Source organism: Neoarius graeffei, chromosome 21 (assembly GCF_027579695.1).
Source record: "Neoarius graeffei isolate fNeoGra1 chromosome 21, fNeoGra1.pri, whole genome shotgun sequence".
Taxonomy (NCBI): Eukaryota; Metazoa; Chordata; class Actinopteri; order Siluriformes; family Ariidae; genus Neoarius; species Neoarius graeffei.
The window spans coordinates 53,418,338-53,562,516 of record NC_083589.1 but is presented as its reverse complement, the minus strand read 5'-3'; the positions used below and the strand labels follow the sequence as shown (position 1 = coordinate 53,562,516).

At 41.7% G+C, this 144,179-nt stretch overlaps 1 protein-coding gene across 1 annotated transcript; it reads right to left on the bottom strand.

The window, feature by feature from the left end:
* Nucleotides 1–50,297: 50,297 nt before the first annotated feature.
* LOC132869975 (tigger transposable element-derived protein 4-like) lies at nt 50,298–143,502 on the bottom strand. Its single transcript, XM_060903538.1, has 4 exons — nt 143,377–143,502; nt 51,353–52,314; nt 50,763–50,961; nt 50,298–50,624 (listed from the first exon to the last, which is right to left on the bottom strand). The coding sequence occupies exons 1-4, from the start codon at nt 143,500–143,502 to the stop codon at nt 50,298–50,300; spliced, it is 1,614 nt and encodes a 537-aa protein (XP_060759521.1).
* Between the last annotated feature and the right edge of the window lie 677 nt (nt 143,503–144,179).

Genomic DNA, 144,179 nt, shown 5'->3' with positions numbered 1-144,179 from the left:
TCCGGGTACTGAACTGGCCAGCCTGCAGTCCAGATCTTTCACCCATAGAAAACATTTGGCGCATCATAAAACGGAAGATACGACAAAAAAGACCTAAGACAGTTGAGCAACTAGAATCCTACATTAGACAAGAATGGGTTAACATTCCTATCCCTAAACATGAGCAACTTGTCTCCTCAGTCCCCAGACGTTTACAGACTGTTGTAAAGAGAAAAGGGGATGTCTCACAGTGGTAAACATGGCCTTGTCCCAACTTTTTTGAGATGTGTTGTTGTCATGAAATTTAAACTCACCTAATTTTTCTCTTTAAATGATACATTTTCTCAGTTTAAACATTTGATATGTCATCTATGTTCTATTCTGAATAAAATATGGAATTTTGTAACTTCCACATCATTGCATTCCGCTTTTATTTACAATTTGTACTTTGTCCCAACTTTTTTGGAATCGAGGTTGTACTTCACTTTATTGATGGAAAATAATTTGAAACACCAAAGGAGTGCATTGACTCTTTTTGAACAGGGCTTATTACGTGGAACTTTTTGAAACTACTTAGCTGAAGTGGCATCTTACCTAAAAGCAGACAAACTGAATGGAGTGTACATTAACAGCTGACCTTTGGATTGCACTCTTTTATTCAGCACTCACTTCAATAAATGACTGTTTTATATTTACTCCATAAAACTTGTGAATTCCGGCTGTGCACTGGAGGTGTTTTATGCCTAATAGTTTATTGGTGGTGTTTCATTTTATGGATGGAGAATGCTACTTAGAGTTTTGTATCATCTTAATTTTAAATCTCAGGAATGTTGTTTTTAGCTCTACCAACTTGGTTGCAGGAGGTCATGTTTTCACCTCTGTTTGTTTGCCTGTTCCCAATGTAACGCAAAAAGTAGCGAATGGATTTTGATTAAATTTTGAGGAAAGCTGAGCCATGGATCAATTGATTGGATTTTGATGCAAATCCAGATATGTATCCATCCACCCATCCATCCATCATCCCTCACTGCTTATCTTGTGCAGGGTCATGGGCAAACTGGAGCCTATCCCAGCTGACTATGGGTGAGAGGCAGGGTACACCATGGATAAGTTGCCAGATCATCAAAGGGCTGATACATAGAGACAAACAGCCATTCACATTCACATCTACATCTACGGTCAATTTAGAGCCACCAATTAACCTAACCTGCATGTCTTTGGACTGTGGGGGAAACCGGAGCACCCAGAGGAAACCCACACAGACAACATGCAAACTCCACACAGAAAGGCCCCCATCGGCAGCTGGGCTCAAATCCAGAACCTTCTTGCTGTGAAGAGACAATGATAACCACTACACCACTGTGCTGCCCCCAGATATGTACTATGTAAATATAATAAACATCTGGATATTCTAATATATGGCTTGGCGGAGGTATACACTCTACCGAGTGCCGTTCTAGGTTTTTTTTTCTGTATCGTATGACTTTCAGAAATAAAATCATCATAACACCTTCCTGGGAGCCTGGCACACACAGTTGTAGTATTTTCATTTGTTGCTGTTTCTGTAACACCATTTTTTTAAAACAAGACAGGGTTGTTAGCCCTGTGCCCAACCTCCTAACCTGGAAGACCAGTGGATGGCACTTCGTCTGGCCTCTACCTTTTGACCTGTCTGGCTTGGGTGACCCGACCAGGAGACTCAGCTCCAGCCAGCATAGCCCTAGGGTCATAGAGGTATGCAAGCTCTCCAGCCATGACAAGGTGGCTATCCGCTGGAGATAAATTGGCCCAGGACAGACAGAAGTGGTCATCCTTTGCTGCTGCGCTACATGCCAGGACATAATAGGCAGTAAGTAAGTAAAACACCTCCCTGGGGGGAAGCCATGGCCTAATGGTTAGAGAAGCAGCTTTGGGAACAAAAGGTTGCTGGTTTGATTCCCTGGGCCAGCAGGAATGGCTGAAGTGTCCTTAAGCAAGACACCTAACCTCCAACTGCTCCCCAGGCTGCACTGGGTATGTTGTACATTGCTCTGGATAAGAGCATCTGCTAAATGCCTATAATGTAGGGTAATGTAAGGTTTTACTCTATAGGTTCACATTAGTTGGTGGTTCTGTGGTCTTTGTTGCATTTGCGTATCAATGTGAGCACTATATAAATATCTTGCCCCTCGAGCCTGCACTTGTCGGCATTGTTTGTGCTGCACAGGAAAAGAGACAGCAGCAGTGAGACAATCCATTACATGAACCTATCAGCAAATGGCTGCAAATTAGGATATAAACAGGGCTTTCATTAGAAAATCATTAGGAGGCATGCAGAGGGTGACGGAACTTGGCTTTACCTCCTCATACAGTATTAGTATCCAACATCCTTTGTTTTGTTTTTTCCTTTTCTTGCTTTTTTGTATTCTTTTGCCTCGACAGCTCCGTTCAGATTGTGCAGTGAGAGGAAACCTAATGATCATGAACATGGTGGAAACCATAGCCTAGCTCATCAAAGGTCACACCATTAATCCTGTTTCTCTCGCATTTCTCTTTGTCCTTGAGAAATGATAGAAGTAATCTGAAATTCAGAATTGGTACAGAGCTCGGCGGCTTGGTGGCACGGTGATGTAGTGGTTAGCACTATCGCCTCACAGCAAGAAGGTTCTGGGTTCGAGCCCAGTGGCCAACGGGCGTGGAGTTTGCATGTTCTCCCCGTGTCTGCGTGGGTTTCCTCCGGGTGCTCCGGTTTCCCCCACAGTCCAAAGACATACAGGTTAGGTTAATTGGTGGCTCTAAATTGACTGTAGGTGTAAGTGTGAATGGTTGTGTATCTCTACGTGTCACCCCTGCGATGACCTGGCGACTTGTCCAGGGTGTACCCCACCTCTCGCCCATAGCCAGCTGGGATAGGCTCCAGCTTGCCCGCAACCCTGCACAGGATAAGAGGTTATGGATAATGGATGGATGGATGGATGGATGGATGGTACAGAGCTCATATTCTGATGACAAATTCCTGGTCTTACCAGTAAACCCCATCCTGAATCCGGTGGCATATTTGTGATGGGTTTAGTTTTTAGGTTCTGGTCCTAATGTGTTGCTTGGTGCTGTATTTTGGTTATTGCTGTAAGTTTGCCATTTTGTCTAATATCACAAATATCATGGACAAACATTGTTAGTGCTGTAACAATTTAATATGTCATTGTTCTTGGAAATCCAGCGTAGAAGTAATGCAGACATTAGTGCAAACACTGGACACAAAGATCCAGATTGCGATGCAAGTATATGATTTAGAACAGAGACTTGGCTCAGTTTGTTAGCGATCAATAAGATGACAGTGTTGACAGTGGTATTTGTAAGAAAGTTGAAGCTTTTGAGTGTAAAGATGAGAAAGGTGAGAGAGTTGGACAGGACTAAAGCACCACTTCATCACTCTCTTTAGGTAGAGATGAAGTGAGAGCTAAAAACCCACTGGTGCATCTATCTACAAGTAGCTGCAAGACATTGTGCGTAATGCAGCAAAGTGAAAATACCAAAATGTCAATGAAAGAAGTTTCAACACAGAAATTCATGATGACATACATCCTGTACACCAGTAAAAATCAAAGAAAGTTTAATATGCGAGTCGTTCAGGTCAGGATCACTTGTTAATCTATTTGGGAGAAAGAACAAGTTAATAAGGTCAATGAAAAAATATCATCGGCAGGTGCAATTTCAAATGATATCTGTCGGAGCAGGCAGGTTTGACTTTTTCCTTTAAAAACATGCCCCTATTTTTTAAAAATTGAATTAAACTAATTTAATTTCTCATACTGTAGCTCTGTCTGTATTTCTGCCTTAGATTCTCTTTTTCTCTCTGATTTGGTCTCTTATCCCCTTTTCGTCCTCCCACAATGTTTTTTTTTCTTCTCATTTTGACATTCTGTACTTGTTCTGCCATAAAATGTCATCAAATGAAAAACAATCAAGGAATCTGAAAAAAGCAACCCCGGCAAATCCTGTTACATTCTTTAGTCTCAGTCTTATCCTTTATCATATCCACATGGGTTCTAAAGGAACCGCTTGTTTTATGCTTCTTTTAATCCATTTATCCACATGTATACTAGAGGACCACAGCATTTAATGCTGTTTCACACTGTTAAATACTACATGTCCATTCACACATCCTGTACATCTTCAATCCTGTCACCACTGTATCACTTCAATGTGTGACTGTATAAAGCTTATGCAGTGTCTTGCAAAGTAAGACAAACCCTTTGGTGTTTGTCCTGTTTTGTCGCATTACAAGCTGGAATTAAAATGGATTTTGGGGGGGTTAGCACCATTTAATTTACACAACATGTAAATTAAATGGTGCTAACCCCCCAAAAATCCACTTTAAATGTGCAAACTGTTTTTTATTGTGACACAAACAATAATTAAGATGAAAAAAAAAAACAGAAATCTGGAGTGTGCATAGGTATTCACCCCCAAAGTCAATACTTTGTAGTGCAATTATAGCTGCAAGTCTCTTGGGGTACATTTCTATTAGCTTAACACATCTAGTCACTGGGATTTTTGCCCATTCCTCAAGACAAAACTGCTCCAGCTCCTTCAAGTTATGGGCTGCATTGTTGTACAGCAATCTTCAAGTTATGCCACAGATTCTCAATTGTATTGAGGTTTGGGCTTTGATGAGGCCATTCCAAGACATTTCAATGTCTTGGAAACCAGTCCAGTATAGCTTTAGCAATATGTTTAGGGTCATTGTCCTGCTGGAACGTGAACCTTCATCCCAGTCTCAAACCTCTGGCTGACTCAAACAGGTTTTCCTCCAGAATTTCTCTGTATTTAGTGCCATCCATCTTTCCTTCAGTCCTGACCAGCTTTCCTGTCCCTGCAGATGAAAAATATCCCCACAGCATGATGCTCCCACCACCATGCTTCACTGTAGGAATGGTGTTTTCAGAGTGTTGGGTTTGTGCCACACATGGCGTTTCCCATGATGGCCAAAAAGATCAATTTTAGTCTCATTTGACCAGAGAATCTTCTTCCATGTGTTTGGGGAGTCTGCTACATGCTGTTGGGCAAAGTCCAAATGTGTTTTCTTAAGCAATGACTTTTTTTCTGGCCACTCTTCCAGAAAGCCCCGCCCACTCTGTGGAGTGTACAGCTTAAAGTGGTCCAATGGACAGATACTCCCATCTCCGCTGTGGATCTTTGCAGCTCCTTCAGTATTATCTTTGGTGTTTTTGTTGTATCTCTGATTAATGCCCTCCTTGCCCAGTCTGAGTTTTGGTGGGTGGGGCCTTCTCTTGTCAGGTTTGTAGTGGTGCCAGATTCTTTCCATTTTGCTATAATGGATTTAATGGTGCTCCCTGGGATATTCAAAGTTTGGGATATTTTTTATAACCCAACCCTGATCTACTGTATACTTCTTCACAGCTTTTGTCTCTGACCTGTTTGGAGTGCTCCTTGGTTTTCATGTTGCTTGCTTAGTAGTGTTGCAGAGTCAGGGTCCTTCCAGAACAGGTTGACTTATACAGACATCATGTGACAGATCATGTGACACTCTGATTGCACACAGGTGGATCTTAATCAAATAATTATGTGACTTATGAAGCGAATTGGCTGGACCAGCTCTTATTTAGGGGTTTCATACGAAAGGGAGTGAATACCTATGCACACTCAAGATTTCTGTTTTTTTCATCTTAATTATTGCTTGTGTGACAATTGAAAAAAATTGCACCTTTAAAGTGGTTGGCATGTTGTGTAAATCAAATGGTCCTAACCCCAAAAAAATCCATTTTAATTCCAGCTTGAAAAAAATGGACAAACACCAAGGGGGATGAATAATTTTGCAAGACACAGTAGATGTTCACATAAGTATCTCTATGTTTCGGGGGAAATTGCATATTATATATACTGTGTGTGTATATATATATATATATATATATATATATATATATATATATATATATATATATATAATATATAGTGCTTGAAAGTTTGTGAACCCTTTAGAATTTTCTATATTTCTGCATAAATATGACCTAAAACACCCTCAGATTTTCACACAAAGTCCTAAAAGCAGATAAAGAGAACCTAGTTTAACGAATGAGACAAAAATATTATACTTGGTCATTTATTTATTGAGGAAAATGATCCAATATTACATATCTGTGAGTGGCAAAAGTATGTGAACCTCTAGGATTAGCAGTTAATTTGAAGGTGAAATTAGAGTCGGGCATTTTCAATCAATGGGATGACAATCAGGTGTGAGTGGGCACCTTGTTTTATTTAAAGAACAGGGATCTATCAAAGTCTGATCTTCACAACACGTTTGTGGAAATGTATCATGGCATGAACAAAGAAGATTTCTGAAAACCTCAGAAAAAACATTGTTGATGCTCATCTGGCTGGAAAAGGTTACAAAAACATCTCTAAAGAGTTTGGACTCCACCAATTCACAGTCAGACAGATTGTGTGCAAATGGAGAATTCAAGACCATTGTTACCCTCCCCAGGAGTAGTCGACCAACAAAGATCACTTCAAGAGCAAGGCGTGTAATAGTCAGCGAGGTCACAAAGGACCTCAGGGTAACTTCTAAGCAACTGAGGGCCTCTCTCACACTGGTTAATGTTCATGAGTCCACCATCAGGAGAACACTGAACAACAATGGTGTGCATGGCAGAGTTGCAAGGAGAAAGCCACTGCTCTCCAAAAAGAACATTGCTGCTCGTCTGCAGTTTGCTAAAGATCACGTGAACAAGCCAGAAGGCTTTTGGAAAAATGTTTTGTGGATAGATGAGACAAAATTAGAACTTTTTGGTTTAAATGAGAAGCATTATGTTTGGAGAAAGGAAACCACTGCATTCCAGCATAAGAACCTTATCCCATCTGTGAAACATGGTGGTGGTAGTATCATGGTTTGGGCCTGTTTTGCTGCATCTGGGCCAGGACGGCTTGCCATCGTTGATGGAACAATGAATTCTGAATTATACCAGCGAATTCTAAAGGAAAATGTCAGGACATCTGTCCTCAAGAGAAGGTGGGTCATGCAGCAAGACAACGACCCTAAGCACACAAGTCGTTCTACCAAAGAATGGTTAAAGAAGAATAAAGTTAATGTTTTGGAATGGCCAAGTCAAAGTCCTGACCTTAATCCAATTGAAATTTTGTGGAAGGGCCTGAAGCGAGCAGTTCATGCGAGGAAACCCACCAACATCCCAGAGTTGAAGCTGTTCTGTACGGAGGAATGGGCTAAAATTCCTCCAAGCCGGTGTGCAGCACTGATCAACAGTTACCGGAAACATTTAGTTGCAGTTATTGCTGCACAAAAACTTTCAGAATGGCGGTGCGCACGCACGCAGCGGCTCCTCTCTGTCCCGACAGAACGGTGTTTTCATGTTTTTTGTGTTTTAAAACAGTGTGTATCTGTTCAACTTTGTCGCTTTCATTAGTCTCAAGGCACACATACTCCCGTGAGTTTCTGCTCGACATCCGCAGAACTATATTCACGGATATAAATCCAGCGGACGCGGAAGTGCTATGCAGCTACAGTTTGCTCCGGAGGCCTGCTCAATCACCAACCCCCACTCCTGCATCCAGCCCACAGTGGAAGCGCCACAGGTGGAACATGCGGAAGCAGAAGAGAGGCAAGCGCGGAGGTATTCGAGCTAGGCTAGCGGCTAGCCCTCACCAGCCGGCTATCCCTACCATCACTCTGGCCAACGTACGCTCGCTGGACAACAAGCTGGATTACGTCCGCCTGCTCCACTCATCTTTTAAGTCTGTGAGTGAGTGCTGTGTCCTTGTGTTTGTGGAAACATGGCTTAATGACAGCGTCCCGGACTGTGCCATTCAGCTAGTCCGGCTAACATGCTACCAGTCAGACAGAGCACTAGTCGAGGGGGGGAAGACTTGCGGCGGAGGACTCTGTGTTTACATCAGTGATGCCTGGTGCCGTGATGCTGTTGTGATCTGCAAACACTGCTCACCTCTGGTGGAGTTTATGATTATTAAGTGCCGGCCATTCTATCTGCCGAGGGAATTTACAGCCATATTGCTGGCAGCATTATACATCCCTCCCGGCTCCAATAACAACAGGAGTGAAGCACTGAATGAACTCTATCAGCATATCAGTGAGCAGCAGACAGCCCACCCAGATGCTTTCCTCATCCTGGCTGGGGATTTCAATCATGCAAACCCCAAAAGTGTGTTTCCAAAACTCTATGGACATATCAACTTTCCTATACGTGGAAACAATACTCTGGACAATGTTTACGCCATGCATAAAGATGCCTACAAAGCCCTACTCCTCCCCCACCTTGGGGCCTCAGATCACTCCACTGTTATGCTAATGCCAGCATACAGGCCGCTGGTTAAAGTCACCAAACCAGCTACAAAACAGATACGTGCGTGGCCAGAGGGGTCCTCAGAGGCACTCCACGACTGTTTTTCCATCACTGACTGGAGCATGTTCAGACAGGCGACCGCCTACAACAACACCACAGATCTCCAGGAGTACACGGAGACCGTCACTGCCTACATGAGGAAGTGCATGGATGACGTTATGGTCACCAGAACCGTCTCCATTCGGGCCAATCAGAAGCCATGGCTGACAGGGGAAGTCCATAGGCACCTCTGGGCTCGGAACGCTGCCTTCAGAGCTGGGGACAAGGTGGGCCTGAGGACAGCTAGGGCCAATCTGTCATGAGACATCAGGGTGGCCAAGAGACAGTATTCCAGGCACATTGCTGACCATTTCAATGACAGCAGAGACACCAGGAACCTGTGGCGGGGGATTCAGACCATCACAGACTACAAGTCCTTGCCACAGTCCTGTGACAACTCCACGTCTCTGCTGAATCAGTTAAACGATTTCTTCACTTGCTTTGAGGCAGACAACAGCACCACGGCACAGAAGACCCCACCACCTCTCGGCGACCAGGTGTTGACACTGTCCCCAGACAGCATAAGGAGAGCTCTCAGGACGACAAATGCACGAAAAGCCCCGGGTCCTGATAACATTTCTGGTCGTGTCCTGAGAGACTGTGCCGAGGAGCTCAGAGATGTCTTTACAGACATCTTCAACATCTCGTTGAGCCAGGCTGTTGTCCCCACATGCCTCAAAACCACCACCATCATCCCGGTCCCAAAGAAGCCGTCTCCCTCCTGCTTCAATGACTACCGCCCTGTCGCACACACTCCCATCCTCATGAAGTGCTTCGAGCAGCTAGTCATGAGGCATATCAAGTCTGCCCTCCCCCCCACCCTGGATCCTTTCCAGTTTGCATATCAGTCCAACCGTTCAACCGATGACGCCATCTCCACTGCCCTCCACTCAGCCCTCACCCACCTGGAGACAAAAGACTCGTATGTCAGAATGCTGTTCATAGACTTTAGCTCAGCATTCAACACAATCATTCCTCAGCAGCTCATTCATAAACTGGACCAGCTGGGACTCAACACCTCCCTGTGCAACTGGCTGCTGGACTTCCTGATGGGGAGACCACAGACTGTACGCGTTGGCAGCAACTCCTCCAGCACCATCACACTGAACACAGGGGCCCCCCAAGGATGTGTGCTAAGCCCCCTCCTCTTCACTCTGCTGACCCACGACTGCACACCAACATCCAGCTCAAATCTCTTCATTAAGTTTGCAGATGACACGACTGTGGTGGGTCTCATCAACAATGGCGATGAGACAATCTACAGGAGTGAGGTGAGCCGCTTGGCCATGTGGTGCAAGGACAACAATCTCTGTCTGAACGTGGAGAAGACGAAGGAGATTGTTGTGGACTTCAGGAGAGAGCACACCCAGCATGCTCCACTATCTATCGATGGTGCTGCAGTGGAGAGGGTGAGCAGCACCAAGTTTCTGGGTGTGCACATCTCTGAAGACCTGTCCTGGAGCAACAACACCGCATCACTGGCCAAAAAAGCCCAACAGCGTCTGTACTTCCTCTGCAAACTGAGGAGAGCAAGAGCCCCGGCCCCCATCATGCACACTTTCTACAGAGGCACTATTGAGAACATTCTGACCAGCTGCATCACCGTGTGGTACGGCGCCTGCACCGTGTCCTGCTGCAAGTCTCTGCAGCGCATCGTGAGAGCAGCTGAGAGGATCATTGGTGTCTCTCTCCCTTCTCTAATGGATATTTATAACTTCCACCTCACCCGCAAAGCCATCAGGATTGCAGGTGACCCCACCCACCCATCTCACAGCCTCTTCAGCCTGCTGCCGTCGGGAAGGAGACTGCGGAGTCTCCGGGCCAAAACCAGCAGGCTCAAGAACAGTTTCTTTCACCAGGCAGTCAGGAGGCTCAACTCCCTCCCTGTTCTGCCCCTCCTCCCCCCTCTGCCCCCTGCCACAGATTCTGCTCGCACACCCCCCTGCCCCGCCTTCAGCATCTGACATGTCATCCTCACAGTTCCCCCCCAAAACACACACACACACACACACACACACACACACACACACACACACACACACACACACACACACATCTCATCGTACATTAACACACTGAACTCAGGGACTGCACATCTCACTTTACCTCGCTCATTTGCACTATTCCGCACTACCTCATCTTAACAGCTGCTAGTTTGTTTATACTGCTTATTTCATGTTTCATGTTTACCTGCTATACCTCAAGTGTCCTTGACTGTTTGGTTATTTGAACCAATTTGTGTGTGTGTGTGTGTGTGTGTGTGTGTGTGTGTGTGTGTGTGTGTGAGTGTTTAGTCTACGTCTAGTTCATATCTAGAGTGTTTATACTGTTTATATTGTCTGAGTGTTTAGTCTGTGTGTAGTTCTTATCTAGTGTTAACTTTACACTGTTTATATTGTCTGAGTGTTTAGTCTATGTCTTGTTCTTATCTAGTGTTTATACTGTATTGTTTATCTGAGTGTTTAGTCTATGTCTAGTTCCTATCTAGTGTTTATACTGTTTATATTGTTGTTGTTTTTTTTCAACTATTCTATTTTTATTTAATGCATTGCCTGTTTGCACCGTGGGTCAGAGAGGACTGATATTTCATCTGTGCTGTATGTCGAGCATGTATAGCATATTTGACAATGAAGTTGACTTGACTTGACTTGACTTGACAAAGGGGTCACACCAGATACTGAAAGCAAAGGTTCACATACTTTTGCCACTCACAGATATGTAATATTGGATCATTTTCCTCAATAAATATATGACCAATTATAATATTTTTGTCTCATTTGTTTAACTGGGTTCTCTTTATCTACTTTTAGGACTTGTGTGAAAATCTGATGTTGTTTTAGGTCATATTTATGCAGAAATATAGAAAATTCTAAAGGGTTCACAAACTTTCAAGCACCACTGTATATATATATATATATATATCTATCTCATCTCATTATCTTTAGCCGCTTTATCCTTCTACAGGGTCACAGGCAAGCTGGAGCCTATCCCAGCTGACTACGGGCGAAAGGCGGGGTACACCCTGGACAAGTCGCCAGGTCATCACAGGGCTGACACATAGACACAGACAACCATTCACACCTATGGTCAATTTAGAGTCACCAGTTAACCTAACCTGCATGTCTTTGGACTGTGGGGGAAACCGGAGCACCCGGAGGAAACCCATGCGGACACAGGGAGAACATGCAAACTCCACACAGAAAGGCCCTCGCCAGCCATGGGGCTTGAACCCAGAACCTTCTTATCATGAGGCGACAGCGCTAACCACTACACCATCGTGCCGCCATATATATACACAGACAGACACTCCGTTGTCTGTTATACTAAGCTACTCACACCTACTTTAAGACACAAGTATGCCACATTCTGCATAAAGTGGCATGCGTTATTTATGGAACTGGAAATGTGGAGAAAGAAAACAAGAAATGAGACTGATCTCACTGATCATGTGAAAAATACAAACTCATGCACTACACATGGACAATGTGAAGTGTCTAAAAACCACATGTGAAATTGGTGTGACTTTAGTGTAAGAGGGGTGACAGGGATTTGTGAATTTCTGAACAGCAAAGTGTTAGAACTTATATTATACACAGCTCTTGTATCCATGCTGTCTTGATGATAAGTGAGGATTTTCAGCACAGACGGGACTATTTCCTCGCTCCATCACTTCCCCTAAAGCCTCAATCAGACATGGAGGATTGTCAGATAACCTTCTGTACCTGGCCACAGCTCTGAGTGTGTTTGTTCCTCCTCGCTTGTCCTCCCTGTCCTTCACTCACTCATTCTGCTGGAGTACACTCTTCTGATCTGCACATCCTGTTTTTGTATTTTCTTCTTCCCTGAGAGTGCTTGCTATGTTTAGCATGTGGATGCGATTCAACTGGCTGCTTAGTGTGTGTGTGTGTGTGTGTGTGTAAGCAAATCAGTGAGTGAAATAATGATGTGAATAAAAACTCTAAATCAGCTCAGTCTCTTACTGCAGGCTTATTCATCCCCCTCAGAATAATTAATGAGGCTTTATCATTTGATGCTTTTAATCTTCTGCTGCTCTGCTTCATAAGTGCAGTACACACACACACACACACACAGACACACACACACACACACACACAGAGAAGCACACACTGATTCAATACAATATTCTTGGGTTTCAGTCACTTGACTTCACTTCTGGTAAAACAGCTTTTGGTCTAGCAAACCAAAATGGCTGCCGTAGTACAACCAACAAGCGCTAACTTATAAGAGTACGCTCATAATCTAGAAGCCACTGCTCGCTTTAGATATATTCAGAAGATTGCTATGTGCAATGGAATCGACCCCTGGGAAAGAAGGATTTGTCATACAATCTCGAAAACTACCCTTCAGTCGAGTTCCCCGACATCTCGAACTATCTGGTGTTGCAGACGTCCTTCTACATCGCAAAACAGATGAAAGTGTGGAAGAGTATGGAGGCTTACAACTTTTTTGTATGTGGCTGGGTAAAGGACCTCGCTATCAAGCCACTGCCGAATGAATCCTGTATTGTTTTTGCCCGCGTAAGTATGTTTTTTTAAGCTTTTCATTCATGTCTTTACAACGAAGCGCTGCAAGCTGAAGTGTAAACAAACAAACCTTCTTCGTACAAACACTTTGTCAACTGAGTTTTGGTTGACCACCAGCTAAAGTTTTGAATAACTAATGAAGCGGATGTGACGTTACATGAAACCCAAGAATAGATCTTTTGCTGCAGACCCGGGGGGGGGGGGGGGGACCCCTAAATAAATGAATAAATTTAAAAAAAGATAGAGAGCTGGAATTTGTATTGGCAACATGAAGCACACATTATGGATTTGATTTCCTCCAGTCCAAAATAAATAGTGATAATTAGCAGGCTGAATTGGATAAATTGGGCATGGTGCAAGCAATCAAATGCTAGAAGTGACATGATGATGTTGCCGTCTCAAACCTCCAGGGAATCCAATTTCCGTGAAACTGGTCATGAGCCCCACTTTTAGGCCAAAAGGAAAAAAAAAAACAAGTGTCAAATGTAATACTACACAAATAATTTTGTAATAAATTGGCAGGTCTGTACGTGAAGATTTTATTTTGAGGGACTAGTAAAACATAATCCCTGCTCTTTAGTCATATTATCTTGTGCATGCAGTCAGTGACTCTGCCCTGTGTGTAATTTTACTTTTATGTCTATGCCACCAATTGCATATCTATCAAGGAGAACATGCAAAACAGACATTCATTTAAAAGACACAATCCACAATAATCCCTATAAGGAAATTGGATTTTTTTTTAAATGGCTGCATGCACAATTTCACACACATAAAGCTTTAATAAATCACGATCTGTGTGTGGATCTCATTTATTTATTGAATGGAGTTCGACATGAATACAGACCTTTATAAAAAAAATAAAACCCATTTAATTATTAAAAACTGCTCTGTGCTTTGCTTTCGAATGCCATTCAGGTGGCATAAACCTCCACAATATGTACTGTTCCCATTCCTCAATGCTACATTTTTAATGAAATATTTTTTTTTTTTTGCTTTTCTGTAGCACAGTTCTGCAGGATTGTTGTGTGTGTCTTTCTCTCTCTCTCTCTCTAACTAACCCACTGGCCGTAGTGAATAGATGTGCCATCCCTCTTGCTGTGGTCTCATATTGAGCCATGACAAGCCCACATTTCAGCCAGATGAAATTGCCCCTGCTCATTTTCAGCTGTCAAAATTTCTGAAGTAAATACAAAGTTTCTGAAAGTTTACCACCTTTGGCCCTGAAAGATTTTTTTTCTCCACAGTGTATGTGTAAAGTTGCCTTGGCTACAAAATCTGTCAGTTTTGCAATTATAATCACACACACACACACACACACACACACACACACACACATACACACACCATTGAAGAAGTCATACATTTAGCTCTTTCTCGTGTAAGGTATTGTAAAAATCTATTGACGCAAGTATAATTTGCTGAAATAGTGCTGCTATAATGTGATTAATCAATGAGACCGTCAATGACGGCGTAGCTCACTCCGGCCTCGTCTAGTCCAGAAGGAACGATCTAAAGTGGGCCACCTTGCGCCATAAATGCTGCAAGCTACATACACTATATACAAGCTACATATAGAAGCAATATACACCCTAGGGATACAGACCTATTTGCCAGAAAGAATCCAAAATGGCAAGGAATTGACTGAGAAGAAATGATTTTTGTTGAACTGCTCATTAAGGCTTAATTAGTCCATAATTTCAATAATAATTGTAATTAAGCAAATCTGGGTAGGAGTTATATGCACCCTAAGTACCCCTACCTTCATGCCAGAAAGATTCAAATTCGGTGAAGAATTGAGGGAGAAGAAGTGATTTGTGTGGAAACTGCTCATTAGGGCTTAATTACTCCATATATTCATTACTAATTGCAATTATGCAAATTTGGGTAGATGCCATATGCACCCCAGCCAGACCTACCTTCCTGCCAAAAAGAATAAAAATTGGTGAAGAATTGAGAGAGAAGCAGCGATTTTCGTGAAATGTGGATGCCGCCGGATAGACAACACAGGATGGAATAAGCTCATCACCTGTCAGCCGGATGAGCTAATAATCAAAATTTCATTTTTTATCTCAGATGTATTTTCCTTCCCACAGTTGCCTCTGGCCTTCTCATTTAGGATTTAAATCTACACCTGGATTTCTGCAATCAGCTTTGTGACATTATGTACTGTTTTAACACTCTCTAAAACTACTACAGTAATTTTCATAATAGTTAAAGGTGGTACAGAAGGTGGTGCCACTTCACATCTCATTAATGGAGAGGTGCATCAAGGAATGTGCCATCAAATCTGGTTTCTTTTCATGTACAGTAATCCAGGCAGGCAGCAGAATTATATTTTTTAATGAGTGGTTTGACTTGAACAGACTTGAAGACTGAAGGGATCTTTGGCTTGTAGAGCTTGGTTGATTACAGCCATCATGTATGGTGTGAGATCGATGGAGCTCATCAGGGTAGTATTGAGTCAAGTGAGCAGGTGATGACTTGTGACGGCTCACCAGTTGAAGCTAAATCCCAGCAAGACTGAGCTGCTGAATATCTGGAAGTGCGTCCCCACATCAGGATTGTATGATCGCCCTGGACAAAATTCAGATCACACCACCTGACAGTGCACATAGCCTTGGGGTAGTTCTGAACAACTATACCAACTTGGTCATGCAAGTTTTTCCTTTACAACATCAAGACAAACCAGTCTTCCTTCAGGTGACTCCAGTACTTGTTCAGTCCCTTGTCAACTTGAGATTTGACTACAGTAACTAACTCCTGGCAAGTATGCCTCTGCATGTATCCAACAGTGGCATGACTTGTTTTCAAGTTCTCCCACACCACCCCATTGCTGCATTACCTTCACTAGCTTAAAACACTGATGCTTGCCTAAAAAGCCAAAAAATGGCCCAGCACCCACCTACCTTAAAGCATGTATCCCACTGCAGTTTGCACTATGCTCTTTCCAAGCCTCTAGCATGGCTTGATTGGACCCAACATCTCTCAAGATACAAAGAAGACATGCATCAAGGCTTTTGTTTGACTCACAAGTCTTGAGTCAAGACTCATGGCACTTGGATAGCTGAATGAATTCTTGTCACTGTTGGCCCAGGGTGGCACAGTCATGCAAGGGTTAGTACTGTTGTCTCACAGCGAGAAGGTTCTGTGTTCAAACCTCATGGCCAACAGGGGCCTTTCTGTGTGGAGTTTGCATGTTCTCACTGTGTCTACATGGGTTTTCTCTGGGTGTTTCAGTTTTCCCCCACTGTCCAAAGACATGCAGTTAGGTTAACTGGCTACTAAATTACCCATGTGTGTGAATGGTTGGGTGGGAACTGCTCTACATCCTTGACATCCACCCTGGGTAGCTCTGTTGAGAGCAAGCTAGCTAACATATCTGCAGTCAACTACGGCTGACATACAAGAAGAAGAAGACTGTTGGCCCCTTGAGAGCAAGGTCCTTAACTTTCATTTGCTCATTTTAATCATACGTTGGTTTGGATAAAATAATCTGACAAATGAATAAAAAATAATGAACTGAACTTCCCCTGGCAATCCCAACAACTGAGCCACTGGTGACCTTCAAATGAAGACTAAACTTCAACCATGTCACCAAGCACTTGAATTAACACTGATAAAATAAAAGAAAAAAAGAAAAAAATCCTGACTTGTGGTTTCTTGCATGTTGTACTAACCTCCTCCAAAGAGATTTAACTTGATGACATTCTTAATCCCTGACCTAGTGAACTTCCATGAATAGTGTGTTTTTGATAGAGACTATAAAGCACTTCTGTAAGTCACTATAGATAAGGCTGTCTGCCAAATGCTGTAAATGTAAATGTCACTACTTCTACCTCAGTGAGCAACTTGAATGTGTAAAACACTGGATATATTTATATCTAGGGCGGCACGGTGGTGTAGTGGTTAGCGCTGTCGCCTCACAGCAAGAAGGTCCTGGGTTCGAGCCCCGGGGCCGGCGAGGGCCTTTCTGTGCGGAGTTTGCATGTTCTCCCCGTGTCCGCGTGGGTTTCCTCCGGGTGCTCCGGTTTCCCCCACAGTCCAAAGACATGCAGGTTAGGTTAACTGGTGACTCTAAATTGACCGTGAGTGTGAATGGGTGTCTATGTGTCAGCCCTGTGATGACCTGGCGACTTGTCCAGGGTGTACCCCGCCTTTCGCCCATAGTCAGCTGGGATAGGCTCCAGCTTGCCTGCGACCCTGTAGAAGGATAAAGTGGCTAGAGATAATGAGAATGAGATATTTATATCTACATACTGTAGGCTATATCATTTTGGATAGATGACTAATGGAATTCTTGCTGCCAGTGATCTTCAGCCATTAGCACTGAGAGACACTGATGGAGCAGGTAAAGAAGGGATTATTGGGGCAGTGGTTGGTAAGTGGTTAAAGGTTCTGGGCTACTGATCAGAAGCTTGTGAATTTGAAGCCCTAGAAGCTGCCATTGCTTGGGCTTTGAGCAATGACCTTAACCCTTTCTGCTCCAGGGCACTGTATCATGGCTGACCCTGTGCTCTGACCCCAGCTTTCTAACAATCCATGATGTGCAAAGAAATATTTTGACTGCCCTGAACTACTGATCAGACAGTTGTGAATTTGAAGCCCTAGAAGCTGTCACTGCTGGGGCTTTGAGCAATGACCTTAACCCTTTCTGCTCCAGGGCACTGTATCATAGCTGACCCTGTATTCTGACCCCAGCTTTCTAGCAATCTATGATGTACACATAAAGATTGCAACTACCCTGAATTACTAATCAGAAGGTTGTGAATTTGAAGCCCTCGAAGCTGCTACTGGTGGGGCTTTGAGCAAGGACCTTAACCCTTTCTGCTCCAAGGCACTGTATCATGGCTGATCCTGTGTTCTGACCCCAGCTTTCTAACAATCCATGATGTGCAAAGAAATATTTTGACCTCCCTGAACTACTGATCAGAAGGTTGTGAGTTTGAATTTTGGCACTACCAAACTGCCAATGTTGGGTCCTGGAGCAAGAGCTTTAAATCTTATCTGCTCAACTCAACCATAAGTCCAGTGGCGTAGCCAGTATTTTTTACATGGGGTGGCCAAAGGGGGGCCAAGGATATACAAGGGGTGGCCATGCTGTGACTAAATAAAGGGGGGGGGGGTTCCAGGGGTCCTCCCCCGGGAAATTTTGAATTAGCTAGATTTTATTTCCTGTATTCTGATGTATCTGGTGGCATATCTGGTGCCTAACTCACGAACAAAACCTATGTGAGCCAAGAGGTCAGAAATTAATGTATTAATTTATTTATGTAACATAAAGCATCTGCAAAACAAAGAAACCATCCAACTTGTTTACTCTACATACATGTCAACCTTTGGTCAATCAAACCTGTATAACCAACCTCCAAAATCTGTATTTCCCTTATAAAATCCGTATAAGATGCAAATTAAAATAATTTACCTAAAATTTGAATGATAATTAACAATGATATATCCAAGTTACTTTTTATTCAATATTAATAACAATAAACCTTCAGACTGAATACAAAGCTCCAATGTTTGACAAAAACACAAAGTGTCACTCTAATGTTCTGAATTGTACTCCATGACAGCTTTTTTAGCACTCTGCACAAATACCTCACTAGGCTGCATGTCACAGCAAGTGTCTGTGTTGATCTTGCTGGAGTGCCCATTCAGAATCTTTTCAGTCGCTAGTGAAAGTCGCTCAGGTGGAAATACGCATGTCAAACAAAATGTTACTGCCCGGTTGGCAGGATTCTCGCAATGCGGTGTGCGCATGATCAGAAGTGGAACGAAATCTCGCTACCACAACATAACGTGTGATTTCATAAGACTCTTTACTGGCTGTCTGTGCTTTCTGTAGTGTACAGTATGTTTGTAAATGTTATGCGCTCTTTTATCATCGTGGGAATTGATTATAGCTCTAAATAAATATTGAAGTTTTTTTAAAGAATCCGTATAACTTTATTTGTACGCCCGTATACTACGTTTATTGAATCAAATCCGTATAAAATACGGACATTCCATATAGGTTGACATGTATGACTCTAGTTAAGCATCAGGATTTTAACGATCACTACTAAAATGCAAAAGTAAAAACTAAAAGATCACCTGTCCCAGGCACCTGGGAAGTAGTAAGGATATTAGTCAGGCTTGAATAAAGAGTGCTTTGCTCAGGAAAAGGAAAATACTTGTATACTTAACTCGTACATACAACATATGTAAACACTTACAACATGTTGTGATATTGTCCATTGTAAGTACTGTACAAACTAAATGTGTTGAATTACAAAATGTGTTTGTGTGTGTGTGTGTGTGTGTGTGTGTGTGCGCACGCGTGTGTGAGTGAGTGAAAGTGTTACACTGATGTAACACATGACATAGATGAGGTGTAGTGCATGAGTGGTGTGTGTGTGAGAGAGAGGGGGAAAGTACAGTGGTGCTTGAAAGTTTGTGAACCCTTTAGAATTTTCTATATTTCTGCATAAATATGACCTAAAAAATCATCAGATTTTCACACAAGTCCTAAAAGTAGATAAAGAGAACCCAGTTAAACAAATGAGACAAAAATATTATACTTGGTCATTTATTTATTGAGGAAAATGATCCAATATTACATATCTGTGAGTGGCAAAAGTATGTGAACCTCTAGGATTAGCAGTTAATTTGAAGGTGAAATTAGAGTCAGGTGTTTTCAATCAATGGGATGACAATCAGGTGTGAGTGGGCACCCTGTTTTATTTAAAGAACAGGGATCTATCAAAGTCTGATCTTCACAACACGTTTGTGGAAGTGTATCATGGCACGAACAAAAGAGATTTCTGAGGACCTCAGAAAAAGCGTTGTTGATGCTCATCAGGCTGGAAAAGGTTACAAAACCATCTCTAAAGAGTTTGGACTCCACCAATCCACAGTCAGACAGATTGTGTACAAATGGAAGAAATTCAAGACCATTGTTACCCTCCCCAGGAGTGGTCGACCAAAAAAGATCACTTCAAGAGCAAGGCGTGTAATAGTCTGCGAGGTCACAAAGGACCCCAGGGTAACTTCTAAACAACTGAAGGCCTCTCTCACATTGGCTGATGTTAATGTTCATGAGTCCACCATCAGGAGAACACTGAACAACAATGGTGTGCATGGCAGGGTTGCAAGGAGAAAGCCACTGCTCTCCAAAAAGAACATTGCTGCTCATCTGTAGTTTGCTAAAGATCACATGGACAAGCCAGAAGGCTATTGGAAAAATGTTTTGTGGATGGATGAGACCAAAATAGAACATTTTGGTTTAAATGAGAAGCGTTATGTTTGGAGAAAGGAAAACACTGCATTCCAGCATAAGAACCTTGTCCCATCTGTGAAACATGGTGGTGGTAGTATCATGGTTTGGGGCTGTTTTGCTGCATCTGGGCCAGGACGGCTTGCCATCATTGATGGAACAATGAATTCTGAATTATACCAGCAAATTCTAAAGGAAAATGTCAGGACATCTGTCCATGAACTGAATCTCAAGAGAAGGTGGGTCATGCAGCAAGACAACGACCCTAAGCACACAAGTCGTTCTACCAAAGAATGGTTAAAGAAGAATAAAGTTAATGTTTTGGAATGGCCAAGTCAAAGTCCTGACCTTAATCCAATGGAAATGTTGTGGAAGGACCTGAAGCGAGCAGTTCATGTGAGGAAACCCACCAATATCCCAGAGTTGAAGCTGTTCTGTACGGAGGAACGGGCTAAAATTCCTCCAAGCCGGTGTGCAGGACTGATCAACAGTTACCGGAAATGTTTAGTTGCAGTTATTACTGCACAAGGGGGTTACACCCGATACTAAAAGCAAAGGTTCACATACTTCTGCCACTCACAGATATGTAATATTGGATCATTGTCCTCAATAAATAAATGACCAAGTATAATATTTTTGTCTCATTTGTTTAACTGGGTTCTCTTTATCTACTTTTAGGACTTGTGTGAAAATCCGATGATGTTTTAGGTCATATTTATGCAGAAATATAGAAAATTCTAAAGGGTTCACAAACTTTCAAGCACCACTGTATGTAGATATAGATGAGCTGTAGTATACAAATTTTATGTGTGTGTGTGTGAGAGAGAGAGAGAGAGAGAGAGAGAGAAGATATCTCATCTCATCTCATTATCTCTAGCCGCTTTATCCTTCTACAGCAGGGGTGGCCAACCAGTTGGAGACCAAGAGCCACATTTTTTACTGTATTACTGCAAAGAGCCACATCATACACATGGGCACACGAACATCACCCATCCCTTCCTCTCTCTCTCTCACACACACACACCTCTGCTCAGCCAGATTAATAGTAAATGTCACACACCAACATATTTACTCCTACAGTACTAAGACCACAGGCTGAGGCCAGTCATTTTTAACAATGAACATTGTGTGCACTTACTATGCATGCTGCTTACTGGGACTCATGGCATTACCAAAAAAAAGCCACACCATACACATGACCACACATGTGTACCATACATGTGACCCCCCTCGCTCTCTCTCTCCCTCACAGACACACACGCTCAAGCACGCACCTCTGCTCAGCCAGATTAATAGTAAATGTCACACGCCAACATGAGAGAAATTTACTCCTTCAGTCAGTACTAATACCACAGGCCAGTCATTTACAGCAATCAATATTGTGTGCACTTACTATGCATGTTGCTTAGTAGGACTTCTGACATTCCTTGCCTTGAACAGTCCTCTTCAAATCTGGCTTGTATTCCGTCGTTGCCACTCGAAGCAGTTCTTTCACATGGGTGTCAGTCAGAACAGAACAGACGTATGTTGACCCAAACATTGACAGTATCTTAAGCGCAGCCCGTTTCACATTCGGGTATTTTTCCAATGGCACACTTTTCCAAAACTCAATGGTGCCTTCCCTCAAAACAGGTTTCAGTTGGTCTTCCTCACGAAGATCGATCATCTCCAACTCAGCCGCAGCCTCATCTGTGACAAGCAGGGCTTTCAAACAGTCCATCTCCGCATTGAATGGGTCGACGAGGAACGTAACCTGTGGCCTTTTCAGTTGTATATCACGGAACCGGGTTACAAAGCTTTCGTGCAGGTTTTCAATTAGTGTTGCATATCTGGCTCCTTGCTTATTCAGGGAGGTGGGAAGCTTTGAAATGAGCTAATGACGACTGACATCTCATCTCATTATCTCTAGCCGCTTTATCCTTCTACAGGGTCGCAGGCAAGCTGGAGCCTATCCCAGCTGACTACGGGCGAAAGGCGAGGTACACCCTGGACAAGTCGCCAGGTCATCACAGGGCTGACACATAGACACAGACAACCATTCACACTCACATTCACACCTACGGTCAATTTAGAGTCACCAGTTAACCTAACCTGCATGTCTTTGGACTGTGGGGGAAACCGGAGCACCCGGAGCAAACCCACGCGGACACGGGGAGAACATGCAAACTCCACACAGAAAGGCCCTTGCTGGCCCCAGGGCTCGAACCCAGGACCTTCTTGCTGTGAGGCGACAGCGCTAAGCACTACACCACCGTGCCGCCACGACTGACATATAAGGCAGAATGGCTTGCCATTACGTTCAACAAAAAAGTATAAACTCTCCCACTCTGTTAAAAATGTCCTATGTTCGTCTTCATATTTTCATTTTGCTGTGCATTTTTTCATTGCCATTTTGAGAGGCTACTTGACACAAGATACACCTTGCCCAAAAACTTAGCGATTATCTCACGCACATGCGCATTTGACATGACCTGAAAATACCGTAATGTACCCAAGCAAAGCGAAGATGTATTTGACGAAAATACCATACTGAACTCAAGCAAAGCGCACACGCACATAAAAAAACCCCACAAACTTCGATATGAACGTAAGAGCCGCATGACACCGGGCAAAGAGCCGCATGCGGCTCGCGAGCCGCGGGTTGGCCACCCAAGTTCTACAGGGTCGCAGGCAAGCTGGAGCCTATCCCAGCTGACTACGGGTGAAAGGCGGGGTACACCCTGGACAAGTTGCCAGGTCATCACAGGGCTGACACATAGACACAGACAACCATTCACACTCACATTCACACCTACGGTCAATTTAGAGTCACCAGTTAACCTAACCTGCATGTCTTTGGACTGTGGGGGAAACCAGAGCACCCGGAGGAAACCCACGCGGACAACATGCAAACTCCACACAGAAAGGCCCTCGCCGGCCACGGGACTCGAACCCGGACCTTCTTGCTGTGAGGCGACAGCGCTAACCACTACACCACCGTGCCACCCGGAGAGAAGATATGTTACATGTAAATACAAAAATGAAGTGCATAAGTTGTGTGTGTGTGTGTGATAGTGTATGTTCAGAGTGCATGAGTGTTGTGTGTGTTATATGTGAGTATAGAAACGTAGTGCATGGGTGGTGTGTGTGTTGAGAGTGCACGAGTGTTGTGTATACCGGTGAGCAGGCCTGCCGACGGGGGGGGACAAATGGGTATGTTGTCCCGGGCCCAGGAATGGGGGGGCCCAGAACTGGGCTCTCATGAAGTTGCGATTAAATTATTTTATTTCATTTCAAAATGTGTTGATTTGGGGGAGAAATGTGCTATATTTGCATTCAATAAATGATTTCTAGATCTTTTGCCTTTATTGTCTTTGAAAAAGGCGTCAAGAACCCCCTACCACCCCTAATGCAAAAATGGTTTGGTCTGACTCTTTGATTAAGGGGAAAAAAACAACATCGTTCGATCATAGCGCTTCGACAATCAGCGTGCATGCCATTTGCCAACATGCACAAGTCAGGAGCACAGAAAAGAAAAGAGAAAAAGAGAGGAAGAAACCAAGAGACTCAGTGGCTCACTGCATAAATATTTTAAAAAAGATTCGGATGATGCAGCAGGTACTAGCAAAGGCAGTGGGGCAGCTGAGCCAGGTAAGACACAGCCAACTTTTTCCAGCCCCGTAAAGTAACCCCAACCAAGGCACGCGCGGCACGCAATTCATGTTACAAACGAGGGGAGAGCAAGTCACACTGAACACCATATCAAACGCACAGGGCATTGAATCATTTCATAACCACAACGGCTTAATAACATTGTGTTTCATATATCTGATTGAAGCTAAGAATATTCACATTAGCCCACAATCATATCCCGCCGTTTCTCGAGCGGTGTGTTCTTCTCTGCTTTTCACACTGGACAGTACGCACGCACAGTATACTATGTTCGCCCCCAGCCCTGCCCGAAATCCCCCGTCCATCGCTGCTCCTTCAAGAGCACCCCAATCGCGTGATTATAGTAGACTATCCACGAGTTTAGGAAGGCATTGCGGGGGCTGTCGCATGCAGGCTTGGGGCGTAACGGAATACATTTAATGGCATTCGGTTAAAGGATACAAAGTAACAGTAACCGCTTATTCCGTTACAGTACAGGGGGGAAGATTCAGTGAAATTGGGGATTACTTCACAGGATCAATGTGTGTGAGGTTGCTGGTTTTGGGCTTTTTTTTTTGTTAAAATGTTAAAACTGTAAAAATGTTGAAATGCTAAAATGAAATGGTTGTTGACCGGTTGAATGGTTTTTGAATACCTGTCATTTAAGGGTTGGAGTGAGTAGAGACTGGGATAAGAGAGGTGGGTGTGTGTGCGGGTTGGCCCGGGGGGGGCATTCAGAGCATTTTGTCCCGGGCCCAGACAAAGCTGTCAGCGGCCCTGACGGTGAGTGTGTTACATGTAAATATAGAAATGTAGTGCATCATGCATGAGTGGTGTGTGTGTGTGTGTGTGTTGAGAATGCATGAGTTGTATCTTATAGTGAGTGAGAGAAAGACATAGTGTGTGTTAAGAGAGTGAAGTATGTGTTCATATTAGTGCTGTCAAAAATGTTGCGTTATTAAAGCGTTAACATGACTCAATTTTAACGGCGATAATTTTTTTATCGCGAGATTAACGCTCTGTGACATGATGCCACGCCGCACAGCCAGAGTCCTCTGCCCTCCCCCGAAGAGCCACGGTGCTCGGCTTAGGTTTCGTTTTCCCATCGGCGGCTCCAGCCCCACTTTGCAGTGGCTGTGATAAGATGTGTTATGCTCTGCAATAAAACAAACAAAAAAAAAAACATTGGTACAACCAGTGTTCGAACTATGCCGATATTTTCGGGGGGTCCCTTTTTTTCCCTTGGGGGGGGGTGCTTGCGCTTGTCTCAGAGCGCGGCTCTCCATCGCGCGCTCACTTCGGATATGCAAATGCTTCCCGTTACACACAATTGCTATGTCAATAAACATCATTTTGCCAATATTTTAGAGACCCCCCAACATTTCCCAAATCATGTTTTCAAGGGATCTCATGTCTGTTTCAGGGGATCTCGGATCCCCCGAGTACCCCTGTAGTTCGAACGGTGAGCAAGCACATTCACTTTTTTATGCTGATAAGAGAATTACAATGGTTTTTCATGTGACAAAAATGTGCGATTAAATTGCGATTAATCGCGAGTTAACTATGACAGTCGCGACATTAATCGCAATTAAATATTTTAATCGCTTGACAGCACTAGTTCATATATGAGTGAGAGAGAGAGAGAGAGAGAGAGAGAGAGTGTTAAGACAGTGCATGAGTGTTACATTTAAATATAAAAATTTAGTGCATGAGTTGTGTGTCTGTGTTGAGAGTGTATGAATGTTACATGTAAATATAGAAATGTAGTGCACAAATCGTGTGCGTGTGAGAGTGTGTGAGAGTAAGACAGACAGTGTGTTAAGAGAGTGCATAAGTGTTGTGTATGAGTGAGTGTGTTACATGTAAATATAAGTGGTGCATGAGAGGGGTAGGGGGAGAGTGTGTGTTGAGAGAATGCATGAGTGTTGTGTATGTATGAGTGTGACAATTATTAATCAATGTGTACTCCCACCAGTAACACACAACATCTCTATATTTTCATGTAACAGGCAAACATTAACTTTAAAAGTTGTATTCTGCGGTTAGAGTGAGCAAAGTGATTCACAGACAGCTAATTTGCCAACGTAATTTTCTCTTTTGAGTCGTACAATCGAAAACCACCGACGTTTTGCTTTCTATCTATCTAGTATCTATCTATGTGTGCACACAGCACAAATTCCACTGTAGCCGGATATCTATAAAGACGCATATTTATCTATACGGTTGCATTTACATGTAAACGAAGGTTTCAGTCACTGAAAACGGATACTTTCGCAAACCCCGGGCAAAGTGGAGATTTCTGGAAACTCTGAATTGTCTGAGGACAGAATTGTAACTGTATGTCTACAAAATGAGAAAACGTGAAGAGAGTATAAGAGATGAATAACTTACATCCCAAATTAATCGCACGTTCACGCAGTTCGTAGGTTGTTGTGTTGTCGGACTAGAGCATGACTATCTGATACCACCTGCTGCTTGAACGCGCGAAATGTTTATGTGCTACGGTAATATGCATCCCCGCAGAAACCAAATAGGCGGAACAAAAATCCAGCGGGCGGACCTAACATTTCGTGGGACATATCGGTTTTATAAATTTTATTGTCCGGCCCTGGGGTGGCCAGGGCGGGGCCAAGGAGTGCCCTGTGGTGGCCACGGTCCCCCCGGCCACCTCTTAGCTCCGCCCCAGCATAAGTCACTTAGGATAAGAGTGTCTACCAAAAATTACTAAATGTTAGCAGTTTACCACTTATACCAATGATCACTGCTGAACACCAAGATAATCTAGATCCTTTCAATCTCGTGTCTTATTTTTGAGATTATACTATGGTCATGAAACCAAAAGCTATCTTTAGTGTAGTTCTTATCATTTAAGCATGAATGCATCGACACATCATCCAGGCTGCAACACAACAAACCAGCTCTCAGTGGTGGTCCCCAATGATTTTCTGGCTAGAGGTCACTATTAGCAAAAGCACATTTCCAATTCATCTGGCATGTGGCTCAGAGTTCTACAATAATGCTTCTCACATTAGCCTCGTGGCCACACACGGACATGCCCACACAGAGCTCTGATCCAGCTCTGCTCTCAGTGAACGAGTGTGTAGCCCAGAATATTTTATCCAGTGCATGTACAAAAATGATGCAGTTCATACAGCAGGAACACATTTGCTAGTTCTACCTAAATGATCTGCCTACAGCTGAACATATGTGAGGGTTGTGGGGGGAAAAAGGCCGATAAATTCTCATATTTTCTACCCCTAGTTAAATCGCTTTCCATCTGGAGTTCTCACAGAGTAATTTCAGTGTGCATAGGAGCCCGTTTCTATGTTGTTTTCAACTTTTTTTTTAATTGTAACTCCAGATTGGAAAGACCTTCTGTGTCTTAGATTCATTCTTGGTTCTGTTTTCTGGTTCTCAGTTTACATGAATATGAACAGAATGTGGTGCTTTGAAGACCTGTCCTATCTAATTTTCTCTTTTTTTCCACATAATTTTGTCATTTTATACTATTTCTTTCTTTGTTTTGCTTGCATTAGCATAGCTCACTTGGTGAGTTAACATCTCATCTCATCTCATTATCTCTAGCCGCTTTATCCTGTTCTACAGGGTCGCAGGCAAGCTGGAGCCTATCCCAGCTGACTACGGGCGAAAGGCGGGGTACACCCTGGACAAGTCGCCAGGTCATCACAGGGCTGACACATAGACACAGACAACCATTCACACTCACATTCACACCTACGGTCAATTTAGAGTCACCAGTTAACCTAACCTGCATGTCTTTGGACTGTGGGGGAAACCGGAGCACCCGGAGGAAACCCACACGGACACGGGGAGAACATGCAAACTCTGCACAGAAAGGCCCTCACCGGCCACGGGGCTTGAACCCGGACCTTCTTGCTGTGAGGCAACAGTGCTAACCACTACACCACCGTGCCGCCCGTGAGTTAACATAAGAATAGAAACTAGAACATATTTACAGAACGTTAACAGATTAGTTGAGTCAGTGTTAGTCATGGAAAAAAATAACTTCTGAAGTCATTACTCAAGTAGTTTTTCACCAGGTGATTTATTTACTCTTACTTAAATGATTTTCCTGATCACTATTTTTACATTTAACTAAATTTTTGTGGCTACTGCCTCATAGAGGCAAAGCAAGGCAGTAGCCATTATGTCATTGTGCTGTAAGAATGGAAGAATGAGTGTAACAATAGCGCGCTGCGCATGTGCATACGCATAAGCATTACAATCACCAGAACTACGAATTGTGATCTCACGATATGAACAGTTGCTCTCGTGTTATCAAAGGTACACAAGGACAAGTGGCGGAGCCACTGTCATCGTGTTGTAAGAATGTAAGAATGAGTGTAACAATAATGAAACTTCGTAACCAATCAGCACTTATTTTGATCAAGTTCGATTACCCATTCTACTTCTTGATAAACTTCGGAACCAATCAGAACCAGAAACGAAATAAGAGAAACCTCGTTATAACTTTGAAGTATCGGAAGATAATCGGCAGATAAAAAGATAAACGAAATTCACCTTGTGGTTCGCCAAGGCTACTGATTCGATATCAAGTATGTGGTGTTTATTTTAAGAAAATTTACCTTTTGATTATCACAGCTTTTGTTTGGTCCTTCTGAAAGGTCAAATGAAAGGTTTTGTAAGTTTTTTTGAGCTTTTTGGCAGATATATTGAAAAGCCGATATCAAACTTCTGCTATTTGTTTTAATTTTTGTATTTAATTTTTTATTTTAGAGTTTTTACACTACACTTGTGAAACAAAATGTGCTCATTGGTTCTAAATAATGCTTCTAAGACAATTCGTGAACAAGTCTTACTATTTTGAAAATGGATAGCGTTCACAGCACTGTATTTTGAACAAAACACAGCAACCAAAATTAGTAACCAAAATACTCCAAGCCCTGATGCTGCTCACAGCTTGGTGATGCTTGCAAGAGATGAGGCATGCATAATTGATAACATGTATATATACTATATTTACTGCATGAACATGGGATCAGAAAACAATTTTATTTATAAGCAGTAGCCACATGTACCCATAGGGTACGTTTTTTTTTTTTTTTTTACTACAGTAGCAGTACTTTTACTCAAGTCACTGTACAGTACTTTGGACTTCTTCCACCACTGAAGTTGAGTAGTATAACAATAAAATTAGGAAATAAAATCAAAATCATAACTGCATATAGTACCTACATACTGAAGCAGCAGAAACTTGAGGAATATTTTATAATCTAGAACATACAGATACACTTCCAGAGGCTTTGTTTCAATCTACTGCAACAGTTTTACATTACACAGTGGGGGAGTGAATGAACAACATTTCCCCCTCCCTCATAGCTGAAGTGCCCTTGAGCAAGGCACCTAACCCCCAACTGCTCCCTGGGCGCTGTAGCATAGCTGCCCACTACTCTGTGTGTGTGTGTGTGTGTGTGTGTGTGTGTGTGTGTTCGTTCACTGTTTCAGATGGGTTAAATGGGTTAAATGCATAGGAGGAATTTCACTGTGCTTGAGTGTACATGTGACAAAATAAAGGCTTCTTTTAATTTAAGAGCCATTTGCACCTGAAGTTGATTATTTTCCTAAAATACTGTTGCACATTCTGAATATACTATAATAAATGCTATAATATAAAAATATATATTTTTAACCAACAGGTACATTACAAAGTTGACTTTTTTACCTTTGGTGTGTGTGTGTGTGCTGCGTGAAGATATGAAGTTTATCTTCAAGTGGCAAATGGATATTTCACGAGTAAGCAAAGCAAATGAGTGAAATATTTTCAACACGCATATTTCTAAGAGAAAAACATACCAATGGACATCGAAAAACTGGAAAAGAGAGCAATAGCGGAAATATTGTCAAAGTTCTACTTGGAGGTGAGGAAAAGTGACGGAGACTTTTATAAGAGGACTTCACTCGTGGACTGCACTCAGCAAAGCCCTTTTGTTTTGAACAACTGCAATGTAACAATGAACTACGACCAAAAGTAACTTTGAACTTGAACTGTCAGCCTGTATGTAGCTTGTATATAAGTTGGGTTGTTGTTCAGGCTTTTTGGACTTGTACCATTTTTATTGTTAGAACTTTCAGAATCAGTATTCGGTATTAGTAAGTTACTCCCCCGTTCCTAACTTTTATAAAATCTATAATTGTTCCATCGAATGTGTATGAATAATAATAATAATAATAATAATGGGTGTTTTTTGTGGTATATCAGATATATTTCATTCAGCTACTTATCTTTGACTCGTTCAGTGTCATGCTAGCTGAATGGAATCTATCTGATATACCACTCAAAGCCAGCCAATATTATTTAAATATGTCACTCAGATCCGTGATGCGGTGGTGTAGTGGTTAGCGCTGTCGCCTCACAATAAGAAGGTCCGGGTTCGAGCCCCGTGGCCGGCGAGGGCCTTTCTGTGTGGAGTTTGCATGTTCTCCCCGTGTCCGTGTGGGTTTCCTCCGGGTGCTCCGGTTTCCCCCACAGTCCAAAGACATGCAGGTTAGGTTAACTGGTGACTCTAAATTGAGCGTAGGTGTGAATGTGAGTGTGAATGGTTGTCTGTGTCTATGTGTCAGCCCTGTGATGACCTGGCGACTTGTCCAGGGTGTACCCCGCCTTTCGCCCGTAGTCAGCTGGGATAGGCTCCAGCTTGCCTGCGACCCTGTAGAACAGGATAAAGCGGCTAGAGATAATGAGATGAGATGAGATCCGTGATGTATTTCATATGAAAAAGGCAAGTTTTTCAACATGAGAAGATAAACTTCATATCTTCAAGCCAACGTGTGATTTTCTTTTTATTATATCGACACGTTCACAAACAAAAACTACCCAAATTTATCAGAACAGTTCATTGATTTCCTCATGAGTGACAGATAGAGATTTATGTCACGGTTTTGGTTCTCCATGTCCCAGATGTAACTCGTATGAAAAATACGAGTGGTGTATTTCCCAGTAAAACGTGTGTGTGTGTGTATACACAGTGTATATATATATATATATATATATAAAATCGCATCTCATTATCTCTAGCTGCTTTATCCTGTTCTACAGGGTCACAGACAAGCTGGAGCCTATCCCAGCTGACTACAGGCAAAAGGCGGGGTACACCCTGGACAAGTCGCCAGGTCATCATAGGGCCGACACACAGGTACAGACAACCATTCACATTCACGGTCAATTTAGAGTCACCAGTTAACCTAACCTGCATGTCTTTGGACTGCGGGGGAAAACGGAGCACCTGGAGGAAACCCACAGGGAGAACATACAAACCCTTCACAGAAAGGCCCTCGCCGGCCACGGGGCTCGAACCCGGACCTTCTTGCTGTGAGGCGACAGTGCTAACCACTACACCACCGTGCCGTCTGTCTATATATATATATATATATATATATATATATCAACCCTCAAACTCCCAGGCCTCTGGTAGAGGACCCGAGCTTGAGGATGACATGGATACCACCCCCCCGCCGGGGGTGAGAAGGAGATTTTATATATATATATATATATATATATATATATATATATATATATATATATATATATATATATATAGACAAATGTCTACACTTTAGTCAAGCATGAAAATCACTGCATTGTGTCAGCAATATAGATTCTTTTTGTAGTCTCTTCATGCTTTTGATAACTCTCCTGGCCTTGGAAGTCCTTTTGAAATGACTCAGTCATTTTTGCCAAACCATTTATACACAGCAGGATATAGGTAATATATAATTTATACTGCCTTTAAGAGGAACCAGGTCTCTATGTGAAATATTTTCCCCCACTGGATAGGTCACTGTCTGGCCCGTGAGGTGCCAGAGAAAGTGATTTACTTCCTGCTATAATGGATGACAGGTCTATTTTAATGCATGTGATGTGCCTTGTAGAGAATGGATATAAGCACCTGATCTTGTGCTGTAGGTCCAGAGTTCAGACTTACACACAGCTGATTCACTTCATCAGTAAATGAGCAGGTTCAGTAGGTTTACTGGATCAGGGAGGTCAATAAACTGTGCTGGATTCCAGTCCTCAAGGACCAGTTTTTGTTTTGTTCCCCTGATGCCATGGATGCTTGGCACGTAGGAGACATGACCTGGTTTGTGTAATCTTATAAAACCAGCCATCCTGCTAGTGGAACAAAATGGCATTTGAGAGCATCATTGCTTCTCGGTACATTGAATGAGGAAAAATAAGTTTGTTCTCGATGCAACTCGTGACACTGAGGGGATATGGTGGTTCTTTTTAAATAAGATGTGGCAGTGAATTCATATATTAAAAGCATGAGATAAATTGCTCAAGATCTATTTGGTGACCATAAAATACTTAACTCATGGAAAATCTTATGATGCATTAAGACACACTGGATGGAGTGACTGCCATTTGACATATTATTAGCCTGCATCATATAAAAGAAATGTTGTTGTTTTTTTAACCTGTTCCTGACAAATAATTCCATAGTAACTTGGTCACATATTAAATATTATGCTCCATTGTAACTATAGTAAGTTGAGATCTCATGTTATATAAATCATAGCCATAATTCTGGGATCTTGTTGCTGCAGTGTTCTGATTCCTGGCCATGTAGTTTGTGGACTCAGTATTTTAATTCATGGCCCTTCCGAATTCGGAGTCCTGTGACCTCAATGTCCCCAAGGGTGTGATTCCTGGAATCACTGGTAGAAGGGTGAACACAGGCTGAAAGCCAGGTGGTCCAAATGCTCTGACAATTCCTGTGGCCAATGCAGACATGTACCCCCATCCTCCCGGGAACCAACATCGGAGGTGCAGCCCCCTATCGGCCCTGGTCTTCCTGCTCCCTTGCTTGCCACCTGGATCCACGGGGGGAGCGAAGCAGTGCAGATGAGGACTGCGCACCCTCATCACCACCGTCAACAACAAATCTTTTGTGCAGGCTATGTCCCCCCTTCATCAGTTGAATGCTCCAGATGGTCCTCTACAGAGAACTCACAGAAGGGACCTGCTCCTGTGGAAGACCCAAAAGGCATTGGAAGGACTTCTTGAAATGGTCCCTGCAGTCATGCAGCATCCCTCCTGCTGACCTTGAGATCCTCGCCAAGGAGTGCATGAACTGGAAGCAGACTGTGTCCCAGGGAGTCCGCCACTTTGAGGAGGAATGGACCAGGCTGAGGGAGGAGAAATGGGCCCAGCGACACCTTTGGCAATTCCTTCCCTCTGCTCCCGCATCTGGTCCTTTTGCCTGTCGTCATTGTCCCAGGATCTGCCAGTCCAGGATTGGGCTTCTCTCTCATGAGCGGGCACATGAAAGACGGCGACAGACAGCAACAACCCCAACAGCAGCAAGACCTGGGAAGGCAAAGAAGACAATGAAGAGGAGGACCTCATCATCGTCAAATATCAATGGACAGCCATAAGCAAGTAAATTTTAATTCATGGCCATTAAAAATAACCACACTGGCACCTCAGAAGCTCAGTAGATGCTATCGACATCAGACCAACTAGCAAGGTCCAGTTTACTAATGTAGCACAATTACTTCATTCACTGACTCTTGCATGAATTTGCAGAAAAAAAAAGAGGAAGTCCTGGTGCATTCCTTCCTTTTTTATTTTTAATCTAGATCAGCTTTTATCTGTCCTTGTGATATATGCAGTCTTAGCAAAACAGATTCCTCGAGAGATCTTTAGAATATTCTAGTTCTTGCTTTGTAATGCTGAATGCACACAGCATGATACATTTTTTTTGTCTGCAATTTCCCACAGAATTTGGGAAATAACGTTACTGTAATCTCTTTCTACAGTCCAAGTCAAAAGTTTGGACACAGCTTCTAATTCAATGTTTTTCCTTATTTTTATTAATTAAAAAAGTCACTTCATGTCTAAAGTAATGATGGATGTTGTTTCTCTTTACTTAGTGGAGCGGTTCTGGACATAATATGGATTACTACAGTTGTGGAATCAGGCTGTTTACTGTATTTTTATTATTTACTATCTACTGTGGTGTAGTGGTTAGCACTGTCACCTCACAGCAAGAAGGTTCTGGGTTTGAGCCCAGTGTCTGACGGGGGCCTTTCTATGTGGAGTTTGCATGTTCTCCCCGTGTCTGCGTGGGTTTCCTCCAGGTGCTCTGGTTTCCCCCACAGTCCAAAGACATGCAGGTTAGGCTAATTGGTGGCTCTAAATTGACCATAGGTGTGAATGTGAGTGTGAATGGTTGTTTGTCTCTACGTATCAGCCCTGCAATGACGTGGTGACTTGTCCAGGGTGTACCCCGCCTCTCACCCATAGTCAGCTGGGATAGGCTCCAGCTTGCCTGCGACCCTGCACAGGATAAGCAATTATGGATAATGGATGGACTATTTACTGTTTGATCTCAAACAGTGGGCAGCACAGTGGTGTAGTGGTTAGCAGAGTCGCCTCACAGCAAGAAGGTTCTGGGTTTGAACTCAGCAGCCAGCAAGGGCCTTTCTGTGTGGAGTTTGCATGTTCTCCCCGTGTCTGCGTGAGTTTCCTCCGGGTGCTCCGTTTTCCCCACAGTCCAAAGACATGCAGGTTAGGTTAATATGGGACGGCCTTGGGCTGAGGTGCCCTTGAGCGAGGCACCGAACTCCCAACTGCTCCCCGGGTGCTGTTAGCATGGCTGCCCACTGTTCTGGGTATGTGTGTGTTCCCTGCTTCAGATGGGTTGTGCTTCAGTTGTGCTTTCTTCAAACGCATTAAGAAGGCAAAACACTAGTCCACTAATTAACTCTTGATGAGACACACCTGTTAATTGAAAAGCATTCCAGGTGGCAACCTCATGAAGCTGGTGAAGATAATGCCAATAGTGTGCAAAGTGTCATCTAGGTAAATGCTGGTTAATTTGAAGAATTTAAAATATGAAACATATTTTGTTGTTTAACACTTCTATTTTCCACATAATTCCAAATATATTCCATGTTATTGCACAGTTTTTATATATTCAGTACTGTTCTAAAATGTAGAAAATAGTCAAAATACTGAACAACCTCTGAATGAGTAGGCATGTCCACACTTTTGACTGTACTTCCAGTTCTTTTTGCAGAACGGACAATCTGTCTGTCAGGTTCAGTTACATATTTGCTATGTCGCAACCAACAGTGGTCTCGTGCACTGATGAACTACTGATGCACGAGTTGCTGGTTTTTTCTTTCTAAAAACTGAGCTAAGCAAGCTATAACAAAAAGTAAAGGCTGACAGAACACATGAAGATTATAAGATAGCAATGTTATCTGTAGCAGGCTCTCAGAGTTTCAGCAGTTCGGTCGTATTCCAGGCTTGTACAGTAGTACTCCAGTCCGACTTGTGCCCTAATTTTAAGGACTCGTGACTTGACTTGGACTCGAGCACTGATGACTTGGACTCAGACTCGTACATTAACTGCATTTGGACTCGTAAATGGGAAATGAGGATTTTTTCCTTTTTTTTGTAATATGCAATGATAATTAATAATAATACGTCATGTTCGGGCGGCATGGTGGTGTAGTGGTTAGCGCTGTCGCCTCACAGCAAGAAGGTCCGGGTTCGAGCCCCGTGGCCGATGAGGGCCTTTCTGTGCGGAGTTTTCATGTTCTCCCCGTGTCCGCGTGGGTTTCCTCCGGGTGCTCCGGTTTCCCCCACAGTCCAAAGACATGCAGGTTAGGTTAACTGGTGACTCTAAATTGACCGTAGGTGTGAATGTGAGTGTGAATGGTTGTCTGTGTCTATGTGTCAGCCCTGTGATGACCTGATGACTTGTCCAGGGTGTACCCCACCTTTCGCCCGTAGTCAGCTGGGATAGGCTCCAGCTTACCTGCGACCCTGTAGAACAGTATAAAGCAGCTAGAGATAATGATATGAGAGATGAGAGACGTCATGTTGAGGAACAAACTAATGTTAATGTCGTTAAAATGGCTGGAGAGAACGCCCCTAGGATTGTCCGCTTTGCTTATACAGACTTCTTGTGCAGTGGGAAAAAATGCACTGCTCTGTGTTCCATATGTACTGCAGAAGAACTATCAAGGAGACGACGGGGACAACCTTGAACTTCAATCGTCATTTGACAAGACTCCACCCAGAGAAGGAAGTGACATGCTATGTTCATTGTTCTGTTGATAGCAGGGCTTGCTTGCTGAGCAATGAACAAAGTTTTTATCTGTAGCCTTTTACTTAAAATAGGGCAGTCGAGCAGTAGCGTTAGTCCAACACAGTAGCAGAGACGGTTTCACATAAAGGCAGCAACAGCCACCATCAAATGGTGCGGTTGGATTCTTGTACTCGGACTGGACTTGAAATTTCCTTTAATGACTTGGACTTGACTCGGACTTCAACCATGGGGGCTCGAGACTGGACTCGGACTCGAGGTTTAGTGACTCGACTACAACGCTGTCGTATTCTAGTCCTGCTGTTAGTTAGTAGTTGGCGCTTTTTTTTCATAACTGATGACTGTAAATTTAGATTGTATGAACCCAATAGTGGAGCTACTAAAAATTGCTTTATGCTATATTCAGTCAGTGATAATTCTATGAGAGTGTTTGCTTTGGTTGGAAGGGGAGAGGGATTGTTCATTTCCTTGTTTCTTATGATAGAAGTGTACACCCCAACTTTCTTGTGATATATGTGTACTACCTCCTATTTATTTGGAATGTGGAGTATGAATTCAACAGATGGCCAATTCTTACACAAAGTACCTTTTGAAGGCATTTTAACATATAAAATTCAAGGTAAAGTGTTCTAATAGAAAGCTGGGACAGGAAACAAGACTGTCTTTTTTATTTTTTTAGTTCTGTAGATGGCTTATTTCTGTTTTTATTAAAGCTATTTGTCTGAAACATGTACAAAGGTTGTGTGAAGGACACTTTACCTGTGTTTAAATGTTTTAGAAATAGAACATTTATTAATTGAATATCAGCAGAGGTGGACAGTAACGAAGTACATTTACTTGAATACTGTACTTAAGTACACTTTTTGAGTATCTGTACTTTGAGTATTATTTTTTTTAAACTTGTGACTTTAACTTCACTACATTTGAAAGACAAATATGGTCTCCACTACATTTCTGTCAATGTGCTCGTTACTCGTTACTATGAAGCAGCTTTGAAAGTTGATGGTTTTTACTTTTCTTTTCTAAAACGTGATTGTTTTTTTCACAGGTGACACTGAGACAGCCTATCAGTAATCACTAGGGTCACGTCACGTCCATAGACTGGATAAAATCAAGTTCAGTGATTTCTCTGCAGCATTATTTAACACAATCAGTTGATGGCAGAATGGAAGGAGGCGGTTCTTCTGGAGAATGCACGCACCCATGGCCCATGAACTCATGTTTCAGTTTTCTGAAAGGATTAAAAATACTTTTTGTTTTAAATGTTTGCTTTGTTTGCCGAAAACTAACCACATCACGGCCTACAAAAACTCATCATCCAACCTGCGGAAGCATATTGAGGTATATAAATGTTTTATTCCAAGATAAAGCTTGCAACGAAGTTGTCTGCGCTTTTAGAGCTAGCGATAACGTTGCAATAGCTATGCAGTCTGGTTAGTCAAATGACTTTCTATGGATTTGCCCGCCAAGTTGCCATAGCCTTGTCCACGGCTAACGTTTACACATAGCTAGTTAACTTGGACACTGTTAGTTAGCATGTAAAAATGGAGTTATGCAAACATGAATAACGTTAACTTATCTGATAATTATTTGTAATTATAATTATGAAATTCGTAAAGCAAGACAGTCTTTCTTCTCCAATATCATAAACAGGAATATGAACAATGCCCGTGTGCTATTTTCAACAGTAGAGAAGCTAACTAATCCCCCACCACAATTAGCACCTGAACTTCTCTCAGTTAATAAATGCAATGAGTTTGCATCCTTCTTCAAAGGTAAAATTGATAAAATACGGCAGAATATTGCTCATAATACATCTCAGCTGCAAAAAATTGAAAAACTGCAATCACCAATGACACAAATAGATAACTTCAACACAATGTCAGAATTTTGTTTAATTGATTATGAGACTCTTGAAAAAACTGTACAAAATCTCAGTTCCTCAACATCTGAATTGGACATTCTGCCCACCAACATTTTTAAGTCTGTTCTTCATCTTATAATTACAGATGTGCTTCAAATTATAAATACATCCCTAGAGACTGGCGTTGTTCCTGTGTCCCTGAAAAAAGCCGTTGTAAAGCCCCTACTTAAAAAAAATAATCTGGATCCTTCAGTATTAAATAACTACAGGCCAATATCAAATCTACCATTCATCGGGAAAATCCTTGAAAAAATTGTCTTCAATCAATTAACTGCCTTCTTGATATCAAACAGCCGTTTTGATAATTTTCAGTCAGGTTTTCATGCCAATCATAGCACTGAAACAGCGCTGATTAAAGTTATAAATGACATACATCTTAATACTGATGCAGGCAAAACATCGGTCCTGGTGTTACTGGACCTCAGTGCAGCTTTTGATACTGTTGATCACAACATATTGCTATATCGACTTGAACACTGGGTTGGATTGACTGGTAAAGTTATCAATTGGTTAAATTCATCCTTAAAAGATAGAAGCTTTTTTGTTACCATGGGAAATTGTTCTTCAACGTCAATGCCCTTGACCTGTGGTGTCCCCCAGGGGTCGATTCTTGGACCATTTTTTCAACTTTTATATGCTCCCACTTGGGCAAATTATCAATAACAATTCAATTTTGTATCACTGCTATGCAGATGACACCCAAATTTATTTTGCTTTATCACCTAATGATTATGCCCCCCTTGAATGTCTTTACCAGTGTATCGATCAAATTAAAAACTGGATGTCACAAAATTTTCTTCAGCTGAACTCAGATAAAACAGAAGTAATTCTATTTGGAAAAAAAGATGAAAGACTCAGGATTACCACTATTCTTGACACAAAAGGGATTAAAACTAAAGAAATGGTTAAAAATCTTGGTGTTTTCATTGACAGCGAGCTAAACTTTGACAGTCACATGAAGGCAATCACTAAAACGGCATTCTATCACCTAAAAAACATTTCCAAACTAAGAGGACTTATGTCAAAAAATGATCTGGAAAAACTGATACATGCCTTCATCTCTAGTAGGGTTGATTACTGCAATGGCCTTTTCACAGGCCTGCCAAAAAAGACCATCAAACGACTTCAGCTGGTGCAAAATGCAGCGGCGAGGGTTCTCACACGAACAAAAAGAACAGAGCACATTACTCCAATTCTAAGGTCCCTTCACTGGCTTCCAGTAAGCTACAGAATTGACTTTAAAGCATTGCTGCTGGTGTACAAATCTCTAAATGGTACAGGGCCCAATTACCTCTCTGATATGTTGCAGCGGCCTAACCCAATCAGATCTACCAGATCGCAACAGAAAAATTTACTATTAAAACCAGTTGTTAAAACAAAGTGTGGTGAAGCAGCTTTTAGCTACTATGCAGTACAGCTATGGAACCAACTCCCAGAGGACATTAAAAATGCTCCTGCTGTTGGCAGCTTCAAATCTAGGTTAAAGACCAAGCTGTTTTCAGATGCTTTCTATTAAATAATTAATATTGTCTTCCTTACATGTTTTTATAATCTGTACTTTTACAGTTTCTGCATGTTTCAAATTTTACTTAACTTTTATTCTATTTTATTCTGCTGTTTTTTTCCTCCCCCTATTTGAACTTCTACTTCCTTTTATTTTTTTTCTACTATTGTTTAATTCTTATTATATTTTTCCCATTTATTTTATGTAATTTTATTCTCTATTGTTTACTGTTTTGCTTTTACTTCTGTAAAGCACATTGAACTGCCACTGTGTATGAAATGTGCTATATAAATAAACTTGCCTTGCCTTGCCTTGAAGTCCTTTCAGAGATATGGTTTAGCATAATCTTGCCAAATAAACAGAATGTAGAAATCTTTCTTTTCTAGTAGTGTTAGCTATCCAATATGATTTTGAGTTTGAAAAGAGTTTGCTAGCATGTCAGGTGGAATTTCACTGACTAGCTAGCTTAACGTTAAACCACCATGATGGCACAGCATGCGTTCATTTTGTGAATTCACATTTCTGTCTTTGGTAACGGTGTTAGGTTTTGTAAGCATTGTGGCAATAATACAACAATGCGTTGACAGAAAATGTACATTTAATACTTAAGTATTTTTAAAAGCAAGTGCTTCAGTACTTTAACTCAAGTAAAAATTTGACTGGACAACTTTTACTTGTATCGGAGTAACATTTGACCAGTGGGATCTGTACTTTGACTTAAGTAATGAAGATGGGTACTTTGTCCACCTCTGAATATCAGGCACATCAGGGACCAAAATCAGAAACACACAACCTTAAAATGGAATAAACTGAAGCTACCTTCAGCTTTTTCGTCTTCAAGTCACAGTTCACATGGAAGAATCTGGTAATTCTCAGCAAAGCCAAAGTATCTTATCAGAGGTTTGAAGAACGCATGATGATATTATCATTTCATTACACAGCCAATTAGAGGTTCATCTTATTAAAAGGAGCGTCTACAGCTTCCTCACATCCTTTTTGAATAAAGATCTGAAAGAGTTGCAGGAGCAGTTGTTTTCTTCCACTGACTTTCTTCCACAGCGCACACACCCACATTTAAGCCTCAGTGGTAAACATCCTGACATCCTGATGCACTTGAATATTTCATCCCAGCTTTTATAATTGAATTTGCCAGATACGGTGTGATAGAAACGCTGTTAAATTGCACTCTGTCTCTTAGTTCCTCCTTTAATTAATATATTTAATTCCACTTCATCCAGTTTGGCCTTTTGAATCAAATTAACAACTGCAATGCAAGCATTCACTTTGTTTTTGCGAATGAAAAGTGTGTGTGTGTGTGTGTGTGTGTGTGTGTATACGCATACCCTCAAGGTGGAGTAATTTGTTGTATGACGACTCAGCACGTTAGTGTTAATAGACTTCCTTCTATGCACATCACCTCACACACACACACACACACACACACACACTTTTTTTCAATAGAAATAATGTGTAGATTCACATATTTTACATAACATCTCTGCATTTTAACATTTAAGTACACTAGTATGAGATTTAAGTCCAATTCTGGAATGATTGACAGCTGTTTTGTTTTTCTGAACTCTCCGATATGAACACACACCCCTGGAAGCCCCGCCCCCATTTCACCACCTCACATTACTTATCTTCTAACCAGTGCTGTGATTTTAAACAGCTTCATAGGTTCGGTCAAAGCTCTACATTACTAATTAAAGGTTGAGGATTAAGGCGGTTTCCAAGAATTCCACTGTACTGTAATGTACACTCAGTGGCCACTTTATTAGGAACACCCCTCCATCCACCTGCAGTTTTACACAGTCAATGTAATCAGTCGATCCCTTGAGAGCAGCACGATGCATCAAATCACACAGATACAAATCAAGAGCTTCAGTTAATGTTCACGTCTTCAAACATCTCATCTCATCTCATTATCTGTAGCCGCTTTATCCTGTTCTACAGGGTCGCAGGCGAGCTGGAGCCTATCCCAGCTGACTACGGGCAAAAGGCGGGGTACACCCTGGACAAGTCACCAGGTCATCACAGGGCTGACACATAGACACAGACAACCATTCACACTCACATTCACACCTACAGTCAATTTAGAGTCACCAGTTAACCTAACCTGCATGTCTTTGGACTGTGGGGGAAACCGGAGCACCCGGAGGAAACCCACACGGACACGGGGAGAACATGCAAACTCCGCACAGAAAGACCCTCGCCGGCCACGGGGCTCGAACCCGGACCTTCTTGCTGTGAGGCGACAGCGCTAACCACTACACCACCGTGCCGCCCCGTCTTCAAACATTAGAATGGGAAAAATTGTGATCTCAAAGTGTGACTTTCTTTCACTGTGACGTGGGTGTTAGTTTGAGCCAGATGGACTGGTTTATTTGAGTATTTCAGAAATTGCTGCTCTCCTGGGGTTTTCATGCACAGCATTCTCTCGAGTTTACACAGGATGGTGCAAAAAACAAAAAACACTGAGTTGAGTAAGCGACAGTTCTGTGGGTGGAAACAAACGTCTTGTTGATAAGAGAGATCAGAGGAAAATGGACAGATTGGTTTGAGCTTTTTGGCCAGGAAGGATATAGTAACTCATAGCAACTCTTTACAACCGTGGTGAGCAGAAAAGCATCTCGGCATCCAACAGCAGAAGAACACATTGGGTTCCACTCCTGCAGCCAAGAACAGAAATCTTAGAATCAAAAACAGGTTCCTATTAAAGTGGCCGGTGAGTGTATATGTGACATTCTTTTAAGAAGAAGAAGACAAAGAGAATAATTATTTCCACTCCTGCAACTCACTACTTACAAATTTTCTCATATTTTGCAGCTCTTTGTACTCTCAACCCTCCAAAATAATTTCCACAATAGTTCTCTCCAGGCTTGGTGCTTGTGTTTCCTCACAATTCTGCAAAAGTTTTTAGTCTCTTGTGTTTTTCCGGCTTTGATTTCTGCCTGTTTATCTGCTTCACAGGTTTGGATTGCTCCTTGGCGTATCCTTCAGCTTGTGCTTAGAAACTACAATAACTGAAATTCTGTTAATAAAAATGTCAGGAGTACATTCTTGCATCCTGCCGCTCACTCCTGCTTGTTACAATTTCTTAATTTAGTTTTACGAGTTTCTGTAAAACCGGGACTCGAGAGAAAGAATTACAGACAGGCTTCAACATAAACAGTGTTTGGAAAAAAAAATGAAAAGAAAGGACATTTGAAAGGAAAGAGCAAATGCCAGAGAAGGTTGGATTTGTTGAATTGATGTGGTGAAATTTTCTGTGAATAATAAAAGATGTTAGTGCTAAAATTGTGAAAGTGTGATTTCAGGTGCATGACTTTGATCAGAGTTTTTGATGAGAACGAGAGAGAGAGAGACGGGGAGAGAGAGAGAGATGGGGAGAGAGAGGAAGAGAGAGAGAGGGAGATGGGGAGAGAGAGGGAGAAAGAGAGAGGGAGATGGGGAGAGATAAAGAGACGGGGAGAGAGAGGGAGACGGAGAGAGACAGATGGGGAGAGAGAGACGGGGAGAGAGAGAGGGAGACGGAGGTGGAGAGAGACGGAGAGAGAGAGGGAGATGGAGAGAGAGAGAGAGAGAGACGGGGAGAGAGAGATGGGGAGAGAGAGGGAGACGGAAAGAGGGAGATGGAGAGAGAGGAAGAGAGAGAGAGGGAGAAAGAGAGAGAGGGAGATGGGGAGAGATAAAGAAATGGGGAGAGAGAGAGACGGAGGTGGAGAGAGAGAGGGAGATGGAGAGAGAGAGACAGGGAGAGAGAGACGAGGAGAGAGACAGGGAGAGAGAGAGAGAGAGAGGGAGACAGGGAGAGAGGGAGGGAGAGAGGGAGACGGGGAGAGAGAGAGAGAGAGGGAGGCAGGGAGATGGGGAGAGAGAGAGAGGGAGACAGGGAGGGGAGAGAGAGAGGGAGACAGGGAGATGGAGAGAGAGGGAGATGGGGAGAGAGAGAGAGGGAGACAGGGAGGGGGGAGAGAGAGAGGGAGACAGGGAGATGGAGAGAGAGGGAGATGGAGAGAGACGGGGAGAGAGAGACAGGGAGAGAGAGAGACGGGGAGAGAGAGGGAGACAGGGAGAGAGGGAGGGAGAGAGGGAGACGGGGAGAGAGAGAGAGAGAGGGAGGCAGGGAGATGGGGAGAGAGAGAGAGGGAGATGGGGAGAGAGAGATGGAGAGAGAGAGGGAGACGGGGAGAGAGGGAGGGAGAGAGGGAGACGGGGAGAGAGAGAGAGGGGGGAGGCAGGGAGACGGGGAGAGAGAGAGAGGGAGACAGGGAGGGGAGAGAGAGAGAGGGAGACGGAGAGAGAGAGAGAGGGAGATGGAGACGGAGAGAGAGGGAGACAGAGAGAGAGGGAGAGGGAGACGGAGAGGGAGTGAGAGTGTGTGTGTGTGAGAGAGAGGGAGAGAGAGGGAGAGAGGGAGGGAGGGGAGAGGGAGTGAGAGTGTGTGTGTGAGAGAGAGGGAGAGAGAGAGGGAGAGAGGGAGGGAGGGGGAGAGAGCGTGAGAGGGAGTGTGTGTGTGTGTGTGTGTGTGTGTGTGAGTGAGAGAGAGAGAGGTGCAAAGGTGCTCATTAGCCATGTGGAGTGTGTGTGTGTTTAATAAAGATAGAGAATCAATAGCTGAGTATAAGTTAATGATCAGCTCGAAATGATCTCTCTGGAGAAGAAAAACAGGCATCTGGTTCACTGCTTACTGACGGAAAAAAGAGTAAAAAATAAAAAAATATAAAAGACCCTTCAGGACTAAAGCAATTCATTTGTTTAAATGTGTGCGATCAAAGAAATAATAATTAACTGTAATCAGTTCTGTTTCTAAAATTCAAAGATCCGACAACTTTCTCAGGGGTCCTCAAGCACAGTGATCATATTTTTATATCCAAGAATGAACAGAATGAATATTTCATCAGGTTATTCAGTCATCAGTGTACCGTTGTTATAACTAGTAGTAACAAGCTCGTGCGAGCCCTCTTACTCAAGATCACCACTACATCACCACTCACATTTTTCAGCTCAGTTACGTGAACAAGTAGAGACGAGATGGACGACAAATCGACTAAACCTAATTACTTAGAATTAATGTCTGCCTTATGGTTTAGCTCCATTTCATTTCCTTCCTTCTGCATTTCTTTTTTTTGCCTTTTCCTTTCCTAGATACGAAGGCTTTGTGCTCACAGCTTCTTCATGTCTTCTGAAGTTACATTAGTTACATAGTCATGTAAGTATATTGTCAGAAAATAAATACATTATTGTACCTTTTGAAGTATAACGGCTTGTCACTGGATCAGTACCCTCTAAGGTACTTATTTGTACCTGATTGGGAACATACAGTATTTACACGATTTGCCTTTTTCTTTCCTAGATACGAAGGCTTTGTGCTCACAGCCTATTTGGACCTAAAAAGGTCCAAATAGTTACTTGAAAGAAAATATTTCACAAATAAACAAACTGAGAGAAAACTTGGTCTTTATGTCTGTCCTTTATAAAAAACCTGCATGTTGAATTTGTTCTTAACGATATAACCACTAAAGTGAAAATATACGGGGATAAGGTTTGTCAGGGAGGCCGCCATAACTCCATCGTGTGTGATATCATTTTCCGTGAGCACAGCGGAGGTGTACAAGTGCATGCTAGACTAGACTATAGTATAATATTATGGTCTAGTGTATTATGGTCTCGGTCAATTTGTTTGCATTTCTCCACAAACATTATGCCAATGCAGTATTAGAAAAGGAATCAAAATGAAGTAGGAGCTAGTTTATTTCCTGTTTATTTAAAAATATATATTGACCTGCTTATCTTCCATCCGTTTGATGCATGACACAGCGGTATGCTGTCATGCTGCCAGTGTTTTGTGGTGAACCAAAGTCAGGATCGCGTCTGGCTTCAGTCGTCGTTTCTGCCTCATGTCTCACTTCTTCCCAGTGATTTTTTCATCCAAGTTCTCCACAAATCCACAATCTTCTGTAAAATGCTCGCTACATAATTTGCTGCATTTTCCAGGAGTAAAGTTTTCTCGCTTTACTTCATGAAGCAACTCGGCTAAACGTCTTGGATCCAAGACAGAATGAGGAAGACGTACGGTATGGAATCCTACGTCAAGCAGCGCCACCCTCGTTTTCGTCTCCTAATACATCCATGTATCTGGCTAATCCAGTACGGCCATGCCTGGGAAAATGGCCCAACGGACTGATGTTACAACTTTAACGTGTTTTTTTAAGCTCAAGTCCGCTTAATTTTTTTTTTCGTCTAGAACATCTTGTATTAAAGCAAAATGATGACATTCCATAACCCTGTAATTTCAAAATTTCCTGGTTAATCACTTTAAGGTCCAATAATGAGCCTGAGGGGGTTTATTAGTGTAGATTGTACCATGGGGGACAGAAATGGACTCCTCCTGTACCCCGATTTCTGACACTGTAGAGCAGGGGTGGCCAACCAGTTGGAGACCAAGAGCCACATTTTTTACTGTATTACCGCAAAGAGCCACATCATACACATGGGCACACGAACATCACCCATCTCTTCCTCTCTCTCTCTCTCTCTCTCTCTCTCTCACACACACCTCTGCTCAGCCAGATTAATAGTAAATGTCACACACCAACATATTTACTCCTACAGTACTAAGACCACAGGCTGAGGCCAGTCATTTTTAACAATGAACATTGTGTGCACTTACTATGCATGCTGCTTAGTGGGACTCATGGCATTACCAAAAAAAAGCCACACCATACACATGACCGCACATGAACATCGCCCCCCCTCGCTCTCTCTCTCTCTCACAGACACACACGTTCACGCACCTCTGCTCAGTCAGATTAATAGTAAATGTCACACACCAACATGAGAGAAATTTACTCCTTCAGTCAGTACTAATACCACAGGCCAGTCATTTACAGCAATCAGTATTGTATGCACTTACTATGCATGTTGCTTAGTGGGACTTCTGACATTCCTTGCCTTGAACAATCCTCTTCAAATCTGGCTTGTATTCCGTCATTGCCACTCGAAGCAGTTCTTTCACATGGGTTTCAGTCAGAACAGAACGATGCTTTGACTTCACGTGTTTCATGGTAGAGAACGCAGACTCGCAGATGTATGTTGACCCAAACATTGACAGTATCTTAAGCGCAGCCCGTTTCACATTCGGGTATTTTTCCAATGGCACACTTTTCCAAAACTCAATGGTGCCTTCCCTCAAAACAGGTTTCAGTTGGTCTTCCTCACGAAGATCGATCATCTCCAACTCAGCCGCAGCCTCATCTGTGACAAGCGGGGCTTTCAAACAGTCCATCTCCGCATTGAATGGGTCGACGAGGAACGTAACCTGTGGCCTTTTCAGTTGTACAGTATATCACGGAACCGGGTTACAAAGCTTTCGTGCAGGTTTTCAATTAGTGTTGCATATCTGGCTCCTTGCTTATTCAGGTAGGCGGGAAGCTTTGAAATGAGCTAATGACGACTGACATATAAGGCAGAATGGCTTGCCATTACGTTCAACAAAAAAGTATAAACTCTCCCACTCTGTTAAAAATGTCCTATGTTCGTCTTCATATTTTCGTTTTGCTGTGCATTTTTTTTTCGTTGCCATTTTGAGAGGCTACTTGACACAAGATACACCTTGCCCAAAAACTTAGCGATTATCTCACGCACATGCGCATTTGACATGACCTGAAAATACCGTAATATACCCAAGCAAAGCGAAGATGCATTTGACGAAAATACCATACTGAACTCAAGCAAAGCGCACACGCACATAAAAAAAAAACACAAACACAAACTTCGATATGAACATAAGAGCCGCATGACACCGGGCAAAGAGCCGCATGCGGCTCGCGAGCCGCGGGTTGGCCACCCAAGCTGTAGAGGGTATGCATGTGACATCATTGTATGTAGAAGTCACTGCGGTTTCCCACTGAGTGGCAAAAAGACTGCTGGCAACACATCTAAAATGGAAAAGAGCTGCTGTACAAATAGCTTCAAGAGGAAATCGGCGCTCTCTTTTTTACAGACTACTGAAAGTGACAGAAAGGAGAATTAAATGGAATTGGCAGGAACATCTTGGAATTCAGGCACTGAAACACTGAGTTGCAGTTGCCATTCTGTGTCAGGTGTGTTGTATTTTTGTGTTTTTAAAATAATACCTCAAGTTATGTGCAGTATTAACAACTCATCAATTATTAAATTGATGAATTTTACATCTTTCATTGATATTCTGTAGAACTAAAGATTTTGGCAAAAGAAAAAAAAAAATCCATGATGATGAGCCATGTGTACTACAAACAAAGGCAGGAATGATTAGCTAGCCAGCCAGCAAACCCAGTTTTCCTTATAAAGGGTAAACAGTCAGTCAAATAACTTTAGAAGTTTCTATAAAGTACGTTGAAATTTTGTTTATTATGTATTAGCATGCTAATACTCAACTCCGTAATACTTAACTCTGACTCGGGCCCTAATTTTAACGACTCGTGACTTGACTTGGACTTGAGCACTGATGACTCAGACTTGGATTCGGACTCGTGCATTAACTGCATTCGGACTCATAAAGTGGAGACGAGGACTCTGATTTTTTTCTTTATTTTTTTGTAACATGCCATAATAATTTGGCATGATATATTTATATCTACATTAATTTTTATACTAATTTTGTTCAAGAGAATGCACATTCACCTGTTCATATATCATGTTCAGGAACAAACTAACGTTAATGGCGCTAAAATGCCTGGAGAGGACACCCCTAGGATTGTCCGCTTTGCTTATACAAACTTCTCGTGCAGTGGGAAAAAATGCACTGCTGTGTGTTCCATATGTAGAAGAACTATCGAGGAGACGACGGGGACAACCTCGAACTTCAATCGTCATTTGGCAAGACTCCACCCAGAGAAGGAAGTGACACGCTATGTTCATTGCTCTGTTGATAGTGGGCGGGGCTTGCTTGCTGATCGATGAACTAGCTAGTGTTAACCCTCTCTCATGTTATTTGCCCTGTTGATAGTGGGCGGGGCTTGCTGAGCGATGAACAAGCTTTTTATCTGTAGCCTGTTAACTAAAATGGCGCAGTCGAGCAGTAACATTAGTCCAACACAGTAGCAGAGACGCTTTCACATAAAGGCAGCAACAGCCACCGTCAAATGATGTGGTTGGAGTCTTGTTCTCGACTCGAATTTTTTTTAATGACTTGGATTTGACTCGGACTTGAACACTGGGGATTCGAGACTGGACTCGGACTTGAGGTTTAGTGACTCGACGACAACACTGGCTGAATCACACTCCAATGCAATCTATGCTGCTTTGTGGAATGAATAGATGGATAGACAGATAGATAGATCTGTGTTTGATTTGATGTGCTTTAATGTACCAAAGATGGACAGAAGGATGGATGATCTCCAACTGCCTTTAATTTAAACCAGTAACCCTGGGAACACTGGGTGCAAGGCAGGAATACACCCTGACTGGGATACCAGTCCATCACAGGGCACAATGCACACACATTCACACATAGGACAATTTAGCATATTCAATCCACCTACTGGTGTGTTTTTAGTTGATGGGAGAAATCCAGAAGAAACCCAGGTGGACACAGGGCGAACGTGAAACTCCGCACAGACACAAACCCAAGTTCAGGATTAAATCAGAGACCCTGGAGCTGTGAGGCAGCAGCGCTACCTGCTACTAAATTAATGTATTCATGACCAAAACACACAATTATTTGTAAAAGTTTGTCCGTTTTACTGGTGGAACTAATGCACTTTAGCCTATTTTTGCATTGCCTTATCTTTGGTACATTAAAGCACATCAAATTGAGTGAAAATGGCCAGTTTAAATATTTAATGAGTTTCCCATGAGGGGAAAAACAAGTTGAAAACAGAGGCATCAAGGGACTGATGTTATGAAACATCAACTGGGAATAGTGTGTGTGTGTGAGAGAAAGAGAGAGAGAGAGAGAAAGTTAACTGAGCAAATAAACTATTTATTTCATTGCTTGGTCCTGTTTAAAGACTGGCTTGATTGAATGTTTTCACTGATACAGATACCTTAATTGACTGACTGATACAGTGCTGAGCGTAAATGAGTACACCCCCTTTGAAAAGTAACATTTTAAACAATATCTCAATGAACGCAAACAATTTCCAAAATGTTGAAAAGACAAAGTTTAATATAACATCTGTTTAACTTATAACGTGAAAGTAAGGTTAATAATATAACTTAGATTACACATTTTTTCAGTTTTACTTCAAATTAGGGTGGTGCAAAAATGAGTACACCCCACAACAAAAACTACTACGGTAAACCTCGCATATAACGGACCACCTGGGACCAGCCATTTTTGTCCGTTATATGCGAAGTCTGTTGTATGTGGATACCGTACTTTGTCTGTTATATGTGTATGCCGTACTTTGTCTGTTATACGCATATAGCAGACTACTGTTCGTTATACACCCAGTCACCTTGAAGGGAGTGCACACTGTTCTGTCTGTTTTGACCATGTATGTTCAATCACTGTAACATACACATGTACATGTATGTGATATTTTGATTATTTCAAAGAAATTAAAGTCCTTTTGCCATTCATTAGGTATCTTTATTCTTTCCTACCAGCACTGCACATTTAACAATTAATCCAGAATATCCTAACTCACTCCATATAAAGAAAAGAAGCCTAAATGAATGAATCAAAAGACCTAAATTAATCAATTACTAGTCAAATGCCCTGTGACTGCAAGATGATTGACTGAAAAAGAGAGTTCTCACAATTCAAAACACTGCAAGATACACTGAATCTACATGTATGCGAAGTTGAATAGAGTGTTCATTATGTAACACTGTGAGGAATGATTTGGCAGTAATAACAACTTCCAGCTGTGTACTGAAGTACATACTTGGATTACAAACACAAACTTTATACAGAGGATCAGTCCCGCACACCTTAACCCCTCTGTGGCGGGTTAGAACACAACTTCTGACTGCACAAAGTCCAAAATTGAGCTTTGCTTAAGCCGCTTTGGGGCTTCATTGGTTAACAGAATCGGCATTTTCTGTGCGAGTTTGAAGACGTCATCTGTGTCTGAAGACTCTGGCATGGTGAGAGCGAAACGCCGAATGACATCTACAGCATCATAAGTCGCTTTGACTGATGGGGGTGAAAGTGGTTCAGCGGCTCTCTCATCAGCTGGACCATCCCCTTCATCGCCAGCTATCTCAACATCAGAATCGGCACTAGCCAGGGACTGGACAGACTCCACGATCTCTTGGTCAGTCATCACTTCATAAACCTGGAATGAGACAGAGGACAAGATAAGACATTAAAATCTGCGATGCAAGATTATGATATTACTACACACATGTAAGTTAGTAAGGAAAGCAGAATGCAATGACCCTTTCAAACAAACAGTTAGGCCTTACAGACTTGCCTCATTTTCATCTGCATCAATGTCAAGGTAATCGTCCATGTTTTCTGGCATCCTTTCTCCAAGAAATTTCCTCAACCTGTCCCACACATTTCTGAATTCTCGACGATCTTGTTGGTCAGTGTCCGTGGCGTCAGTTGGTTCGACCATTTCTACTTCTCGGGGTTGTTCATCTTCGTAAGTAGAGATAAAGCCCACCTTCCTGAAATGAATCGGAAATAAATATTATAATTCATTGTAACAGTTTGCAGATTAAACCTTTTAATCTTAAGGCTAAACATGCTAAAATAATCTGTCAGGGCACAATTAAATATTTCCATTTGAAAACCAAATTTTCATAAATGATTTTTTTTATGGAAACCCCTGTAGAACCTTCAAAAATGACAAAGGAAGTAAAGTACTGACTGCCAAAAGTGTCATTTTTCTTACTAGTGTAGTGGGTAGGATGTATGCAGCTTGAATTGCTAGGGACAATTCGCCTCATTTTCCTTACTAGGGACAATTTGCCTATCTTGGAAAAAAATTTGGGCAAATCTGAGACATGGTGTATCTCACACTGCCTGAGTCTTAGAAAAATTGTCTCTTAACCTTACCTGTAGACATTGATGATCGTACTAGTCTTGACGTTGGCCCATGCTGTCTTTATTGCAAACAACGCATCTAAGAGGTCCCATTTGAACTGTTCATCCTTTTCTGCTGCCTTCAACCTCCTTGTAGCAAGAATCCTTCGATAGTAGAACTTCAGGTTCTTGATGATCCCGCCATCCATGGGCTGGGTAACGCTTGTCGTATTTGGCGGCAGAAAAACCAACTCGATGTTCTGTAGGTCAATGTCAGGATGAGCTGGACAGCTGTCCACAATCATGCAGATTTTCCTGTTTCCACGCACCATACAAGAATCAAGCTTCTTCAGCCACTCTTCAAACAAACGACTGGTCATCCAGGCCTTTTTGTTTGCGGTATATTCAAGGGGTATCTGCCTGCAACCTTTGAATGCTCGTGGCTTCTGACTCTTACCAATAACGAACATCGGAAGTTTGTCCGACCCATCCATGTTGGCGGCGACTAATAGGGTAATCCTGGTCTTTTTCTGCTTACCCCCATGAACTGTTTCCCCTATAAAGCCCAGGGCATTCTCTGGTAACATCATATAAAACAGACCAGTCTCATCGGCGTTATAAATATCTTCTGCTTTGTAATGCTTCAAGAAATCGGCTAACTTCCCTGTCTGCCAGTCAGTAACAACATCTTGATCCACAGAACCGGCTTCCCCACACTTAAGCACCTTTCCAATGCCCCATCTTCTCTTGAAACGATTGACCCAGCCCCCAGATATGGTGGTATCCTCATGTCCAAGCTGGCGAGCAAAATACTCAGCCTTCAGCCGAAGCATTTCTGTATCAATTCTTATGTCCAGCAAGGCTGCCTTTTGGCGGAACCACACTAAAAGTGCCGCATCCACATCTTCGTAACTGACTTTCCGAACACGCTTGACGCCGCCTGCATCCTTGGCCACTTTATCAGGGTTTTCAATAATAGAAACGATCTCAACTTTCTTTCTCAGAATATCAGATAATGTTTGTTTTTTATATCAAATTTGGCAGCTAGTTCTACTTTTTTCCATTCTGGATGACTCTCGGCAAACTTGACAATATCGTATTTCTCTTTGTATGTCCATTGCTTACGCTTATTCGATGCCATTCCATTCCAACCAGCATTCAAAATCAGAACTATCTGAGTGCTGATTGGATGGTGTCAGGGAAACAGGCTGCATGATGTCACTTTGATCGATATCGCTGATTGGCAACCAGACTTAGAATGCTGCGCTACATCACGCTGTGCATTGTGTGTTAAAAACTCTTCGTAGGGGAAACGGCATTGTTGTCCGTTGTATGCGAGGCTATTTTAATGGAAATGCACTAGACTGGGACCAGGGATTTTGGTATGTTATATGCGATTGTCCGGTATATAAAGGCCGGTATATGCGATGAAATTTAAAGGAGTTATAGTTAGACGGGGCTGGGACCACGAGAATCAGTACGGTGTAGGCAAATATCCGGTTTATCCGAGGCCGTTGTATGCGATGTCTACTGTACATCTAGTACTTTGTATGGCCTCCATGATTTTTAATGGCAGCACCAAGTCTTCTAGGCATGGAATGAACAAGTTGGCGACATTTTGCAACACCAATCTTTTTCCATTCTTCAACAATGACCTCTTTTAGTGACTGGATGCTGGATGGAGAGTGATGCTCAACTTGTCTCTTCAGAATTCCCCAAAGAAAATAATTTCTTTCCACCACAAAGGTGAAGGCTACAAGAAGATTAGCAAAGCGTGACTTATCAGTCAGAATACTGTAGCAAAAGTGTTACAAAAATTTAAGAAAGATGGAACTGCAACCATCTCACAGAGACGTCCAGGTCGTCCACGGAAGTTAACACCTCGACAGGAGCGTCTTCTGATGAGAAGCGTTGAAGAAAATCGGCATGCAAGTTCACTGCAGTTATCTAAAGAAGTAGAAAGCCAAACTGGGGTGACTATTTCCCATGACACAATACGGCGTACACTGCAGAGGAATGGCATGCATGGATGCCGTCCACGAAAGAAGCCTCTCCTAAAGCCCAGGCACAAAAAAGCCCACCTAGAGTTTGCCAGGGCCCATGCTGACAAAGATGAAGACTACTGGGACTCTATACTCTGGACTGATGGGACCAAGATCAATCTTTTTGGAACTGATGGCTTCAAAACTGTATGGCATCCAAAGGTGAGGAATACAAAGAAAAATGCATGGTGCCTACAGTGAAACATGGTGGTGGCAGTGTCCTTATGTGGGGCTGCATGAGTGCTGCTGGTGTCGGGGAGCTGCATTTCATTGATGGCATCATGAATTCACAGATGTATTGCTCTATACTGAAAGAGAAGATGCTACCATCACTCTGTGCTCTTGGTCGTCGTGCACTTTTCCAACATGACAATGATCTTAAACACACATCTAAGGCCACTGTTGGATTTCTGAAGAAGAACAGGGTGAAAGTGATTCAGTGGCCAAGTATGTCTCCTGATCTGAACCCAATCGAACACCTATGGGGAATTCTGAAGAGACAAGTTGAGCATCACTCTCCATCCAGCATCCAGTCACTAAGGCCCACTTTACACGGGGATGGTCTGAAACAAAAACGCAAAAGTCCGTTTTCGTTCTCACTTTTTTCCGCGTCTACACGACCGTTTTCAAGGAGGAAATCTGCGTCTATGCGGTGATGCATAAATGTGTGGAATTCAATTGGATGTGCACGCCAGGCGGCTAGGTGGTGCTGTGAAAGACCTCCGCTATGTCTGCACGCATGCGCAACGTCTTCCGTCTTGTCTGATCTGCACATCTGCACCGCGAAAACTTTGACTACTCTGGCTATGGTAAGTAAGAAAGTAAGTAAAAAAGTAAGAGCATACTATACCCGCCTCTGTTCATTAACGGTATATGTGCAGATTCGGTATAGATGTTCGAAGGACTCCTGGACGTTTATTAAAGCTGCCAGAGCAGCTTGAAGGTCTGTTGGATCGATGTAATCAGACATGCTCTTACTTTTTTACTTACTTTCTTACTTCCCGGGCTGGCATGTACAGTATATGACATATGTATGACGTAAACGCGTACCCGACGTGAGCAGATCCGAGCAGAGTTTCGCGTATTGGGTAGTTTAGACGGATATGCAACGGGGGCTGTTTTTAACTTATCCACTCTGGAAGGCGTTTTCAATTTTTTCCGTTTTTCAGCCTCGGAAACGCCGTCCCCGTGTAGACGAAAGGCACTTCCGATAAAATATTTAGTCGTTTTTACCCGACAGCATCCTCGTGTAAACGGGCCCTAAAAGAGGTCACTGTTGAAGAATGGAAAAAGATTGATGTTGCAAAATGTCGCCAACTTGTTCATTCCATGCCTAGAAGACTTGGTGCTGCCATTAAAAATCATGGAGGCCATACAGTACAAAGTACTAGATGTAGTAGTTTTTGTTGTGGGGTGTACTCATTTTTGCACCACCCGAATTTGAGTACAACTGAAAAATGTGTACTCTAAGTTATATTATTAACCTTATTTTTTTCCCATTATAGGTTAAACAGATGTTATATTAAACTTTGTCTTGTCAACATTTTGGAAATTGTTTGTGTTCATTGAGATATTGTTTAAAATGTTACTTTTCAAAGGGGGTGTACTCATTTACGCTCAGCACTGTGTGTATTTGTTGCAAATGTTACTTGCAGGTGGGTGGGTGTATTAAGGACAGAGAAACAGAAAGAGTGAGACTAATGTGTGAAAAACACAAAGGTGCATTTCACCATGTTATACACTGAAACTGCATTCAAGTAAATACATGTAAGATTATATGAATAATTACAAGCATTTAGCAGACGCTCTTATTAGAGCAACGTACAACATACTCAGATCAACTTGGAGAGCAGGTGGGGGTTAGGTGCCTTGCTCAAAGGCACTTCAGCCATTCCTGCTGGTCCAGGGAATCGAACCGGTGACCTGTGGGTCCCGACACTGCTTCTCTCACCCTTAGCCCATGGCTTACTGTATTAGATGTGAAAAAAAAGAGATTAAACATTTAAAAATGAATGAATCATGTGCAAACAAATCACATGGAAAAATAAAACTACATATGAAAAATGTGAAAATAAACAGAGTAGAGAGGAGGAGGGAAACATGCAAAAAACTAGACATAAAAATAAATGAATAAAATTAATATATGAAAATGAATAACCAATTAGTTGGAAAATCACATGGGGGAAAATAATGAAAAATGTGAAAAAAAAATCAAAATTAAAGCAAAAATATTAATATGAAGAATTAATCATGTCGAAATAAAGTTTACAAATGAGATTAAATGCATAATTGAACATGAAAAATAAATACAAGAAAGAAAAAATAAAAACACATCAAGTGGGAAAATACCCCATGGAAAAATAAAACCGCACGCCCTAGGCTTGAAAATCTGTGAAACAAAATTAATTGTGTGGAAAAATAACATGCCAATTTAAATATAAATAAGTAAATTAATGAAAATAGAAAATATACAGAAGAGGATTAGGGCCACTGTGAGAAAAAAAGGGAGTTCTGACTTTTTTCTCAAAATTCTGACTTTAAACTCAAGGTGTGTGGATTTAAAAAATTTAAAAAAGACAAGAACAATAAAAAATTTGAAAATGTGAAAAATAAATAAATTGTGTAAAATATTTGCACATGGGTGGCACGGTGGTGTAGTGGTTAGTGCTGTCGCCTCACAGCAAGAAGGTCCGGGTTCGAGCCCCGTGGCCGGCGAGGGCCTTTCTGTGTGGAGTTTGCATGTTCTCCCCGTGTCCGCGTGGGTTTCCTCTGGGTGCTCCGGTTTCCCCCACAGTCCAAAGACATGCAGGTTAGGTTAACTGGTGACTCTAAATTGACCGTAGGTGTGAATGTGAGTGTGAATGGTTGTCTGTGTCTATGTGTCAGCCCTGTGATGACCTGGCGACTTGTCCAGGGTGTACCCTGCCTTTCACCCGTAGTCAGCTGGGATAGGCTCCAGCTTGCCTGCGACCCTGTAGAACAGGATAAAGCGGCTACAGATAATGAGATGAGATGAGATATTTGCACATGGAAAAAATAAAACAACTTCACTACATGTCACATCATGTATAAAAATATCATATGTGAAAAATTACATAATAAAAAAAAACAATCTGTGATGCAATGCAATATTAGCACTGTCGCCCCACAGCAAGAAGGTCCTGGGTTCGAGTCCTTTCTATGTGGAGTTTGCATGTTCTCCCCGTGTCCGCATGGGTTTCCTCCGGGTGCTCCGGTTTCCCCCACAGTCCAAAGACATGCAGGTTAGGCTAACTGGTGACTCTAAATTGACCGTAGGTGTGAATGGTTGTTTGTCTCTATGTGTCAGCCCTGCGATGATCTGGCGACTTGTCCAGGGTGTACCCCGCCTTTCGCCCGTAGTCAGCTGGGATAGGCTCCAGCTTGCCTGCGACCCTGTAGAACAGGATAAGCGGCTAGAGATAATGGATGGATGGATGGATGGATAATATGTGAATGAATTATGGACAAACAAAACCAGATTTTTTGTGTCAAACATGTGTGACTTTTCTGTAAGAGGAAACGCAGTGAGGTCCTTTATTGTTACGGTGAAAAAGAATGCAGTGAAATGTTTGTTCTGATCCAAACTGTGGGTCAAAAAGCCCATAAAACAAAAGCTCGAGGTGCACATTGATTCCTGGATTAGTTATTCCTTTTAAAGTCCTGCCGCAGTAGGTCAATATGTCTTACACTCACTTATCTGCAAGCAAAAAGGTTGGATCCAATATGGTGAAAGCAAAAGTGTTGGATTTTGAGCTTAATTAAAGTACTGAAGTACTTGCTTTTAAAAATACTTAAGTATTAAATGTACATGACTTTAGGGCTGCAGTTGACTTGCTGACTTTGGGACTGCGGTTGTCGTGAACGGTTTTGCGCTCAGGTTTCTGTCGGTGGGGGGTTTATAGCATCAACAAAGTTGACTTTATGCTAGGACTGTTAATGTTATAGTCATGTTGTCTGTTGTTGCCCAATGAGGATGGGTTCCCTTTTGAGTCTGGTTCCTCTCGAGGTTTCTTCCTTATGTCGTCTGAGGGAGTTTTTCCTTGCCACTGTCGCCACAGGCATGCTCATTGGGGATAGATTGGGGATAAAATTAGCTCATGTTTTAAATCGTTCAAATTCTGTAAAGCTGCTTTGCAACAATGTTTATTGTTAAAGGCGCTATACAAATAAACTTGACTTGACTTGACATTTTCTGTCAACGCATTGTTGTATTATTGCCACAAAGCTTACAAAACCTAACACCGTTGCCAAAGACAGAAATGTGAATTCACAAAATGAACGCATGTTGTGTCATCATGATGGTTTAACGTTAAGCTAGCTAGTCAGTGAAACTCCACATGACATGCTAGTGAAATCTTTTCAAACTCAAAATCATATTGGGTAGCTAACGTTACTAGAAAAGAAAGATTTCTATATTCTGTTTATTTGGCAAGATTATGCTAAAACATATTTCTGAAAGGACTTCAGATACGTTAATGTTATTCATGTTAGCGTAACTCAGTTTTTACATGCTAACTAACAGTGTCCAAGTTAACTAGCTATGCGTTAACGTTAACCGTGGACAAGGCGACGGTAACTTGGTGGGTAAATCCATAGAAAGTCATTTGACTAACCAGACTGCATAGCTATTGCAGCATTATCGCTAGCTCTAAAAGCACAGACAAATTCATTGCAAGCTTTCTCTTGGAATAAAACATTTATATAGCTCAATATGCTCCCGCTGGTTGGACGGCGAGGTTTTGTAGACCGTGATGTGGTTCGTTTTTGGCAAACATTTAAAACAAAACAAATCTTTATTTCTTTCAAAAAAACTGAAACATGTGTTCTAGGTATGGTCATGAGTGTGTCTGTGTTCCCCAGAAGAACTGCCTCCTTCCATTCTGCCATCAACTGATCGTGTTAAATAATGCTGCTGAGAAATCACTGAACTTGATTTTATGCAGTCTATGGACGTGACGTGACCTTAGTGATTACCGATAGGCTGTGTCAGTGTCACCTGTAAAAAAAAAAAACAATCACATTTTAGAAAAGGGTCATTCCATGCCAAATCAACAAGAGGTTATGCTCGACCATCTCAGATTTCAATGAAATTTGGAGGGCTCAGAGATACTATTAAAAGAAGTTAATCCCCAAAACTTGAGCTTCCTATCACCAATAGTTTCAGAGATACAGGCATGTGAATTTTTTTATTTTTTTTGTTTTTTGCTCAAAACATACATATTTCAAAGTGCAATATAATCTTTATTATGCAAGATAGAAACCTAAAATTTTGAACAGAGAGACTCAATGTCTTGTACTACAAGCTTCAACTTAGAATTTCAATGGTCATTGTATATTAGATGGTGATTTTAACAAGGAAATTAAAAAGACAAATTTGCAATTTTTGCATTTTTAACTCATTCTGGAAGCTTGCCTGTGGCAGTAATGCTTAAACTAAGAATGTTATTCAAATCTACACAGAAATATCTACCAATTTCAGTTTTACCGAGTCTCCACTGTTCCTAGTTTGTCTGTAATAGGGTTTTGAAATTCGCCGATTTCTAAAACATGCCATTTTCAGTCGCAAGAAATCCAATGTGGGATAGCAGTTAGGAACTTGTAAATCTTTTTTCAGTAATCCCCAAGACCCATATTTTATATTTCCAAATTTTTGTTCTGTGTCTCTCAAGTATTTTTAAACTACAGGGGTTTAAAAAATCCATTTTCACAGATTCGAATTTTTGATATATTTTCATATAACTGATATTTGAGGGTTAATAAATGCTTCAGTAAGGCTCAAGTAGGTTAGGAGACATGTTTCTTCCTCAATTTTAAATAAAATTTCAATTAATGCTCAGTATTAATTATTTGTAAATTGATTTTAATCTAAGACTGTGTAACATTAGCAATCAATGACCAGCTATTGTGTACCAGTCAACAGCCAGCCTTATCAATATCAACACAGCACAATAGGTGACCTTTGATACCAGAACAGGTGGCTCATATCTTATAGTTTTAGAGTCTGTAAACTGCATACTTGTTCAGATAACATTATATTGCTTGGATTGTATTAAATACATTGTAATACAGAGCACTGAGAAAATTTACCAATGTTATTAACTGAATGTGTTTCTTTGCAAGGATTGGATATTTTGAATAGTTGACTAGGGAATTTAATTGTAGTTGCTTTCAATTTGAGATCAGTATAAATTAGTTTGTTCTTAGACATCTAGAAATGGCTGAACTTCCTCCCTGTTCTATAGGAATTGGACTAAAGAAAGATTCTGACTGCCATAAACTAACATACAACAGAAATTGTAAGTTAAATACACTCTCTCAGTATAGTTTGGAGCAAATTTCATTAATTAAACAGAGAACTGAACTTGAGAACATTTCAAGCACAGACACAGTATGTCTGCATCATGAGAAACTGTTTCTGATGAAATATGAAGAGCTACAGAAAAGTTGTTGTGATCCATATGAAAGGCACAAGAAAAAATTTAAAACAGAATTACGTTCAATTCTTCCTGAAACAGCAGATTCACTTTCAAAACTGATAAATAAAAATATTAAACCTGGACAAAAATTGTGTTCTAAATGTTCACAGAGAGTGAAAGAACATTTAAGCCAAGCAGATTCAGCAGGTTCTACAGAATCAGAACAAGAGAGCATGTGTGTAGATGTGGATCCAACATACACTGGTGAGGTAGCTGAATCACTTGACAAAAGCCTTGTGTCAATTGGTTGCTCTCCACTGAAAATTGCCAAGTATAGCCACAAACAGAAAGCTGCATATGGCAAAGCAAAGCTGCAACTGTTAGGGTTTTGCTGGGATTCAAACCCAGATCACTGGTGTGATAATCCAGCAAACCCCCACTAGGCCACCAGGGGAATGACTCAAATGCAGAGGCGTGAGGCGAAAGTAGAGTATCAAAAACAGTTTATTTACAATATTTACAATCCAAGGGAAAAACAAAAAGGATAATCCAAAAGCTCAGAAGATATACAAAATAAAAATATCCAAAGGTTCAATGTCCAAAATCCAAACCCAGAAAAGAAGAGGCAAAACCCCAAACACTCAGAAGATCCAAAGGTCAAAACAAAAATCCACAAAGTCCAAAAGAAAGCAACAAAAACAAAAGAATACTAGGACACAGGCAATATACATGAGACAGAGGGAACTAGCACTAACAGCATAGCATAAAGACTCCGTGACTAGGGACTGAACTGAGGGAGTATATATACACAAAATAAATGGGAAACAGGTGACAATAATGAGGACTAAACAGGCAATAAAGACAAACACAAAACACAGAAGCAATAGCGACCTCTAGAGGCCAAAATAAACATGACAAGACAGAATAATAGCAGCCTCTAGAGGCCAAGATCGTCCAAGTCCTAACAGGACCTCCCCCCCAAGGAGCGTCTCCTGATGTTCCCAGGACACTCAGGATGGGCCAAATAGAAGTCCTGGCAAAGTCCTTTATCTAAAATGTCCCGGGCAGGGACCCAACAGCGTTCCTCAGGGCCATAGCCCTCCCAGTCCACCAGATATTGAAGCCCGCCATGGACCCGGCGGGAGTCCAGCAGACGGCTCACAGTGAACACGGTCTGACCCTGGAAGATGCGGGGGGGGGGGAAGGAATCCTAGGGGCAGGGGCATACATGGACGACAGTACGGGCCGCAACAGGGAAACATGGAATGTAGGGTTGATCCTAAGAGTCTGGGGCAACTGGAGCTGGTAGACGACAGGGTTCACCCTGCGCACAACCTTGAAGGGGCCAATGTAGTGAGGGGCAAGCTTGCGGTTCTCCACCTGCAGTGGAAGGTCCTTGGTGGACAGCCAAACCCGCTGCCCCGGGCGGAAGACATGGGCAGGCCTTCTATGGCGGTTGGCCTGAATCTGGTTGGACCTGGAAGTCTGGATGAGGGTCCTCCTGACCTTGTTCCAGGTCTTGTGACACCGTCTCACGTACTGATTGACCGAGGGCACCCCAGCGTCCTCCTCCTGGTCCAGAAACAGAGGTGGCTGGAACCAGAACTGGCACTGGAACGGTGATAACCTGGTGGCTGATGACTGCAGGGTGTTGTGAGCGTACTCTGCCCATGGCAGCCAGGTGCTCCATGTAGTTGGGTTATCCATTGCCAGGCCTCGCAGGGTGGTTTCCAGGTCCTGGTTGAGCCTCTCCGTCTGGCCATTGGACTGGGGGTGGAACCCAGAGGAGAGGCTGGCAGTGGCTCTGATAAGCTTGCAGAACCTGCGCCACACTCGGGAGGAGAACTGGGGCCCCCGGTCTGAGACGATGTCCTGCGGGAGACCAAAGACTCGGAAGACATGAGTGAAAATGAGTTTGACTGTTTCAAGAGCAGAAGGGAGTTTGTACAGTGGTATGAAGTGGCAGGCCTTAGAGAATCTGTCGACTATTACCAAAATGACAGTATTACCTTGTGAGTCTGGAAGGCCCGTGATGAAGTCGACCGCCACATGGGACCAGGGACGACGGGGAATAGGCAGAGGGTGCAGGAGGCCCTGGGGATGCTGTCGTGGATTCTTGCTTCTGGTGCACACTTCACAGGACAGAACGAATGACCTCACCTCCTTCTCCATGCTTGGCCACCAGAAGCATCTTTTCAAGAAGTCCAGGGTCCTCCGAGCTCCCGGGTGGGCGGTGAGAGGGGACGAATGACCCCACTGGAGGACCTTGGCCCGGGCTTGACGAGGGACGTACAAGAGGCCCGGTGGCCCCGTCCCAGGACCGGGGTCCTGGTGTTGAGCTCGTCGGACGACCTCCTTGACACCCCAGCGGACAGGGGCCACAATCCGGGACACAGGGATAATAGGCCCGACTTCACTCTCCCTGTTAGTGGCAGAGAACAGCCTGGACAGTGCGTCAGGTTTGGTGTTCTTGGAGCCGGGGCGGTATGATAGGGTGAAGTCGAATCGACTGAAAAACAAGGCCCACCTAGCCTGTCGTGGGTTCAGTCTCTTGGCTTGCTGGAGGTACTCCAGGTTCTTGTGGTCCATCCAAACCAGGACTGGATATTGTGCTCCCTCCAGCCAGTGCCTCCACTCCTCAAGGGCCAGTTTGACCGCTAGCAGTTCTCGATCCCCCACATCGTACCGGGACTCCGCAGGGCTCAGACAGTGGGAGAAGTATGCGCAGGGGTGCAACTTTCCTTCCGAACGTTGAGAGAGCACCGCGCCGACACCACTGTCCGAGGCGTCCACCTCCACGATGAATGGTTGGGAAGTGTCCGGGAGGACCAGAATGGGTGCCGTGCAGAAGCGGTGCTTGAGGTCCTTGAATGCCTTATCTGCCTGAGGAGACCAGACATAGGATCCACCAGTCCTCTTGGTGAGATCCGACATGGGTGCTGCTACGGAACTGAAGTTCCTGATGAACTTGCGGTAGAAGTTAGCGAATCCTAAGAACCGCTGAACCTCCTTAACGGACTTGGGAGTGGGCCAGTCCCAGACGGCCAGGGTCTTGGCTGGGTCCATTTGGAGTTGTCCCGTCCGTACAATAAATCCCAGGAAGGAGACCTCGGGGACATGAAATTCACATTTCTGGGCCTTAGCAAACAGATTGTTCCGTAGTAGTCTCTGGAGGACTTGGCGGACATGGTGGCGGTGCTCCTGTAAGGTCTTGGAAAATACCAAGATGTCGTCGAGGTAGACAAAAACGTACTGGTTAATCATGTCCCTCAAGACGTCGTTGATTAGGGCCTGAAAAACAGCTGGTGCGTTGGTGAGTCCGAAGGGCATCACCTGGTACTCGTAGTGCCCTGACAGGGTGTTAAAGGCAGTCTTCCACTCGTCTCCCTGTCGGATACGGATGAGGTGGTATGCGTTCCGTAGGTCCAACTTGGTGAAGACGGTGGCGCCTTGGAGCAGGTCGAATGCTGTGGACATCAGCGGAAGGGGATAGCAGTTGCGCACAGTGATCTTGTTCAGGCCCCTGTAGTCAATACATGGTCGGAGCCCCCCATCCTTCTTGCCGACAAAGAAGAAGCCGGCACCAGCAGGTGAGGTGGAGGGTCGAATGAACCCAGAGACCAGGGCGTCCTTGAGGTATTCCTCCATGGCCTTGCGTTCTGGCTGAGAGAGGGAGAACAGTCTGCCCCGAGGAGGGGTAGTCCCAGGGAGCAAGTCGATGGCACAGTCGTAGGCACGGTGTGGAGGAAGAATGGCGGCCCTACTCTTGCTGAAGACTTCTTTAAGGTCCCAGTACTCTGTGGGAACTTGAGATAACTTGGTGAGATCAGGAAGCTCGGCAGGAGACACAGGAGAGCTAGAAAGCAAACAAGAGGTATGGCATACAGGGCCCCATTCCACAACCTGGCTAGTTACCCAGTCTATACGAGGGTTGTGGCGGGTAAGCCAAGGAAGGCCTAGGATAACTGGGAACTCTGGTGAATGAATAAGGTGCAGGGATATTTCTTCCTTGTGACCTTGAGACTGGAGGAAGACTGGAGAAGTTACTTGGGTGACCCTTCCGTCACCTAACGCTTGGCCATCCAGGGCAGACACGGACAGTGGGACTTCAAGAGGTACAGTCGGAACATTGATACTTTGGGCAAAGTTGACATCCATAAAGTTTCCAGCCGCCCCGGAGTCTAACAAGGCCTGGCAAGAGTGGATGGACTCACCCCAGGAGATGGAGACCAAGATGTAGACTCCTTGGCCAGGAAGTTCGGGAGAGAGGGTAGGCCCTGTCACAACCCTCCCTCGGCTGGACAGGGCGGTCCTTTTCCCGAGAGCTCGGGACATGATGCTCGGAAATGGCCAGGCTTGCCACAGTAGATGCAGCACTTGACCCTCCTTCTGCGCTCCCTCTCAGATGCGGAGAGACAAGTACGGCCCACTTGCATGGGCTCTGGACAGTCACTGGAGGAGGTAGACGGGCTCCATGTTGAGGTAGTGAGGCCGGGAAGGCTCAGGACTTGGCGGCGTTCTCTCATCCTGTTGTCAAGACGAATGGCATGGGAAATCAGTGTTTCGAGGTCACTTGGGCATCCGATAGAGGCCAGACCGTCTTTGATGGGGTCAGACAAACCATGGTGGAAGGCTGAAACCAGGGCCATCTCATTCCACCCACTTACTGCTGCGAGCGTCCGGAACGAGATGGCGTAGTCTGCGAAGCTTCCTCCTTGCCGGATGGGCATGAGCATTCTGGCTGCGTCTTTACTGATGTCCGCCTGGTTGAAGACACAAAGCATCTCCTCCTTAAACAGCTTAAAATCAGAGCACTTGGGTCCCTGTCTCTGCCAGATGGCCGTTGCCCAGGCTCGTGCCTTACCCGCTAACAAGGTTATCACAAAGGCAATCTTGTGGCGATCCGTAGAGTAGGTGGTAGGCTGGAGCTCAAAGGTGAGTTGGCACTGGGTAAGGAACTCCTGGCACTCACTATGCTTGCCATCATACCTCTGTGGTGCAGGAAGGCTGGGTTCGCGAGGTGAAGGAGGCAGCATGGCAGGAGGCACTGGAGCGGGAGCAGAATCAGGGAGAGGAGACAGCTGTGTCAGGGCTTTCCCAATTTGTTGAAGCAGTACCTTGTGACAAGCAAGGGCCTCACATTGGCTTGCAAGGGTTCGTCCATGAGTGTCCATGGTAGCCCCAAGTTGCATTAAAGCAGCCGTAATTCCCTGAAGGTTGGCTGGGTAGACAGTAGACGAAGCCTCTGCTAAGTCAGTCATGACAGGGTCTTTCTGTTAGGGTTTTGCTGGGATTCAAACCTGGGTCGCTGGTATGATAATCCAGCAAACCCCCACTAGGCCACCAGGGGGATGACTCAAGTGCAGAGGCGTGAGGCGAAAGTAGAGTATCAAAAACAGTTTATTTACAATATTTACAATCCAAGGGAAAAACAAAAAGGATAATCCAAAAGCTCAGATGATATACAAAATAAAAATATCCAAAGGTTCAATGTCCAAAATCCAAACCGAGAAAAGAAGCAGCAAAAACCCAAACGCTCAGAAGATCCAAAGGTCAAAACAAAAATCCACAAAGTCCAAAAGAAAGCAACAAAAACCAAGAATACTAGGACACAGGCAATATACATGGGACAGAGGGAACTAGCACTAACAGCATAGCATAAAGACTCCGTGACTAGGGACTGAACTGAGGGAGTATATATACACAAAATAAATGGGAAACAGGTGACAATAATGAGGACTAAACAGGCAATGAAGACAAACACAAAACACAGAAGCAATATCGGCCTCTAGAGGCCAAAATAAACATGACAAGACAGAATAATAGCGGCCTCTAGAGGCCAAGATCGTCCAAGTCCTAACAGCAACGACTAGAAGAAACTTTACATTCTTAAATGAAATTTTATTAATTAATGAAATTTGCTCCAAACTATACTGAGAGAGTGTATTTAACTTACAATTTCTGTTGTATGTTAGTTTATGGCAGTCAGAATCTTTCTTTAGTCCAATTCCTATAGAACAGGGAGGAAGTTCAGCCATTCCTAGATGTCTAAGAACAAACTCATTTATACTGATCTCAAATTGAAAGCAACTACAATTAAATTCCCTAGTCAACTATTCAAAATATCCAATCCTTGCAAAGAAACACATTCAGTTAATAACATTGGTAAATTTTCTCAGTGCTCTGTATTACAATGTCTCATCTCATTATCTCTAGCCGCTTTATCCTTCTACAGGGTCGCAGGCAAGCTGGAGCCTATCCCAGCTGACTATGGGCGAAAGGCGGGGTACACCCTGGACAAGTCGCCAGGTCATCACAGGGCCGACACATAGACACAGACAACCATTCACACTCACACCTACGGTCAATTTAGAGTCACCAGTTAACCTAACCTGCATGTCTTTGGACTGTGGGGGAAACCGGAGCACCCGGAGGAAACCCACGCGGACACGGGGAGAACATGCAAACTCCGCACAGAAAGGCCCTCGCCGGCCCCGGGGCTCAAACCCAGGACCTTCTTGCTGTGAGGCGACAGCGCTAACCACTACACCACCGTGCCGCCTGTATTACAATGTATTTAATATAATCCAAGCAATATAATGTTATCTGAACAAGTATGCAGTTTACAGACTCTAAAACTATAAGATATGAGCCACCTGTTCTGGTATCAAAGTTCACCTATTGTGCTGTGTTGATATTGATAAGGCTGGCTGTTGACTGGTACACAATAGCTGGTCATTGATTGCTAATGTTACACAGTCTTAGATTAAAATCAATTTACAAATAATTAATACTGAGCATTAATTGAAATTTTATTTAAAATTGAGGAAGAAACATGTCTCCTAACCTACTTGAGCCTTATTGAAGCATTTATTAACCCTCAAATATCAGTTATATGAAAATATATCAAAAATTCGAATTTGTGAAAATGGATTTTTTAAACCCCTGTAGTTTAAAAATACTTGAGAGACACAGAACAAAAATTTGGAAATATAAAATATGGGTCTTGGGGATTACTGAAAAAAGATTTACAAGTTCCTAACTGCTATCCCACATTGGATTTCTTGCGACTGAAAATGGCATGTTTTAGAAATCGGCGAATTTCAAAACCCTATTACAGACAAACTAGGAATAGTGGAGACTTGGTAAAACTGAAATTGGTAGATATTTCTGTGTAGATTTGAATAACATTCTTAGTTTAAGCATTACTGCCACAGGCAAGCTTCCAGAATGAGTTAAAAATGCAAAAAATGCAAATTTGTCTTTTTAATTTCCTTGTTAAAATCACCATCTAATATACAATGACCATTGAAATTCTAAGTTGAAGCTTGTAGTACAAGACATTGAGTCTCTCTGTGCAAAATTTTAGGTTTCTATCTTGCATAATAAAGATTATATTACACTTTGAAATATGTATGTAAATGCAAAAAAACCCCTGAAAAATTCAAATGCCTGTATCTCTGAAACCGTTGGAGATAGGAAGCTCAAATTTTGGGGATTAACTTCTTTTAATAGTATCTCTGAGCCCTCCAAATTTCATTGAAATCTGAGATGGTCGAGCATAAATTTGTCAGATATTTGTTGATTTGGCATGGAATGACCCAAAAGAAAAGAAAAAACATCCACTTTCAAAGCTGCTTCATAGTAACGAGGACCTTGATAGAAACGTAGTGGAGTGAAAAGTACGATATTTGTCTTTCAAATGTAGTGAAGTTAAAGTCATAAGTTTCCAAAACAAATAATACTCAAGTAAAGTACAGATACTCAAAAAGTGTACCGTACTTAAGTACAGTACTCAAGTAAATGTACTTTGTTACTGTCCACCTCTGCTTTTCAGAACAGTCTTGGCTGAAAATCCAGATCTTCCATCATTTGATATGATAATACACTCACCAGCCACTTTATTAGGTACACCCACACATCCACCTGCTGTTTTATTTGGTTCTCTAATCAGCCGATCCCTTGACAGCAGCACAATGCATCAAATCATAGAGATACAAATCAAGAGCTTCGGTTCATGTTCACAGTGTTCAAACATCAGAACGGGAAAAGCTGTGATCTCAAAGTGTGACTTTCTTTCACTGTGTCATGGGTGTTGGTTTGAGCCAGATGGACTAGTTTGAGTATTTCAGAAACTGCTGATCTCCTGGGGTTTTCACACACAACATTCTCCAGAGTTTACACAGCATGGTGCTGTGTAAAAAAATCATTGAGTGAGCAACAGTTCTGTGGGTGGAAACAAAAACCCTGTTAATAAGAGAGGTCAGAGGAAAATGGACAGATTGGTTCAAGCTACCAGGAAGGATATAGTAACTCATCGTAACTCTTTACAACTGTGGTGAGCAGAAAAGCATCTCAGCATGCAACAGCAGATGATCATATTGGGTTCCAGTCTTGCAGCCAAGAACAGGAATCTTAGAATCAAGAACAAGTTCCTATTAAAGTGGCCAGTGAGTGTACGTATATTGCGGACCTCCGAGTCCAATGTGTGCACCAACGTGTCCACTATTCCGATGGTGAATTCGTCATTAATATGATGTTGAACATCACTGGAGTCTGTTGAAGAAATAAAGCTCTTGCTCTAGTTTTTGAAGCAAACATCAAAACCATTATATGCAAGTTATAACTCCATCGTGACCGAGTTAACAAAGTCCCACGTTGAGTTCATCATGCTAAACAGCTCATGGGAGTCATGAAGATACAGCATCAACCAACAAAATTAGCACCAGAACTGCCAAACACATTGTACCTGTATGTGTGTTTCAGTGTGTTTTTTCTTTAGGCTTCGGCTTAACTTTAACTTCCTATAGAAGTTGGCTTGTGTGAATTCTCCTGAATTATTCGTATAGATTTCTTTCTGCATCCTGGGGGGAAAAAGGCAAAAACAAGCAAGCAAGCAAAAAAAAAAAAAAATGTTGGATGTTGTGTTGCTAGTGGCGGTGTGTATACCAGTGTTGGAAGGGTTTATATTTGGTTTGGAGAGAGAGAGAGAGAGAGAGGAGAGAGTGTGTGAGTCCATATGGATTATTTTTCAGGTTTTGCATTGGAAAGACAGAATAATGAAGCTCCACGCAGCTCAAACCTGTTGGTACTTTCTCTTTGTTTTCTATGGAAATAAATTCTAGGATGGCTGTGTTTTCTTCTCTTTATCTGTGTTCTGAGTTTGTACATGAGTTTTAGGTTTGTGTGTGTGTGTGTGTGTTTTGACTCTTTGCAGCGCCACTTTTCAGATGACCTCATGTATTATTCATATTTTTTTCCAGCCTCCTATACACAAAATGCTCAACAATGCTGATAGCATCTCTCTCTCTCTCTCTCTCTCTCTCTCTCTCTCTGTTAGGTTTTGATGGGTTGTTGGTGGTCAGCATTATGCTTTAATTAAGAAACACAGGGCCATAGAGAGGCATATTGTGCAGCCATCCATTCACACCATCACCCCGTGGTCTGATATTTTGTGTGTGTGTTTTCTTGTTCAGTGACATATGTTGCATATTACACAAAGCTGATTATGCAAGCTTAATGAAAAGAACATCAAACTTTCAAAGTTAAAAAAAGTACCTCACCCCGGCGCCGTCTAGTCCAGAAGGAATGATCTAAAGTGGGCCAACTTGTGCAAAAAATGTTGCAAGCTATATACACTATATACAAGCTATATATAGAAGTGATATACACCCTAGGAATACCGACCTATTTGCCAGAAAGAATCCAACCGGTGAGGAATTGACCGAGAAGAAGCAATTTTTGTTGAACTGCTCATTAAGACTTAATTAGTCCATAACTTCATTAATAATTGTAATTAAGCAAATCTGGATAGAAGTTATATGCACCCTAGGTACCCCTACCTTCATGGTAGACTGCCTTTCAGATTTTTCAAGTGTAGGTCATACCGTAAAAAGAATTTCCCCTGACACCCAATTATTTTTGTTTAGTGGACCGAAAGCTACTGAATTCGAATCACAGACTTCCAATTTTATTCATTTTTAAAAATAGAACAATTAATGAATTTAAAGCCATGTGGCCCTAAATTCTCCGCTATTTTTTCCTGCTTCATCATGACCCAATTCAAGATACTACATCATGCATCACGTGGTGGGCTTTCCCCGTTCACGCAAGGCATTGTAGGATACAAATTTGAAACAAGAGAGAAAAATGGAGGACGTGAGTGTGCGAAATGTGAAAGGTGAAAGACCGACTACAGTAACGGAAAGCGAGAAGAAAAGACGTTATGTTATATATGAAGGAAAGGAAACGCAGGACCAAACTAATAAATATCGGCGGCCAGCGAGCACCTCGGTGTGATCAGCTGTTCGTTTAGCGACAGAATGATGGAACTGTCAGTGCACGCTCAAAGGTAAACCTGCGCATGTGCACACGGACTTTCTCTGTCTGCTTGACTGCGCGATTTCATGCACATTATTTGCTTTAATCCCTTCAAATCAAATAACTTCCCAGCCACAGAATGGCATGATATTTTAATATATTACAGAAAGAAACATATATCACAATGACCAAATTTCAGAGGGAACTATATTTCACCGATTTTGTGAAATCGAAAGGCCGTCTTGCTTTCATGTCTAGTGTTCATGGAAACTGCTCGTTAGGGCTTAATTACTTCATATCTTCATTATTAATTGCAATTGTGCAAATTTGGGTGAAGCTACACCCCAGCAGACCTACCTTCCTGCCAAAAAGAATAAAAATCAGTGAAGAATTGAGAAAGAAAAAGTGATTTTCCAGAAAGGTGGACAATGCTGGACGGATGACGGATGACACATGATGGTATAAGCTCATCACCTGTCGGTCGGATGAGCTAATAACCTTGAAATTTCTGGAGCATTCAATATGTCTTTACATATTTCTCAGTGAATCTTTGTAGCAATTTGTATTATGAAAAGAGGATTGATGGAAATAACTTTTATTTCTTTAATTAAAATTTAGTTCCATTAAAAAGAAATGTAGCTTCATTTAACTTCAGTAGCATCAGTGAGAAGTTTGATTCGATTTACCGAGTCGATTAAACTGTTCTTTGAATTGTCTGTTCAATTTGACTGGTTCATGTTGCTGGTTGTGCTTTATTGCTGGACTCATCAGACTCAGTCAGCGAAAGTGCTGATTTTTGACTCAAAAAGTTCAATAATTAACTGTCACTATTTTCTGATTTTCTGTTCTGTAAAACTGTCAGCAGGACATCAAGAAAAAGAATCAGAAAAGAATGATTCATTCATGAGTCAGATATTATTATTCGGTACTAAGACCAAGCTGTCACTGTGAATCAGGGCACGAGTTGATATGTGAACACGACTGACTAAAAGAACAGATAAAGGTCTCTGTCGAGGACAATAATGTTGTGTATGTTCCTGAATGTTTTTTTAATGTTATTCTTTACTCAGTTCAATCTTTTTAGGACCTTTAACATGTGTTAATCACTCAATTCCTGAGATGATTCATTAAATTATTCATTCGAACTGAATTTACACCTTGGACTGTGCTGAGGAATATTTTTGATACCTGAAAAATTTAGTTCATACATTAACTCCTCAAATTCGTTCCAGCTGCACAGCGCATTGCATGAGCTTAATCCCTCCAGACATAATGTACAATTGTACACATGAAGTTCCATAGCATTTTTCCTTGTGTCCAAGGGGGTTAACATTAGCCCTATCATAACCGAGTTATGTCAAAGGTTTATAGTTGCACCAAGTCACAGATTTAACTTAAACAAGTTATAACTTAACATGTTATGAAGCATATTATGAAAAACTCACTTTCAGTCACGGGCGATTGCTCTAAGACAACGAGGGAGGCTCAGCCTCCTCTAAAAATGACGAACATCGTGTAGGATGAATTGTGCTAGGCTTATGTTATAGCCGACCTTATAACATTGCTATTTCAGATCCAGAATCATAGAAATATATGTGCTGAACCCACTACAGTGTGAAATCATTCCGTTATAACTTTTCCCAGCTCGCCTAATGTGTGCGTGAGTTTTTCCCCCTCGTGACAGCGTGATGCAGCCCAGCCTCAGTGGATTGGGAGCTATGTGCTTGTCAATCTCAAAATGCAAGACAATTATTGGACAAATACTGCGAAAACGCCCGCCCACGGAGTCTCACAGACTCCCAGCCTCAATGGACTTCAATGGCATTTGGGAGCTATGTGCTTTTCAATCTCAAAATGCAAGATGGTTATTGGACAAATACTGCGAAAATGCCCGCCCACGGACTCCGAGCCTCACATGGGAGGGACATGGCAGTTTCCGCGAGGAGACTGGTGATTGGTGAAAGCGGCCAGATATTTTCTTTGATTGACAGCTCGTTTCAACTATAGACAGGCAGTGGTACAGTGTTGCCAGATTGGGCGGTTTTAAGTTCATTTTGGCGGGTTTTGAACATATTTTGGGCTGGGTAACATCAGCCGTATCTGGCAACATCAGTTCAGTCCCATGCGGATTCGCAAGTGCTGTGGTGTATTGTAAGAGATCGGCTTACATTTCGATTTCATTCATTACATACGGTTTCTACCAGCTTTTTTAGTTTGTATATATTTTCATTGTAAATAAAGTGTAAATATAGTGTTGTCAAGTTTGCTATCTTAGTTCCAGAAATTTCGTTTATTTGAGTGACTGAACTTGAACTTGAGGGGGCTAGTCAGCTAGCAAGAAAGCTGCGCACAGATGCCAAGCATTGCTGATTTAATTTTGGCGAAGCCATTTACCAGTCTTCCTTTCGAGGAAAAAATTAAAATTAAAGAGCAGGGTAGACCAACGCCTCAAATTGACTTGGTGAAAAAGGTAGGGAATAATACTCGTTCCTTTCAGCTCTCCTGGTACAAGAAAGTGAATTGGCTAACAGCAAGTGACCCACATCAACAACAGTAAATAGGCTACTTTAGTAATATGTCATGGATGGACCAAAAATATAGAATCTATTTAAAATGTTTATGCTGAGTATATTATATTGGAATATATATTTTTCTGGATATGAATTAAACACCGCTACAATTTGGAAAACATTTTTAAACAAAAACACAGCCGAGGTCAATTTTTAAACAACATGCCACAATTTTAAAATATAAGATGTTAAAATATACCCCCCCCCCCAACACCACCATCATGTATATTGGACAGTAGGCTAATGGGCCAAAAGAACCTGTTGTTTCACAGTTTGTGATCCTGCCAACAATCAGCCAGATCAGAGGCAAGAGTATGGGCAAAATTGATGTGTTTTTTCTTTTAAAATCTGGAAATATCGTAACCGACCAGCCTCCCCTGTTTGAAAGACTAGCAGCCGCCACTGCTTTCAGTGCTTGTGCACATACATTTGGGTATCTGGAGTATCTACGGGACCAACCCACAAACTCTGGAATAAGTCAATGTAGTCAGTTTCTTTTGTTCTGTTGATTTCAGAAAGCACGTGCCTCAATGAGCCGTTCAGATTCGGCTCCTCTTTCTATGTCACAAGCAGAGATCATGAGAATTATTTCACCCCCTCATCTGAGTATATCTATTCATGGATTGAAAACTGCCTTTGCGAATGAATATTCATGAGGAAGTGCTACCTGAGTGGCCAGTGGATGAGGAGGGAGGGATGAATAGTGGCTCATTATCATTTAAAGGAATTCTTGAGTTTCACGTGACATCACATCCGCCTCATTAGTTATTTAAAACTTTAGCTGGTGGTCTATTAAAGCTCAGTTGACAAAGCATTTGTACAGTGAAGGTACATTGCTCGCATGAAAAATGCCTTACGCTTGTGTAGTTTGAGGTTGTTTGAATCGATCAAACTGTGAAACTGATAAAAGTTTCTTCAGGGTTCCCTGTGAACTATTAAAAAAGGGTGAACAAACACAGGATTTCACAAAAAGACGTCGAGAAAGGTGGCTTTTGAACCTCTCGCTGAAATCGAAGAGAGCCGAGTCGAAGCATGCTCGAGTTTGCAGTGATCACTTGGTGAAAGGTTTGTATTTCCCTCTCAGCTATGGCATTAGTGTTTTTCAAGTATTTTTCTTGCTATGTGTCATTATTTTACGGTACTTTTTTTAGTCACAAAGCGCTAAAGTCCCCAGCTGTTTCTTTGTTTACTCCTCACAAAGTCCATATGCATGAAGGTCGCGACAAAATTCTTCCCCAGCCATACAGTTACAATGCGCCGTGATCACTTCTCCGTCTTGTTTAACTGAGATCCAGGTCTTTAAAGGGGTTTCTGATGATCTTTGTGAATGATTTACCTGAGAGATAAGAGCCAACACAAGTGAGAATCAAACAAACTGTTGTTTGTTTAAACTTCAACTCGCAGCGCTTCATTGTAAAGATGCGAACGAAAAGCTTAAAAAAACCCACTTAAACGAGCAAAAACAATACAGGATTCATTCGGCAGTGGCTTGATAGCGAGGTCCTTTATCCAGCCACATACAAAAAAGTTGTAAGCCTCCATACTCTTCCACACTTTCATCTGTTTTGTGGTGTAGAAGGAGGTCTGCAACACCAGATAGTTCGAGATGTCGGGGAACTCGACTGAAGGGTAGTTTTCGAGATCGTATGACAAATCCTTCTTTCCCAGACTGTAGGGGTCGATTCCATTGGACATAGCAATCTGCTGAATATATCTAAAGCCAGCAGTGGCTTCTAGATTATGAGCGTACTCTGATAAGTTATCGCTAGTTGTTTGCACTACGGTAGAGCCCTGCACTCCCGTGGGAGTCCCGCGGGACTCACCGCAAAGCAGTGCGGCACGGGACAAATTTTGAAAGGTCATTGCGGGCGCGGGCGGGACCGGAAGTGCACATATGTGCGCGCGGGTGGGAGCGGGAGTGCACATATGCGGCGCGGGTGGGAGCGGTGATAAGCTGCAGTCCCGCTAACTAAAAACATGCTTGAAATAAAATTTATAAATTATTAATTTATGTTTATCATATATAATTTGTGCTGGATATTTTATTTGGCATTAATAAAAACATTTTAAGATACCTAAATTCGCAGAGAAAGTCAGATTGCCAGATTGAGTGAGAAATGGCATCTTAAACTTGCCATTGATCACCCTAAGGAAAAATTCTTTGATCACTCTAATGACTCGCAGTTCACACCCAGCTAGTAAGAGAACCATGAGTGAATTGATTTACTTGTTGCGTTAGTCTACAACTTTAATCAGAGAGACAGGTTACACAGTGATGGTCGGCTTGACTCAATGCTATCCCAGAAATCCTTCCTGTAATATGCAAATTTGGCTGTCCAATCAGAGGCGGCCAAATTTGCATATTACAGGAAAGATTTCTGGGATAGCATTGAGTCAAGCCTACCGTCACTGTGTAACATGTGTCTCTGATTAAAGTTGCAAACTAACGCAAGCAGTAAATCAATTCATTTCTTTTACTAACTCTGCTTTGCAATAAAACAAATAAATAAAAGAAAAAAACATTGGTACAAAACAAGCCCATTCACTTTTTTATGCTGACCAGAGAATTACAATGGATTCTCATGTGATAAAAATATATGATTTGTGATTAAATATTTTAATCGTTTGACAGCACTAATTATTATTATTAGAGATACTACATGCTGAATTCAGAAACAAGGTAAACAATAACAAACGTGAGCTGTAGATATTTATGCTCAAATCCACTCAAAGTAGGGGGCGGGGCACCATCACGCTGTGTCAAGACAAGAACTTTCCTGAGAAATATCGTGAACGTCTGCATCATGCGGGATTTGCGGGCGGGGGCGGGACAAAATATGGCAGGCGCGGGCGGGAGCGGGACTGAAAATCATAATTTTTTTGTGGGCGCGGGTGGGAGCGGGACTGAAAGTCATAATTCTTTGCGGGCACGAGCGGGAGTGGGACTGCACAATGCGGGCGCGGGCGGGAGCGGGACTGAAAAATCCGACCCGCGCAGACCTCTACACTACGGCAGGTGTTTTGGTTTGCTAGACCACCAGCAGTTTTACCGGAAGTGAAATCGCTAAGTAAAGTCATGTGACTAAAATCCAAGAATAGGCACTCAAACTGGCCATTTTGATCAGTGCTGTGACAGAGGGAGAAGAGGACTGTGGTGGCTTTATCCTTGCAATATTTTGCCCAAAATCATGTCACAGACATTTCATTTAGTCCTCAGGGAAGTGTTTAAACTTGTGGAAAAGGGGTATAATAAAAGGGGTCACCTTTAAATCTTACAGCTCGCCCCAGTAGATGTGATGTTTTCCGAAAATCAAACCACCCAGTGATTCTTTGTTTGCAACTGATGTCACTTCGGGTAGTGATCTGCCTCATTGTGTATTCAGATTTCCAGCTGATGGGCAGGCATCGTATTTGTTTACAGTCGCTTTGCAGTAGTTTCTTGTCTTTCGCCTCCAAATATGCCAGATTGTTGCTCTGTATTTGGATGTTCAAACTGATCAAATAGAGAACAAGACAAAAGGTATTATAGCATACCAAAAGAAGTCATGCACAAGGGTGACCAGGGTGAAAGAACGAAAAATATCTCAAAAAGACGCCATGAAAAATGGCTCACAAACCTTTCACTGTGTTTGAAAGGACTCGAGAGTCCACATGCTCGTGTTTGCAGCGATCATTTTGTTAAAGATATATACATCAATTGACTATATGTATCTAAAATCAAAACTTTGAATGTTAAATGAGTTTTCTTATGTTTTGGATGCCATAAAACAAACTGTTGAGTCTTTAAGAATCACCCAAGTCTTCAAAGGAGTGACTGTTGATCGTTGTGAATGGTTGACCTTATTTGAAAGAAAGATGCCAATTCATAACTCTGAGTTAGGTTTGAAATGTTGTGAAATAAAATGTAAGTTATCATTGCAAAAAATGCCTACAGCAGCTCTGACTTAAATTATATACGACACTTCGGCTTACATTACTTACAATTGCAAAAATATAACGATTATTGTCCTTTGTCTTATTCCAACATCATGAACCCAGCCACAAATGAAAAAGTAATAGGCTTCAAGACTTTTGAAGGCTTTCATTTGATTCTTCATGTAAAACAATGTTTGGGCTATAATTGGAAATGTCTGGAAACCCTATGTTTGGAAAGTTGTTGAAATCGCTTGAAAAGTCTGTCCTTTTTAAGCTGTAGGGGTCCGATCCATCACATAAATATATTTTTTCTTGATATCTCAATTTTGCTGTTGGTTCTAGTCTGTTAACATCATCCATCCATCCATTACCTGTAGCCGCTTATCCTGTACAGGGTCGCAGGCAAGCTGGAGCCTATCCCAGCTGACTATGGATGAAAGGCGGGGTACACCCTGGACAAGTTGCCAAATCATCGCAGGGCTGACACATAGATCTGCCTGGGGGCATTTTGAGTTATTGACAGATTCAGAAAGTACAGTTTCTCAGCTTTTCAATGATGCCTTCCATGTGGAGATCGGACAATATTTGAAGAATGTGTGGCCTTTTGAAAGTGCATGCCTCTTAAAACAGGAAAGGGAGAAAATCGCCCTCAGTTTTCCATCTCAGCTACTCTGGGTGCAGGGCGGGCACATAATGGTGCTCATTTGCATGACATTAAGGAAAGCCCTACCCCCTACTAGCTAGCACGATGCTACTTTCATGTAAACAAAGATCACCACGTCAATTTTCCTTCCATGCAAAGTATGCCCAAAACAATTATGAAGTACAAAAATAAGTCCTAAAGTATACTTTAATGTTTTGTGGTTGAAAAATTACTCACACCGTAAAAAAGAAAGATAGCACAATGATGACACAACTAACACAATGCTAGTTTCATGTAACCAAACCACAACACCCTCCGTTACATGCAAAAATAACCACACAGCCTTAGATTAATAAACTTACCCCATCAGAAAGAGAAACGTCACCTTGCACACATCAATGCCTCCGATGGAATTTGTAGTCCTAGAACACTTCCTTTTGGCTGCGTTTTTTTGCTAGAAATGGTTATCTCCAATGTAACTACCGTGCGTCTGTTTGCTTCGTGGTGTTTCAGCTCCTCTGCACTCTGTTTAGCTTGCTCATTCCATAGTGAAATTACATGCCTGTATGCAGCTTAAGTAGCCACGAGCTCAGCTCGTATCATACAGCTGATTGGCGAAAAAAAAAGACTTAAATTGTTACGTGAATGGCCCATATGGTAATTTACCCACACCCCCCAGCAGGCTACAGTCCTGACAAAAACGAGACAATTTGCAACAAAAAATGTATGCTTTTCCAACAAAACAATCTATTATCTGAAATACTGATTGCATTCTTCAAGATCTCAACTTGCACATTATGGAAAAAAAACGAAAATCACAAATTTCGAAAAAAAAAAAAGCTTCTTTTGCGATTTTCTCGGATTCGTTTTGCCAGACATGTGTCCCTGGATTCCGTGAGGTGTCTCATAGAGACAACCATTCACACTTACGGTCAATTTAGAGCCACCAATTAGCCTAACCCGCATGTCTTTGGACTGTGGGGAAAACCAGAGCACCTGGAGGAAACCCACATAAACACAGGGAGAACATGCAAACTTCACACAGAAAGGTCCTTGTCGGCTGCTGGGCTCAAACCCAGGACCTTCTTGCTGTGAGGCGACAGTGCTAACCACTACACCACCGTGCCGCCCCCTGTTAACATCATCAGATGTAGAATGTTTTCCACAAGATGACGATGGATGTGTACTTGGCTTGGATGCTATCTTTGATTGTTGCCCGTCTCTTGGAAACCGGACGTGAACCAGGAGGCAAAAAGTCACGTGATTGCAAACAAAGAATTTGGTTTCAAATGAACAATGGTGCTATGCACAGAGTGAAAAAAGTGCACATATGATCACTTTAATAGAAACAATCATACCCTTAGTCATTTATATAATTTTCCAGTCAGGTACAATGGATGAAATTCAGCAGATACAAATCAAGAGCTTCAGTTAATATTTCTGACTCTTGACAACTGTGATGAACAGAAAAGCATCTCAGAACTCACTGAAGGTTTAAGAAGGTCTTAATATGATTTAAGACCCACTTTATACCCTGACTTACAACTGAACTTACAACTTTTTTTTTTTTAATTTGAGACACCAATTTGCCAAAGTAGGCTGCATTTTGGCAACGCTGGACATGAAACGTTTGTGGATTTTGAAGTCAGTATTTCAGTGCCAGCACCCTGCTGAGATAATGGCCAAGCGTTTGCCAAAAAGCATGAGTGCCTGACAAAAAAAAAAAAAAAAATCAATGACAATCACTTATGTTGACTATGCTTGGAGAAAGACCTCAGTGTGAATGTTTCTGACTGTAAATAGATGAAGTCTATTTGTCGAGTTTGCATGATAGCATATGGGATAATGTTACCTTTAAGAAGGTGAATCCACAGAGTTGAGTATAAACAGCACTTTGTTTTCTGTAGAGTTTTTTTTTGTCACGAATCTGTTTGTGTGAGACATTTTTACTGACTGTAGCACGTTTATTCTTTAGAATGAATTGCTTTAATTGCACACTTATGATGCTTGTAGCGCTGTTTGTGTGTGTGTGTGTGTGTGTGTGTGTGTGTGTGTGTAGGTGTGTGTGTGGTTATCTCTAGATTTGGTGCTTGCTTGCATGTGGTGGGGATGTCTCAGTTTTTAGCCACATGACAGGAAGGCTATGGTCAAACTCAAACAAGAATGTCAATGACAGTGTAGCCACCTTGAACAACAAATGTTGCAAGCTATATAAACTATATACAAGCTATATATAGAAGCTATATACACCCTAGGAATACCAAACTATTTGCCAGAAAGAATCCAAAACAGCGAGGAATTGACCGAGAAGAAGCGATTTTTGTTGAACTGATTTTTGTTAAGGATTAATTAGTCCATAACTTCATTAATAATTGTAATTAAGCAAATCTGGGTAGACGTTCTATGCACCCTAAGTACCCCGGCCTTCATGCCAGAAAGAATCAAAATCGGTGAAGATTTGAGGGAGAAGAAGCGATTTGTTTGAAAACTGCTTGTTAGGGCTTTATTACTCCATATCTTCATTGTTAATTGCAATTATGCAAATTTGGGTAAAAGCTATATGCCCCGCAGGTGGATCTACCTTCCTGCCAAAAAGAATAAAAATCGGTAAAGAATTGAGAGAGAAGAAGTGATTTTTGTGAAATGTGGATGACGCCGGATGGATGACAGACAATACATGATAGCATAAGCTGACTGCCTGTCGGCTGGATGAGCGAATAACCACTCTTTACACCCGTGTTGAGCAGAAAAGCATCTCAGAATGGACAACATGTCAAACCTTGGGGTGGATAGGCTACAAGAGCAGAAGATCACATCAGGTTCCCATACCCATCAGAACCTGGGCAATCTTAACTGTCTAGTTTCTGTGAACACAGCACTTAGTGTTATCTAGTTTCTCTCTCTCTCTCTCTCTCTCTCTCTCTCTCGGCTCCCTCCATTATAGCTAATCAGTAAGTGTTTAATAAGTAAGAAGTGTCTTATTTGCTTTAAATGAGGTGACATTATCTTTTTTATCATTATGAGAATCATTTGATGATAGAGCGCTGAACTGAAGCCTAATTTGTGTGTGTGTGTGTGTGTGTGTGTGTGTACGTACTGTGTATATATATATATATATATATATATATATATATATATATATATATAGTGTTTAGTCTATGTCTAGTTCTTATCTAGAGTGTTTATACTGTTTATATTGTTTATTTCATTTATTCTATATGTATTTATTGCATTGCCTGTTTGCACCGTGGGTCAGAGAGGACTGAAATTTCATCTGTGCTGTATGTCGAGCATGTACCGGTATAGCATATTTGACAATACACTTGACTTGACTTAATTTCCTGCACAAAAGCACATATTTGGTGTTTCGACTTGTGATTTCTTGGTGGTTCTTGAACAAATGCAGCTTTTAATGAAATTCCGATCAGATCTTCTCTGGTTGCAATCACTGATAATCACTATAATTACTCATGCTCACCTTGTCTGTCTGTGGTACCTCCTGTCTCTTGGTCTGATGATGATGACTGATGACCGGGGTTTGTGGCCGTCTGCTCCTTCCTCTGGACTGATAATGTCCTTTATCCTGGATGCCTCAGCTTGAACTCCTGAAATAATCAGTGCAGCATTACTTCCTGTCTTCTTTTGTTGTTTATTTTTCATTTCCTTTAACCTATACACATGCAGCAATGGTTTCCTGGAGCCTGCATGGTTGAATGTCATTATTTTTTGGACTCATGCTGTTTTACCCATCTTAATAAGATATTGTTTTACTTGTGCTTTGTTTATAATAGGGTAGGAACCTTCACAATATTGTTTCAGGTAGCAAGCCTTCTTTTCATGTTTAAATACATGAGCAGTGATACACTACATTCAGTGTGTAGTCCTCACTTCCCAAACATAACGGACCTGATTAACTGATTTAACCAAGTTTTTAGAGCATACAGTGCATTTGAGACTCGGAGAAGCTGAGAGTGTGTCAGTAGTCCATATAGGCATCTCGAAGCACTCTATCACACAGAGAACATACGCCTTGTCCCAGTGCTTTAATTACACCAGAGCTCCTCTTCTTTAATGTCACTTTTTTCCATCTCATGTGACTCTAGTCTAGTTGTGCCTCAGTACACACTAACCCTGGTTTACACATTTATTGCTCCACCTGGGTACTTCCTGCTTTTTGGGGGCTTTTGTTTTTCCTGAATTGTAATCTTTCCATTCATGGATGTAGTTTGTATACTATTTCTGTTTTAACATAAATAATTGAACTGTTTTTCTGAGGAAATCTTCATTCTTTTCAACCTCATTCTCATTATCTCTAGCCGCTTTATCCTGTTCTACAGGGTCGCAGGCAAGCTGGAGCCTATCCCAGCTGACTACGGGCGAAAGGCGGGGTACACCCTGGACAAGTTGCCAGGTCATCACAGGGCTGAACACATAGACACAGACAACCATTCACACTCACATTCACACCTATGGTCAATTTAGAGTCACCAGTTAACCTAACCTGCATGTCTTTGGACTGTGGGGGAAACCGGAGCACCCGGAGGAAACCCAAACGGACACGGGGAGAACATGCAAACTCCGCACAGAAAGGCCCTCGCCGGCCACGGGGCTCGAACCCGGACCTTCTTGCTGTGAGGCGACAGTGCTAACCACTACACCACCGTGCCACCCTTCTTTTCAACCTAAAAATGTTATTTTATCCACATTCACTACAGTAGATATGAGCAATTGCATGCTCTGATTGGCTACTCTACTACTAGGATATCAGCTCATATACCGTGCATAGAGAAAAACAAAATGGTGGAGTGTATTACTGAACCAACCAAGGACGAAATAAAAACTGTACTTGACCCCCCCCCCCGAAAATACAAAAAAGCAACAAAATATGGAATAAAAGTATTTGATGGTAAGAACGTATCTATTTTATTTTTCAAGGATTATTATTATTATTATCATCGCATTTTTCACAAATTGCGACTGTCATTTCACCGGTTTGTTTACATTCAAAGCGGAAATGATTTTGTCGGATGTTTTGTATAAAGTTTTTATTGATCAAATTTGCAGAAAATAAAAACGCTCTGTGTCTCAAAATCCAGTGAATGTGGATAGAATAAAACCATTATTCAACTCAGTCTTGTCGTACATGTCTTATAGCCAACACGGCTATCAGCTCATGTATGACTCGATTTCATGGAATAATTGTTCAATATTTATATTTCATTATTTAGGTCAGTATTACGTATGAGGCCATTTACATTTACTGCATGGGTGCATACCTTATTTGCAGTAACTATGTATCCGTCTAACAAAGAAGATGCAAAAAAAACAAACAAACAAACAAAAACTTCCTAAAAAGTACAATTAGCAATGTACCCATATTTGTTCAATTATGGTTAAGAATTAATAACAGAGTGGAGCCCCATATTTAAGAGAATATGGTAATGCATTGACCTGATTTTTGATGGCTTGACTGTATGACATCCGTCTGTATGAATGATAAATGTGTACCATCACAGGAAACCCGATTATAAGTTCAAGGCAACGTATCTCAAACACTTGACCACTGGACAACGAAATTTGTATCTTTATTTACATAAGATAGATAGGTTTTTATCCAGTACTTATTTTTAATTTCCTTTTTAAAAAATAACATGGGGTTATTTACTAACACATTTTATGGAAAATATTCACGACAGTTTCATATACAACCCCGATTCCAAAAAAGTTGGGACAAAGTACAAATTGTAAATAAAAACGGAATACAATGATGTGGAAGTTTCAAAATTCCATATTTTATTCAGAATAGAACATAGATGACATATCAAATGTTTAAACTGAGAAAATGTATCATTTAAAGAGAAAAATTAGGTGATATTAAATTTCATGACAACAACACATCTCAAAAAAGTTGGGACAAGGCCATGTTTACCACTGTGAGACATCCCCTTTTCTCTTTACAACAGTCTGTAAACGTCTGGGGACTGAGGAGACAAGTTGCTCAAGTTTAGGGATAGGAATGTTAACCCATTCTTGTCTAATGTAGGATTCTAGTTGCTCAACTGTCTTAGGTCTTTTTTGTCGTATCTTCCGTTTTATGATGCGCCAAATGTTTTCTATGGGTGAAAGATCTAGACTGCAGGCTGGCCAATTCAGTACCCGGACCCTTCTTCTATTCAGCCATGATGCTGTAATTGATGCAGTATGTGGTTTGGCATTGTCATGTTGGAAAATGCAAGGTCTTCCCTGAAAGAGACATCGTCTGGATGGGAGCATATGTTGCTCTAGAACCTGGATATACCTTTCAGCATTGATGGTGTCTTTCCAGATGTGTAAGCTGCCCATGCCACACACACTAACGCAACCCCATACCATCAGAGATGCAGGCTTCTGAACTGAGCGCTGATAACAACTTGGGTCATCCTTCTCCTTTTTAGTCCGAATGACACGGCGTCCCTGATTTCCATAAAGAACTTCAAATTTTGATTCGTCTGACCACAGAACAGTTTTCCACTTTGCCACAGTCCATTTTAAATGAGCCTTGGCCCAGAGAAGACGTCTGCACTTCTGGATCATGTTTAGATACGGCTTCTTCTTTGAACTATAGAGTTTTAGCTGGCAATGGCGGATGGCATGGTGAATTGTGTTCACAGATAATGTTCTCTGTAAATATTCCTGAGCCCATTTTGTGATTTCCAATACAGAAGCATGCCTATATGTGATGCAGTGCCGTCTAAGGGCCCGAAGATCACGGGCACCCAGTATGGTTTTCCGGCCTTGACCCTTACACACAGAGATTCTTCCAGATTCTCTGAATCTTTTGATGATATTATGCACTGTAGATGATGATATGTTCAAACTCTTTGCAATTTTACACTGTCAAACTCCTTTCTGATATTGCTCCACTATTTGTCGGCGCAGAATTAGGGGGATTGGTGATCCTCTTCCCATCTTTACTTCTGAGAGCCGCTGCCACTCCAAGATGCTCTTTTTATACCCAGTCATGTTAATGACCTATTGCCAATTGACCTAATGAGTTGCAATTTGGTCCTCCAGCTGTTCCTTTTTTGTACCTTTAACTTTTCCAGCCTCTTATTGCCCCTGTCCCAACTTTTTTGAGATGTGTTGCTGTCATGAAATTTCAAATGAGCCAATATTTGGCATGAAATTTCAAAATGTCTCACTTTCGACATTTGATATGTTGTCTATGTTCTATTGTGAATACAATATCAGTTTTTGAGATTTGTAAATTATTGCATTCCGTTTTTATTTACAATTTGTACTTTATCCCAACTTTTTTGGAATCGGGGTTGTAAAACTAGTTAAAACAGTATCATTAGTCCACTAGCTTGTTGGACAGTTGACAGTTTCTGTCATGTAAGGGCGATAGACAGATGTAATCGCAGGAATTTTATTGAAAGCATGCTAGCAAACAGATCCAAAACAGAGACAAAGGCAGAGTCGAAAAACAGGCAGTGGTAGAGTGAGGCATGTACAGGATATCAGAGGTAATATAATAGTCACAGTCCAAAAACACAAACAGGGTCAAAACCATTAAAGCGATACAAAATACAAGGCTCGTTAATGTCAGATGCAGGGTACAGAGCATATACTTTGCAAAGTCTGTGTGTTACTGACAGTCCTTGTATGTACGCGCTATGATTGTGCTCTAATCAGGAACAGGTGCATGGTAATTAGTCCTAATTGTGTTGCACATGTGCAAAGACATGTGGACATAAGAGATGGAACCAAACAACTGTTTGATATATCAAGTTTGATATTCGATCGTAAGTATATAGTCATGATGTAAAGAGAAAGCGCTGGTTCACTGCTGTCCACCAGGCACCCAGCAGAGTCACATCATACTTCCTGCACACTGTCTGGTTCCTGAGTTGTTTGCGCCGAGTCCTTTTTTCCCGCGAGTGCTGGCGTTAAATACTAATCTTTTTTAACTTTTTTCTACAAAAAAAATTCCAGTATCCTCTTCATTTTTATTGTACTGTCGCTTTCCTTTTTGTACTTTCGCTTTCCTTTTTCCATTTTTTTCTCTCTTTTTTCGGAAGAACACCTTTTCTCTCTCTCCTCCTGTGTAAAGACCACAAGCGGAGGCCATCTACATCGGATCTGCTTTAATATCAACAAATCTTTGATTAAGGTATGTGAATCTTTTCATCATGGCACACCTTCAGCTCGCTCAGTGTGCTGAGTGCAGGATGTTTAGTCATTCTTTCTCCGTCGCTAGTGATAGCTTTATTTGTGATAAGTGCAGATTAGTTAGCTCTCTGACGGAGAAGATTACAGTGCTAGAAGCGCATGTCCAAGCTTTAGAGAAGGTCAGTGAGCGTGAGAACAGTGTAGTTTCTGTAGGGGAAAGTCTGGATACCCTAGGTGGAGTTAGTAATCCTCCAACTCCGACATTAGAACCCTCACAGCGGGGCGAATGGGTGACGACTCGGCGGCATAAGCGTAGAGCCAAAGCTACCACTGAGGCTCGCCCACGGAAGCACCACTTCTCTCCTCGTCACGTGTCGAACAGGTTTGCTTTCCTTAGTGACGCACCCGCTGAGAAACCTGAAAGAGCTCTGGTTATAGGGGACTCTATCATACGGCACGTGAAATTAGCTCAGCCTTTAGGGGCACCAGCAGCTTTAGTCAGGTGTATACCGGGAGCCAGGGTGCCGGACATAGCAGGTAATCTTAGGGTCCTAGGCAAGCACAGGTTCTCAAAGATAGTTATCCATGCAGGAGCTAATGATATACGCCTTCGTCAGTCTGAGGTTACTAAGAGTAACTTTGTAGAGGTGTTTAAATTAGCGAAGGTGATGTCCGATGCTGTAGTATGTTCTGGCCCCATCCCAATGCGGCGTGGCGATGTAGCTTACAGCAGGTTATGGTCGCTGAACTGCTGGCTGTCCAGGTGGTGCTCTGAAAACAGTGTGGACTTTATAGATAATTGGGCTAATTTTGAGGACACTGCTGGCCTGTTAGGGTGGGACGGTATCCATCCCACTCGGGAAGGTGCTGCTCTCATTTCCTGCAGCATAGGTCATAGTCTCAGGACAGGCATAGTTAATTCCTGACAATTCCAGAGCCAAGGTCAGGGAGCAGACGAACAGGCTAAACCAACTGTCTGCTAGCTGCACAGAGTCATCACTCAGGGTCCACTACATCGAGACTGTGTCTGTTTCCCGGGCTAAACAAAAAGGTAGAAATTTTTAGAGAGTTTGCTCCAGTAACCTAATCAATAGAAAATTAGATCATACTGACTGTACAGCTGCTGCCAGCACCTTTGATCTAAAGGTGGGGCTATTAAATATTAGATCTCTTACATCTAAAGCGCTAATGGTTAATGAACTCATTACTGATCAGAAGTTTAATGTACTCTGTTTAACTGAAACATGGATTAAGCCAAATGAATACATAGCATTAAATGAAGCGAGTCCTCCTGGATACAGTTATATACACCAGCCTCGTCTAACTGGCAGAGAAGGAGGCGTTGCGGTTATTTATAATGATTATCTAGGTGTAACACAACAATCTGGTTATAAATTTAATACATTTGAAGTTCTTCATACTTATATAATGTATGTAGCCTCGAAAAATAAGTCTACCCAGTAATTCCATTGCTTATTATTTACAGGCCCCCGGGGCCATATTCTGAGTTTTTTTCTGAATTTGCAGATTTTATCTCAGATCTGGTTATTTCCTTAGACAAAGCTTTAGTTGTCGGAGATTTTAATATTCACTTCGATAACCCAGAAGACCCTTTAAAAACAGCGTTTGTGTCCATTTTAGATTCAGTAGGGATTAAGCAGAATGTCATAGGACCGACCCATAATGGTGGTCACACCCTTGATCTAATACTAACATTCAGGTTAAACGTAGACAATATAGTCATACTTCCACAGTCTGAAGTTATCTCAGATCATTATCTCATCTCATTCAAACTATGTCTGAGTAATAATATATGCACCTCACCACGCTACTGTATTAAACGTACATTCGCGTCAACTACTGCACAGAGCTTTATAAATGATCTCCCAGAGTTATCAACTTTGATTGGGTCACTGTCGGCCCCTGCAGAACTTGATCAGGCAACTGAATGCTTAGAGTCAACATTCCGCCATACCTTAGATAATGTAGCTCCTCTTAAAAGGAAAATGGTCAGAGACAAAAAATTAGCACCCTGGTATAATGATGACACTCGCACATTAAAACAGACCACTTGAAAATTGGAACATAAATGGCGTCAAACAAAATTGGTAGTGTTCAAATTAGCGTGGAAGGAGAGCTTCCTGACGTATAGAAAAGCTCTTAGTGCTGCAAGATCAACATATCTCTCCTCCCTAATAGAAGATAACAAAAATAATCCTAGATTCCTATTTAATACTGTAGCAAAATTAACCAGGAATAAGTCCACTATAGACACATGCACACCTGCAGTATGTAATAGCAACGATTTCATGAATTTTTTTAATGACAAAATTGAGAATATCCGACAAAAAAATTAAAACTACTAAGTTAAGGTCAGACAGTGTAAGTGACCTTGTAGTTAACAATATAACTGTATCAGATCATCAATTAGAATGTTTTACTCCCCTAAAAGAAACTGAATTACTTTCATTAATCTCGGCATCAAAAGCCTCAACTTGCGTACTAGATCCCTTACCTACACATCTATTTAAACAGATAATACCTGAAGTAATTGAACCGCTTCTAAAAATAATAAATTCTTCTCTCACGATTGGCTATGTACCCAAATCCTTTAAACTAGCAGTTATCAAACCCCTGATTAAAAAACCTGACCTTGATCCCTGTCAGCTGTCCAATTATCGGCCAATATCGAACCTCCCCTTTATCTCCAAGATCCTTGAAAAAGCTGTGGCACAGCAGTTATGCTCATATTTACATAAGAATAACATCCATGAAATGTATCAGTCAGGATTTAGACCTCATCATAGCACAGAGACAGCTTTGGTTAAAGTAGTAAACAACCTGCTGTTGGCGTCTGATCAGGGCTGTGTCTCGCTGCTTGTGTTGCTTGACCTTAGTGCAGCATTTGATACCATTGATCATTCCATTCTTCTGGATAGACTAGAAAATGTTGTGGGAGTTAAGGGAACGGCCCTCTCCTGGCTCAGCTCTTATTTAACTGATCGTTATCAGTATGTTGATATAAATGGTGATATTTCTAGACGTACTGAGGTAAAGTTTGGTGTTCCACAAGGTTCTGTCTTGGGCCCACTGCTTTTTTCTTTATATGTGTTACCTCTGGGTGATATTATTCATAAACATTGTATTAGTTTCCACTGTTATGCTGATGACACACAGTTGTATGTTTCTACAAAACCTGATGAGAGACACCAGCTTAATAGAATTGAGGAATGTGTTAAGGACATTAGACACTGGATGCTTATTAATTTCCTTCTGCTTAACTCTGACAAGACTGAAGTACTTCTACTTAGTAGAATCTACTACCTACAGTAGTAGACTACCTAGTAGAATCTACTAGGACCACATATAGCTAGAAGTAAGTTTTCTGATTACAGTACATAGTAACTCTGGATGGCCTTTCTGTTTCTTCACGTGCAGCAGTAAAAGACCTCAGAGTGATTATTGACCCCAGTCTTTCGTTCGAAACTCACATTGATAACATTACCCGGATAGCTTTCTTTCATCTCAGAAATATTGCAAAGATAAGAAATTTAATGTCACTACATGACACAGAAAAACTAGTTCATGCTTTCGTTACCTCCAGGTTGGATTATTGTAATGCCTTACTGTCTGGATGTTCAAATAAGTGCATAAACAAGCTCCAGTTAGTTCAAAATGCAGCAGCAAGAGTCCTTACTAGAACTAAAATATGACCACATCGCCCCTGTCTTATCCACACTGCATTGGCTCCCAATCAAATTTTGTATTGATTATAAAGTACTACTATTGACCTTTAAAGCACTAAATGGTCTCGCACCACAGTACCTGAGTGAACTTCTGCTCCTCTATGACCCGCCACGCCTACTTAGGTCAAAAGGTGCAGGCAGGGGTCTCAAGTCTCACGCATTGAGCGTGAGACACACGCATTTCAAGCAGTTCACACGCCACACCTTGTATGTCTCACGCACAGAAATTACTAAGACACCACCCACCAAGGTGCACCGCTATTTTTTAACTGTGGACGAATAGCAGGCATCAAGTGGTTTCCCGCAGAGTTCAGAAATAGCTTACCACACACTGATCAATAAATTGAGAAATGTAGCTACCCAACAGACAATCAAAAAATAGCACTGTTGTTGTCGCGGCGAACGGCCTTTTTGTCAGCCGGTATGCATGCGCGTTAATTACTCACCTGCGCGCAATCAAGGAGAACAAAGCGACACGCTGACTTCCTGCTCGGGTGCGAGGACTGAACAGCAAAAAATAGGCTGCTGCAGCGCGAAATACAAACTCGATCATTTGCCGAGCATTTTGTGAAGCTGTGTAGAAGTTTTACCATTGTCAAGATCTGAACAGACAGCCGGTAAGCTCGCAGTTATTTTTATTTTGTTGTGAATGCGAGGAAATTGTTGCGCTGACGGGGCATTGAGATGCGTGGAAAATGTTTGTGTTTTTAGCGTCTTAAGGTTCAAATATTCACATGGTGCTTTGTGTAATTGTTGGCTGGTAAGGGTTATTGCAACTTGCTTTGTTTGGTCTGGTAAAAGGTGTGGCAACTTGCTTGGTCTCATGTTTGAAATGGCCCAATTTAGATGTGGTTTGATGCGTGGATATTATTGTGCTGAATCCTTGGGTGCCAGTGAAGACATGGTTTAAAAGCACGTATCTTTTACTACTTGCATACAGTGCATGTTTAAAACGAACTGAAAGTATTTCATTGCTAAAATGTTCATGGTGGATATGGTTTGTAAATATGTAGGTTGGCTTGTTCCTTGGCAACTCATTTATTGGGTTTAGTAACTTGCTTAATTCATTATGGCCCTTGTGGTTAAAATGTATTTTAATATTTTGATGCATTTACATTGAAACAATTCATTCAAAATCTGTCTTAAGTTAAAGTAAATCTATCTATTTTCACATACATGTATTTAATGTTAAGCTTTTGATAATCATTTTTTGTGTAACTGCTTTTATAAAAAAAAAAAAAAACTGTGCAAATTGGTAAATGGATGTTGTTTTTCTTTTAAGGTTTTTCACCTGCAAAGGAAAAAAATAAAAGGAAAAAGATGGAACAAAGGTCTGGTTTGAGCAGGGCTTTGAACCAGAATTTTTTTCCTATTGGTTCGTTCCGAACAGAAATGGAATTTTAACGTTTCCGGTTTTGGGTTCCACCATTAAATAGACGTTCCCGAACTGGTTAGAACAAAAAAATTTCATTCCCGGAACGGTTAATTACGTTCCCTGTCAGCTGTTTAACAAATGGCTATAAAATTATGTCTCTGTCTCATCCAGCTTAAGCCAAATGTAGGCTAATTCTATTACAACCTTCATTAAATAAGACAAGAAATAATTCAAAACAATTATTATTTCAAATGTTGGCGATTTGGATTCTCAGTATGTCTTCCCATCTACACAAACAGAAAAAGTGCCAAAAATGAAAGATAATTCGTTTAGTGTGTTACCAAAGGCTAGTCAGGCCCTATAGAGGGCTACCGCATGACGTCACCGCGCCACGAGAGTTTGTTAGGCGCCATATTGGAAGACCAAGTACACATCTATGCAATTACATACATACATAAAACAAACTACACCTGAAATGTAGCCAGGGCCGGTTCTGCCCTAATCTGGACCCGGGTGCAACAACGCGCAACCCCCCCCCAAAAAAAAAAACACCAGTCTAAATCAGGACAACCATCACATAACTATAACTATAAACATTTTATATCAACTATTTTAACTAAATGGGCTATAATAAATAAGCCTGCAGGCAGCCACGGCGGGCTGCCTCAGAAAAGTAACCATTCAATGACACAACTGAAAGCCTGCAGCCACGGCGGGCTGCCTCAGAAAAGTAACCATTTGTCCTACCTTAACTCGTTTTGCTTTTTCTGCCTCCTTTTTTGTATTTTCGACCCTCCGTTTATTTTCTTTCCTTTTCTGAAAACCCGACTTGTGTCCAGACATTTTGTTCTGCTACCAACGAACTAACTCGTCAGGTCTCGTCTCTCGAGCCCGCGATGATTCCCGTGGGAAGGGCAACAATTGATACATTTTTATAAACAGCCAATAGGGAGATTGCAACGTTCAGGCTCTTCTTTGCTCAGAGACACTCAGTAATGCACTTACTCACTTATTATCACGTGGAGACGTGATAGTAGTCCACCTTCCCGCTCTCTCCATTCAGTCAGCGAACGTCACACAGGAAGTGAACCCCAGCGGGTCATAGAAACTTGCGCAGGAGAAGAATGACTTTTTTATTTGTAGGCTACGGAAACTTTGAGGAACGAAATAAAAAACGGTATTAACCGGTTAACATTATTTTCAATAAGCGTTTCTGTTCCGGAACATAAAACATAATAAAGTTTCTGGTTTCGTTTCTGTTCCATGTGAAATAGAAAAAGTTCCCGGTTTTCGTTTTCGTTCCTTGAACCGGTTCAAAGCCCTGGGTTTGAGTGAATTCCAGTTTTAATGTTCAGCATTGGTATTACCCTTCAAGTGTGGGATAAGCACAGCAAAGGAACAAAACACTTCACAGTTGTATCTGGGCAAAATTTACGTGAACTTTCCGAAGAAGATTATGCGGTGAAGTGCAGACGGACACACATTGGAGGACGCGGGAGTGCCATATTTGATGAGTAGCCTACAGTACAGTAAATCATCTCATCATATGATTTTGTATTTCCTGAACGAAATTAGTACTTGCATCACAAAAATTATGAAAGCTGATGTTGGGGAATATTGTTTCCAGCTAATAATGTTAACTATCAGTTTGCCCAGAGTCTGTGAGCTTGTCTAGCCACTTCAATCTTGAATCCTTGCTAATTTCAACAGCTATTTTTGACACCTGTTTTTAGTCCTAGTGTTGCATACTTGAATGAAAACTCAGTGTGATATATATAATTTTAATCTCTTCCTTTACTGGGTACTTGCCAAACTGCAAAATACATAGATATACACAGCAAAATCCGCATACCCAAATTAACACTGTCGGATTTAATTTCAACACTTTTAAAGTGTCTATATGCAGGCCCGCCGACAGGGGGGGACAAACGGGTATGTTGTCCCGGGCCCAGGAATGGGGAGGGCCCAGAACTGGGCTCTCATGAAGTTGCGATTAAATTATTTTATTTCATTTCAAAATGTGTTGATTTGGGGGAGAAATGTGCTATATTTGCATTCAATAAATGATTTCTAGATCTTTTGCCTTTATTGTCTTTGAAAAAGGCGTCAAGAACCCCCTACCACCCCTAATGCAAAAATGGTTTGGTCTGACTCTTTGATTAAGGGGAAAAAAACGACATCGTTCGATCATAGCGCTTCGACAATCAGCGTGCGTGCCATTTGCCAACATGCACAAGTCAGGAGCACAGAAAAGAAAAGAAAAGAGAGAGAGGAAGAAACCAAGAGACTCAGGGGCTCACTGCATAAATATTTTAAAAAAGATTCGGATGATGCAGCAGGTACTAGCAAAGGCAGTGGGGCAGCTGAGCCAGGTAAGACACAGCCAACTTTTTCCAGCCCCGTAAAGTAACCCCAACCAAGGCACGCGCGGCACGCAATTCATGTTACAAACGAGGGGAGAGCAAGTCACACTGAACACCATATCAAACGCACAGGGCATTGAATCATTTCATAACCACAAAGGCTTAATAACATTGTGTTTCATATATCTGATTGAAGCTAAGAATATTCACATTAGCCCGCAATCATATCCCGCCGTTTCTCGAGTGGTGTGTTCTTCTCTGCTTTTCACACTGGACAGTACGCACGCACAGTATACTATGTTCGCCCCCAGCCCTGCCCGAAATCCCCCGTCCATCGCTGCTCCTTCAAGAGCACCCCAATCGCGTGATTATAGTAGACTATCCACGACTTTAGGAAGGCATTGCGGGGGCTGTCGCATGCAGGCTTGGGGCGTAACGGAATACATTTAATGGCGTTCGGTTAAAGGATACAAAGTAACAGTAACCGCTTATTCTGTTACAGTACAGGGGGGAAAGATTCAGTGAAATTGGGGATTACTTCACAGGCTCAATGTGTGTGAGGTTGCTGGTTTGGGGCTTTTTTTTTTGTTAAAATGTTAAAACTGTAAAAATGTTGAAATGCTAAAATGAAATGGTTGTTGACCAGTTGAATGGTTTTTGAATACCTGTCATTTAAGGGTTGGAGTGAGTAGAGACTGGGATAAGAGAGGTGTGTGTGTGTGTGTGTGTGTTGGGGGGGGCCCATTCAGAGCATTTTGTCCCGGGCCCAGCCAAAGCTGTCAGCGGCCCTGTCTATATGGGTCCACCCCATGAGTGTTAATTTAACTCTTTTTGCAGTGTTGGTACCTTAACACTAATTTGGTGTCATTTTTCACTCTTTTTGGAGTTAAAAGTTAACACTTATTAACAACATCCAGTGTTAGTTTTTCTCAGCACTGATATGTAGTGTTAGACATTAACTCTCTCAGAGGATCATTTGTTGACTATAAAAGTGTTAGCCCCATAACACTTAAAAGGTGTAAATACAGCTCTTCCTGGAAATGATTTTCAAATTAAAGTTTGCTGAAATAAAGGTGGACATATTTTGTTTTACAATTAAACATTTATTTTAAACATTTGCACCCCAAAAAAATGAAGTCGCATTAAAAAATGTAACAATATGGAACAACATATGTCCTTTGACTCTCATTAGAATATTGCTTCTGAAATGGTCTAAAGTAAGTCAACTGGTCAACAAAAATCAAAGCATGTTCATTACTTTGTTCCTGTATACGGTATGCATGAAAGTGTTCATCAAAATAAACGCAGGTCATTAGCACGGTCCCTCATGCAGCAGTCAGTGAAGCGCGCATAGATCTTCTGGCTTCAGGCAATCGATGTGTGTCTATGCAGTGGGCGGGGTGACATGAACACTTCAAGTGTAAAACCCAGGATCGGAGTTGAGAGTTAGCAGTTCAGAGTTAGTATTTATACAATTACACTGACAGGTTTGATTTAGTGACGCTTTGTTTTTACACCCGATTTTGACACCAACTACTTATCAACTGAAGTCAAATATAATGGATTTAACTCTATCAGAGTAAAATTAACTCTACTTTTGCTCAAATTTCACTAACACCCAAAATTTAACACTTCTGAGTTTGCTGTGTAGTAGTACATCGTTACGCGCTTCTGTTTACACGTTGCCCTTGATGGAACTCTCTTCTCAATCATGGCTGTTAAAATGGCAGGCCTGGAACCACTGTGTTTCAAGTGGGAGCCCCCTACCCCCGTATTGAGGTATTTCACTCACGTGACCAAGTCACGTGATGCCGCCATTTTGGACGGCACGCTTAAGTCCTTCAGTGCAAGGCGGTATGAGATGGTGGAGACCTTTGCGCGTTTTAACAAGAAAGTAAGCTGTGATTCGTGTTAAATTGGATCTGTCTTTTATCATAAACACTACCCAGCCTTGGTATGGAGCCAAGGTTGTCGACAGAAGTCAACAATTTGATGAAGGATGACCCCAGCAGTTTGAAACGGTACAAGGTAGGCTATGTTCACAACACTTTCTTGTTACTCGGGGGATCAGAGATCCCCTGAAACAGACATGAGATCCCTTGAAAACATGATTTGGGAAATGTTGGGGGGTCTCTAAAATATTGGCAAAATGATGTTTATTGACATAGCAATCGTGCGTAACGGGAAGCATTTGCATATCCGAAGTGTTGTGTTTACTTGACAACAACTGCTGCTGCCAGGTTGGTTGTTGAGTAGCCTGACTGTTTTTTTTCTTGCGTGTGTTATCATTGTTGACGCGAGGTTGTTTTTTGAACATGCCAATGCGGACACGATTTCCCCTGATGAGTTATGACTTCAGATGCAATGCGTGTGTGGAGGTGTGGAGTCCGCGTGATATGTGCGTAAGATAGGCTTCTCATGTGTTTGGAGATCCGTGCTCTTTTTCTTTTCTTTTTTTCTTTTTCTTTCTTTCTTTCTTTCTTTCTTTCTTTCTTTTTCTTTCTAGCCTCTGTTATTGCGTTTTATGTCTGTCACTTTATCTACTTGTTTTGTAATGACTTGATACTTTCAATATAAAAAAAAAAAGATCCGCGCTCTGAGACAAGCGCAAGTTGGCTCCCAATCCTGTCTCTTCATAGCTGCAATCCATTTGGCCCTCTTGTCTGGGTCAGTAGGAAACCGGTAAAAGGAGAGTCCTGCACGTTGTCCCTGTCTGTTGTGGCAGCCCACAGCACAACAAGCAAACACCATGGTTATTTATAGACCGCTTACTGACAAATTAATCGATTCTAGGTGTCTGTAACACGTTTTTTTTCAAGCTGGTTCTCCCTCTCTGTCTGCAGCGTTAGTATGTAGCTTGCCGTCCAAAATGGCGGACACCGAGGCGTCACGTGACCCTGTGACGTCAGGTGAAATACCTCAATTGAAGGCCTCTAAATCTGCCACTAACACTTACAACACACAACACCAATCATAACCCCCCCTCCTCCTCCATCCCCCTGTGCGCCGCCGCCGACACCCCTCACCAGCACCACCCCTGCCCTTCCCGACAAATCTCACTCTGAACTGACTTCAAAACTTGAGAGCCCTGGGTGCAGGCTATCTGCTGGTACCTTGTATAGTGAAGGCTACATCAGGGGGCAGAGCCTTTTCTTACAAAGCCCCACAGTTATGGAACAGCCTTCCAAGTAATGTTCGGGAATCAGACACAGTCTCAGCGTTTAAGTCTAGGCTGAAAACATATCTGTTTAGTCAAGCCTTTTGTTAATGGTGTTTATGAGGTAAAGGTGTAGATCTGGAGGATCCTCAGACATACCTGTAGAGTGTTTTGGTAAACTGGGATGTATGGATGCTGTCAGTCCCTCACTCACTTGCTCACTCGAGTTTGTTGACGGTGTAGTGGCTGCTGCTTTATGTCCCGGGGCTCCCTCATGCCTGTGTTACCTTCTGGCTCTCCCCTTCTAGTTATGCTGTCATAGTCAGTTGCTGGAGTCCCTGCTTGTACTCAGTGCAATATGTATACTGTTCCTACTTATTCAGGTGATATTGGGTATACCTAACAACCTGTGTTTTCTCTCCCTCTCTCTCTCCCCCCTCCCCCCAAATCTGTCCCTCTGAGTTACATGGAGTCAACAGGAAATCTTTTGGTGGAGAGGGTGGAGACCTCGACTGGCTCTTGTAGCCTGCAGGGAATCGGCCATCAGACATTCTGTCGCATGTCCCAGACCCGGTGAAATGTAACTGAATTGTCTTGGTCGCCGTAAGGGTCCCATCTGCATCTGCCTGCACTCACTCTGATCTATAATTCCAACTGTCTCATTGCTGAGGAGTGTGCTCCCATCACCCAGTCAAGCATCCAGCCAGAGCAGGTCATGATATTTGTTAACCATAACATGCCATTGTTGTGTATTATGCCTGATGTCAGGACTCTCGTCTCTGCGAGCCTACACAGACTTAAAACTTGTGTTATTCTTAGACATTGACACCTGTTGCCTACACTTATTCAGGTGACATTGGGCATACCTAACAACCTGTGTTTTCTCTCCCTCTCTCTCCCCCCCAAAAAAAAAAAATCTGTCCCTCTGAGTTACATGTTGGTCCTGGGATCGAGATGCTGACCTCTTCTGCTCCTCAGACCTGCTTGATCCATCCTGATGCCCTGTGTCTGGTTGGAGTCTTGTCGCATTGCTCCTGTGGGGGACGGCCCCATGAGGACAGTTGAAAGTCACACATGGAGGATGCTCTGGACTCTTGCAGTGATGCTTTTGTGGTTGGGGACTACAGTTGACTTGCTAGCTTTAGGACTGCGGTTGTCATGAACAGTTTTGCACTCAAGTTTCCATCAGTGAAGAGTTACAACATCAACGAAACTGTCTTCATGTTAAAACTGTTGATATTATAGTCATGCTGTCTGTTGTTGCCCAAATGAGGATGGGTTCCCTTTTGAGTCTGGTTCCTCTTGAGGTTTCTTCCTCATGTCGTCTGAGGGAGTTTTTCCTTGCCACCATCGCCACAGATTAAGGATAAAATTAGCTCATGTTTTAAGTCGTTCAAATTCTGTAAAGCTGCTTTGCAACAATGTTTATTGTTAAAATCACTATACAAATAAACTTGACTTGACTTGATCATAATAAATGTCATGGTGTTGTTTTGTGAGAGAATTTTGTCTCTAGCTTTTGGTTTTAAGCTTCAGAATGTGTTGGGATTCCTGTCAAATGTCTGTCTCTGGAGGCACCAAAAAGTGTGAAGATCTCTGTACCTGGAGCCACGGTTATCGCTTTGATCCATTGTTGACTAGGTTAGAAAGACTGCTGTCCCATTTCAATATTTTATGGGGCTCACACCTCCAGTCACACTCTGGGCACACACACAGACACACACACTTTTAGCTAGCTACAATATTTTTTTTGAGAGCATGGTGGAATTGTTATATTATTTAGCATGAATTTATGATTTATATACATGGGAAGTATTTTAACATCAAGCTCCTTGAAGTTGAGCCTAAGCACACTGAATTTAAATGTTTAGAGGACCTCATGTATATGTGATCATCTTGTGTTCACCACCACTGATTATCATCGTAAAGGCATTTCACATGACAAACGCAGAATCATCATTAAGTAGGAGAAACCCTTAGAAGGCCATATGGTAAATGCTAGATAGATCTTTGATAAACACCACAATATTTATTATGGCGTGACTCTGCTGGGTGCCTGCTGGACAGCAGTGAACCAGTGCTTTCTCTTTACATCATGACTATATGGTGGCACAGTGGTGTAAGTGGTTAACACAGTCGCCTCACAGCAAGAAGGTTCTGAGTTTGAGCCCAGCGGCCAGCAGGGGCTTTTCTGTGTGGAGTTTGCATGTTCTCCCCGTGTCTGCATGAGTTTCCTCTGGGTGCTCCGTTTTCCCTCACAGTCCAAAGACATGCAGGTTAGGTTAATATGGGACGGCCTTGGGCTGAGGTGCCTAACTCCCAACTGCTCCGCGGGCGCTGTTAGCATGGCTGCCCACTGCTCTAGGTATGTGTGTGTGCTCATTGCTCATGTGTGTGAGCATGTATGTGTTCACTGCTTCAGATGGGTTAAATGCAGAGAGGGATTTCACAAGTGTGTGATGAATAAAGTTGTGCTTTCTTTCTTTCTTTCTTTCTTTCTTTCTTTCTTTCTTTCTTTCTTTCTAGATAGATAGATAGATAGGTTATTTACCAGCTGGGAGGTCCGTATCATGAAATACTGTGACCGAGGTCTTGAAAGTACTGACCGTGGCCCTCTGGGCCGAGGTCAGTATTCAAGGCAGAGGTCACGGTATTTCACCATATGGACCAACCTTAAGCTGATAAATAATATATTTATTTTTTTCTTTACCAAATTCTAACAGAAAACGAGAGCGCCCGAAAGGGAAAACCGAGCCGAGGCAAGCCACCATTTTGAATCCTCATTCACGGCTGTAATGCAAATGGCTTCCTCCTCGGTATACAAGTGCACTTCCATGGCAGGAAAGAAAAAATACATTTTGCCGCCTATGTAGTCCCCTATTTATACAAAATTGAGTCATTCAGGATTCAGCCATGTTTTTGCTCAGCGTTAGCAACAGTTACAGGTTTTTAGCTTTCTTCTGAAATGTTTTATTTTATTTCTTCTTCCTCAGGGTAGTAAAACTTGCTTTCGCAGTGAAGACTGTCGTTATCGCTATCCATGCTGTAAAATTAATGCTATTCTCTTGAGAAATGCTGGCAAAAATTTATAAGATTTTTGATAATCTTATAAATAAATCTCATTAAAAAAAGATAAATGTTCACAAAAATGCTACTATGTTTGTTGCTGTTGTGAACAAGCGAGTTGCCAGAGGTCCGTAACCGGGGTCCGTAACTGGTGTCCGTATCGTAGGATACGGACCCGCTCGCCAGCCAATCAGAGCACAGGATTTGATGGAAACCGGACCGCGAAAAAAATAAATATCTTTATTAAACAAAAGATCCACTCAGTTGACACTGGTTTCCAAAAGAAATGTGTATCAACTTATGCTAATAATCTATATCTACATTATTAAATTAATAAAATATATAACATAACTAATATAAAATAAGTAAAATACAATATAGTGAGACAAACATTTTATTATGATTAATAATTAATAAAATTTGTATTTAAATACCAGAAAAAGTGTTTCCAATATCCATCCATCCATCCATTATCTGTAGCTGCTTATCCTGTACAGGATCGCAGGAGCCTATCCCAGCTGACTATGGGCGAGAGGCGGGGTACACCCTGGACAAGTTGCCAGGTTGTCGCAGGGCTGATACATACCGTAGAGACAAACAACCATTGACAGTCAATTTAGAGCCACCAATTAGCTTAACCTGCATGTTTTTGGACTGTGGGGGAAACCAGAGCACCCAGAGGAAACCCACACAGACACAGGGAGAGCATGCAAACTCCACACAGAAAGGCCCTCCTCGGCCGCTGGGCTCAAACCCAGGACCTTCTTGCTGTGAGGTGACAGTGCTAACCACTACACCACCATGCCATCATGTTTCCAATAGTTAATTCTAAGTTTCTTCATGGTCTCAGAGTTTTTAACATAGTCAGGCAGAGAAATATATAACATGGCAGCTGAAAAAGCAAAAGTCCTGTGTCCTGATTTTGAGTTTATTTTCACAATATGAATATTGTTCTTTACACTTGTGTTATAATTACAGACATCAGAGTTTTTAGCAAAAACTAAAGTATGTCTGTTTTCTTTTGAAAAATAGTGGGAAATGTTTTAGCCAATCAGAAGTCTGTTTCAAACAAAGTCATTTTACAATGATTTTATTAGAAGCCACCATTTTGGTTTGGGGCGGTCCTGGGGCAGTCCTAGGGTGGGTCTTTCAAAAAGGGACCTAACTAAAAACTGTTAACAAGAGTTCAGACTTCAGTGTTTTCTGGGATTCACTCACGCTTGTATTGGTTCTGTACAATAAAAGCATTTAAGGCAACTTCTTTTGTGCAAGTATATTTTTTGGCTTCTTTTGAGTTGCAGACTTCCACGACAGTTTCTGGTGCATGGCATGCGGTGTCAAAGAAAGGAATGAATATGTGTTCATAACTGTGATGCATATCTCATTATTGTTATCACTGTCACAACACAATGCAGCAATTTTTTGACATGAAATACACTACACTACAAAATTTGATGGTTCGTATGCTATAATATTATCATTCTATTCAGGTTGATTTTGTGCCCTTGCAAATATTTTGCTCATACACTCATCAGGAGCTCTGCTTTTAGGCAATGCCTAAATATCTATATTTATGGTAGCATCTATGTACATGTGCATTTTATCTGAACATTGTGTTTTTATGTAGTAACCAAATCCTTATGCTGAAGTAGAAATTTCTCATAGTTGCTGAAAAATAATGTAGCATATGGTGGCACTTGATGATGAGCAAATGAGTTGTTGCTACCTGAAAACACTATGTTTCTTAAAGGCATATCTCTGGACCTTCGACTTCTTCTGACTCTGACAGTTGGGTTGAGAACAAACATAAGAAGCACCAACGCTAATTAAAACCAGCTGCGTGGAATCATGATCAACATCTACTGGTAAACTCCATATGGCCAAGCAGCTGATGGTTATCCAAGCCAATACACAAGTGCTAATTATTGCTCTGGCTATCTACCTGAATTGCAACAGAGCACATACATACTAACTAAGGTTGAGTGAAAAGTGAGTCCCTGTAAACACATTCATAGGGATAAGGAAATATCTTCAGTTACTGTCAAGTTTTCTAAGTAATTTCCAAACGTTTCAACCATATTCTATTATGAAATGTGTGCTTTTTAGCGGAAAAAAAAAGTTATCCAACAACTAATGCACAAACTTCTGGTTATCAGTATACAATCAAAATGATTGATCTACAGTTGAAGAACAAGACCTCTGGAGAAGTAAACTGCCCTAGAATTAGAGTAGAACATTAGTTTACTATTGTGGTTGTGGTTGTCTACATAGATGCTTGTTGTTATCATGTGGCTATTGAATTCTGAAGCATTTTTTTTTTAATAAACATCTCTCTCAGCAGCGAGCTGTACTGAATTAAAAGATCTCTGCATGGAGGAGCAAGTGACTCCACCCCCACCCTGGTTTTACCACAGGAAGCATCCCACAATGCCACAGGGCAGAACGGGCGTCCCCCTGAGCTGGCAGGTGCAAGGCTACAGCTCTGGCTTTGGGACATGGGCCGTATACCAAAATCCTGGAGCCTCACCATCACGCACACTCTCCTGCCAAATTACTACACACCTCCTAATACTAGTGCAATGTCACTGAAGATGAAGCAGGAGCAAGGTGGAGAAAAGACAGACAGGTTAGACAAAGCAAATCAAAAGAAATTCTCGAGAAAAAACGAAAACATGTTAACCTCGGCTCAGAGTGCAGAACCATTCTTCACACTGTAGTGAATGACAGACAAAAGAGGATTTAAACAGAAGAAAAGGTGCACAAGATGATCACGCTAAAGCCTATTTACTGCCTGTCCTGTCTATATTTGCTTGAGTGAACAGCACCCACTCACTGTGATTTTTCTTTGTCAGGTTTTTTTTTATTCAAATCTCCAAAGCACTGTGAAATTGAGGAGTGCTCACCTATAAATGAAAGATGCATGTAATTGCAGTCTGCATTTGAAGGGAGTACAAAATATCTGCCATAATTACATTTGTGAATCTGCCAACATCTTGGTAGTTCATTGCATATTTAGTGTTTTTTTTTTTTCTTTTTGTATTTTCTTCTACTGGAGCACTAGTTGGCACAAAAATTTAACCTCAAACCAATTTTCAGTGAAAAAAAAAGATAACTATTTTACCATCCTTCAGAATGGGCATGTGTACAGTTGGTTACTTCTCATGGTAGTTATCAAGATTTGTTGTGCTTTTTTGATGTTGGATTTAATGGGCAGCATGTCCCTTCATCAAAGTTCCATCAGGTGATTTAGTGTGAGAGTGTTGTCGTCAAGACCACCTAAACCAAGACCAAGACCAAAGTGTATCGAGATCAAAATCAAGATTGAGACTTTGAGGGGTTGAGACCAAGTACAGACCAAGACGAAGGCAGGGTGAGACCAAATCAAGACCAGGACCAGACCAATGTGTGTGAAGTGTGGTGGGGGAGGGGTGACAGCCGTTAACAAGAAGACAAATTTCAAATTAGTAATGATTCACATTATGGGTCACATTTTAAACAGGACTTTTTATATCCAATCACAGTAATGATGTGAACAAATAAACCAGACAATGCACAGGCAATTTAGTGAAATCCCCACAATTGTGGTCTTAATTGGTCTTGAAAAAAATCCAGAGTCCTCTATAGAGGGATTTCACTGACGTCACCCGAAACCGGAAGTAAACAGACCCTGCGCCATTTTGGAAGACCAACAAACTCGTGATTAGGGGGAAATAACGGCAGCGGTATGTGAACCCACGAGAATAAAGTGGAGTGGCAAACGACTTAAACAAACAAATCTGAGCTGTTTTATTTATGATTTATTGGCCCAACAGTAGACTTGAAAGAAACCTGTGTGAGACTTGGCAAAAAAACTGTGGATATAATGGATAAGTCTGTGCATGATCTGCGGACACTTTGAGGTAGGCAAACGCAAGAAATTCAGATTTAAAACATGCTAAATTGGCCTCAAGTTGATAACTGGATGAGGAGCAAGCCTCCCAGACTTCTACAATTTAATAATAATAATAATAATAATAATAATAATTTAGGATGGTTTGGGGCTTGCTCTCCCTCCTATTATATAAATAAAGCATAGTTGTTGTGTAGGCATATATCATAAATACCTATGTATAATTTGGATAAATTAACCTAAATTATGGATACCTTAATAGTAACAAAAAGTATTAATTTTTCAACTGAAAAGATCTCATCTCATCTCATTATCTCTAGCCGCTTTATCCTTCTACAGAGTCGCAGGCAAGCTGGAGCCTATCCCAGCTGACTACGGGCGAAAGGCGGGGTACACCCTGGACAAGTCGCCAGGTCATCACAGGGCTGACACATAGACACAGACAACCATTCACACTCACATTCTCGGTCAATTTAGAGTCACCAGTTAACCTAACCTGCATGTCTTTGGACTGTGGGGGAAACCGGAGCACCCGGAGGAAACCCACGCGGACACGGGGAGAACATGCAAACTCCACACAGAAAGGCCCTCGCCGGCCCCGGGGCTCAAACCCAGGACCTTCTTGCTGTGAGGCGACAGCGCTAACCACTACACCACCGTGCCGCCCCCCAACTGAAAAGATATATTATTAAAAGATAAATATCAACAAGATTACCTTGGCCATAACTATGTGTAGGTTATTCTTAATAACAGCTGTAATATCACGAACCAAGCCACTAACAACATAATTGTAAGCCTGTAGCCCTTTGTAGGCTTTCAAGTCATCAGCAGTGTAGGCACTGGGTGTAAACAACAAATAGTTTACAATGTCTGGGTAGCAAACAGATGGCAGAATTGGTGTCAGGTCCTCCTTATGTTTCCATTCTCCCTTGCCGCGAGTCTTATCATATGGGTCAAACCCATCAATCACAGCGAGTTTCTCCACAAACCGTGCCCTCTCTGCAGCTGGTAATGTACTCGCATAACCCGAATTATCATCCACCGTGTCACTTTACTCTCGCTCGTACTTTGTTTTATATTGTGAGTGCATGTACTTGGTCTTCCAATATGGCGCCTAACAAAATCTCGCGGCGCGGTGACGTCATGCGGTAGCCCTCTATATCTGAAACTGAGACAAGACCAAGTAAAAATGTGGTCAATTCCCGAGATAAGATCAAAACCAAGGCCTTCAAAAAGTGGTCTTGAGACTGGTCTTGAGCCCAAGACCGATCTCAAGTACTACAACACTAGTGTGAGAGGGTGCTTGAAAGAATGAGTCTCATGTCAAAAGCATGAACATTTACACCACTGAGATATTAAGTTACTGTTAGCTAGCTTTTAAATGGAGTATTTAACAAATAGGCATTTTATTCAATCATCCATCTTCAGTAGCTACTTTATCTTGGTCAGGTTCATGGTGGATGTGGAAATTTCAGACTCTGGAGATTATCCCAGGAACACTGTACATGAGGTGGGAATAAACCCTGGATGTGATGCCAGTCCATACCATAACATCATGCCAGTCCATAGCATGACATCATTCACGCATTTCCAAACCCAGTGACAATTTAGAGTAACCAGTCTACTGTATACGGTATGTTTGTGGTAAGGGGGAAGCCATAGCCTAATGGTTAGAGAAGCAGCTTTGGGACCAAAAGGTTGCTGATTTGATTCTCTGGACCAGCAGGAATGGCTGAAGTGCCCTTGAGTAAGGGACCCCAACTGCCCCCCTAGGCTGCTCTGGGTATGTTGTATGTCACTCTGGATAAGAGTGTCTGCCGTTAATGTAAGTTGTAGGAAATGGGACAACCCAGAGGAAACCCATGCTGATATGGGAAGAGCTTATGAAACTCCACACAGAGCTCAGGATTGAACTGGTGACCCTGGAGCTATGAGGCATGGATGCTACTTGCTGTTTCACCATGCCACCCATTACTGGAGCAAAGACTCTTTATCACTTTTTCACAATATTAGACAGAAAAAGTTGGCATATACAGCACCTACAAGCCCAATCGATCTGAACAGTGCATTATGTAACAATCTTGTCCCCCCAAAATTAGGTCTCTAATGGTTCAAGATTAGGGTGGCACAGTGGTGTAGTGGTTAGCACTGTTGCTTCACAGCAAGAATGTTCTGGGTTTGAGTCCAATGGCTGACAGGGGCCTTTCTGTGTGGAGTTTGCATGTTCTCCCCATGTCTGTGTGGGTTTCCTCCGGGTGCTCTGGTTTCCCCCACAGTCCAAAGACATGCAGGTTAAGTTAATTGGTGGCTCTAAATTGACCATAGGTGTGAATGTGAGTGTGAATGGTTGTTTGTCTCTATGTGTCAGCCCTTCGATGACCTGGTGACTTGTCCAGGGTGTACCCCGCCTTTTTTCCAGTTTGCCCGTGACCCTGCACAGGATAAGCAGTTACGGATAATGGATGGATGGATGGTTCAAGTTTGGATTGATTCTCACCTATGTTCATGAAGCTTAATGCATTGTTTTGATCGTGTTCTACATAACGTCTATATTTAGCAAAAGATGTAACGTTCAACTTAGATGCCCCTCAGAAAAGCCTATGTTAAGCTTTAATGAATTAGCACAAAGAGTAGTTTTTAGTAGAAAGGGTAAGACACTGAACAGAAAAAAAAATACAGTGTCTACATCTTGTCAAGTAGTCCATGGAGAGGAGAAGCAGTACACAGCTCATTAAAGTCAAGCAAAGTTTCTGTAATAACACATTATACAAAGTTTCACCAGATCAGCATTTCTCAAATATTTTGTAGCAAGGGACTCCTTTAGCTGTAAAATATATTCCATGCAATAATATCATCTCAGTACAACTATATTTTATGAACATTATTTAATACTCAGGAAGATTTTTTTTTAACTCTTGAACAAAATAGGTCCACAGTGACAATATTTATAGGCTAACTTGTTATTAAGGCTTGTATTCAACCCACTCAATTCAAGTGAACAGTCAAACCTGATAGTAAATATAAGAACTCAATAATGAATAGTGGGTTGTGATTTCCTTTAGCTGTAGCTAAATTTCAAATTGCTAACCCCTGGATATTCTTCATGGATCCCTGGGGATCCCTAGACCTCTCTTTGAAAACCACCAATTATTTACCAACAGAGGGAAATCATGATTATTAACCCATGCACTGCAATAATTTAGTGTTGCAACACATGAATATAGTATTCATAAATATGTTGTCATTAGTGAATAATGACCTGCAATTACGAATCATTATTTTTGTAAGCTTAGAATAAGCCCTTCTTATCTACATGTGAAGCAGGGACTCTTCAATGGAACCTGCTATGTTGCACCACCATGTTTCTCCAGTAGCAGAATGGACAAACCAAACACTGGCTCTGGAGAGTACCTGTCGCATTTTTATGTTGAAGAGGCAGCTTGAATACAGCATTGGCATTGACTTGAAGACAAAGAAGAAGAAAGTAGAGGAATCAGTGATTGCTGGTGCTGGCTAACAGGTTTGAGAACCCACTTTTTGAGAAATGAGGATCATACTTGTTGTCTAGCATGAGGAGGATTCAAGGGAGCATGAAGTAAAAATGAAATCGGGACAAGTGACAGCAGAAAACAAGGATAATCATTGGTGTCGCTTCTCTTCTTCTTTTCCCCTCATAACCGGCAATGGCACCACTGATGACATTTTAACAGTCTATCATTGGTGTGTCTAGGGCATTTAAATTTGGCAGAGCCCATCCCTCTCCAAGCTTGATCAAGGGACAATTTAGAGTAGCCAGTTAGCCTAACTGCATGTCTTTGAGGAAACCCACACAGACTCCATACAGAAAGACCCCCCCACTGGCTATGAGATTCAAACCCAGAACCTTCTTGCTGTGAGGTGACAGTGCTAACCACTACACCACCATACTGTCTGCTGTCGCCTTTCTCTGATGGAAATCACTGATGAGGGATAAACGTTTTTAAATTGATGCTGGACTTGCCTGTTTTGTGCTGGACAGGTAATTTAGCCTGCTAATCTAAACACAATTCGTTGTTTGATAGATTTAGCTAGAACATGTAGGTGTAGTTGCCCACACAAGTAACCTCAATGTTTAAAAAAATCTAATTTCTCCCAGGATTGTAATTTTACTTTTTACATTTTTGCACCAAAACTAGAGTTAACTTTTGCTATTTGAACCCAAAAGACCTGGTGATGTTTCCAAGATCAGCCCACAGCTGTTGAAAATTATTGGCAATAATTTTCATATAACATTAAACAAAACAGCTTTGGAGCTCATGTCATCCAACAGCTAACATAGCCCAGCTTTACAATTTAAAGTCCTGGTGGAAATGTTTTTTTTTTTTTGTATGCTTATTGCTAATTATTAAATTAAAATCTTATGCAGTGCAGTACTTATTTTCTTGATGTCACCATTGCATTACATTCATGGCATTTAGCAGATGTGCTTATCCAGAGTGACATACAACATACCCAGAGCAGCCTGGGGGTTAGATGCCTTGCTCAAGGGTACTTCAGCCATTCTTGCCAGTCCAAGGAATTGAACTGGCAACCTTTTGGTCCCAAAGCTGCTTCTCTAACCATTAGACAATGGCTACCACCAATGGTACTGCAAGCTGGCCTAGTGGTTAGCGTGTCTGCCTCTTGACCAGAAGATTGCAAGTTCTACTTGTGGCTGGGTCACACCAAAGACCATTGTAAAAATGGTACCTGCTGCCACTGGCAAGGCATGCTGCAATACAGATGTGAGTGGGGAAGTCAAACTCTTGCGGTTACCAGAGGACTAGCCCCCCACTGTAACCCAAGCTGTATAATAGTCGAGAGGCTGAGGGCTATGGAAACGGAGCTCGGAGCTGCACCCATGTGCCTCAAGGAGTTGGGTAGTATTGGGACAGGCGACTGCCTGGGAAGACCAGATCCTGGTGTGAGAGGGACTTTGACCACCAGTGGTAGCCATTGTTTCTTGAGCTATGAGAGAGGTCCTGCAACATCAACTGTCATGAAGGGAAAATCTTTTCAAGTCACAGCTACAGCAGTGTCTAGCATTGATGGGTTTGCCTACTAAATGGATAAGCAAGTCTCATCTCATCTCATTATCTGTAGCCACTTTATCCTGTTCTACAGGGTCGCAGGCAAGCTGGAGCCTATCCCAGCTGACTATGGGCGAAAGGCGGGGTACACCCTGGACAAGTCGCCAGGTCATCACAGGGCTGACACATAGACACAGACAACCATTCACACTCACATTCACACCTACGGTCAATTTAGAGTCACCAGTTAACCTAACCTGCATGTCTTTGGACTGTGGGGGAAACCGGAGCGCCCGGAGGAAACCCACACGGACAGAACATGCAAACTCCACACAGAAAGGCCCTTGCCGGCCACGGGGCTCGAACCCGGACCTTCTTGCTGTGAGGCGACAGTGCTAACCACTACACCACCATGCTGCCCCGGATAAGCAAGTCATCATATTGAAATAACTATTCTGTCCTAATATGTTTGATTACAAACAAAATGTTGCTGATTAATGTGTTTTCTTTCTAGGTTTATATTTACTGTTGTATCTCTATTCTCTATATGTGTGATGTATAGAACATGCTCTGGCTATTCTTTACAGAGATGAGCATCTGAATGGCATCACAGAAGCCACAGAAATTCAGAATAATGTTTTATTTGTGAAGCTTACATGAGGAAAATGTTATTGTTTTCTGAAGAAGTTACTGTTTTCTGAATGTCTTTCTTTCCAGATTTGACTGGGCAGATGAAGGTTTTCCTTAATTTCATCAAAAAAAGATGATGGAGAGAAAGTAAATTAGCACATAAAAAGACAGATGGACAAGTTTGTCGTGTTTGGTGGATTGTTTATTTTTCAATAAGACCGATACGTTGCCATTGCAGATCACTGCTGTTTCTGTCATGATTTTTATCCCATTATTATGCGAATCTGCCCAACAAGTTGATGCTAAATTGATTTTGCTGATGTTTACTCTATGGCAGATAGCTATCCAACAATTTCACAGATACTGTGTGAGGAAATCACACTTAGATAACAAGGTTTTAGCCGTCTTAAGGCACACAGAGTGTTCTCACCACGCTGTTTGTTCAGCTTCTCCTTTACACAACATGATCTTAACAGGAAGACAGCCAAAGCAAGATTCAAAAGGCTATAAAAACATTTACACGTCATCTCATTATCTCTAGCCACTTTATCCTTCTACAGGGCCGCAGGCAAGCTGGAGCCTATCCCAGCTGACTACGGGCGAAAGGCAGGGTACACCCTGGACAAGTCACCAGGTCATCACAGGGCTGACACATAGACACAGACAACCATTCACACTCACATTCACACCTACGGTCAATTTAGAGTCACCAGTTAACCTAACCTGCATGTCTTTGGACTGTGGGGGAAACCGGAGCACCCGGAGGAAACCCACACGGACATGGGGAGAACATGCAAACTCCACACAGAAAGGCCTTCGTTGGCCACGGGGCTCGAACTCGGACCTTCTTGCTGTGAGGCGACAGCGCTAACCACTACATCACTGTGCCGCCACATTTACACATTTTCTCATCTCATTATCTCTAGCCGCTTTATCCTGTTCTACAGTGTCGCAGGCAAGCTGGAGCCTATCCCAGCTGACTACGGGCAAAAGGTGGGGTACACCCTGGACAAGTCGCCAGGTCATCACAGGGCTGACACATAGACACAGACAACCATTCACAGTCAATTTAGAGTCACCAGTTAACCTAACCTGCATGTCTTTGGACTGTGGGGGAAACCGGAGCACCCGGAGGAAACCCACGCGGACACGGGGAGAACATGCAAACTCCGCACAGAAAGGCCCTCACCGGCCACGGGGCTCGAACCCAGACCTTCTTGCTGTGAGGCGACAGCGCTAAGCACTACACCACCATGCCGCCACATTTACACATTTTGGTGAAATATATTTCTAGTTTCTTAAAGTTGACATGTTGAAGTATGTTTCAGGGAGAAAAAAAAAAGCCTGTTTTTGATTTTTAATCTGTCAAATGATTGAGAGCATTTGAGAACAAAAAAAGTGAAAATGAGTGACTAGGTTTAATATTTAAATAATATTGGCTGGTGTTGAGTGGTATATCAGTTATACTCCATTCAGCTAGCATGATATTGAACAAGTTGAAAATGAGTAGCTGAATGGAATATATCTGATATACCATGAAAAAAGGCAGTTATTATTATTATTATTATTATTATTATTATTATTATAATACATACACATTCCTTTCAGGTGTTCAACACGTCTTTCTCTTTCAAATTTCTCTCAAAATCTTCCGTATTTAACAAAGCAAACCTGGTGGCCATGTTTGTTTACAAATTATCACAGTCGCTCACTTGCTAGCATGGAAGTTTTACGTCTCCGATGTGTGACATCATGTTGTGTTGCCAATCATGCAATATCGTAAACTATATTCAACACTCATTCTCCATTGGTAGAGTGACATAATGCATGTAGGATAAGCGATATGCTAACAATATTGCATCAATATAACTATCAAACCAATTGAATGAAAACCGCTAGAAGGGAATAGAATACATGTTTTTGTTCCATTCAAAAAGTATCCTGTATGTATAATAATAGAAAATACTACATTAATGGCACTTAGCAGACTCTCTTATCCAGAGCGATATACAATGCACCCAGAACAGCATAGGGAGCAGTTGGGGGTTAGGCACCTTTCTAAAGGGCACTTCAGCCATTCCTGCTGGTTCAGGGAATTGACGTGGCAACCTTTTGGTCCCAAAGCTGCTTCTCTAACCTTTAGACCATGGCTTCCCCTAAATATTAGATACTAGATACTCGATACTTCGCCTACATACTACAGCCCCGATTCCAAAAAAGTTAGGATAAAGTACAAATTGTAAATAAAAACGGAATGCAATGATGTGGAAGTTTCAAAATTCCATATTTTATTCAGAATAGAACATAGATGACATATCAAATGTTTAAACTGAGAAAATGTATCATTTAAAGAGAAAAATTAGGTGATATTAAATTTCATGACAACAACACATCTCAAAAAAGGTGGGACAAGGCCATATTTACCACTGTGAGACATCCCCTTTTCTCTTTACAACAGTCTGTAAACGTCTGGAGACTGAGGAGACAAGTTGCTCAAGTTTAGGGTTAGGAATGTTAACCCATTCTTGTCTAATGTAGGATTCTAGTTGCTCAACTGTCTTAGGTCTTTTTTGTCGTATCTTCCGTTTTATGATGCGCCAAATGTTTTCTATGGGTGAAAGATCTGGACTGCAGGCTGGCCAGTTCAGTACCCGGACCCTTCTTCTACGCAGCCATGATGCTGTAATTGATGCAGTATGTGGTTTGGCATTGTCATGTTGGAAAATGCAAGGTCTTCCCTGAAAGAGACGTCGTCTGGATGGGAGCACATGTTGCTCTAGAACCTGGATATACCTTTCAGCATTGATGGTGTCTTTCCAGATGTGTAAGCTGCCCATGCCACACGCACTAATGCAACCCCATACCATCAGAGATGCAGGCTTCTGAACTGAGCGCTGATAACAACTTGGGTTGTCCTTCTCCTCTTTAGTCCGAATGATACGGTGTCCCTGATTTCCATAAAGAACTTCAAATTTTGATTCGTCTGACCACAGAACAGTTTTCCACTTTGCCACAGTCCATTTTAAATGAGCCTTGGCCCAGAGAAGACGTCTGCGCTTCTGGATCATGTTTAGATACGGCTTTTTCTTTGAACTATAGAGTTTTAGCTGGCAACGGCGGATGGCACGGTGAATTGTGTTCACAGATAATGTTCTCTGGAAATATTCCTGAGCTCATTTTGTGATTTCCAATACAGAAGCATGCCTGTATGTGATGCAGTGCCATCTAAGGGCCCGAAGATCATGGACACCCAGTATGGTTTTCCGGCCTTGACCCTTACGCACAGAGATTCTTCCAGATTCTCTGAATCTTTTAATGATGTTATGTACTGTAGATGATGATATGTTCAAACTCTTTGCAATTTTACACTGTCGAACTCCTTTCTGATATTGCTCCACTATTTGTCGGCGCAGAATTAGGGGGATTGGTGATCCTCTTCCCATCTTTACTTCTGAGAGCCGCTGCCACTCCAAGATGCTCTTTTTATACCCAGTCATGGTAATGACCTATTGCCAACTGACCTAATGAGTTGCAATTTGGTCCTCCAGCTGTTCCTTTTTTGTACCTTTAACTTTTCCAGCCTCTTATTGCCCCTGTCCCAACTTTTTTGAGATGTGTTGCTGTCATGAAATTTCAAATGAGCCAATATTTGGCATGAAATTTCAAAATGTCTCACTTTCGACATTTGATATGTTGTCTGTGTTCTCTTGTGAATACAATATCAGTTTTTGAGATTTGTAAATTATTTCATTCCATTTTTATTTACAATTTGTACTTTGTCCCAGCTTTTTTGGAATCGGGGTTGTAGATATATTTGACTCTCTTCAAGATATTTGCACTTTTCTTGCAGTGTGAACTGTTCCAAATCTGAAAAGATCCAGGAAAACATGCTAAATCATCTGACCAGCATCATAGTGAATCAAGCACAGGAATGCAGCATGTACTACAGTTACAGTTTCATCAAAAATATAAAACGTGTTAATAGCAAAGTAAAAAAAAAATTATGAAATTCAGGAGAGAGTTTTTTTTTTTTAACCCCTTCTGGGCTTGGGAAAGGTATATCAGCAGAGAAGTAAAACTACCCACCAGAAGGCTCCAAAAAAAAAGATGCTTAATTGGGATTAGTTCACTCCTGTTATTCATTCCAGCACTGTACTGTATAAAATAATAAGCAGTGTGATATTCACTCCATCACTTGCATGCAGATACTCAATAACCTTTGCATTTCGCACTTCATCAGTGTGTCCATATGTTACGCTCTGTGTATCACATTACACTGCACCATGCAGTGACTATAAATGAACAATGGCATGTATTCAACCCTTATCCATTTGCCCTTTTTGATGTTCTGGAAAGCAGAAGGCAATATGTGAGGCAGAACTGGCAGTCTCTCTCATCCATTTCGATTGTGCTTCTGTGTCAGGGTGTGAATGGTAAGCTGGATTTGCTGGCTCTATTCAAAAATCTATCCCCTGCCTGACGGACGCTGAAAACAGATAACCCGCCTTTCACAGGCACCACCACCAAACGGAGAAAATGACCGCAGGTGTGGAATGAGTTTGCATAATGCAAGGTGCAAATGGATGATGTCTGCTGGAGCACAGGAGTGATAACCTTGTCATCTGGTATGATGAGATGTTGTTCTCCTTCAAGCGATGCGACAGCAACGAGTGCTTGGTAATAATGATTTTGTTCTGATCTTCAGGGCTCAGAGAAGAAAAGAGGCTGTACTATGTCCCAGGAATTTTCTTATCTGAAACACGTTTTCTCTTCCGCTGAAAGAGTTTCCTGTTTTTGACCAGGTGTGTTGATGGTATCCCAATCAGACGCAGGTCAGAACGATCAAGGTAACTTTCCCTAGTCATTAAATATGAACATTTTTGGGCACATTTTCAAAAGAAAACAAACAATGCCTTCCAGTCAGTGTTTCTTTCTTTCTGCTTGATAAAGTTTAATTTTGCGTTAAGGTTAATTAAGGTCTACAATGGCTATGAAAGCATCCTTTCAATCTTCCTACAGGTGTTTAGTTGAGACATTTTCACTCCCCTGAGTCTTTGTCACCATAGAAACAACCTTCAGTTTAAGAAAACTGAAGATGAATGAGCGAGATGACAAGCGGGATGGTCAGTGTATTTCATGAGAACGGTTAATGACACAATTTAAAAAGCAAAGCAAATTTTATTTTTGAGCAAATTAGTAAACGGACATTGTGGCAATGAAGCTTCCATCTGGCCAGGGCGATAATTGATTTTGCTCTCCTGTCAGTTTTTAGAGTTTTGCATGAGATGCCTTGCAAACCTTTGTCTAAATCATTACATTTCGAACCATTAAAATACCACTTTAAGTTTATAAAAGACTTTTCGAAATGTGGCATGTCTTACAACTTAACTTTAATGAGGAATCATTTATTTTAGTATAAATACACAGGTGATTAATAGAAAATCGTGCATGCTGATCGGTTGAGAAACTCAGACTATTTCTCAATAATCACCTCGAGCGACTCGGCAAAATGGCAGCCAATCACTTTGTCACCATAAGTAAGGAAGCATTACAAATGATGAAAGAAAATGCTGTTCCTAAAAGCACTAAAGATGCTACAAAGTTTGATCTAAAACTATTAAAAGGCAAGGTGGAATTGTGATTTATTTTATTGATTTCAAAACAAAGTATTTTATGTGGCTCAGTGTAGATAAGTGACACAAGGCTGTGCTGCGCTGTTATTACATTTGCAGGCTGCTTTTGAAGTTTGAAATAATTTATTTTTTAATCGGATTTGTTTAAATTGTTTTTTGAAATAATCTCCTGTGTATTTAGACGAAAACAATTATCCGCCTCAGGCTCAGTGAATATCGGTGATTATTACACATACAGGACACTTTTTCAATGGAATAAAAACATGTGTTTTATTCCCTTCTAGGAGGTTTCATTCATTTGGTTTGATAGCATGCAATATTGTTCGCATATCGCTTATCCTACATGTATTACATCACTCTACCCAATGGAGAATGAGCGTTGAATATGGTTTACGATATTGCATGGTTGTCAAGAAAATATGACGTCACACGTCGGAGCTGATGCGAATATTCAATGAGAAAGGTTTCTGCTGTGCATGCGCAGGAGCATTTTTTGTTTGCCGGGAAAGAGAAAGACGTGCTGAACACCTGAACTTCATTAGATATTCTTCATGCATATTTACAAGAGAAAAACATACCAACGGGCATTGAAAAACTGGAAAAGTGACACATTGGAGACATAAAACTTCCATGCTAGCGAGCGACTGTGACAATTTGTAAACAAACATGGCTGCCAGGTTTGCTTTGTTAAATACGGAATATTTTGAGAAAATTTTGAAAGAGTTCACACATTGAACACCTAAAAGGCTACCAAAACTTTATTATGGTTTTCTTCATGCATATTTACAAGCAGTGGTGAACCATTACTATTAGAGCTGGGACTTCAGCTCAGCCAAAACTTAGCCAGACATACCAAAAAAGCAACAGGGCAAAGGATTTTGCAAGGGATTAGCAGCAGGTTGCCAAGTCGCTCCATTGTGTGTAGCTGTTGATGTTGATTTTAAAAGTAACAAAGTAAAGTACACAGGGAAATTAATACTTAAATCTGAATGAAAAATACTCTAGCGAGCATGTGTGGAAGAAAAGTCTGGAGACAGAAATCTTAGTTTCTCGGTAGTTAGTCTGTGCTACTTGCTCTTGATAGCACTGGCTTGACTGCTTTATTAGCATTCGCTAACACTACTGATGAATGCTACACCAGCTAGAAGGTGAATTCACTGCTGTGCTGATGGTGCTGACTCGCAAGTAAGCTAGTGGTGGCCTTTGAAAATGCTGATATGCTAATATGAAGAGTGTATTATAATAATAATAATAATAATAATAATAATGTCTGGTTTTTTTCCATGGTATATCAGGTATATTCTATTCAGCTAATTGTCTTCGACTCGTTCAACATCACATTTGCTGAATGGTGTCAGGGTGCAGGGCGGCACGGTGGTGTAGTGGTTAGCGCTGTCGCCGCACATCACCATTTTGTTTTTCTCTATGCACGGTATATGAGCTGATATCCTAGTAGTAGAGTAGCCAATCAGAGCATGCAATTGCTCATATCTAGTGAATGTGGATAAAATAACATTTTTAGGTTGAAAAGAAGGGTGGCACGGTGGTGTAGTGGTTAGCGCTGTCGCCTCACAGCAAGAAGGTCCGGGTTCGAGCCCCGTGGCCGGCAAGGGCCTTTCTGTGTGGAGTTTGCGTGTTCTCCCCGTGTCCGTGTGGGTTTCCTCTGGGTGCTCCGGTTTCCCCCACAATCCAAAGACATGCAGGTTAGGTTAACTGGTGACTCTAAATTGACCATAGGTGTGAATGTGAGTGTGAATGGTTGTCTGTGTCTCTGTGTCAGCCCTGTGATGACCTGGCGACTTGTCCAGGGTGTACTCCGCCTTTCGCCCGTAGTCAGCTGGGATAGGTTCCAGCTTGCCTGCGACCCTGTAGAACAGGATAAAGCGGCTAGAGATAATGAGAATGAGATGAGGTGTCAGGGTGCAGGCACTTACAGATGTATGTGCTGGGGAGAGCGGGGAAAGCAAACTGGAAACAAAGCCAAAACGTGAGACTAGAATCAAGGTTGTGGGACAGGTGAGGGTTGATTGATCGGTAAATGGGGCAATGCGGACAGGGCTAGAGAATAACGAGAAAGATACGAGAGCGAGGGTCGAGAACATGATAAAGCAAGCAGAAGAATAAAGGCTCAGTATGCCAGGGATGAACACTGAACAATACTTTGCATCGAGTGAGAGTGGGAGAGGTGTTTATATAGCAGGGGCTGATGAACTAGGAAACGAGTGAGAGGTGTATTTAATAAACCAGTGATAGAGGGTGCTGTGGTTCGTGGGTGTTGTAGTTCTGAGTGGCCATGTTTGTAGTTGGGTTCGGACTGGCTCTCTTGACAGCATTACTGACAAATGGAATATATCTGATATACCACTCAACGCCAGCCAATATTATTGAAATAATAACTTCGACTTCGTCTCAATTATTATTGACCAATATTCACTTCACCTTCGGCAAATAATTGTTAAGTATCATTCACTTGAGGCAATCAATGTGGCATTTTGAGTGTTTTTAGAATTGTTAATCAATATTACTTTATAATTAAGGACAGATTAGTTATAAAGCTTGTGCAGTACAGGATATAGCATTGTAGTTAACAGTGACACTTTTGCTACAAGATGATAAGTTATCAAGGAATTACTTCTAGCACATTTATGAATTATGAGTTTATAAGAATGCTTATGAGGAATTATTTTCATCTTGGTTTATAAATACAGGCTTCAGAAAGTGTTACTTTTTTTGTCTCTCTGATGGAACCCTAAAGAAACCCATCAAAGTGTTTGCTTTGCAGAGTGGATCCAAGTAAAACTGCATTAGGGAGATAAGAACGCTTAATTTTCAAGATGTACTATTTAAGATCCCTAAAATTATATGTACATTCGATAAGTCGGTGGATACTTTGTGTGTGGGTGGAGATGACATTTAACAAACCAACATACGCATACTTGGATGATCAGTTCTTGGATCAACACGCAGTACTGTGCAGAAGTCTGAGGCACATGCAAAGAAATGATGTATAGTAAAGATGACTTTAAAACTAATACAATTAAATCTCATCTCATCATCTCTAGCCGCTTTATCCTGTTCTACAGGGTCGCAGGAAAGCTGGAGCCTATCCCAGCTGACTACGGGCGAAAGGCGGGATACACCCTGGACAAGTCACCAGGTTATCGCAGGGCTGACACATAGACACAGACAACCATTCACACTCACACCTACGGTCAATTTAGAGTCACCAGTTAACCTAACCTGCATGTCTTTGGACTGTGGGGGAAACCGGCACACCCGGAGGAAACCCACGCGGACACGGGGAGAACATGCAAACTCCGGACAGAAAGGCCCTCGCCAGCCACGGGGCTCGAACCCGGACCTTCTTGCTGTGAGGCGACAGCGCTAACCACTACACCACCGTGCTGCCCACAATTAAATCTTTCTATTTAAAAGAATAAATATTACAACGTGCAGTAAACAGTATTAAATTAAACAAAGTCAATATTTGGTGTGACAACCCTTTGCTTTTTTTTTTCTAAATTAGCAGTCTCAGGTACAATGCGTGCCATTTTATTTGGAAATGAGCTGTAAATTTTACTGAGCATCTGGCACAAACAGCCACAATTCTTTTGGAGAGTTTATCACACTTGTTCTTTTCTTTTCTTTTGCAGCAAAACCCAATAGCCTTTGTAATTTTTATTTATTTATTTATTTAGTCTGAAAAGTGGTCCCTGAGGTAAAATATTACTTTCTTTACTGACATAGAAACATATTTCTCTATTTTTTTTTTTGGAAAGGTAATGTTTGGAAATCTAAAATGCTTTTGTCCTGACTCCCTTCCACTGCACAGACTCAACAATAACTTGTACTACAAGCAGGGTGCCTAAGACCTTTGCACAGTACTGTATAATATTTTGATGAGCACTGATACTTGGTATCAGAATCGGTTTCTGAAAAGAGAATTAATCCAACTCTTAGTGCTAAAAGAGATTCCAGCTCCTGCTCTGGATTTCTCAAACTTACCAAAGCCAATTGTGAGATGTAATCTCGACATCATGTCCTGGATTTCTGTCCATTGGGACGTCTTATACAGCTCTACTGGGAGCCAGTCACATGGCATCCTTGTAAGGTGCCCAGACAGTTTACAGTCATTTAGCACAAAAGTCCTTTAGCACAAATCCAAAATGTTTTCACACAAGTTCTAAGAACATTTAATCTTTATTATAAATAGATATTGATCATGGGGGTGGCACGGTGGTGTAGTGGTTAGTGCTGTCGCCTCACAGCAAGAAGGTCCGGGGTCGAGCCCCGTGGCCGGCGAGGGCCTTTCTGTGCGGAGTTTGCATGTTCTCCCCGTGTCCGCGTGGGTTTCCTCCGGGTGCTCCGGTTTCCCCCACAGTCCAAAGACATGCAGGTTAGGTTAACTGGTGACTCTAATTTGACCATAGATGTGAATGGTTGTCTGTGTCTATTGCTGTGTTCACACTTATACCGGTACGAAAGTGGTATAATTGTATCGATACAAAGTATACCAGTACAGTTTAGTGCATCTTTCCACACTAGCGAGAAATGTTTGCGGTTTTCTTTCACGGTAGTTGAAATGCACGTGCGTGAAATGTTTCCGTGGTTACCGAGTAACTTCCTTCCGAGAATATGTGGCATCCGTTATTTCGAGATCTTGAGAAAACAAAACAATTATTCCGTGATCTCGAGAAAACAAAACAATTATTTCATGATCTCAGCTGGATCACTGTATCTCCGTCGGTAGAGACGAAGCCGGGCCAGTCTTCTGCGGAGGTGCTGCGGACTAATTTTGAAATTATCCCTTATTAAAAGACTTAATGCAATCTCTCCCTGTGTCAACCCCTGATCAAAATATTGCCTTATTAGGTGATCGATTATTCCAGACATTCTAATGACCAAAGTTGAGTCTATACAGAATGAGAAATAGCCCCAAAGTCAGCATATCACAAGTCTCTTGGCGCACCTGAATGAGCCATTTCTCAGCTGTTCACTTGAGATCATGAAATAATTGTTTTGTTTTCTCGAGATCTCGAAATAACGGTTTTGTTTTCTCGAGATCTCGAATTAGTTGTGTTGTTTTCTCGAGATCCTGAATTAATTATGTCGTTATCTCGGGATAACAAGGTGAATAAAAAAAGGATTATATGAAGGGCCTCTCTCGGCTTCCATACAGATGAAACAACGTGTGTGTGCTTTTTGTTGTCAATGTACAGTCTGTATTTCTGGTGGTCATTTATTCAGTCGAATCGTATAAAATGCGTGAGGCAGTTGAGAAAGAAACAAACGAATCTCTGTTCTTCACTATTTTATTCAGCGAAGACATTGATTGAGGTGTGTGACTTTGTGCATGCGCATTATATTTGTATCAATACAGAGCCGCTTCATCTGTCCACACTACAGCGAAGCGCTACAGTACCGATACTGTACCGGTATGAAACCCATACATTTGTGGGTTTTGTACCGCTACAGTTATACCGCTACAGTACCGCTATAGTTGCTAGTGTGGACAGGTGTTGCGGTACAAAAGTAGTTTCGTATCGGTACAAAATCCCTAGTGTGGACAGGGTATATGTGTCAGCCCTGTGATGACCTGGCGACTTGTCCAGGGTGTACCCCACCCCTCGCCCATAGTCAGCTGGGATAGGCTCCAGCTTGCCTGCGACCCTGTAGAAGGATAAAGCGGCTAGAGATAAGATGAGATGGACATTGTTGAGATTCCGATCGAATATGAGCGATATGTGATATCAAATAGACGTTTAATAATTTTGAGTAAGTTTTCAGGATTAGATTTCGCTCTTAGTTGGCAAAACACATGTTGTCAAGTGGAGCAAGAGACACAATGCCCCAGTAAATTATTTTGGCAAATGTGTAAATGATTGACGGTCAGTGGAGTTTGTGATACGAACAGAAGTTATTGTGAAGTTATCTGTGAAGATGCCCACAATTCAATGTTTCTTATGACTTAACTACAAATATCTAAACTCACCAAAGAACTGGATTTTCAGTCCACATTTCAGCAAAAACTTGTAAACAACTGACCTGTAACATGCAGAGCAACAGAAAATGAAAGTTTAAAGGTGGACTGCCTTTCAGATTTTTCAAGTGTAGGTCATAAAAAGAATTTTCCCTGACAATTATTTTTGTTTAGTGGACTGAAAGCTACTGAATTTGGGTTACAGACTTCCAATTTTATGAGTTTTTTTTTTTTAATAGAACAATTAATGAATTTAGGGCCATGTGGTCCCTAAATTCTCTGCTATTTTTTCCTGCTTCACCATGACCCAATTCAAGATACTACGTCATGCATCACGTGGTGAGCTTTCCCCGTTCGCGCAAAGCATTGTGGGATACAAATTTGAAACAGGAGAGAAAAATGGAGGACGTGAGTGTGCGAATGAAATGTGAAAGACTTACTACATTAATGGAAAGCGAGAAGAAAAGACGTTATGTTGCGAAGGAAAGAAAATGCAGAACCAAACTAATAAATATCAGCGCTCAGCGAGCACCTCGGTGTGATCAGCTGTTCATTTAGCGACAGAATGATGGAACCATCAGTGCACAGTCAAAGGTAAACCTGTGCATGTGCACACACACACGGACTTCCTCTGTCTGCTTGACTGCACAAAGCAAGTGATTTCATGCACACTATTTGCTTTAATCCCCTCAAATTAAGTAACTTCCCAGCCACAGAATGGCCTGATATTTTGTGAGATATTACAGAAATAAACATGTATCACAATGGCCAAATTTCAGAGGGAACTAAATTTCACCAATCTTATGAAATCAAAAGGCTGTCTAGCTTTAATATTTGACAGCAATTTTGGCTTCTCATTCCTAACAAATTAAAATAAACCCCTTGCTATATCAAGAAGGGTGACTTTCAGTGATGCTGACCTCTTCTGGTCCTCAGACCTGCCTGATCCATCCTGATGCCCTACGTCTGGCTGAAGTTTCATCACATCGCTCCTGTGGAGGACGGCTCCATATGGACAGACGAAAGTTGCACTTAGAAGATGGCTCTGGACACTTACAGTTTTGCTACGATGGTTTAGGGTGACAATTGCCATGATAATGATAGGACTGCAGTTGTCATGAACAGTTTTGCACTCAAGTCTCCATCAATGAACAGTTGATAACTTCAACAAAACAGACTTCACACTAAAACTATAATGATTTTCCTGGTTTCACAGTTATACTTTGTGACTACTGTATATAGGACACAATTATAGAAGCGAGTTATTTATAATCATGGTATCTGTCATCACCCAGATGAGGATGGGTTCCCTTTTGAGTCTGGTTCCTCTCAAGGTTTCTTCTTCATGTCGTCTGAAGGAGTTTTTCCTTGCCACCATCAGCACAGGCTTACTCAACAGCGATGAAAAAATTTATTCAGGATAAAATTAGCTCATGTTTAAAGTCTTTAATTTTCTGTAAAGCTGCTTTGCGACAATGTCTGTTGTTAAAAGTGCTATACAAATAAACTGACTTGACTGACTTGAAAGGGACTACAACACTTCCGCCACTGACCCAATCAGTTGGTCAATCAAATGTTCTGCTTTTCCACCAAATCGTAAATATTTCTTCAATATTTACAACTTAAAATAGACATGAGATTTTCAGTCCTGATGTACAGCTGATCACTTCTCTGAAACACAATTCTGTAGCAAATTCATAAATGTTGTTTTCTCATCTCATCTCATTATCTCTAGCCGCTTTATCCTTCTACAGGGTCGCAGGCAAGCTGGAGCCTATCCCAGCTGACTACGGGCGAAAGGCGGGGTACACCCTGGACAAGTCACCAGGTCATCACAGGGCCGACACATAGACACAGACAACCATTCACACTCACATTCACACCTACGGTCAATTTAGAGTCACCAGTTAACCTAACCTGCATGTCTTTGGACTGTGGGGGAAACTGGAGCACCCGGAGGAAACCCACGCGGACACGGGGAGAACATGCAAACTCCACACAGAAAGGCCCTCGCTGGCCCCGAGGCTCGAACCCAGGACCTTCTTGCTGTGAGGCGACAGCGCTAACCACTACACCACCGTGCCGGCCTAAATGTTGTTTTTTTGTACATAAAAGTAATGTAATGTTAAATCATAATTATTTTTTATATTTATGGTTTTTGCTAATATTATCTCAGAAATGGGTGGCACGGTTGTGTAGTGGTTAGCACTGTCGCCTCACAGCAAGAAGGTTCTGGGATTGAGCCCAGTGGCTGATGGGGGCCTTTATGTGTGGAGTTTGCATGTTCTCCCCATGTCTGCGTGGGTTTCCTTCTGGTGCTCCGGTTTCCCCCACCATCCAAAGACATGCAGGTTAGGCTAATTGTTGGCTCTAAATTGACCATAGATGTGAGTGTGAATAGTTGTTTGTCTCTATGTGTCAGCCCTGTGATGATCTGGTGACTTGTCCAGGGTGTACCCTGCCTCTCACCCATAGTCAGCTGGGATTGGCTCCACCTTGTTCGTGACCCTGCACAGGATAAGTAATAATGGATGGATATCTCAGAAATGGTCTTTTATTTAATTACCCAAATTGGAACCCCCATTAAGGAAACTGAATGAATAAGATGCATCAATGGCCAACTCATTTGAATACACTCCTGCACTCTTTGCATACAGCTCTGGGATTCCTTTGGTGAAGGGGTCATTCCATGCTGATCATCTAGGCCTCATGGGGTAGATGGTATCTAAGATGTCTGGATTTTTATCTCACAAAACTTTTATTATAGATATAAACTGATCCAATAGGGAAAAGCAAGAGTTTCCAGCAATTCGATCTATAAGATTCTGTATCCTTGGCAGAGGATGCTGGTCAGGTCTGGTCTTGTGAAAACTGACACAAAAGTGCAGGCTGCTTGTCCTTTCTGTTGGTGAGATTTTTTTTAAAAAATCCAACCTATATCTAAGAGATTCTGTATATAATCTTTTCTGTAAAGTATTTTGGGGATAGTACTGTTGCACTTTTGACAAACCTTGCAAAGCATTTGACTTACAAACTCTTGTTTGTGCTCACTGAGACATTAAAGATCAAGCTGAATTATATTTTCCTCTGGAGTTATGCATAGTAGTGTCCTTTCTTGTGATAATCACTGGTCACAGTGGGGAGTTGGGTTTAGCAGAAAAAACTGTTCCAGTTCATGGGCCCCTAAACACTAGTTTGGTGACTTAATGATCTGGTTTTCTTGATTTGTTGAGTAGAAACTAAAAATGATCTCTGATGCACATAGACATTATAATTATCTCTGAATAGGTATTGGCTTTAGAAGGTACCGGTATATCATTTGTTGCTGAGGTCAATATATACTACTTCACATACTATACACCAATCAGCCATAACAACATACCCAGAGCAGCCTGGGGGTTAGGTGCCTTCCTCAAGAGCACTTCAGCCATTCCTGCTGGTCCAGGGAATTAAGCCAGTGACCTTTTGGTCCCAAAGCTGCTTCTCTAACCATGAGGCCATGGCTTCCCACAGAAGAATGACTGTAGCACAAACTGCTGAAAAAATTAATGCTGGCTCAAATAGAAAGGTGTCAGCATTCTTTTTCAGCAGTTTGTGCTACAGTGGTTCTTCTGTGGGATTGGACCATATGGGCTAGCCTTCGTACCCCATACAACTCAATGAGCCTTTGACACTCATGACCCTGTCGCTGGTTCACTGGTTGTCCTTCCTTGGACCACTTTTGGTAGGTACTAACCACTGCATACCAGGAACACCTGATAAGATGTGCCATTTTGGAGATGCTCAGACCCAGTCATCTAGCCATCACAATTTGGCCCTTGTCAGCAGTTGGAGGTTAAGTGCCTTGCTCAAGGGCATGTCAGCCATTCCTGCTGGGAATCAAACTGGCAACCTTTTGGTCCCAAAGCTGCTTCTCTAAGCATTAGGCCATGGCTTCCCCTAGATCCTTATGCTTGCCCATTTTTCCTGTTTCCAACCCATCACCTTCAAGAACTGACAGTTCTCTTTTTTGCTGCCGAATATATCCCACCCCTTAAGAGGTGCCATTGTAATGACACAATCAGTGTTATTAACGTCACCTGTCAGTGGTCATTATGTTATGGCTGATCAGTGTATCTAGTATTCCGCTAGCTGTAACATCAAGCAGATTTTGAGCAGAGCTTCAATCCACCTTTCAAGTGCTACAGCTGTTTTACTGGTGGCATGTACACCGAAATTTCTATCAACTACAACGGCAAAACTTTTGAACAATTCAAATTTATGCATGAACAAGAGCATTTGGGATTTTACTCCATTCTGGTAACAAGTTGCTGATCTGTGGTTAAAGTTTTGGGCTACTGATGAGATGGTTTGGACTTGGGTCCATGAGCAAGATCCTTAACTATCCACTGCTCAGTTGTAGACTGTCTTAAAATGTTTGATGCTTTGTATAAAGTAGTCAGCCAAACTGAAATACCTGCATGAGTAAGCATACCGTGAGAGGAAACTGACTATACAGCATTTTTCTCTATAGCTAAATGGTTTTGTCAATGTGGACTTGGTGCTGCTGGTGGTTCATCTATAATGTGGGTTGAATTATTGATATACTGTGACTTGGAACAAATGGTGTTCAGAGGCCCCCTGGGGTCCTTCTCCACACAGCAAAATCTTCAGTGTTGAATTATTATTGAGTGTTGAATTATCACCCTACCCTGTTTATATATGTCCAATTGGGTACAAATAAACTCTGAAAGTGTTGATTTAACACTCTAGGTGTTAATTCAACATAAGGGATTTTGCTGTGCAGTTACTTCATGGCGTTTAACACTTAAATATTCTTCAGGAGGCAGACAGTTGCTTTGTACCCTTTTTGACCACAACACGAAACAATGAATGTAACATTGCTTTACGATACACACTGCTTGTATTTTGCCTTTTTAGCATGAAAACAACAATAACGTACAGTGTAATGTACACACAAAGAATACAGTCTGGCTTGTGCAATACTTCTTTTACTTCCTTTAACATGCATATGTATTACGCTTAAAAAAGGACTGAAGATTTGTTAAATAATGTAACACTTTCTATGTTTCATAATGCATTATAAGTACATTTGTTATGCATGACATAGCATACTCCAACCATCCATCTATTATCTCTTACCACTTATTCTTTGCAGGGTCGTGGGCAAGCTGGAGCCTATCCCAGCTGACTATGGGTGAGAGGTGGGGTACACCCTGGACAAGTCACCAGATCATCGCAGGGCTGACACGTAGAGACAAACAACCATTCACACTCATGGTCAATTTAGAGCCACCAGTTCACCGAATCTACATGTCTTTGGACTGTGGGAGAAACAGGAGCACCCAGAGGAAGCCCATGCAGGCATTGGAAGAACATGCAAACTCCACACAGAAAGGCTCCTGTCAGCCACTGGGCTCAAACCCAGAACCTTCTTGCTGTGAGGAGACAGTGCTAACCAAGACAGCGCCATGTTGCCCTGTACTTCAACCAATTAAATCAATAATGTAATAATTAATAGGTATTCCATGAAATCGAAATTGAGCTGATAGCTGATGAGGTGCATAGCATGGAGTTAGCTATAAACCATGTACGACAAGATTGAGTGGAATAACTGTTTTATTCTATCCACATTCACTGGATTTTGAGAAACAAAGAATTTTTATTTTCTGCAAATTCGATAAACAAAAATTTTATCCAAAACATCTGACAAAATGATTTCCTCTTAGAATGTAAACAAGCCAGCGAAATGACAGGAGCAATTTGTGAAAAACACTATAATAATAATTCTTGAAAATAAAAAAAAGATTTGTTCTTACCATCAAATACTTTTATTCCATATTTTGTTGCTTTTTTTGTATTTTCTGGGCTTTTGTTTTTGAGTCAAGTTTTTATTTCATCCTCAGTTGGTTCAGCAACATGCTCTGCCATTTTCTTCTTCTTCTTCTTTAGGGTTTTTTGGCGGTTGGCAAACCAACTTAAAGGTGTATTACTGCTATCGACTGGGCTGGAGTGTGGAACAGGCGATATGGGGTGGGGGGGTATATATTATTTTAGCTATTTCTGTTTCTTTGAAATACTTGATAACAAAAGTGATATATCTGACTTAATGTGCTCCGCCATTTTGTTTTTTCTCTCCTCACAGTTGTAGGTACAATACACAGTCCCTTTAAGAAACTACATTTCCCATCAGCCAACTTCCGCGTTGACCTGCGTCACGCTAGGGCGGGATCACCAACGTCACATCCTCCAGGAAGGTATAAGCAACTGAGCAATGCTTCCTTCTCCCTCTTTTGGCTCCGCGTGAACTCAGCACACAGACATAGGGAGGACCCTGCACCAGAAAACCAGATAAAGACGTCTTTTCTTTTCTTCAAGAATCAGAGTTTCGCGCTTTTCTTTCACCTTTGGCCACGGTAGATCCTAGAATCACGCGATTTTAAACTCAGCTTGAGTTACAGCCGGTTTTGTTTATTCATTATACATGCGTATGGACTGCAGCCCAAAGCAGTTTTAATTAAAAGTTAGGAGCGACCGGATCCTTCTAATTTTGAAGCACTGTGCACATTATTCTGATCAGAGACTCTCTTTTCATCACGAGCGACCACGGGAAGCAACTCACGTGCTCCACCATGGTGAAACTACAAAAGTCTCGGAACATCTCTTCATAATCTTGCTAGAGGCAAGATACTGAGTAAGACTTGGCATTTGGGCATAAAGCTAGTCTTAGGAATTTGCTTTTATTGAAGTAGTGTGAATTTAAACTCAGGAATGGTTTAATTGCTTACACTGTAGACACGCAGCTTTTGAATTGATGACTGTATTGCTTTAATCTCTCAATTGTTTAATAGATAAGCTGTGCATGCTTCTCTATTCCTCACTAACATCCTAATTTCATTCTCACACACATTTTGACCTCATCAAGATTTCAGTGGATTTAGTAGTGTTATGAGCTAGTGGGTTAGCTACCGGCTAGTCATTTGTTACTTAGAAACACGTGGCCACAGGCCCCACAAACACACCTTAGCTAAACACACGGCTTTGTCTCGTTAGAAAGCTAGGCTAACCTTTTGCTTAGGCCACAGGCCACACACAAACACAACTTAGCTAGCAATCCATGCTAACTCTTTGTTCAGGCCACGCACAGGCTAACTCTGTGTCAGGCCACGTGGCCACACACAAACACATCTTAGCTAGCATTCCTTTGTCTTAGCTAGCGACACAAGGCTAATCTGTGGCTCCACACATGGCCAACACATCTCAATTAGCAACCCAAGCTAAATCTCTTGCTGTACTTAGAAACACGTGGTCATAAGGCCTTCCACACACACAAAACATCTTAATTAGCACACAAAGCTAATCTTTTGTCTTCACCACAACACACTCACACACACACACACACACACACACACACACACACACACATACCATATCATATTTGTATATAATGATTCCAACTGATATTATCCATTTTTATCTTTGTTATAATAAATTCAGTTATTATTGAAACTGTGTGTTTATTTGTGTTCCAATATTTTTGAAGTCACACAATCTCAAAGAATTCAAGGTGCATATGAGTTATGTAATATGGTAAGTGATCATAATAATTTGGAATATACCATAATTTAGCTGTTTGGTAATTTATTATTGAGCACCAAAATTAATGGTATGATTCAATGAGAGTGATTCAATGAAAATGATTCAATGAGAATGATTCAATGGTATGATTCAAATGAGACTGATTCAATTTAATTATTTAATTATTAACCCCGCCGACAGTAGTCGGAGGGGTTATTATTTTCACCTGCGTCAGTCTGTGTGTGTGTGTATCTGTCTGTCTGTCTGTCTGTCTGTGTGTCTGCAAGATATCTCAAGAACCAATGGATCGATTTGAACCAAATTTTGTACGTGTTGCCAATCACCCAGGAAGGAAACCATTAAATTTTGGAGGTCAAAGGTCAAAGGTCAAGGTCATGGCAGAACTTCGAAATTTTCGCCCAATGTATTTTAATAGGGAAAAGGCGGGGTTTGCACTCGTTAGAGTGTCCCTGTCTAGTTAACCTTCAGATTTAATGAGATTGATCACTCAATTACCAATTGCACCTACACAGTATATGAGTGAATATCCTAGTAGTAGAGTAGCCAATCAGAGCATGTGATTGCTCATATCCAGTGAATGTGGATAGAATAATAGCAGTTATGACATACGGATAATTCTAATTTAGATAAATTTGCTGGGGTTTATAAATGCTAGAAAATCTTATTTTACCATGGTCATGGATTCTCCCTTAGTGCCCAGCAGTTTTTTTTTATTATTATTCTTTCTTGTTTCTCTTCCTTGGTGCAAGGTTTTGCCTGTTGTATTGCACATTTCCAGACCTTATTTCCTGTCTATAATCTTCCCATTTTAAATCTCGTCCTTGTGCTATCATTTGGATTCTGGATCAATCCCTTTTGAGATTTTCTACTTGTGCATTATCCCTTGAATATGAACTATGTCTTCATACCTGTCAACTCCTACGGTTTATCCGTATTTAGTACAGATTTTGGGCATTTGAAATTAATACAGGCATATTGGTAAAATACTATGGAAATTATGCTTTTACCGTAAAAAAAAAGAAAAGAAATTCAAAGGTTTAGTACACAAACATTGCAGAAAACGCCTTCATTTACATTTGGAATTGCTCAATCTGTGTTTCCGGAATAACACAAATTGATCTGAATGTCCACATATATGCAGTTGCATGAGTAGTCACCTTCAGGCTGAGCGTGAATTTTTCAAGTACACAAGGCGAGTCATGGTGGAGGTTCCATCAAAGAAATGATTGAAGACAAAATCAGGCAGTCGGTTTCTTCCAGAATGCATGGAAATTTTTGATGGCATTATTCTTCCATCAAAACTAGGAAGTGACGATGGCAGTTGTTCACTTTGTAATCAGAACATTAAGGTTGTGGCATTGGGGATGTATGACCTAAAAGAACATATGATATTGAAGCTTCATCAGTGAAATGTAACAGAGAGAAGGAATCAGCAGCCAATTTTTTTTTTTTTCGCTCAGAAACAACCTAGTAAAGTTGGTAGTGACAATGTTATGAAATCCAAAGTTGTGTTCTGCAATTTTATTGCACAACACAATCTTCCCATGTTGGTTGCAGACCACTTTACAGAAATTGCACCCCTACTCTTTCCTGACTGCGAAATAGCAAAAAAGTTCAGCTGCAAGCAAACTAAAGCCACTTAAATTATCCATCCATCAATTATCCATAACCACTTATCCTGTGCAGGGTCACGGGCAAGCTGGAGCCTATCCCAGCTGACTATGGGTGAGAGGTGGGTACACCCTGGACAAGTCTCCAGGTCATCACAGGGCTGACACATAGAGACAAACAACCATTCATACTCACATTTACAGTCAGTTTAGAGCCACCAATTAGCCTAACCTGCATGTCTTTGGACTGTGAGGGAAACCAGAGCACCCAGAGGAAGCCCACACAGACACAGGGAGAACATGCAAACTCCACACAGAAAGGCCCCCATTGGCCACTGGGCTCAAACCTAGAACCTTCTTGCTGTGAGGCGACAGTGCTAACCACTACACCACCATGCCGCCCACTCAACTGATCAAGATTCGTTTTGGATTTAATGCAGTGTGCAACATATCACAGTTTAATAGTTATTGCTGAACCAAATTGAGATAAGATTACCTTATTTTATGCATGGTTATGTTAGTAGTTGCTAAGGATTTTTTAGAGAAAGTAAAGATTTTGAGACACTGCAGAACAGGTGATGCCTTTTTGGAGTTAACATGTATGTGTCTTGCCATAACAAAGCCCATGCTGAATCACACAGCATGATTCAAGCATCTTTTTAGCTAGCTTGAGTCATATTTTAGCTCATTCTTCCAACATCTCTCAATAATTTACGGCTGATAAGATAGATAGATAGATAGATAGATAGATAGATAGATAGATAGATAGATAGATAGATAGATAGATAGATAGATCAGTAGGATGGCCTTTACAAAACAGACACTGGAATTCCAAGGAGACACTCTTCAATAGACAGAAACAGCAATAGCAGATGATTATGTTTACATTCATCTGAAACATAAGTGACATTTTTTGCAACATCACGGTAAAGGATGTCCATCCATTATCTGTAACCGCTTATCCTGTGCAGGGTCGCAGGCGAGCTGGAGCCTATCTCAGCTGACTATGGGCGAGAGGCAGGGTACACCCTGGACAAGTCGCCCGGTCATTGCAGGGCTGACACACAGAGACAAACAACAATTCACACTCACGTTCACACCTACGGTCAATTTAGAGCCACCAATTAACCTAACCTGCATGTCTTTAGACTGTGGGGGAAACCTGAGCACCGGGAGGAAACCCACACAGACACGGGGAGAACATGCAAACTCCACACAGAAAGGCCCCAGTCAGCCACTGGGCTCAAACCCAGAACCTTCTTGCTGTGAGGCGACAGTGTTAACCACGACACCACTGTGTCACCTGTAAAGGATATCTCACACTTAAATTTGTCCTTATGTTTTGTAGAGGAAAAGACATCTATCTATCTGGCATATCACTGCAGTGACATGGCCACTCTGATGGCATCAACCATCAAAGTCTCTAGGGAAGAATTACAGTAGTTGTTTCCTGTTGGCTTCTACTGGATTATTATAGAGGTTTTCTCCTCTCAACCATTCACACACCTATCGGCAATTTAGTGTAGTCAGTTAACCTAACCATATGGCTTTAGACTGGGACAAACCAGAGCACCACCCACGTGCAATGAACCGGTGCTACAGGTGCTCTAGCCCCTGCCCCTTTTCTGTTTGCTGTCCAAAGTGCCCTTTTCATAGGGACTGTTTTTTTTTTTTTTTAATATTTGTAAAAGATAAGTTAGCTCCAACATCAATATTCTCTACAATTTGACAATAATATATGAAATTATAGATTTATAAAATAACGTTTTTCTATGTAAATGCGGGCATCAATCCGTGACGTCATGCATTCAGTGAACCTCCGTGCAGAAAGCGCATGCAGGCGGTTGACAGTGGGAGACAGTGCGAGGAACGGCATGGTGAGGTCACACTGAAAGTCTCCTTTCATTTCTTATCTGAACATGCAATATTGTGCAGCTTAGAACACAACAGTAAATGCGTAGGGTTGTTTATCATTTAATGAAGCCGCCTTGGCTATATTTAAACCATTTCCTCCATCCATTTCATTAACGTGGCAGATTCGGAAACTTTAGTTTGAACGACGGTGTTAATAACATATTCTAGCAGCTTCGAAAACTTAAGGCTGAATGACGACGTCCACAACATATTCTATCAAGACACACAGAATGTTCAGTTGCAATTGAAATTTAGTTTTGAATAAAGTTAACTTGTGTGAAAAATTTGTTCCAAGTGCCCTTTTTTGAATGTTGAGCCCCTGCCCCTCCAAAGGTCTTTGCACGGCCCTGCAGAGCACCCAGAGGAAACCCATGCAGACAACATGCAAGCTCCACACAGAAAGGCCCTGTTGGCAACTGGGCTCAAACCCAGAACCTTCTTGCTGTGAGGCGACAGTGCTAACCAGTACAACACCGTGCTGGCCAGAAAAGACATCCGTATCATTCAAACATACACTGCTCAAAATACCCCAGAATCCAGAAATGTTTTTTCCTGGATATTTCAAACAATGGGGCGGCACGGTGGTGTAGTGGTTAGCACTATCGCCTCACAGCAAGAAGGTTCTGGGTTTGAGCCTAGTGGCCGACGGGGGCCTTTCTGTGTGCATGTTCTCCCCGTGTCTGTGTGGGTTTTCTCCGGGTGCTCCGGTTTCCCTCACAGTCCAAAGACATGCAGGTTAGGCTAATTGGTGGCTCTAAATTGACCATAGGTGTGAGTGTGAATGGTTGTGTCTCTGTGTCAGCCCTGCGATGATCTGGTGACTTGTCCAGGGTGTACCCAGCCTCTCACCCATAGTCAGCTGGGATCGGTTCCAGCTTGCCTGCAACCCTGTACAGGATAAGTGGCTACAGATAATGGATGGATGGATTTAAAACAATGACCCATATGTAATAGCATCATATATGATAGGTCCTCTCCGATCATGGCATTATCAAATAAATCTCCAGATTTGCTCTGGATATGATCCAGATTCTTGCAAGAATTTAAAAACACATCTTCAGATGCTTGGGGTTTGGCGCAGTGATACTTGGAAACACCCAGAGAGTAAACAGACATTAGCATTCTGTAGTTATCCTGGTGCAAGCTCAACCCAAAGCTCAGCAGAAGTTAACAGGAAAGCATATTGTGTAAATCTCTGCATGGAAAATGTCACGATCAACCCACCATTAGTGAGATTTATACGATGGAAATTCTCTACAGGTGTAATTATAGCTAATTAGCAAATGATATTTTGTTTCAGACATGTTAATGAGGGCAGGGATATGTAATGCATGCATATGCACTCGCAGACATGCAGAGCATGAGAAACAAAACATCAAAAGTCTGATGTATGGTCTACAAGGCCAGAAACTACACTGTAAGAAGTGATTTTGGAGAGTGGTAAATATAATCTATGCAAACCATATAAAATGTACTCGATTATTGCAGTCAGCCAAGGAATTATAAAGTAATGGGTAAATTATACATATGCTACCTATTCGTTAACAGTAACAACCATTACATGGAAAAATACGGTAAAATATACCCCAAAGCTGTGAGTCCTGTGCTCCAAATTGCGCATGCGTCAGACCGCGTGTTTGAGTGAGCGGGACAGGGAACTCTCGGACTGCCATCTTCCTCTCTCCGGCTGAAAGTGTTGTTTGCATTAGCCAATTATCCAGAAACAACATTTGAAGCTGTTAGTTTAGTGAGTTATAAAACAGGTTCATTACTTGAAATGTTGTGTGACGCTGTTGTACTGCACTTTATTTTGTGTTTTTTGATCATTTGGTGCATCATTGCTGCATATAAACAAGGCGGTTCAGTTATTTGTTGTATAAATGCACCTGGACTGCAGATTTGGTCAGTCCAGAAACAACATTTGAAGCTGTTAGTTAGTGAGTTATAAAACAGGTTCATTAATTGAAATGTTGTGTGAAGCTGTTGTACTGCACTTTATTCTGTGGTTTTTTTTTTGATGATTTTATGGATTAAAAACATTGAGATGATGAACCATCTGAAAGTCTTTTTTTGGGGGGGTACATCTTACCTTCTCCAAACAAGTAATGGTTACTAACTGATACTGATGACCTTTAATTAGTAATTATCAGGTATTACCTACTAGCAAACAAGAGATAATTTTACCCAATTTCAGTGAGAAAGTAGCTGTTGAATCGATACATAAATGTGAGGTAAATTTTACCCAATTTATTTAAGTATTTCATAACTTTTTATTTCAGTTATTTTATACTCAATATATGGAATTAAATCTACCCCAAACAAGTTAATGCAAATTGTTACCTCAGATTTATTGGGTAAATTCTATAGGTTACTTTTTTCAGTGTAAACTTTGCTACACATGGCACATTGGAGCACTACAGTATATGATATATACACTGATCTGCCTATGTTGATTTTAAACTGATTATTATTGTGGTTATTATGCTTAGCAACGGGCGGCACGGTGGTGTAGTGGTTAGCACTGTCGCCTCACAGCAAGAAGGTCCGGGTTCGAGCCCCGTGGCTGGCGAGGGCCTTTCTGTGTGGAGTTTGCATGTTCTCCCCGTGTCCGCGTGGGTTTCCTCCGGGTGCTCCAGTTTCCCCCACAGTCCAAAGACATGCAGGTTAGGTTAACTGGTGACTCTAAATTGACTGTAGGTGTGAATGTGAGTGTGAATGGTTGTCTGTGTCTATGTGTCAGCCCTGTGATGACCTGGTGACTTGTCCAGGGTGTACCCCGCCTTTCGCCCGTAGTCAGCTGGGATAGGCTCCAGCTTGCCTGCGACCCTGTAAAACAGGATAAAGTGGCTAGAGATGATGAGATGAGATGAGATGTTTAGCAACTGAATATGAAGTTAATCCTAATAAGTTGGTTATTAGCTCATCCAGCTGACAGGTGATGAGCTTATCCTATCATGCGTTGTCTGTCATCCGTCCAGCGTCGTCCACATTTCATGAAAATTGCTTCTTCTCTCTCAATTCTTCCCTGATTTTTATTCTTTTTTCAGGAAGGTAGGTCTACCTGGGGTGCATATAGCATCTACCCAAATTTGCATAATTGCAATTAATAATGAAGATATGGACTAATTAAGCTCTAATGAGCAGTTTCCACACAAATCGCTTCTTTTCCTTCAATTCTTCACCGATTTTGATTCTTTCTGGCATGAAGGTAGGGGTACCTAGGGTGCATATAACTTCTACCCAGATTTGCTTAATGTATGTAACTTATTAATAATGTAACTTATTAATGAAATTATGGACTAATTAAGCCTTAATGAGAAGTTCAACAAAAATTGCTTCTTCACAGTCAATTTTTCGCCGTTTTGGATTCCTTCTGGCAAATAGTTCAGTATTCCTAGGGTGTATATCGCTTCTCTATATAGCTTGTAGATAGTGTGCATAGCTTGCAACATTTATTGTGCAAGGCAGCCCATTTTAGATCGTTCCTTCTGGACTAGATGGCGCCGGAGTGAGCTACGCCATCATTGACGGTCTCGTTAGTGGTATGGGTTTGTTTGTTTTCCTCACAATATGATTCATTGGCTTATTTATTGTTTTAACTATGTGTTCTTTGGTCTGATTAGTGGAAGCAATTTCTGTCCAGACATTACATTAATGAATTAAGAAAACAAGCTCCATAATAAATGAATCAAATTGATATGGCACATACAGTATACACATAAGCATGTTGAACTTACTGAGTGACTTCCACCATTAAACCGTTTCAAAAAATGAAAATTGATTTAAAGATATAGCATGTTCATTCAAAAGTTGTGAATTTCTAAACAACATAGACAGTATAATATTACTCAGTGTTTTCCTGCCCCTTCTTTTCTTTTCTTTTTTTGGTATTACTTCTTCTTTCGGCTGCTCCTATTAGGGGTCGCCACAGTGGATCTGTTCAGGATATTTGATTTGGCGGAGGTTTTACACCGGATGCCCTTCCTGATGCAACCCTCCCCAATCTATCTGGGCTTGGGACCAGCACTAAGTATGCGCTGGCTTGTGCAAACCCCAGTGGCTGGATAAACCCAGGAACCTTCTTGCTGTGAGGCAACAATGCTTGCCATTGCACCACCATGCTGGCTTTTTTGTATTACTATTTATTTATTTGCTGTTGTTGTTTAATATTCTCTTTACTTAAGACAGAACTCACTCTCTCTTCTTCTCTACTCATTACCATAACCACTGTCAATTACTGTTGATGTCATTTCATGTCTAAATTTCATGGGCTCAGAGTGAACAGCGGGGTGTTCTGCAGGACGGCAACGGCGCGTGTAGCTTGCAAAGCAAACTTCATAAATCTAGTCACAATGGTGTTTGAATTCTGGATCTGACAGTTCCTCAAACTCAGCTACATCACTCAAGTTCTCAACTGGACATGTGTGCAGGACAAGTCGTTTAAAACCTTGCTCATATAGTTGTTATTTCTATTTGCTATATCAATATAAACAAGATAGAGACTGTGACTAAAGTTACAGTAATTTGTGCTAGCAGACCTTTGTCAATTGATGGTCAAGGAAAAGTTGCACCCTGCTGCCCTGAACAAAAAAAAAAAAACCTGATTGAAAAAATCATGAAAATTGACAGTTATAAGTGATTTTAAAAAAGCCAGGTTTTCATGGATCATTCCGGTTTGGTGATCTAGATCAGCACCAAAAATCAAAGCAACGTAATTAAGCCCAGAGGTATTCTTCATGTGAAATTTGGTGATGATTGGTCGAAAACTGAGGGAGAAATATCTGTAACCACTTATCCTGTGCAGGGTCGTGGACAAACTGGAGCTTATCCCAGCTGACTATGAGTGAGAGGCAGGGTACACCCTGGGCAAGTTGCCAGGTCATCGCAGGGCTGACGCACAGAGACAAACAACAATTCACACTCATATTCACACCTACGGTCAATTCAGAGCCACCAATTAGCCTAACCCGCATGTCTTTGGAGGAAACCGGAGCACCCGGAGGAAACCCATGCAGACACTGGGAGAACATGCAAACTCCATACAGAAAGGTCCTCACCGGCCACTCGGCTCGAACCCAGGACCTTCTTGCTGTGAGGCAACAGTGCTAACCACTACACCACCGTGCCACTTGAAGGAGAAATAGCATCCTAAAAAATATCTGAAAAAATAAAACAGAAAATGAATAGTCTCATCTCATCTCATTATCTCTAGCCGCTTTATCCTGTTCTACAGGGTCTCAGGCAAGCTGCAGCCTATCCCAGCTGACTACGGGCGAAAGGCGGGGTACACCCTGGACAAGTCGCCAGGTCATCACAGGGCTGACACATAGAGACAGACAACCATTCACACTCACATTCACACCTACGGTCAATTTAGAGTCACCAGTTAACCTAACCTGCATGTCTTTGGACTGTGTGGGAAACCGGAGCACCCGGAGGAAACCCACGCGGACACGGGGAGAACATGCAAACTCCACACAGAAAGGCCCTCGCCGGCCACGGGGCTCGAACCCGGACCTTTTTGCTGTGAGGCAACAGCGCTAACCACTACACCACCGTGCCGCCCCCTAATCAATCATATCTGCTGTATTTCTATTTGCTCAGAACACATTATCTGTTCATCCTGAATCATGTATTTGTGTTCAATTACATCCACATTAAGCAAAATCTAGTGAGAGCTCATAAAATTTCATGTGCAAGTCTAAGGACACCGAGAAATACTCAGTTGTTAGGAGGACAAGGTTGTATTAATGGATGATGAAACATTCAGCCAGGGGAACTGATGGAGAATGGGTGTTAGGTGAGCTGAGTATTTGGTGTGTGTGTGTGTGTGTGTGTGTCCTAGCAGCTGAATTTTGAATTGCATTTATTAAGGTTTTTTTTTTTTTCTTTCAGACAACTAAGCACAGAATTGCGGTTAGCTAAATGTGAGGTTATGAAAGCACACGCAGGTAGTACAGGTCGTACTCAGAGAACAATGCACAGTTAATGGAAAGTGCTTATAATTAAATATCAAATATGTGGTTCAGAGAAAGCTAAAAATAATACCAAGGTCGTACGCTAGTGCTTATTTCTTTTTGCACTCAGATGCTGACCTTGACAGCGAAAGTATATTATTTGAGCAAAGTTCATTTTCTGCGAGCTGCACTTTTAGAAAAAGGGATTTCAGCATTTGGCATCTAAAACCAACAGTGCAGACATGGATTTGAAGACAATTATCTGGCTGCCTCCAATTCCTGCCTGGTTGTGGAGTGAAGCATTACAGCGTCAACTACATTGCATGAACATTTCACGTAGAAAAGAAAATTCCTTGTTTACAGAAACAGTGGTTTAAAAGAATAAAGTCAATCTGTAAAAGAGGTTGCTTTAAAAGGATTTTCAAGCTGGAAGACCTGTCAGAGAAAAGCTGTACCGAATCCTGCCACCAACAATTCAAATCAACAATTCAAGTCTATTCCAGCGAGAAGAAAGAAAGAGGCTGAGATGGTGTGTTCACTGGCTTTTGTGTCTTAGACACTCATCATATGTCATGGAGTGACAGCTCATAGGCTCAACTCACGGTCAGAGTGTAAGAAGTCATCCACTTGTGCTTTCAGCACTGCTCCTGATTATTCTTGGAGTATTTTCAGTTATGATACCACACTGCTTTATGAACACAAACTTTTTATTGTCTGGGAGGCTGACCATTTAAAGATTTCATGAATAATTTATTAATTTAGGGATGTAATCAGAATTAAGTGACGTGCAAATACTTAAAAGTTAATCTCAATATTTTGTGCACTGGTATTCAGGTTAACCAAAAAAAAAAAAAAAATCACATCTCACACACGCTAAAAGCATGATCTCATCTCATTATCTCTAGCCGCTTTATCCTTCTACAGGGTCGCAGGCAAGCTGGAGCCTATCCCAGCTGACTACGGGCGAAAGGCGGGGTACACCCTGGACAAGTCGCCAGGTCATCACAGGGCTGACACATAGACACAGACAACCATTCACACTCACATTCACACCTACGGTCAATTTAGAGCCACCAGTTAACCTAACCTGCATGTCTTTGGACTGTGGGGGAAACCGGAGCACCCGGAGGAAACCCACGCGGACACGGGGAGAACATGCAAACTCCACACAGAAAGGCCCTCGCCGGCCCCGGGGCTCGAACCCAGGACCTTCTTGCTGTGAGGCGACAGCGCTAACCACTACACCACCGTGCCGCCCGCTAAAAGCATGATATCCTGTAAATAGCATTTGTCAGGGAATGGACATGGAACATGGTGAATGAAATAAGCGCGAGGGAAACAGAGCACAAAACACACGTCAGTATACAGGCAACAACATCTAAACAGAAAACTCAAAACTTAAATACGGACACCAATCCAAAAGCCGAGTGTGATAAAGAGGGCATGTGACAGGGTCATACCGGTATGATGTGTTGGAACTGCTTGGGTTTCACATGACGTCACATCTGCCTCATTAGTTATTCAAAACTTTAGCTGGTGGGCTACCAAAGCTCAGTTGACAAAGCGTTTGTACAGAGAAGGTGCATTGCTTGCACGAAAAATGCCTTACGCTTGTGTTGTTTTAGGTTGTTTGAATTGATCAAACCATGAAACTGATAAAAGTTTCTTCAGAGTTCCCCGTGAACTGATAAAAAAGGGTGAACAAACACAGGATTTCACAAAAAGACGTCGAGAAAGGTGACTTTTGAACCTCTCACTGAAATCGAAGGGAGCCGAGTTGAAGCGTGCTCGAGTTTGCAGTGATCACTTGATGAAAGGTTTGTATTTCCCTCTCAGCTATGGCCTTAGTGTTTTCCAAGTACTTTTCTTGCTGTGTGTCGTTATTTTATGGTACTTTTTTAGTCACAAAGTGCTAAAGTCCCCAGCTGTTTCTTTGTTTACTCCTCACAAAGTCCATATGCATGAAGATCGCGACAAAATTCTTCCCCAGCCGTACAGTTACAATGCGCCGTGATCACTTCTCCATCTTGTTTAACTGAGATCCAGGTCTTTAAAGGGGTTTCTGATGATCTTTGTGAATGATTTAGCTGAGAGATAAGAGCCAACACAAGTGAGAATCAAGCCAACTGTTGTTTGTTTACACTTCAACTTGCAGCGCTTCGTTGTAAAGACGCAAATGAAAAGCTTAAAAAAAACATACTTACACGGGCAAAAACAATACAGGATTCATTCGGCAGCGACTTGATAGCAATGTCCTTTACCCAGCCACATACAAAAAAGTTGTAAGCCTCCATACTCTTCTACGCTTTCATCTGTTTTGCGGTGTAGAAGGACGTCTGCAACACCAGCTAGTTCAAGATGTCAGGGAACTCGACTGAAGGGTAGTTTTCGAGATCATATAACAAATCCTTCTTTCCCAGACTGAAGGGGTCGATTCCATTGGACATAGCAATCTTCTGAATATATCTAAAGCCAGCAGTGGCTTCTAGATTACGAACATACGCTGATAAGTTATCGCTAGTTGTTTGCACTACGGCAGCCATTTAGACCACCTGCTATTTCACTTCTGGTAAAACCGCTAAGAAAAGTCATGTGACTGAAACCCAGCAATCTGATGCAGCTGATGGAAAATGAAGCCCAAGTTGGCCATGACACAATGTAGCACCCCTAGTGGTTGGGAGTGACACAAACACACGGACAACATGCATGAATCCCTGTTGCTCGCTTTCGGCATGGTGAGTGGGGTGCTGTCTTTTCATCACCGTGGCTGCTACACAGATAGGGAGAAGATGGCTGCCAGCCCGCAATCCTCACAGCAATCACAACATAATCTTCATCACAACTTGATGTTCCTTCATTACCTCATAGCCAGAATAACTTGAAGTGCATAGAGGATAAACACCCGAAAGGCAACCAAAACTTCGTTATATGTTCTTCGCGTATATTTACAAGAGAAAAACATACCAACGGACATAAAAAAACTGGAAAAGAGACACATCGGAGACATAAAACTTCTGCGCTAGCGAGTGACTGTGACAATTTGTAAACAGTTTGCTTCATTAAAAAGAGAAGATTTTGAGAGAATTTTGGCTCCTAGGTAGCTTTGTTTTATGTAGTTGTCAATGTTGATTTTAAAAGTAACTAAGTAAATTACATAGGGAAATGAATAAAGTCTGAGTGAAAAATACTGTAGTGAGTGTGCATAGAAGAAGAGTCTGGAGACAGAAATCTTAGTTTCTCGGTAGTTAGCCTGTGCTACTTGCTCTCGATAGCACTGGTTTGACCTCTTTATTCGCATTCGCTAACACTACTGATGAATGCTACACCGACTGGAAGGTGACTTCACTGCTGCGCTGATGGTGCTAGCTTGTAGGTAAGCTAGCACTGGCCTTTGAGAATGCTGATATGAAAAGAATATATAATAATAATAATAATAATAATAATGGCTTTTTTTCATGGCATATCAGATATATTCCATTCAGCTACTCGTCTTCGACTCTTTTGATATCATGCTAGCTGAATGGAATATATCTGATATACCACTCAACGCCAGCTAATATGATTTAAATATGTCACTCAGATCTGCGATGTATTGCATATAAAAAATACAAGTTTTTCAACACGAGAAGAGAAACTTCATATCTTCAAGCTAACATGTGATGTTCTTTTTATGATATAGACACATTCACAAACAAAAAGTACCCAAATTTATCAAAACAATTCATCAATTTCCTCATGAGTGACATATAGAGATTTATGTCACAGTATTGGTCCTCCATGTCCCGGATTGAGCTCGTATGAAAAATACAAGTGGTGTGTTTTCCAGTAAAACACTCGTGTTCATATTATGTATAATTTTTCATGTCTTGTCCAGTCACTTGCTGCAGCTTTCACCAGTAAATACAGTGTTTTTACTTCTGCATATTTTCACCTGACACTTTCTACTGCTGTACATTTAGTGCATTGAGCAAATCCCAGGATCAAGTGCTGTTTTATCAGCCGCCTAATAATGAGGCTGGAATCCATTCTACATTTAATTGAGTAAGCTTTTACACAATACCTGTACTTTTACTTCCAGCAAGTACCACTTCTGTGTTGTTTTTCCACCTCTGATTACAACTAGGACCTTTCATAAAGCAATATATTGGCACCATACAATATATTAGACTCTTTTTAGTTGTTGACTTCAATGCTTCAAATTCATACATATTCATTCAGACATATTTGTTTAATTTATTTTTATTGTCCCTTGCTTTTATGTAAAAAGAAAGAAATGAAAAAAGACATGATCTTTGGTCCTCATTTTCTATCCCCTGGTTTTAAAGGCAAGTGCTTGTGTTTAAAAGCAGTGGTCTGGACACTACTGAAAAACCGAGCAGTCTCTGGCATTTCTACTCAAGAAAAATCTGGAAACCTCGAAGGTATGAAGGACGCGCCTGCATAAAATGACTGAAGGTTCTGCAAGGAACTTTCCCTGTGTAAATACTGATGTAACTTTTAAAGTTAACTCGCCATCGCTCAATACAACCCTGTGTACGCTCAAGCCATGATTTTGGAAACAGTGACAAGCAAGATGGAGGCAAGTTTCTTGTTTAGCTTTCATTCATTTTATGCAAATTAGTTATTACCTTATTGTCTCAAGACAAAATAATAGATTCCTTCAATCCAAGTTGTGAATCATCACAATTTCAATTTTGTGTTTAATTCCGACATTACATTACAGGCATTTCGCAGATTCTCTTATCCGGAGTGATGTACAACATGCCCAGAGCAGCCTGGGGCAGTGTTGTCGTCAAGTCACTAAACATCAAGTCCGAGTCCAGTCTCGAGTCCCCAGTATTCAAGTCTGAGTCAAGTCCAAGTCATGACAGAAAATTTTGAGTCCAGTCCGAAAACAAGATTCCAACTGTACCATTTGATGGTGGCTGTCACTGTCTTTATGTGAAAGCATCTCTGGTATTGTGTTGGACTAACATTACTGCTCGACTGCCCCATTTTAGTTAATATGCTACAGATAAAAAGCTTGTTCATTGCTCAGCAAGCCCCACCCACTATTAACAGGGCAAATAACATGAGAGAGGGTTAACACTAGCTAGTTCATTGGTCAGCAAGCAAGCTCTGCTATCAACAGAGCAATGAACATAGTGTGTCACTTCCTTTCTGGGTGGAGTCTTACCAAATGATGATTGAAGTTCGAGGTTGTCCCCGTCGTCTCCTCGGTAGTTCTTCTACATATGGAACACATAGCAGTGCATTTTTTTTCCCACTGCACTAGAAGTCTGTATAAGCAAAGTAGACAATCCTAGGGGCGTCTCTCCAGGCATTTTAGCGCCATTAACATTAGTTTGTTCCTGAACATGACCTATGAACAGGTGAATGTACATTCTCTTGAACAAAATTAGTATAAAATTAATGTAGATATAAATGCCTTATGCCAAATTATTATGGCATGTTACAAAAAATAATAATAAAGAAAATAAACCGAGTTCTCGTCTCCAATTTACGAGTACGAGTCCTTAAAATTAGGGCACAAGTCGGACTCAAGTACTAAAAGCCTGGCAGGGGGGGTTAGGTGGCTTACTTAAGGGCACTTCAGCCATCTCTGCTGGTCCAGGGAATCAAACTGGCAACCTTTTGGCCCCAAAGCTGTTTCTCTCACCATTAGGCCATGACTTTCTAACTCAACAGTGCTTTGTTGTGCAAACATGGAACTTTTCATGGGTTTTATTTCAATACTAAAATACATTTTAGCATTTGAATACCACTAAAAAAAAATCAGTGCAAAGTGATTCCAGTAGATATCCCAGGAGTGAGTGACATCAATGACTTGTCACTTTCTAGCGTGAATGCAGGGATGTATAGATGAGAATAATTACTCATATGGATTTTCCAAAACCAATATTTGTTCTAGTGTGTAAATGCCATTACACCATTCTGATGGAATATGCCAATACATAATTAAAGCTGTATGATTAATATCTTGCTCAGCACCCTGTGGTTTTCTGATCATACTTGCAGGATGTCTATCTTTTGCAGTGCTGCTCCTCTCTGAGAGAAATCATTAGTCATTAATCTTGCTTTAATATTCTTTCCCAGAGGCAAGTAGTCGACTGACATTCCCGCCATCCCGTTCTCCATCTTACTCTGACTTTCCTGCTCCCCTGTGAGGTGGAATTTGATTCAATTACTATTTGTTCTGAATCACTACATCTTTAAATACCTCTAGTTTGAAAAAAATGTTCCCACAGCTCTCAGTAGGTCGAGGAGATTTTCAGTAGACTGTTGATACTTTCCAGTGACTTCCTGGGCTGGGTGTTACTATTCAACTGCTGCGTACATATATATACACACACACACACACAAACACAGACACACACACAGGTTCTTTAAAGACATACACTGCTGTGAAGTGTATAGCTACACAGAATTGCTTTTGACCTTTGTTTACTCGGCTTGACATACCATCTCTTTATATCTGAAGGGAAAAAAAAGATTTTGTCAGTTCTTCAGTATAATATCTCACCATCTCAGTGTGATATTTTTGACTTGTTATTTCAAGATGTCCTTAATGAACTTAATATATTATTATGTAGAGTTATTATCTCATTACCTTAAGATAATGATATACTATCCTCACTTAATATATTGCATTTTAAGTTCATTTCTCATTTACCGTACAGATATTTCACAGTTATTCCATAAAATCGAGTCGTACATGAGCTGATGACCGATGAGGCACGAAGCACCGAGTTGGCTGTAAGCCGTGTATGAAATTGACGAGATTGAGCGGAATGACTGTTTTATTCTTTTGACAT

What these genes read in the sequence shown, in the direction of transcription:
- LOC132869975 (XM_060903538.1), bottom strand. Translation starts at nt 143,502, where the DNA reads ATGGAGAACGGGATGGCGGGAATGTCAGTCGACTACTTGCCTCTGGGA. An exon ending in AAAAGATAGACATCCTGCAA is followed by an intron (nt 52,315 to 143,376) that starts GTATGATCAGAA and finishes ATTCTGAGAAAG; the next exon opens with AAAGTTGAGATCGTTTCTAT. An exon ending in TTGATGCAGATGAAAATGAG is followed by an intron (nt 50,625 to 50,762) that starts GCAAGTCTGTAA and finishes GTCTCATTCCAG; the next exon opens with GTTTATGAAGTGATGACTGA.